This window comes from Pseudophryne corroboree, chromosome 4 (assembly GCF_028390025.1).
Source record: "Pseudophryne corroboree isolate aPseCor3 chromosome 4, aPseCor3.hap2, whole genome shotgun sequence".
NCBI classification, from domain to species: domain Eukaryota; kingdom Metazoa; phylum Chordata; class Amphibia; order Anura; family Myobatrachidae; genus Pseudophryne; species Pseudophryne corroboree.
Genome location: NC_086447.1, coordinates 64,080,366 through 64,224,544, shown reverse-complemented (window position 1 = coordinate 64,224,544; position 144,179 = coordinate 64,080,366). Strand labels below are relative to the sequence as shown.

Genomic DNA, 144,179 nt, shown 5'->3' with positions numbered 1-144,179 from the left:
ACACTTGAATTGCCCCTACAGAGGTGAGGAGCAGCGTTAGCCTTTTATGATATAGTAATATGAGTAACCTTGGGAAGAGTGATCATAGAGCGACGGGGGGTGGGGGGGGGGGCAGCCTTATCGGAGTTTCAGATTTGCCTGAAAAGCTGAAACTCACACAGATTATTTTTAATGTCAATGTGATGCAGAATGTGAGGTTATGAATGAAGTGCCCGAGTCCTGTGTCACCGCCATTATCCGTGATTAGTGCGGTGTTTGTCTGGTATCGGGTGGTGGTGGCTCTTGTCCCTTGGGATGGGGGAATGACAAGAATTACATCTCAGTTATGAGTCAGTCAGGCCTTCATCTGACACTAGAGGCCTCGGTGCCCAGGAATGGGGGCTTCCGGACCTACCAGTGACACACTCTCTGGGGTCACCTCTTAGTTGTCACTGCTTGAGCAGATGCCAAGGAGGCTGTTAGGTGCTACAGTGGTTCCAGCTGCTGGAGACCTCTTAGACCAGGCCTGGTCAACTTGTGGCTCTCCAGCTATTGTGAAACTAAAAATCCTAGCATACCCTCCCACTAATCAGCTGGTAAATCATGCTGGGACTAGTAGTTTAACAACAGCTGAAGAGCCACATGTTTGTCAGGTCTGCATTAGACATGCCTCCGCCAACCAACCCCCCTTGGAACACGATCACATCCGCCACCAGGCTCTCTGCAATGCTGTCTCACATTAGCCTCCAGAATCCGGAGACGCGTAATGAGAGGACAGAGGCTTTCAAGACTCCTAACTACTACAAGCCCAAAAGGTCTCCAAGAGCTTCCAAATTCCAGCACTACTTTTTTCATACAATGCTTCATCTTATGTGTCGCTCCTGACTTCACGCCAATAACGTCCACTATCAGATGTATGCCGCTGGTATTGGTGCTGCCAGGCCATGAACTAAAATGTCCTGTCACTCGCACTGCAATGCCCAGTCCTGGATCTTCTGTCACCATACTGCATGGATCCAATCTGATCTGAAGTGGCCACCATGACCATCCCCAAACAAAACCAACCAAAGTTGTGCTCCACTGTCTGATGCGTAACCACTACAGCCTCATTCTCACTAACACACCTGTAGATCACTCTAATGACCTTCATTCTTCTTTCTTTATGGGCCCACTTTGACTTTTCTCCTTGCCGGTAAATCTCAGGAGAAATTCCCATCACATGATCATTACTCCAGGAAACAATGACCGGATGTATAAGATAGGAGAACACAGTGACTTCATCTTCACCCAGGGAAATCCATCTTTCTTTTGGGGGGATCTCCAACCTCCTTGGAAAGGGCATATCCCAACACTGTCATGATCAATTCTCCTTAGTCCATACTTCAACTCAACATCATCTACGAACATCTATTTTTTGGCAGTATTATGGGGGCAGGTGCAGTTGTGTATGGGAGAGTCCAGTCCATATGCATTGTCCTCTTGAAAGACCGTATAATTTTCCATAATATGCAATGATGCTTCCTTTTCGCATTACTGAAGCATTTGTCCATGGTTGTACACGTTCTACCCTCTGGAATGTGCTGATAACGTAGTGGCCATTTCTGGCTGGCAAGAGGGAGGTGGCTTAGCACACACATGGCCATAGTCCGTTGTATGGGCGTGTTATGGCAGGGTTGAGGCTTGCTGGTGAAAGTGGCTGCACAAGCAGACGCTGAACAGCTAACATAGGCTTCATACTAGGATGGAGAAACTGCACCTGCTGTAGGGCAGGTGGAAATTTTGATGGTGCAACCGTTGGTGGGTCTACTCTAAGCATGCACCATCCGATATGTCTGCATCTATGGACGCTGACCGTCGGCGTCTCATTCCTTGGGTGCACTGATGTATGCTAGGGTAAGGACTTTGTTGCGTCATTTGTGACCACCAATAGAGGCAGACATGGCCTCAGAACATACTTACCGACATCCTGCCCGCTTCCCTATGGAAGCAGGGCGTGATGCGGGAGATCCATCCACTCTCCTGGAGTGTGGGAGACTACCCGACAAATCGCGAGTCTCCTGCAACAGGAAGAGTAGGTAGGGATGCCTCAGAATCAGCCCAATATTACACATTTCTCTGGCTATTTATAGAATGACAGTAAATGGATGAACGCAGTATATTTTCCCATTAATAGTAGACTTTCTCCCGCTGCCACAGGTGTTATGTTTCTGTGCAGTAACTTGCTGAATAAAATGCGTGCACTCTCTGCTAATACAGGCAGAATTCCCGTATCTGAGAAATGCATGTACCAGGCAGCAACCTGCCATATAAGAACGCTGTACAGTATATACAGTGCTGCTACAGACACTCCAGTACAAGGAATTCAGCAATCTCATACCTTACAAAGGGCTGACAGAGAGAGAAGCTCTACATAGGAAAAAACCCTTTTCCCTGAACAATATATAATGGTCTTTTAAAAACGAGAAGTCACATTTCAACTTCCGGCACCACTAGAAAAAAATATAAAAAATAATAAAGTGTTAAAAAAGTACTCCCAACATTATACTGTATATACTGCAACCATCTTAGTATATAACTTAGGGCCTGATTCAGACCTGATAGCAACAGCAAAATCTTACTCTAATGGGCAAAACCATGGGGCCTAATACAGTTCTGATGCAGCAGCAAATTTGTTAGCAAATGGGCAAAACCATGGGGTTAATTCAGACCTGATCGCTGCTGTGCGTTTTTGCACAGCAGCGACCAGGTCTGAACTGCGCATGCGCCGTCACCGCTGTCTTAACCCTGCGATCACCTCTGCCTGATTGACATGCAGAGGTGGTTGCTGGGCGGGAGGGGGCGGGCCAGCGGCGTCTGGCCACCACTTAGGGGGCTTGGTCCGGGCAACGCAGGTGTGCCCGGACCGTTGGTGGGGGGCGGGCCATAGCGGCTGTGTGATGTCACACGCAGCCGCTGTGATCTGGGCAGCGACAAGTAGCTCCCTGCCAACGCGCAGGAGCTGCGCTGGCTGGGAGCTACTCTTCCAGTACAAAAGCATCGCCACTGTGCGATGCTTTTGTACTTGTGTGTGTGGGTGTGTGTGTGTGTGTGAGGGGGGGGTCGGGCCTGAAATGTGGGGTGGACTAGCCCTGTGCTGGGCATCCCCCCGCATGTCAGTGTGCCTAAATTTAGCACATCTACGATCAGGTCTAAATTAGGCCCCATGTGCTCTGCAGGTGGGGCAGGTGTAACATGTGCAGAAAGAGTTAGATTTGGGTGGGGTGTGTTCAAACTGAAATCTAAATTGCAGTGTAAAAATAAAGCAGCCAGTATTTACCCTGCACAGAAACAATATAACCCACCCAAATCTAACTCTCTCTGCACATGTTATATCTGCCCCACCTGCAGTGCAGTGGTCGTAGCGGAAATTTTGAAGTGGGGGTATGGAAAAGTGAAGGTTGTATTTATGCGCGCGCTCACGGGCTCCAGAAAAAGGGTGCGTGGTTACTCAGAATGGGGCATGTCCATAAGTGTAGTGTACCAGACCATATACACATTATGCACCACAATAGTAGGACCCCTTCTACTATCTAGTACTATAGCCCCTTACATATTAACCCACACGAAATGATCCAAAATTCACTATATGCCACACAGTATGATCCACAATTCAGGGACAGGGAGGGAGACTGACAGCAGGGACAGAGAGAGTGACAGCAGGGACAGAGAGAGTGACAGCAAGGACAGGGAGAGTGACAGCAGGGAAAAGGAGAGTGACAGAGGGACATAGGGAAGCAGGGCAACATTACCTAATGAGATGAGTAGCGGAGGTGCGGAAGGGACTGTGGTCGGCGACTGTGCTGAGGTGTAGTTGTCGGCGGCGGAGGAGCCCATGGGCAGCGGCGGTGAGAAGGAGGCCTTCGGTACGGTGGCGGTAAGAAGGAGGCCTTTGGTGCGGCAGCGATGAGATCCCTCTGACCTCCACCATTTGTAGTTAGCGGCGGTGAGCGGTCAGCGGCTGGCGGTGAGCGGCGGGCAGCTGTGAGCGGCAGAGAGCCTAGAGCCTCACAGGTCCGCGCTCTACACAGCCGCCTAGTCGGCGTGGGCGCCTGGCAGGGATGGGAGCAGCATCTTTAGTGCAGCAGGATGGCCACTTCCCTCGCCTCCTGCTGCACACTCTTTAATTTCATTTAAAAAAAAACGACTTCCGGGTTCAGTGGAAAGGAGTATGCCATACCGCCACATACTGTTCCACTTCGACCACTGCTGCAGTGCATATGGTTTTGCCCATAAGCTAACAAATTTTCTGCTGCGATCAGATCTGATTTACCCCCTATGTGCACTGCAGGTGGGGAAGATGTAACATGTGCAGAGAGAGTTAGATTTGGGTGGGTTATTTTGTTTCTGTGCAGGGTAAATACTGGCTGCTTTATTTTTACACTGCAATTTAGATTTCAGTTTGAACACCCCCCCCCCCCCCCCCCCCCCCCCCAATCTAACTCTCTCTGCACATGTTACATCTGCCCCACCTGCACTGCACATGGTTTTGCCCATTAGGGAAAGATTTTGATTTTGCGATCAGGTCTGAATGAGGCCCTTAGTGTGTAACTTACAGTATATATGTCATTGCTTTTTTTTTTTTTAAGTTACATTATAAATGTTTTTTTTACTTTTTTGTTTTTATTTCAAAATAAAAAGAATGTAACCTCACAGTACACGCAATCTGTAGCGCTTCTGTCCTGATGACGCCAGTCTTCCACACCGACAAAGAACTGTTTGTTCCTCACACCTCCCACATAGTCAATGAACAGAGGATCAATTGCATACTCTCCAAGCACCCCGATTTCGGAGGGGAAGTGCTGTTATATTGGGACTGTCCCACCGTCCTACGATCTTATGTCCAGATTAGCGGAAGGTGACGAGGTTTGTGAGGTAAGCCACTGTTGCACACCGTGGAGGCATGTACATCCACAGCGTGTGGCTGAAGCAACTGAGGCTCCCATTTAGCAACGAACCTTAATACCAGCTGCATATTTTCTTTAGTATGGCAGTCATACTAATGAATATGCCGTCAGTATTTAACATTACCTACCTCTCTGGCGTCGTCCAGCAATGCCCCACCTCTGCCTACCACTGCCAGCAGTGCGGTGCTCTGTAATGTGGGGCGCCGCCTAGGAGCACCCGCTCTCTTGTTTTTATGTTGTAGTACTGTTGTAAGTCTCAGCTAGGTAGCACACCCCATTAGAAGTAGCCAGGGTGTGCAGTCCAGGCAGTGGTGTAGCCAGTGCCAGATTAAGGTCCACATGGGCCTGGAGCTGAAATTTTTGACGGGCCTATTATGTTCTGCCACGGGGTGTGTGTGACCAGCACTGTGTGGGAGTGACTTCTGATGTAGGGGTGTGGTCTGTACTGTGGGGTGTGGCTAACATCATGGAGGGCATAGAGAACGCCTACCGTCAACCACTTCAATTTTTTTCCCCACTTTGCTTATATGAAGTATGCGCCACCTGTTATATTGTTAAGTACTAAATACATTTTTTTATTAAAGTACAAGGGGAGCAATAAATCATAGACTGCGTGTATCAGAGTTGCAGGGCAGAGAACAGTTAAGCTGGGTACACATTTATGTCTGATCCAGAGGATCGAAACGACATATCGCTTAATTTAGCGCATATTGGGCAATGTGTATTCCTGAAATACATATGCACACGGTCGCTAGCGACATGCTCAAGTTTGACGTGTATATAGTGACACCATGTATGCTAATGAAGAACGGAATCGTTCATCCTTCATTAATCCTTCATTAATATCGCTTAACGTGTAGCCAGGTTCCAGTATCTCCAGTGTGTACCCAGCCTTAGTGGTGAAGGATGGCTGGGAGCAAAGATATCTGCAATTCAACCCCTATTAATATCACCTTCCAAAAGCAAAACAGAAGTAACAAATTACACATATACAACCGTCCTACCAGCACTAAAACTCACTTTCCCCCTTTTCTTAAATCAGAGAGTTTCAACTCGTGGCACACTAAAGATCACTACCAGTTTATTTTAATAGTGCCTCAGATGCATATTATGCCACATCATAGTGCCCCCTGCTACACATTATGATGGTAATTCAGATGTTGACGGAGGTGCTGTCACTGCTGCTTCTAAGGAAGCAGCAGTGACAGGGCTGTATGCTGACGCCATGGGAGGCGTCTATTACATGCAGACATCTGTTGCATTAGTTATCCGAGCTGCATCCTAGGACGCAGCATCTATCATCGGGCAGCTTGCGGCACCAATGGTGCTGTGCAAGCCACCCATCGCATAGGCCAGGGAAGATCTGTCCAATGACAGAGATCACCGACCTCTTCCCACTCTCTAAACGGCAGTGACACACCTCTGTTTTCACAAACGGAAGCCATTGCCACCCTAGAAACAACATCAGGCTGTCAATCACTGATAGTCTGATGCTGGGTTCCTACCTTCATCGCAAGACCCGTTCGAGAAGACGAGTATCGTGTACTGCGCATATGCAAAGTTCTGATAATCGGTACTTTGCACATGATAGCGCATCTCTGTCCACATCTGAATGACCCCCATGTCACATTGTAGTACCCCTGAAACACATAATACCATATCATAGCGCACTTGAGATACAGTATGCCACATTGTAGCGCCAGCAATACAGATTACAGTAAGGGGGACATGTACTAAGCAGTGATAAAAGTGGAGAAGTGAGCCAGTGGAGAAGCTGCCCATGGCAACCAATCAGCTGCTCTGTATACGTTTATAGTATGCAAATTCTAAATGTTATGTCAATGCTGATTGGTTGCCATGGGCAACTTCTCCACTCGCTCACTTATCCACTTTATCACTGCTTAGTACATGTTCCCCTAAAGGCCCGTACACACTGGCCGATATATCGTCCGTTCTCTTTAACGGCCGATATATCACGGGTCCGTCGGCCAGTGTGTATGGCTGATACGTCTGTGAACTCCGTCGTTCACAGACGTATCGTGTCAGCCCCTCAGCACAGCCGACGGCCAATATATCTACCGATATATTGGCGCGTCGCTACATGCTGCGGCGGCCGGCGGTGATTGACAGCTGAACTGGGCGGGCGTGTGTACACGCCCACCCAGTTCATGACGTCAGTCCCCGACGGATCGGGCAGTGTGTATGCTCAACACACTGCCCGATCTGTCCATAGATATATCTGCAGATCAATTGATCTGCAGATATAGCTTTCCAGTGTGTACCCACCTTAAGTCACCTTGAAAAGCAGAAGCCACTTTATCAGAGGATTGAGTCAGTAATGCCAACCACTACACCATCCATATTGGTCCTTGAAGCTGCTTTTAAACTGTAGTGAGCCGTCTAATGCTGCTTCTTTGCAGCAGAACTTCTGGGACAACCAGCAGAGGTAAGAATCAATCAAACAATGCTGAAGACTCTCACACGTGTAGCTTTGCTGTTGAATCAGTGACGTCTTCACACTGGTGCAGCATGAGACAACGCATCACTGGGATCTATCCCAGAAGTGATGCAACATCATCACGTGTTGCTTATTGAGGTCAATCAGAATGGCAGAATGGAATGTTCATGAAAGCACGCATAAATGCGGCACTTTTTGCTGCTTATACTTTAATGGTGTGCATCCAACATATGTTTCGGGCTAAAAGCACGTCGTCAGGGATCCCTGACAATAGGCTTATAGCCCGAAACATATGTTGAACGCACGCCATTAAGAATTACCTTATCCCTTTTTCCTAATTAATATATATATATATATATATTATGCAGAAGAGAAACTGCGGCACTCCGTAATTTGAAAAATTGTATACAATTTGCTGTGAAGAAGGTGCTTGGATGGCACTGAAACGTTGCTATTCGTGTTATTGTGTTTCTGTGATGTTTTTTCACTAAAAAAAAATATTTTTTTCAAATTACGGAGTGCCACAGTTTCTTTTCTGCATATTATGACATTTTTACTGAAGGCACCCAACTAGTACTTTTATAAAGCAATCGAGTGCAGGTTCTATACACAGGAGTGTATATATATAATAAGAATTTACTTACCGATAATTCTATTTCTCGGAGTCCGTAGTGGATGCTGGGGTTCCTGAAAGGACCATGGGGAATAGCGGCTCCGCAGGAGACAGGGCACAAAAAGTAAAGCTTTAGGATCAGGTGGTGTGCACTGGCTCCTCCCCCCATGACCCTCCTCCAAGCCTCAGTTAGGATACTGTGCCCGGACGAGCGTACACAATAAGGAAGGATTTATGAATCCCGGGTAAGACTCATACCAGCCACACCAATCACACTGTACAACCTGTGATCTGAACCCAGTTAACAGTATGATAACAGCGGAGCCTCTGAAAAGATGGCTCACAACAAATAATAACCCGATTTTTGTAACTATGTACAAGTAATGCAGATAATCCGCACTTGGGATGGGCGCCCAGCATCCACTACGGACTCCGAGAAATAGAATTATCGGTAAGTAAATTCTTATTTTCTCTATCGTCCTAGTGGATGCTGGGGTTCCTGAAAGGACCATGGGGATTATACCAAAGCTCCCAAACGGGCGGGAGAGTGCGGATGACTCTGCAGCACCGAATGAGAGAACTCCAGGTCCTCCTTAGCCAGGGTATCAAATTTGTAGGATTTTACAAACGTGTTTGCCCCTGACTAAATAGCCGCTCGGCAAAGTTGTAAAGCCGAGACCCCTCGGGCAGCCGCCCAAGATGAGCCCACCTTCCTTGTGGAATGGGCATTTACATATTTTGGCTGTGGCAGGCCTGCCACAGAATGTGCAAGCTGAATTGTATTACACATCCAACTAGCAAAAATCTGCTTAGAAGCAAGAGCACCCAGTTTGTTGGGTGCATACAGGATAACAGCAAGTCAGTTTTCCTGACTCCAGTCGTCCTGGAACCTATATTTTCAGGGCCCTGACCACATCTAGCAACTTGGAGTCCTCCAAGTCCCTAGTAGGCGCAAGACACCACAATAAGCTGGTTCAGGTGAAACACTGACACCACCTTAGGGAGAGAACTGGGGACGAGTCCGCAGCTCTGCCCTGTCCGAATGGACAAACAGATATGGGCTTTTTTGAGAAAAAAACCACCAATTTGACACTCGCCTGGTCCAGGCCAGGTCCAAGAGCATGTTCACTTTTCATGTGAGATGCTTCAAATCCACAGATTTGACTGGTTTTAAACCAATGTGTTTTGAGGAATCCCAGAACTACGTTGAGATCCCACAGTGCCACTGGAGGCACAAAAGGGGGTTGTATATGCAATACTCCCTTGACAAACTTCTGGACTTCAGGAACTGAAGCCAATTCTTTCTGGAAGAAAAATCGACAGGGCCGAAATTTGAACCTTAATGGACCCCAATTTGAGGCCCATAGACACTCCTGTTTGCAGGAAATGCAGGAATCGACCGAGTTGAAATTTCTTCGTGGGGCCTTCCTGGCCTCACACCACGCAACATATTTTCGCCACATGTGGTGATAATGTTGTGCGGTCACCTCCTTTCTGGCTTTGACCAGGGTAGGAATGACCTCTTCCTGAATGCCTTTTCCCTTAGGATCCGGCGTTCCACCGCCATGCCGTCAAACGCAGCTGCGGTAAGTCTTGGAACAGACATGGTACTTGCTGAAACAAGTCCCTTCTTAGCGGCAGAGGCCATAAGTCCTCTGTGAGCATCTCTTGAAGTTCCGGGTACCAAGTCCTTCTTGGCCAATCCGGAGCCATGAGTATAGTTCTTACTCCTCTACGTCTTATAATTCTCAGTACCTTAGGTATGAAAAGCAGAGGATGGAACACATACACCGACTGGTACACCCACGGTGTTACCAGAACGTCCACAGCTATTGCCTGAGGGTCTCTTAACCTGGCGCAATACCTGTCCCGTTTTTTGTTCAGACGGGACGCCATCATGTCCACCTTTGGTAATTCCCAACGGTTTACAATCATGTGGAAAACTTCCCCATGAAGTTCCCACTCTGCCGGGTGGAGGTCGTGCCTACTGAGGAAGTCTGCTTCCCAGTTTCCATTCCCGGAATGAAACATTGCTGACAGTGCTATCACATGATTTTCCGCCCAGCGAAAAGTCCTTGCAGTTTTTGCCACTGCCCTCCTGCTTCTTGTGCCGCCCTGTCTATTTACGTGGGCGACTGCCGTGATGTTTTATCCCACTGGATCAATACCGGCTGACCTTGAAGCAGAGGTCTTGCTAAGCTTAGAGCATTATAAATTTACCCTTAGCTATATTTATGTGGAGAAAAGTCTCCAGACTTGATCACACTCCCTGGAAATTTTTTCCTTGTGTGACTGCTCCCCAGCCTCTCGGGCTGGCCTCCGTGGTCACCAACATCCAAAACTGAATGCCGAATCTGCGGCCCTCTAGAAGATGAGCACTCTGTAACCACCACAGGAGAGACACCCTTGTCCTTGGATATAGGGTTATCCGCTGATGCATCTGAAGATGCGATCCGGACCATTTGTCCAGCAGATCCCACTGAAAAGTTCTTGCATGAAATCTGCCGACTGGAATTGCTTCGAAGGAAGTCACCATTTTTTTACCATGGCCCTTGTGCAATGATGCACTGATTTTAGGAGGTTCCTGACTAGCTCGGATAACTCCCTGGCTTTCTCTTCCGGGAGAAACACCTTTTTCTGGACTGTGTCCAGAATCATCCCTAAGCACAGGAGACTTGTTGTCGGGATCAGCTGCGATTTTGGAATATTTAGAATCCACCCCTGCTGTTGTAACAGTATCCGAGATAGTGCTACTCCGACCTCCAACTGTTCCCTGGACTTTGCCCTTATCAGGAGATCGTCCAAGTAAGGGATAATTAAGACGCCTTTTCTTCAAAGAAGAACCATCATTTCGGCCATTACCTTGGTAAAGACCCGGGGTGCCGTGGACAATCCAAACGGCAGCGTCTGAAACTGATAGTGACAGTTCTGTACCACGAACCTGAGGTACCCTTAGTGATAAGGGCAAATTTGGGACATGGAGGTAAGCATCCCTGATGTCTCGGGACACCATATAGTCCCCTTCTTCCCGGTTCGTTATCACTGCTCTGAGTGACTCCATCTTGATTTGAACCTTTGTAAGTGTTCAAATTTTTTTAGATTTAGAATAGGTCTCACCTAGCCTTCTGGCTTCAGTACCACAATATAATGTGGAATAATACCCCTTTTCTTGTTGTAGGAGGGGTAATTTAATTATCACCTGCTGGGAATACAGCTCGTGAATTGTTTCCCATACTGCCTCCTTGTCGGAGGGAGACCTTGGTAAAGCAGACTTCAGGAGCCTGCGCAGGGGAAACGTCTCGACATTCCAATCTGTACCCCTGGGATACTACTTGTAGGATCCAGGGGTCCTGTACGGTCTCAGCGTCATGCTGAGAGCTTGTCAGAAGCGGTGGAACGCTTCTGTTCCTGGGAATGGGCTGCCTGCTGCAGTCTTCTTCCCTTTCCTCTATCCCTGGGCAGATATGACTCTTATAGGGACGAAAGGACTGAAGCTGAAAAGACGGTGTCTTTTTCTGCAGAGATGTGACTTAGGGTAAAAACGGTGGATTTTCCAGCAGTTGCCGTGGCCACCAGGTCCGATGGACCGACCCCAAATAACTCCTCTTCCTTTATACGGCAATACACCTTTGTGCCGTTTGGAATCTGCATCACCTGACCACTGTCGTGTCCATAAACATCTTCTGGCAGATATGGACATCGCACTTACTCTTGATGCCAGAGTGCAAATATCCCTCTGTGCATCTCGCATATATAGAAATGCATCCTTTAAATGCTCTATAGTCAATAAAATACTGTCCCTGTCAAGGGTATCAATATTTTTAGTCAGGGAATCCGACCAAGCCACCCCAGCTCTGCACATCCAGGCTGAGGCGATCGCTGGTCGCAGTATAACACCAGTATGTGTGTATATACTTTTTATGATATTTTCCAGCCTCCTGTCAGCTGGCTCCTTGAGGACGGCCCTATCTATAGACGGTACCGCCACTTGTTCTGATAAGCGTGTGAGCGCCTTATCCACCCTAAGGGGTGTTTCCCAACGCGCCCTAACTTCTGGCGGGAAAGGGTATACCGCCCATATTTTCTATCGGGGGGAACCCACGCATCATCACACACTTCATTTAATTTATCTGATTCAGGAAAAACTACGGTAGTTTTTTCACATCCCACATAATACCCTCTTTTGTGGTACTTGTAGTATCAGAAATATGTAACACCTCCTTCATTGCCCTTAACGTGTGGCCCTAATAAGGAATACGTTTGTTTATTCACCGTCGACACTGGATTCAGTGTCCCTGTCTGTGTCTGTGTCGACCGACTAAAGTAAACGGGCGTTTTAAAACCCCTGACGGTGTTTTTGAGACGTCTGGACCGGTACTATTTGTCGGCCGTCTCATGTCGTCAACCGACCTTGGCGCGTGTTGACATTATCACGTAATTCCCTAAATAAGCCATCCATTCCGGTGTCGACTCCCTAGAGAGTGACATCACCATTACAGGCAATTGCTCCGCCTCCTCACCAACATCGTCCTCATACATGTCGACACACACGTACCGACACACAGCACACACACAGGGAATGCTCTGATAGAGGACAGGACCTACTAGCCCTTTGGAGAGACAGAGGGAGAGTTTGCCAGCACACACCAAAAACGCTATAATTATATAGGGACAACCTTATATAAGTGTTTTCCCTTATAGCATCTTTTTTATATATTTCTAACGCCAAATTAGTGCCCCCCCTCTCTGTTTTAACCCTGTTTCTGTAGTGCAGTGCAGGGGAGAGCCTGGGAGCCTTCCCTCCAGCCTTTCTGTGAGGGAAAATGGCGCTGTGTGCTGAGGAGATAGGCCCCGCCCCTTTTTCGGCGGCCTCGTCTCCCGCTCTTAACGGATTCTGGCAGGGGTTAAATATCTCCATATAGCCCCCGGAGGCTATATGTGAGGTATTTTTAGCCAAAAATAGGTTTTCATTGCCTCCCAGGGCGCCCCCCTCCCAGCGCCCTGCACCCTCAGTGACTGCCGTGTGAAGTGTGCTGAGAGGAAATGGCGCACAGCTGCAGTGCTGTGCGCTACCTTAAGAAGACTGAGGAGTCTTCATGCCGCCGATTTCGGACCTTCTTCTTGTTTCAGCATCTGCAAGGGGGCCGGCGGCGAGGCTCCGGTGACCATCCAGGCTGTACCTGTGATCGTCCCTCTGGAGCTAATGTCCAGTAGCCAAAGAAGCCAATCCATCCTGCACGCAGGTGAGTTCACTTCTTCTCCCCTAAGTCCCTCGTTGCAGTGATCCTGTTGCCAGCAGGACTCACTGTAAAATAAAAAACCTAAGCTAAACTTTTCTAAGCAGCTCTTTAGGAGAGCCACCTAGATTGCACCCTTCTCGGCCGGGCACAAAAATCTAACTGAGGCTTGGAGGAGGGTCATGGGGGGAGGAGCCAGTGCACACCACCTGATCCTAAAGCTTTACTTTTTGTGCCCTGTCTCCTGCGGAGCCGCTATTCCCCATGGTCCTTTCAGGAACCCCAGCATCCACTAGGACGATAGAGAAATATATATATATATATATATATATATATATGAAAAACACAAAATTCCCAAGTGCGCTAACGTGGAACGTAATTACGCAATCTTTCTAATGTTCATAGGGATGTAGACTGGAGGATGTTGAAATCTGGGGACCTGCAACAGACACCCCTCACCAAATAGTCACCCAAACAAGAGGCCAACAGGCCAATTAATAAAAAATAGTTTTAATAACATACAATTGAACATATGAATTTTTACACAGTTCAAAGTTTAAAATTGTGTCAATGAGTACAACCAAAGAAATACACAACCAACACGTTATTAGATGGACTTTAGTATCTTCACAAGTTAGGTTGTGATTTTCTGACTGCCAAACCAACGTGTTTCGTCTTAACGACTTCTTCAGGGGCAGCTCAAATGTAAAATTAGAATCTCCTATACCGAGACTCGGTGGATGAAACTCTTATATCAGGGCTCCTGGTTGGAGCTTATATGATGATCCTTCTTAGAAGTATATTCTGTTAAAATGGGTGTTTTTTATGCAAATTACCTTAAAATTAATAGGACATAATTCCTTATAGAGTCACCTAGGGAAATTATTGATTATAGTCTCTTGGAGGTGTTGACAACCATTATGTCGGCGTTTTTGCAAACTGCCTATGATATGGTATTCAACTCCTATAATGAAGACTATTTCTAGTTCAGATGTTGACCCATGTAGAATAAGACTCAGAAATTATGTGGCTGGTTTGACAATCACAAAGATATAAATGATGCGACTTCCTCAGTAAGTCTCACAGAAAAGATCCTGGGAGAGATTTGGCTGTGTGTGGAAGTCATCTTAAAAATTAAAACTTGCCAACTGTATCACATATAATATTACTGCAAATATGCCCACTAAGTTTAATGTATGCCTGCCACATATCTTGTGGCTTTTAAAGGCATACTAGTCACCTGACACAGCCGATAAATTACTAAGGACCAGCTATTTGTATGTATTTGGGTAGGTGGCCATGGGCTGCATGCACCCCACCCTATGAGTGGTGAGTGCAGACACTGCGCCCCGCTTCTGGGGTGGCGAGTGCTGTGGTTTTCTATATTTGTTTGTGTATATATATATATATATATCCAAACGGCGGCACTCCTTTCAGAACCTGATGAAAGTTGAAAGACTGAAACGTTAACAACTGACAGGGGCATTTGTCTCTTCATTTCTTTGCTACTGAAAGTCCTCAAGGAGTGCCGTCGTTTGGATATTTATATTGCATACCTAATTGGTTGGATGGCACCTGGGGCAATTCTCCTACAAGGTGGAGTGTTATGTGACCAGCGGTCAGGAAACCGGAGATCACAATACCTCCGCCTGCATCCCGAACCCTGAAAATCCCGACAGTCGGCATGCTGACTAAAAGGGACTATTCCCACTCATGGGTGTCCACGACAACCACAGAGTGGGACTAGAACCTAAGGCAAGTGCAGTTTGCCACCGAGCCCGCAGCGTGGGACTTCGTTGCACTCACTCCCCCCAACGTCTTTCTGCGGCCGGGATCCTGTCGTTGGGATGCTGACCACTGGGATACCGGCCGCCGGTAACACAGCCCCAACATACACACACACACACACACACACACACCTGCATACGGGAACAGTATGATTTGCCGGCGTATGGGATCCCTGCGGTCATGATACTGACGCTAGGATCCCAATCTTGAAGCTGACAGGGGTAAGGGGTGTTGCCCCCTTTCCCCAGCCCCCTAACCCTACCTTCCTGCAGCCTAGCCCTAACCTCCCCCTTTGTTTCCTAACCCTAACCTCCCCTGGAAGGTGCTTAACCCTAACCCCCCCTCCCCACAGCCTAACCTTAACCCTCCCTCCCACAGTCTAAACCTAATGGTTGGTTCTAAATCGGAGTGGGAGAAGGGACCTTCTGACGTCACTAGGGGAGGAGACACATCACCAGGGGGAGGAGCTACAGCTTAACAGGGTACCCGAAAAGTACGCTCGCCGCCTGATTACTAAAGGTAATAGTTGGTGGCGTGGATAGTAGAGGAACTATCCCGCTGGCCTAGCTCCTCCCCCTTGTGTCGTGCCTCCTCCCCCCGACGTAAAAGGTCCCTTAGGCCACTTGAATCTAGCATCTACCTTAACAATACGACCGCCCCCCACCTGTGGCTTACCTTTGTAGCGCCGCGGCCTGTCCTCGTTCAGGATTTCGGCTGTTGGTATTAAGAATAGGGTTGGTATTCTGAGTGCCAGGTTACCGGCAGCCGAGATCCTGACTGCATCCAATGCATACCCTTCCTGAGTGAAGTTGGTGGTACAAGCAGCTAATGACATGGTACAAGCTTAATTACATTATCATGGCCCCACTTTACAATGCTGGAAATCTCTGCATTGCATAGCAGGTGGTGGGGCCATGCTGACACGTTCACACCATCATGCCCCCACTCTATCCACTTCTGCTGCCCCATGCTCCTTGCCTCAATAACTTGGCTGCTTCCAGCAGACACCAGTATGCACTAACCTGTGAGTAGCTTATTTAATAATCTATGCAAACTTCACCTCTCTCCCCTCAATAACCTGGCTGCCTCCAGCAGACACCAGTATGCACTAACCTGTGAGTAGCTTATTTAATAATCTATGCAAACTTCACCTCTCTCCCCTCAATAACCTGGCTGCCTCCAGCAGACACCAGTATGCACTAACCTGTGAGTATCTTATTTAATAATCTATGCAAACTTCACCTCTCTCCCCTCCTGACGCAGCAAGCAGCTCTGCCTCGAGTCTTTGGCTCTTCGGCTCTTCAAGCAGCTTCCCAATTTGCTCAAAACTCCAGCACCTACTGTAGCTGGCAATGACATCCGCTCACTTCTTGCTGAGGTAGGATTGAATGGGCGGGGCTTTTGGTAGTTGGGGGCGGGGCTTTGTGTACCCGTTGTTATGGGCGGGGCTTTGCTGCAGTAATAGCTGGGACGAGGCTTTGAACAGACAAAACTAATGGGCGGAGCTTTGAGTAGCTGGGGGGCGGGGCTTTGGATGGCTATGACGGGGAAGCATCCAGAGTGGAGTGTGCAAAGATTGTAGCGCAGGGGAAATGGATGAGTCAGCTGGGGGCGGGGCTTTGAGCAGGCAAAGACTGGGCGGGGTTTCTGTCAGTCAACTTCAGTTAAAGGTTTGCAGTTTCTTTTTGGGCATCTGGCGTGCAGCTTTTAATTTTTCTTTGAAATTGCCAGGGGTGACCGGGCTGGAGTTCTTCTGATGCTTGCTTGTGGTGACAGGAAAAAAAGATCCTGTCCATTCAGTCTGCTGTGGAGCTCTGTGGGCCTATTTTCACTGGGGGCTTGGAGCTGCAGCTCCATCCGCCCCATTGTTAATCCGGCCCTGGGTGTAGCTACAATGGGTGCAGTGTGTGCGGTGTACACTGGTGTCCGGGGGGTCCAGGGCGGCCCTCAATGCATACCCCTGCACCCATTCTTTAAATAATCACCTCTGCGGAGTCCCAACACCGGCGGCAGCATCTCCAAAACAAATCTCCAGTAAATGGCGTGGCAGCCATTATTCAGGAGATTTGTACATGTGCCGTAAGGAAATCTCAGGGAAAATGGCCGCCATGCCACTAGTGCTCAGACTCTATTGCGCTACAGAGGAGGGGGCCCCGACGAAGGAGGATGAAGACGGGCCTCCTCCTCTGTTAATACGCCCGTGACTCCAGGCCCCTTCCCCCCAATGTATTCAATAAACAGACAAATATTCAATGTCCAGCTTTACGTCCCAGCATTGTGAGGTATTTATAGCATCAGTGGGGTAGGAGAGGGAGATGAGTATTCCAGAACAGGCGGGGCGGGCGGGGCGGGGGGGGGGGGGGGGTTTAGCACTCCACAATTGTGCTAACTGGACAGAGGCTGGACATGTCCTCTAGTTCAGAGGTTATCAGTGTACCCCAAACAGGTCATGTTTGAGGATTCCTAGTTGTGGAAACAGGTAGCATAATTACTGACCATGCAAAACAGATTTATTCACCTGTGCATGATCAAAGAAATCCGGAAAACATGACCTGTTGAGGATTCTTGAGGACTGGAATTGAGAACCCTTGCTCTAGTTCTATATCAGTAAACTGGCATGTGTTATGTTTATGTAGCCAGCTCTGAGGGAAAGGTTTGTATACATTCTGCTGGCACTCCCTGGTGTCACCCAGCACACCACGCACCTGGGCATAGGTGTGCAGAGGAATCTATTTCTGCCTTGCTCTGGAATCCCTGATGGCTGAGGCTGGATTATTTTGATGATAGTTTGTAGTATAGCCATGCAGTAAAGCAGTGGTTTTCAACTCCTATCCCCATGTACCCCAAACAGGTCATGTTTTCTGGATTTTTGTCTGTGGAAACAGGTGAGATTAATTACCAATGCACGATTAAAGAAATCCTGAAAATATGGCCTGTTGGGGCTACTTGGGAACTGGAGCTGATCACCCCTGCAGAAAAAGGGTACTTTTATCGTTATCATAACTAGACGTGAATGTAAGCCGTTAGTGGGGGGGGGAGGGGGGGGGGGGTTGGGGTTGGTGACTGGTTGACAGCAGCGAGCAGAAGTAGATTCTAGCATCTAGTTACCATCAAAGCCTCTCCTACAATTATGAGCGATTCAATTTTGCTCATCCTAATTGCTGTATATAACTTCTGCCAACCACAGAAGTGATTTCTGTTGCTTTTAATATTACAGTAGTCTGTATTATATTTTTCCTTTTTAATTTTTAATGTATATGAATAAAGAGTGAACTTCTAATGTACTGTAACGTAGAACGTATCCCTGCAATTCTCTCATGGATTCCAGACAGGGGCGTAACCCCCAGAGGCAATGGAGACACCCGCCTCCGGGCTCCAAGCCCTGAAGGGGCACCTGCGTGTGCAGCAGCACCCAGGGGGCGGATTGGTCCTCCCGCACCTGTGTGGTTCACAGCGGGACCCAAGTGTGACTGCTGCTCTTCCAACGGAGCTCTGTGGTGTAACCCACTGCTGCTGCTGCTGCACTGTGAGATGGTAATGCTGACGGCTGAATCTCGGGAGTCTGGCGCTGACCCATTGGCCGTTGCGTAGCTGGAGCCCTGCCAGTTCACTGCGGGGCTCCGATCTCTGTGAACCGGATGAGTGTGACAATCCTTTTTCTCCGTAGTTAGGACAGGGCTGTCACTATGATCTGGAGATCACCTTCCTTTTTGGGAAGAAGAAAAAAGAACATGCAACAAATATTGAAGGTGGTTTGATAAATATCAGTGATATATTCTAGAAAGCTGATTGTAGAATAATGATATGCCTGTGCGGAGAGTATATCAGTATTAGGCTATCTGTAATCACCAGGTGATTATATAAGGGGAAATGGGGTATCAGGAAAACATTCAGTAAAGGTTCAGGGGCTTATTCTGATTAGACGGATCTGTGTGCGCAGACGCAAATAGCGAGTTATTGCACGCAGCGCATGTGCGGGTGTGACTTTACATCTTTGCATATGTCCGTCCTATTTTGAGTCAGATGGGACTCGGCCGGTACTGTCTGTCTGTGGAATTGGGCATTTCAGTGCGGGAACTGGGCATCGACAACCAGACACCCTTCAAGCAATGGTGCAATGGGGGACCACCGGAGATGACCCACCCACCTATCCCTACTTACCATAACTATCGACATTTAGTATGACTGTGCCGCTGTGCTAAGAACCACTGTGTTTCTAGACCCCAGCGTGCCACGGGTAGCCAGAAGTATCCGGGAAATAAAGACGTGGGAACCTGATAGAGATAAAAAGCTGAGACTGAAGTGCTAGACAGGATCTGACACTGCTGCAAGGTCGTTTTCTTCTTTCCTACCATACCTCTGTGGCGGTATCTGTCCACCATAAGCAGGCCCCCCCACCCCACCCCATCCCGAGGACTGAGCTCAGGCAGGATACCCCAGGGATTGTCTGTAAGAGATTGCTGCATTATTTATGACGCCCTGTTTATGTTGTGCAGCAGTGTTTATAATGTGGCTACATGAACGGCTATATATTATATCTGTGGCGCTGTTAGTGAGCGTCTGTGTTAAATACACTTTAATATTCTTTATTCAAATATTTGTGCGAAAATACCGTGACCATGATATTTGGGGAGGGTGATAGGGTGAGAGAGGTATCTATCTGTATTGCATCTATTACCGTGTGTAACATAGTTGTCCCTTGGATGATAAATTTATGCAGGGACAGTGGCCACAAGGACAAGCTGTCCCTGCGAAATACAAGCCGGAAAAAAAAAAGGGGGATGGTATCGGGAACTCGGCGCTTGGGATGCCGTCGGTCAGAATACCGACAGTGGCATCTCATACCTGCTAGGTGAATATTCTAACTCTCACCCTCTACCCCCCCCCCCCCCCACACACCTGCATACTATTACTAACCCTCCATAACTGCAACCTAACCCTAACCCTCCCTACCTGCAGCCTAACCCTAACCCTCCCTACCTGCAGCCTAACCCTAACCCTCCATACCTGCAGCCTAACCCTCCATACCTGCAGCCTAACCCTCCATACCTGCAGCCTAACCCTAACCCTCCATACCTGCAGCCTAACCCTAACCCTCCATACCTGCAGCCTAACCCTAACCCTCCATACCTGCAGCCTAACCCTAACCCTCCATACCTGCAGCCTAACCCTCCATACCTGCAGCCTAACCCTAACCCTCCATACCTGCGGCCTAACCCTAACCCTCCCTACCTGCAGCCTAACCTAACCCTCCATACCTGCAGCCTATCCCTAACCCTCCATACCTGCAGCCTAACCCTAACCTCCCTACCTGCAGCCAAACCCTAACCCTCCATAACTGCAACCTAACCCTAACCCTCCCTACCTGCAGCCTAACCCTAACCCTCCATACCTGCAGCCTAACCCTCCCTACCTGCAGCCTAACCCTAACCCTCCATACCTGCAGCCTAACCCTAACCTCCCTACCTGCAGCCTAACCCTAACCCTCCATAACTGCAACCTAACCCTAACCCTCCCTACCTGCAGCCTAACCATAACCCTCCCTACCTGCAGCCTAACCTAACCCTCCATACCTGCAGCCTAACCCTAACCCTCCATACCTGCAGCCTAACCCTAACCTTCCATACCTGCAGCCTAACCCTAACCCTCCATACCTACAGCCTAACCCTAACCTCCCTACCTGCAGCCTACCCCTAACCTCCCTACCTGCATCCTAACCCTAACCTCCCTACCTGCAGCCTAACCCTAACCTCCCTACCTGCATCCTAACCCTAACCTCCCTACCTGCATCCTAACCCTCCATACCTGCATCCTAACCCTAACCTCCCTACCTGCAGCCTGCCCATAACCTCCCTACCTGCATCCTAACCCTAACCCTCCCTACCTGCAGCCTAACCCTAACCTCCCTACCTGCATCCTAACCCTCCCTACCTGCAGCCTAACCCTAACCTCCCTACCTGCATCCTAACCCTAACCCTCCCTACCTGCAGCCTAACCCTAACCTCCCTACCTGCATCCTAACCCTAACCCTCCCTACCTGCAGCCTAACCCTAACCTCCCTACCTGCATCCTAACCCTAACCCTCCCTACCTGCAGCCTAACCCTAACTTTCACCCCCGCAACCTAACCCTAACCTACACCCCTGCAGCCTAACCCTAACCCTTCATAACTGCAACCTAACCCTAACTACCTGCAGCCTAACCCTAACCCTCCATACCTGCAGCCTAACCCTCCCTACCTGCAGCCTAACCCTAACCCTCCATACCTGCAGCCTAACCCTAACCTCCCTACCTGCAGCCTAACCCTAACCCTCCATAACTGCAACCTAACCCTAACCCTCCCTACCTGCAGCCTAACCCTCACTACCTGCAGCCTAACCCTAACCCTCTGTCAAAGTCAGAAAAATGTCTCTATGCACGTTGCCATATTTGCACCGCACACTGGTCCGTGCTGCGCATGCGTACGCTCTCCCGTGAAGGCGCATACCCGCAATAGCGTGCACTCGCAGGCGCGGTATGCGTATTTACGGTAGAGTTTATGTAGTCGTAGCGTGCGACTCATTCGTTACATATTTTCACAATTAATGTAGTTTATAGATCATGATCCCTTTGATAGTTTCTGAAAGTTTGGTTAAAATAGAAGGTCCGTGGTTAAAGGAATCCCTCTTTGTATCGTACGGAGGGTCTAACAGGAATCATACAGCAGTGTTTGGTACCCATCGGAAGAGTATTTAATTAGTAATATTCCGGTGTTGGTTTGGAGCGTATTAATCGCTCGTGCGAATAGTTATGGACATAAGAAGTTTATGTCCATTTCTATTATTTACACATACTCAGGTATGCGGCGGGAAACCCAGTTTCCCACCCACCTGAGCTGTTGGAAATCGTCACAGCCCACCTGTATGAATCACCCTATGACCTTTTGTTATGATGCAGGGCCGAATTCCTTCGGCCAATGGACAATGGGATTGTAGGACCATGAGATTGCATTGTGTGTGGGGCATAAATAGGCAGGCCGACCACATCCAGCTCTCACTCTCTCATCAACGGTTATCTGCTGATAGCCGGGAGCTGGATATCGAGGCGCAGGCGATCATACCCTTTGTGCGTAAGTTTCTCTCCGTAATCATTGTCTTTCTGTGAGCCAATTTCTCTCATCTCTCTCTCTCTCTCTCTCTCTCTCTCTCTCTCTCTGTTCTGTTCTCTCATATCTCCCCTAGACTAGGCTAGTATTGTATTGTATTAGATAGTATTGTATTGTATTGCATTTAGGTCAGTGTAGTATTGTCTTTTTGTATTTATTGTTTAGTTCTGTGGTTAGGAAGTCTTTGTTATATTGTAGTGTATCATTTGTACTGTTATCCCCTTTTTACAAGTATATTAGATATAATACAGTTAATAGGCTTTGGAACCTAAACCAGTATCTGTGTATTTTCTATAGTGTTAAGTGTTCACTTGAGCGTCAGTGACGCTCAAGCAGCTTTGTAGTTAGTCAGGTTACACAAGGTTGCACTTACACCCTGTACTCACATTAAGGTATTCTGTGTATTTCTTTGGTATAAGGTTTAGACATAAAGGTATAGCATTGTGAGCGTCTGCACCGCTGGTGACCTCCTCGTGGTCTCGAGCGTAAGCTACGCCATAGCGAATCATTACTCTAGTCATAGCCAATAACGTGTCCTGTGATCACTGGGCCGTGAGCGAACGTGACGCTTGAGCGTCTCGCCTACGGCTGAGCGATCGTTACGCAACTAGCGTACCATTACGGTACTTCTTAAGCAAACAGCGTACAGTGTTCTTAGACTTCATAAAGGGTTATAATTACGACAAAAAGTATTTAGTATTGTCAATTGGGGACTCGTCCTATCCTTCTCATATCTGCACTAGGTAGATCAGCAGACATTATCCCCCAGCAAAGGGTGGGAGGTTGTCTCCCAGTGCTGACGGGATAAGCGTCTGCTTCGCTTAGATAAAGAGTGCTGAAGGAATCCGGGAACCGGAAGTAAGAACAAAACGCTTGTGTCTTTTAAAAAAAAACTGTTTTATTTCTCTTCTGTCTTGCGTATACACGCACGCATACAGTTATCTGCATTTCTTTTTCAATTTCGTATATCACTATTCCTGTTTGCCAATTTTTATAGTTGATAGAAAGTGCTAAAAAGAGATTTGCTGTTATTTCATAATAAAGGTAATAGTTAAAGTATAGAACAACACACGATTTGTCTAGGAGACAAGGCAGTCAGTGTGGATTGCGGTAGATGATCAGGGATCATTTACATTGATAAAAGTATATATTGTGTTACGGTGGATCTTTGCATTGCGTACACGTGTCGCTAACAAAGACTAGCGTACGCAATCCAAAAGGCAGACGCACGCAGCGTACATTACGCAACGTAGCGTCCGGTTACGCTCACGTAGCTCAAGTCACGGAAAAGGTGAATTAGCGCAAAGCGATAATTAGCGCAAAGGCGATAAGTAACGCACAGCGGTAGATAACGCGAAGCGGTAAATAACGCAAATCTATTTTTGGAAAAATCTGAAATCTAGTTTAACAGATCCTACTCCTAATTGGTAACACTGTTGGACTGAAGACAATTTCTGCGCAGAAATAGATATAGAAACAAAGTGTACATGTGTTGAGTGAGTGTGGTTTTGTATACATAAGTTTATACAACTTTAAGGTGGAACCAAAAGGAAAGCCGGGTACTCGTCAAGGGACATACGTGTAAGTGACATATACGGTGGCTAGGGAGGCATCCCTGGTTAAATAATATTTGAGCATTAGAGTATAGCGGACCATAAGGTAACAAGACCAGGAGGTCATAAGGTAACAAGACCAGGAGGTCGTAAGGTAAAAGGTCCGCTATAAAAGTCCAGTGGCACAACGCCTGGGGTGTTGGTGCAGAACCCATATAGGCCATACAAGCTCTTGCTGAAGGAATCGCGGCCGGAAACATCGATTCCATTGATCTTTCAGTACATAACAAGTAGTGCTTGTGTACTGAACGATTGGACCACACGTAATTGTGTGCAGTAGTTAGTAATCTGACCTAATACCATTAGAGTAAAGTGGTCACTAACGCTATTTGTACATTCTGACGTGATTTGTGTAATTTTTTATTTTTGGAAGGGAAGTTCGCTGGTCACTCAGGAACTATCTAACAACCCCAACTTTACTGGAAAGAGTAAGTGTCCTGCGGGTAACCCTCATATGTTCCAGTAAACTGAAGGTTCCATAGGGGCCCTGTATCGAGTACGCCAGCACCACGTCGGTGTGATCAGGTCGTATTGGTCGAGGTGGGCGAGTGAGTGGGGTACTCGGTAAACCGCCACCGCCGGCCTACTGTGGAGTAATTTGGTTGTCTGTAAAGGCTTGCTGAAAACCTTGATACAGAGATCCAAGGAGGACTAAGCAACACCTGCAGACTATGGGGGCCAGTTGCTCAGGTAGGGGGCGATCAACCTTGGTTCAGGTTGATTCTGTGAACCGACCAGTTGGGTCGGCACGATATGTAATGTGTGAAAAATATGGAAGTCACACCGAATCTTTATGTGATGAATGGGAGAGAATGACTGTACAAGACAGGGACAAATTCCCAAGAATAGGTAGCTTTAGTCCAGAAGTGTTACAAAATTTAAGGAGGAGGATATGTCTCGTAAAATCAGCAAAGAGACGAATTCAACATCATGATTATTTACAGTTATGGCACCAGGAAGGTGAGATACAGAGAGGTTTGGCTCTGGCGGCAGGATCTGGGGCAGTCAGGAAGCTGATAGCCACAGCTCCTCCTCCACCATACATTGCAGGAGAGAAGTTGATTACGGAGAGAAACGCACTGGGTTGTAAAACACAAACTCTTAGTAACCCTGTAAATGTTAATGATGTTAACCAAATAACTCATGCAAGTATTAACCCGTGCAAGATGTACCCTGTTTTGAACCTTCCTCAGGAGTGTGATCAAGAAGACGATTCAGCAACAATTTCAGCTCTCTCTCTTGCAGCCACCATAGCAGAGACCACAGTAGGCACAGCGACACCCACGAGATTAGTGAAAGCCCCTAGCGGAGGGATAGGTGAGGTCGTGTCAACGGGTAAGTACGGCACCATGCACTACACTGAAACAATTGTACCACAACAAGCTGTAGAATCTACACAGGAAGAGGCTGTTAGAATTGCTCCTGTAAGGGTAATAGCAGTTCCCAATGGAAAAACAGATGTGTCTGGAGCCACTCCCATAAGGAACATTGCCATGTACACTCCATTTTCCAGAATGGAATTAAGAACAATAGTGTCCGAATTTCCTGACCCTAGAAAGGACTTAGTTGCTAGCCAAAAATACATCAGGGATCTAGGTAACACTGTAGAACCCAACAACAAGGATTGGCAGATACTGCTAAGAGCTTGTTTACCTTCCAATGTCGACGCAACTCAATTCTTAGTTGACTGCGCCTTGGATAAAGATGTACCGCTTACAGACGTGTACAACAAGGATAATGTAAAAAGGATAAATTTACAGCTAAAAGAGTATTTCCCAGCCGTTGTTAAATGGAATCAAATATTTTCCATTAAGCAAAAGGAGTCCGAAACGGCAACAGAATATTTTCACCGGGCACTATTAGAAATGGCAAAGTACACTGGTATAGAAGACATTAAGACCAACCCAAACCATCGAGAAGTAGCAGTATCTGTACTGATGGATGGTTTGAAAGAAACATTAAAAGCTAGGGTACAGACCACGCAGCCATGTTGGCGAGGTCTGTCAGTGTCCACATTGAGAGAGGCTGCTATTGATCACGACAGAAACATCACTAGGCACAGGGAATCGCAAAGTGATAAGTTGATGTCCGTAAGTATACAGGCGCTGACCACAAGGCAGCCTGCGTATGTACCACCGAATCCTGTGGGTAAGGCAAGTGTAATAACATGTTTTTCTTGTAACAGACCGGGACACTTTGCACGAGAATGTAGAACAAAGAATGTACAAAGATCTTTTCAACCCCCTAGACAACAACACAACACACGACATTGGGAGCAGGGTCCACAGAGGCGGAGTTTTGAGCCACATACAGGGGAAACAAAAAGATATCCCCCGAACAGAGATTGGCATGCCTCTGGTAGTTCCCAGCTAACCCCCTCACAAGTAGTTGCTGCCAACGGGATTCAGGGAGGTCAGCATACCCAATAGGGGTGTGGCCATACCTGTAATCTGCACCCAGTTAGGTTGATTGCTAGTCTTGGAAGTGAACCAGAGATTGCAATCAATGTAGCTGGTAAAACTTTGAACTTTCTTGTAGACACAGGGGCGGCCAAGTCAGTGATAAATTCGACAGTGGGCATGAGAACCACTGGTAGGACAATTCCAGCCATGGGAGTAACAGGAGTAGTCCAGCACTACCCTGTTAGCAAACCAGCCGAGATTACAATAGGGCCTTTGCATACCAAGCATTCCTTTTTGCTGGCTGCATCGGCACCAACTAATCTCCTGGGAAGAGACTTACTATGTAAAATGGGTTGCGTCATTTATTGTACTCCTGAAGGTGTATTCTTGGACATCCCTGAGAATCACGCTCAGGAAGTACGAGACATGTTAGACTCCCCATCAAAATTAATGTCACATTCCATTATGACAAATAGGAATCCATCCCAAGTAGAAGAGATGACATCTCAGATACCAGAGTCACTTTGGACAAAAGATGGACAGGACACTGGATTAATGGCAAACGTAGCTCCAGTAGTTGTACAAGTAAAAGATGGTAGGATAGCTCCAAAAATCCCACAGTATCCTCTGAAGCCAGAGGTGGAGTTAGGAGTTTTCCCAGTAATAGAGCGCTTGCTACAACAGGGCATTCTAGTAAGAACGTCCAGCACAGCAAATAGTCCCATCTTCCCTGTTAAAAAGAGTGGGGGGAGGGGTTACAGGCTAGTGCAGGATCTAAGGGGGATTAACAAAATAGTTGAGAGTCAGTTCCCCGTAGTGCCTAATCCAGCTGTCATCCTAATGCAAATTCCTCCCACTGCCAAATTTTTCACTGTTATTGACCTCTGCTCCGCATTCTTTTCGGTACCTCTGCACCCTGACAGCCAATATTTGTTTGCATTCACATACAGAGGAGTCCAATACACGTGGACTCGGTTACCCCAAGGTTTCATAGATAGTCCAAGTATATTTTCTCAGGCTTTGCATGATTGTTTACAGTCTTTCCAACCAGACAGTGGATCAGTATTGATACAGTATGTGGACGATTTATTACTGTGTTCAGATTCACTGGAAGCATCTCTGAAGGATACGAAACAGCTCCTGTTTCATCTTTCAGACACAGGTCACAAGGTTTCCAAAGACAAGTTGCAATTATGCCAAGCTAAGGTAAAATATTTGGGACACTGTCTAACACAAGGACTGAGACACCTGACCGCTGATAGAATCCAAGCCATTAGAGACATGACACTGCCACAAACCCAGCAACAGATCAGGACGTTTTTAGGAATGTGTGGGTATTGCCGTAATTGGATCCCAGGGTTTTCCATATTGGCGCTACCTTTGCAGGAAATGGTCTCTTCAAACAAACCTGATCGGATTTCGCATACAGACGAATCCGAAACAGCATTTGAGAGACTCAAACAGTGTCTAACGCAGGCACCAGCACTAGGTATGCCAGACTATGGGAAACCCTTTGAACTATACGGAACAGAAAGTGCTGGGTGCGCAGCAGGTGTACTAACACAAAAACACGGTGACGCCAGCAGGCCAATTGCATACTACAGCGCCCAGCTAGACACGGTAGCACGATCCCTCCCCACATGCTTGCGTAGCGTTGCGGCGATAGCATTGCTAGTGACAAAAAGCGAAGATGTTGTGCTAGGCCACAACCTCACAATCCATACACCGCATGCGGTATCTGCCTTATTGAATTCTGCCCAAACCAGACACGTCTCATCAGCAAGGTTTACGAGATGGGAATTGGCATTAATGGCCCCAGTAAACATCACCATAAGGAGATGCAGTGCATTAAACCCTGCAACATTTCTCCCAGGTGTGCCTGGTCAGGCACAAAGGGTGGAAGATGAGAGTGATGGGGAAGGAGGATTTAATGCAAAGGAAGATACACATGATTGTATGGAATATTTGACCCAAAATTTTACCGCAAGGCCTGACATCAGTGACAACCCACTGGAAGATGCAGAACTAACGTTCTACACGGACGGTAGTTGTCATAGACAGTCAGACTCGGGAGACTTGTGTACTGGATACGCAGTCGTAGATGACCAAGACACCATAGAAGCGGAACCGCTAGGCCCACCTCACTCAGCCCAGGTTGCTGAACTGGTCGCCCTAACCAGAGCATGTGAATTGGCTAAGGGTAAGTCAGCCAATATCTACACCGATTCCAGATACGCGTTCGGGGTAGTCCATGATTTCGGAGCGCTATGGCGGCTCAGAAATTTCATGACGGCGGCTGGTACACCGATAGCGCATGCAGCTCATATAAAAAGGCTTCTAACAGCGATACAGGAACCCGACAGAGTGGCTGTTATCAAATGTAAAGCACATACATATAGCCAAGACCCAGTATCCCTTGGTAACAGCCGAGCAGACGAAGCCGCAAAGCTTGCAGCTGCTACCCCCATACAGACAGACACCACACAACTGATGGTATTTAATACCATCAACACACAGAAGTTGTGTGAGATGCAGAATTTGTGTTCCACACAGGAAAGAGCAGTCTGGAAGGCAAAGGGATATGGCCAGGAGTCCTCAGGGCTCTGGACGGATGGACATGGTAAACCGGTGGCCCCCAGGGCATACCTTCCATGTCTGGCTGAAGCAGCTCACGGGCTGACTCATCTAGGCAAGGAGGGGATGTGCAAATTGGTAAGAGCATACTGGTGCGCCCCAGGATTCTCCTCTCATGCGAGTAAAAGAGCAATGTCATGCCTTACCTGTCTGAGAAAGAATGTTGGAAAAGCAATACCTACAGAACCATCCCATATCCCACCTGCCGGCGGCCCTTTCCAGGTAATACAAATTGACTTCATTCAATTACCCCCATGTCGAAATTTGAAATATGTACTTGTTTGTATAGATGTTTTCTCGAATTGGGTCGAAGCTTTTCCAGCAGCTACAAATACCGCTATGTTTACAGCTAAGAAAATTGTGCAGGAATTTGTATGTAGATATGGTATCCCTAGAATCATTGAAAGTGATAGGGGTACCCATTTTACAGGTGATGTCTTTCAAGGAATGTGTAAGTTGATGGGAATTGATAGTAAGCTGCACACTCCGTACCGTCCACAGGCGAGTGCGAAGGTCGAAAGAGTGAACAGCACTATTAAAAATAAATTGAGTAAAGTAATGGCAGAGACAGGATTGACGTGGCCAGAAGCTTTACCCATTGTTTTGTATAGCATCAGAACCACTCCCAGGTCCCCTCTTAATCTGTCTCCTTTTGAAATCTTGTTTGGTCGACAACCGCATGTCATGATTAACCCTCAGGATGATTTGAAATGTAACAATGAAGTAACTGTAAAGTACTTGATTAACATGAGTAAGCAGTTGAGGAGTCAAAATGATAATCTGAAGTTGGTGATTCCTGATTTACCAGGTAGTAATTGTCATGACATTGAACCTGGGGATTATGTAATGATACGAAATTTTCTACGCTCAGGTTGTCTTATTGATAGATGGGAAGGACCATACCAGGTCTTATTGACTAGCACCACAGCATTGAAGGTTGCTGAGAGAGAGACTTGGGTCCATTCATCCCACTGCAAAAAGGTGGCCGATCCAGAGAAGTCCCGTGATAAGGAACATACGGTAGAGGTTGTATCACTGGAGTGTCTGTTCCAGGAGGACTGAGGCGGCACCTGAGCCTTGAAGACCGAAAGCAGTTTTCGACTCCCTTCTCCCTTTTATTGTTTTTCTCCACTTCCCAGCCCCTCTCCCTTAAAATTTCTTTTTCCCCCTTCTCATTCTTCTCTATTTCCTCCTCAAAGATGGACTTGCCCCAAGAGACTGTGATCCGGATTTTGATGTTAACCATGATGTTGACCAGAGCAGTCTGTTCCGGCGAGAGTACCATAGAGGTCGAAAGAGGTTCTGGAATGGGTTCCGATTATGATGATGGAGGCGTAGTTTTCCAAGATCAACCAAACCAACAAGCAAAGGCGAGTATCAGAAAACGATCCGATAGAAGAAATTGTGATGGATTGTTAGCTGAAGAAAATTGTATCTGTAGGCTCTGTGATAATCTGGTTGAAGATGGATGCATAAAGAAATGCCAATCTAGTTTTAATATCCATATGGACCGGCATCCATTGAGTGACTATCACTCCTTAGTGGGTAACGTGTTAAACCAAACAGATTGTTGGGTATGCTCTCAAGTACCTCAGGGTCACAGCAAATCAGGGCTAGTACCATTTCCTTTAACGTTAGGGGAGGTACTTGAGCTAAGTGGTGGGAGACCGGTGGACCGGAGGTTTAACATCTCCAGCCCTCCTAGTTTGAAGCTCCACCAATACCATGTGGATAGGTCCCTCATATGTTTTAACATCTCCAATCCCAGAAAACCGGGAAATTGGGAAGTGTCATGGAGTAACCACACCATGACCTTTTCACACAGAGCAGATAGAATGCCTACAGATACAGAGCTCGTACGCCATATAGCCAGTAGAGGAAAATCTTTCCGGTATCGATATACCTTAGGAAATAGGATTACTAGAGTTGGAGAGGTATCACCAGGATACTGTGCACATATCGTACAAACCGATACGTGCATTAAGCAGATGGAAGAATTAGGGTCAGGAGATTTCACCTGGAAGGTTTGTAACATGGTCATGTCCTTCTCCGTCCCTTATGTTCTCCCCGATGACGCATATTTCATATGCGGGAGAAAGGCGTACAAGTGGCTTGCCCCAAACTCTGAAGGATTGTGTTATATTGGAAAAGTATTGCCTGAAGTGATGACTGTTACACATGACAAAATGAAGGACATACACCGTGGTGCCCAAGCTCCTTATACTCACACTCATTACGAGCACCAAGTTAAAAGACAACTGTCAGAAAGGTTAGAGCATCCGGCCTCTGATCTTATCCATGAATCCACCGGGATTCAGGTTCTGGTAGCGTTAGATTTCACTCGTACCGCTCGAGGTGTGATGAATTATAGATACATTTCCGCACTCGCCAATTTGTTAGATAATATCACTGAAATGTATGATGACACGTTTAGATACACTGGAAGAGAACTTCAAGCTTACAAAACAGAACTAGTTCAGCATAGGATGGTTCTTAATTATCTTACAGCAGTAACAGGCGGATATTGTGTTACATTGGCAACACAGTACGGCATAAAGTGTTGCACGTATATCACAAATAGCACCGAGGACCCGGTAGAGGTCATAGACCAAAAGATGGACGATATTCTCCAATTGAAGTGGGAATTTCGTCGAAAACACAATCTCACCCTTGCTGCTGTAGGTAATGAGCTGACTGGTTGGGTGTCATGGTTGAACCCGCGAAATTGGTTCTCCGGTTTGGGAGACTGGGCTCAAGGAGTCATAATGGATGTTGGAAAGTTTCTACTATGTATCTTGGGTGTCGTTATATCGATTGGATTGATATTTAGATGCGGGCAGGCTTTAATGAGGTGCAAACAAAGTACAAGAGTGATGAGCTTGAGGAGCGAGGAAACCGTAATTAACCTGGATTTGATTTATGACCCAATGATAGAAACCAGAATGTGATGAAAATGCGATTATACGGTCCGTTTCTTTCACCTGTTTTTCTGCTTTTCTCCAAGATACAAAGACCCCCTTGGACGAGGAAGTTGACGAGACGCTATACAGACAACAGACAAGCACCAAAGAAGAAGATTTGACAACTTTAAATATGGACACTTGATGAACTTTGCCATGGATCCCCAGTTTCCCTAGTATTTTTAAACTCACGCTAGCCCAACATTTTTGTAAATCTGATGGCACTGACAAAGCTTGTTGCTCATGCCTAAGGAGCAAAACAGCGCAAAGAAGACGACTCTCAACAGATACCGAACACAACTTCAACAACAGATGTACATTTCCCTGACATAGAATATCATTGCATTTTTCGTAAGTGTTCTTTATCTTCATCTCTACAACCCTCAGGTAACGACACACATAGACGATAGGGAATACAGGCACAGATATCAGCAACCACATACCTCCCCCATTCATGTATCATCAACTAAAATGTGCATCCCCATTTTGTTACAACCACAGCCGAAATGAGCTCGGTAAAGTTTGACAGCCCATCCACAGACCTGTACCACAGGATAAGAAGGAATTCAAATGTATACTTCGCAATACCTCGAAGCTTGATTTACAACACGTACGGCACGATGATACATGACCCTCCAAACATGGACTCATACACACATGCTTCTACTTTCTCACTAGGTCATACCCTCTTCACACCTACTCCTCTCTTCTTCCTTACCCCACCATGGAAATCAATTAACCCCTGACTTGCATTTTTCTCCTTAAATGTTTTGTGGCAGTTATTATTGACTGCCAAAGGGTGGACTGTCAAAGTCAGAAAAATGTCTCTATGCACGTTGCCATATTTGCACCGCACACTGGTCCGTGCTGCGCATGCGTACGCTCTCCCGTGAAGGCGCATACCCGCAATAGCGTGCACTCGCAGGCGCGGTATGCGTATTTACGGTAGAGTTTATGTAGTCGTAGCGTGCGACTCATTCGTTACATATTTTCACAATTAATGTAGTTTATAGATCATGATCCCTTTGATAGTTTCTGAAAGTTTGGTTAAAATAGAAGGTCCGTGGTTAAAGGAATCCCTCTTTGTATCGTACGGAGGGTCTAACAGGAATCATACAGCAGTGTTTGGTACCCATCGGAAGAGTATTTAATTAGTAATATTCCGGTGTTGGTTTGGAGCGTATTAATCGCTCGTGCGAATAGTTATGGACATAAGAAGTTTATGTCCATTTCTATTATTTACACATACTCAGGTATGCGGCGGGAAACCCAGTTTCCCACCCACCTGAGCTGTTGGAAATCGTCACAGCCCACCTGTATGAATCACCCTATGACCTTTTGTTATGATGCAGGGCCGAATTCCTTCGGCCAATGGACAATGGGATTGTAGGACCATGAGATTGCATTGTGTGTGGGGCATAAATAGGCAGGCCGACCACATCCAGCTCTCACTCTCTCATCAACGGTTATCTGCTGATAGCCGGGAGCTGGATATCGAGGCGCAGGCGATCATACCCTTTGTGCGTAAGTTTCTCTCCGTAATCATTGTCTTTCTGTGAGCCAATTTCTCTCATCTCTCTCTCTCTCTCTCTCTCTCTCTCTCTCTGTTCTGTTCTCTCATATCTCCCCTAGACTAGGCTAGTATTGTATTGTATTAGATAGTATTGTATTGTATTGCATTTAGGTCAGTGTAGTATTGTCTTTTTGTATTTATTGTTTAGTTCTGTGGTTAGGAAGTCTTTGTTATATTGTAGTGTATCATTTGTACTGTTATCCCCTTTTTACAAGTATATTAGATATAATACAGTTAATAGGCTTTGGAACCTAAACCAGTATCTGTGTATTTTCTATAGTGTTAAGTGTTCACTTGAGCGTCAGTGACGCTCAAGCAGCTTTGTAGTTAGTCAGGTTACACAAGGTTGCACTTACACCCTGTACTCACATTAAGGTATTCTGTGTATTTCTTTGGTATAAGGTTTAGACATAAAGGTATAGCATTGTGAGCGTCTGCACCGCTGGTGACCTCCTCGTGGTCTCGAGCGTAAGCTACGCCATAGCGAATCATTACTCTAGTCATAGCCAATAACGTGTCCTGTGATCACTGGGCCGTGAGCGAACGTGACGCTTGAGCGTCTCGCCTACGGCTGAGCGATCGTTACGCAACTAGCGTACCATTACGGTACTTCTTAAGCAAACAGCGTACAGTGTTCTTAGACTTCATAAAGGGTTATAATTACGACAAAAAGTATTTAGTATTGTCACCTCCATACCTGCAGCCTAACCCTAACCCTCCATACCTGCAGCCTAACCCTAACCTTCCATACCTGCAGCCTAACCCTAACCCTCCATACCTGCAGCCTAACCCTAACCCTCCATACCTGCAGCCTAACCCTAACCTCCCTACCTGCAGCCTACCCCTAACCTCCCTACCTGCATCCTAACCCTAACCTCCCTACCTGCAGCCTAACCCTAACCTCCCTACCTGCATCCTAACCCTAACCTCCCTACCTGCATCCTAACCCTAACCCTCCATACCTGCATCCTAACCCTAACCTCCCTACCTGCAGCCTACCCCTAACCTCCCTACCTGCATCCTAACCCTCCCTACCTGCAGCCTAACCCTAACCTCTCTACCTGCATCCTAACCCTAACCCTCCCTACCTGCAGCCTAACCCTAACCTCCCTACCTGCATCCTAACCCTAACCCTCCATACCTGCAGCCTAACCCTAACTTTCACCCCCGCAACCTAACCCTAACCTACACCCCAACAGCCTAACCCTAACCTTCACCACCGCAACCCAGGCTCGGACTGGCCCACAGGGGTACAGGGGAAACCACTGGTAGGCCCCACTCCCTGGGGGGGCCCTCCTCCTCTAGGGATCAGGTTCTAGACTGTGTACTTGAATTATATATTATACATATGTTACCTTATACTGCACAGGATTATGATGTATTCTCTACAGTACATTGCTGTCATTAATCTGGCACATTATCATGCATGCACTAGCATTAATTACTATATACATTATCAAGGAGTCCAGACCAGGTACTCTATAATGGTTAGCCAAACCTCTGTGGTGGCTGGCCACACCTCTAATCATGGGCCCTTACCAGTGCATACCCCCGGTGGGCCCTTCATGCTCCAGTCCGACACTGCCGCAACCTAACCCTAACCTCCCTACCTGCATCCTAACCCTAACCTCCCTACCTGCAGCCTAACCCTAACCCTCCATACCTGCAGCCTAAGCCTCCATACCTGCATCCTATCCCTAACCTCCCTACCTGCAGCCTACCCCTAACCTCCCTACCTGCAGCCCAACCCTAACCCTCCCTACCTGCAGCCTAACCCTAACCTTCACCCACGCAGCCTAACCCTAACCTTCACCCCCACAGCCTAACCCTAACCTACACCCCTGCAGCCTAACCCTTTCACCCCTGCAACCTAACCTACACCCCTGCAGCCTATCCCTAACCTACACCCCTGCAGCCTAACCCTAACCTACACCCCTGCAGCCTAACCCTAACCTTCACTCCCACAGCCTAACCCTAAACTACACCCCTGCAGCCTAACCCTAACCTTTACGCCCGCAACCTAACCCTACCCTACACCCCTGCAGCCTAACCCCCTAACCTAACCTTTACCCTCGCAGCCTAATCCTAACCTTCACCCCCTCAGCTTGACCCTAACCTTCACCCCCACAGCATAACCCTAACTTACACCCCTGCAGCATAACCCTAACCTACACCCCCGCAGCCTAACCCTAACCTACACCCCCGCAGCCTAACCCTAACCTACACCCCCGCAGCCTAACCCTAACCTACACCCTTGCAGCCTAACCCTAACCAACACCCACGCAGCCTAACCCTAACCTACACCCTTGCAGCCTAACCCTAACCAACACCCACGCAGCCTAACCCTAACCTACACCCCAGCAGCCTAACCCTAACCTACACCCCCGCAGCCTAACCCTAACCTACACCCCCGCAGCCTAACCCTAACCTACACCCTTGCAGCCTAACCCTAACCAACACCCACGCAGCCTAACCCTAACCTACACCCCCGCAGCCTAACCCTAACCTTCACCCCCGCAGCCTAACCCTAAACTACACCCCTGCAGCCTAACCCTAACCTTTACGCCCGCAACCTAACCCTACCCTACACCCCTGCAGCCTAACCCCCTAACCTAACCTTTACCCTCGCAGCCTAATCCTAACCTTCACCCCCTCAGCTTGACCCTAACCTTCACCCCCACAGCATAACCCTAACTTACACCCCTGCAGCATAACCCTAACCTACACCCCCGCAGCCTAACCCTAACCTACACCCCCGCAGCCTAACCCTAACCTACACCCCCGCAGCCTAACCCTAACCTACACCCTTGCAGCCTAACCCTAACCAACACCCACGCAGCCTAACCCTAACCTACACCCTTGCAGCCTAACCCTAACCAACACCCACGCAGCCTAACCCTAACCTACACCCCAGCAGCCTAACCCTAACCAACACCCACGCAGCCTAACCCTAACCTACACCCCCGCAGCCTAACCCTAACCTACACCCTTGCAGCCTAACCCTAACCAACACCCACGCAGCCTAACCCTAACCTACACCCCAGCAGCCTAACCCTAACCTACACCCCCGCAGCCTAACCCTAACCTACACCCCCGCAGCCTAACCCTAACCTACACCCTTGCAGCCTAACCCTAACCAACACCCACGCAGCCTAACCCTAACCTACACCCCCGCAGCCTAACCCTAACCAACACCCCTGCAGCCTAACCCTAACCTACACCCTGCAGCCTAACCCTAACCTACACCCTTGCAGCCTAACCCTAACCAACACCCACGCAGCCTAACCCTAACCTACACCCCCGCAGCCTAACCCTAACCAACACCCCTGCAGCCTAACCCTAACCTACACCCTTGCAGCCTAACCCTAACCAACACCCACGCAGCCTAACCCTAACCTACACCCCCGCAGCCTAACCCTAACCAACACCCCTGCAGCCTAACCCTAACCTACACCCACGCAGCCTAACCCTAACCTTCACCCCCGCAGCCTAAAGGCCAGTACTGACGGGAGAGATGTGTGCTGAGCGATCTTAACACAGACCGCTCAGCACGCATCCCCCCCCCCCCCCCCGCTCAGCACAGCGCGATGTGCTGAGCGAGGTGGGGGGACGACGGGGGGATGCTCACTTCACACAGCGCTGAAGTGAGCAACCCGCTAGATTGAGCCTGCATGCAGACTCAATCGAGCACCGGCGATAGCGATGCGCGGGGCCGCGCATCACTATCGCTGGGGGGCATACACACGGCAGATCTGTGCTTAAAATCTTCTAAGCAATCTAGTCAGATTGCTTAGATTTTAAGCACCGATCTCTTCGTGTGTACCCCCCTTAACCCTAACCTTCACCTCCGCAGCCTAACCCTAACCTTCAACCCCGCAGCCTAACCCTAACCTACACCCCCGCAGCCTAACCCTAACCTTTACCCCCGCAACCTAACCCTAACCTTCACCTCCGCAGCCTAACCCTAACCTACACCCACGCAGCCTAACCCTAACCTACACCCCAGCAGCCTAACCCTAACCTTTACCCCTGCAGCCTAACCCTAACCTTCACCACCGCAACCTAACCCTAACCTACACCCCTGCAGCCTAACCCTAACCTACACCCCAGCAGCCTAACCCTAACCTACACCCACGCAGCCTAACCCTAACCTACACCCCAGCAGCCTTACCCTAACCTTCACCACCGCAACCTAACCCTAACCTTCACCACCGCAACCTAACCCTAACCTACACCCCAGCAGCCTAACCCTAACCTTTACCCCTGCAGCCTAACCCTAACCCCCTCCCCCATATTACCTAATGCTTCCCTAAGCAAAAAAATGTTTGTTAACACCATCTGAAGGTGGCATTAATGTACAGGGCCAAGTTCCGAATCCTCAGTGCTTCTGCCCGGACAGAGGGGATCATTCCGAGTTGTTCGCTCGCTAGCAGTTTTTAGCAGCCGTGCAAACGCTATGCCGCCTCCCACTGGGAGTGTATCTTAGCTTAGCAGAAGTGCGAACGAAAAGGATCGCAGAGCGGCTACAAAATAATTTTGTGCAGTTTCAGAGTAGCTTCAGACCTACTCAGCGCTTGCGATCACTTCAGACTGTTCAGTTCCTGTTTTGACGTCACAAACACGCCCTGCGTTCGCACAGCCACGCCTGCGTTTTCCTGGCACGTCTGCGTTTTTCGAACACTCCCTGAAAACGGTCAGTTGACACCCAGAAACGCCCTCTTCCTGTCAATCACTCTGCGGCCAGCAGTGCGACTGAAAAGCTTCGCTAGACCTTGTGTGAAACGACATCATTCTTTGTAAAAGTACGTCGCGCGTGCACATTGTGCCGCATACGCATGCGCAGAAGTGCCTTATTCGTTGCGCAGCGACCGAAATCTGCTAGCGATCAACTCAGAATTACCCCCAGAGAACACAGCAGCCAGCGAGCTCCCAGCACTACAGCTGCTGATTGCTGGTTTTCCTTGTGTGACTGCGCCACCTTGTGTCAGGTGCTGGAAGAGTCTGTAGGACATACAACGCCCCCGGAGTGCCTGGTCCTGCCACTTACACCTTTATAAACAGATGGAGGTGTTCCTATGTTGGCTGAATATATAGAAACTGTGTTTACATAATTTGCGGATTGAGATTGTATATTTTGAACCCATTAGTGTCTTCCCACTTGTTTCAGCATCATTTTAGTTCCAGTTTCAAGAAATGAACGTGTACAGCAGAACTCATTGTTTCGGCATCACGGCGCGGGAGCGAGTAGTTGCAGACAGGATGGCATGACTTGGAAGAGGGGGCAGGGAGGGACATGACGCGGAACAATAGGCTGCGGGTGGGGGTGTGGCTGTGCAATCGCATCATCGTAGCCATGCCCCCGCTATACAATGGCGGGATGCAGGCGGCTTCGGGAGACGTGCCCCCTTTCTAGGGGGCCGGAGCGCCACCTGATTTTCGGGAGACTCCCATCCGTTCTGGGAAAGCAGGCAAGTATGAGTTAGGGTAAAAATACTTACCAAAATGTGCCAGCATTCTGACCGTCGGGATCCTGTGTGCTGGGTGTCGATACCAACCCTTTCCAGACAACCGCCATTGTAGGCTGTGTGGTGACTTTGGGCCAACACAGACCTGTATGCCTCGGAGGCTCAGCTCAAATATTTACCCTGACCTTCCGCCGGGCTGCACCAGGCTAACAGTTATTGTGAAATCCGAGGGGTCATGGGTCGTGAGATGAGCTTTAGTAAATGGCACACATCCATCTGCGCCCACTACTCAGCGCCACAGTACCTTCCGTGCCACTGATACTCGCCACCAGGCATCCAGGACATAACCCTGTGTTGGCAGTGGCGGGTTACCCCTCTAACAGTGAACACGATCCTGTGCTCCGACTTGCTTGTATCACGGGGGGGGGGACCCGGTCTTTAGGTCGACAGTAAGTAGGTCTACAATGTTTTGGTCGATGACTATTGGTCAACAGTAAGTAGGTCGACGGGGTCTTTAGGTCAACATGTTCTAGGTCGACAGGTCAAAAGGTCGACATGAGTTTTTCAATTTTTTTTATTACTTTTTCATACTTTACGATCCACGTGGACTACAATTGGGAATGGTAACCTGTGCCAAGCGCAGCGGTAGCGGAGCGAGACACCTTGCCCGAAGCCTGGCGAGCGAAGCGAGGGGAGGCGGTGCACTAATTGGGGTTCCCGGTCACTGTACGACACCAAAAAAACATTAAAACTCATGTCGACCTTTTGACTTGTCGTCGTAGAACATGTCGACCTAAAGACCCTGTCGACCTTACATACCACACCCATCACGGAGACGCACTGCAGCAGGTGGTTGTCCATTGGGTTAGTAGAAGAGGAGCAGAGACAGTGAAGAAGAACTGAAGATGACAAGAAAGAAATACAGTAGTAGAAGAGGAGATCAGTGAAGATGGAAACAAAAGAAAAGTGCGGGGGAGGGAGGTGTCATGGTTGTTTTGTTTTGTTTTTTCGGGGGGTGGAGCTGGTGCACCTGGCAATTTAGGAGGAAAAAAACAGAAGCAAGATTATTACGGAGGAAATTGAACTAATTCATCTGACAAATTATATAGGGGGAGAGCAGAGAATGGGACAAAAGTACTATATATATATATTTTGTCTGTTCGTTCCGTCATCATGCAAAAACTACTGGATGAATTTATATGGTGTGTTCACTATTGTATAACTTATACCCCTTTTCCACTAGCTCTTTGAGCCGCTCCTGGTTGTTCAAATACTGGGGAAAAAATTGGACAGGGGTTCCCTGTATTTAGACAACCAGCACCGGGCTTAGTCCGGTCCTGGTTCCAAAAATACGGGGGACAAAAGATGTAGGGGTCCCCCGTATTTTTAAAACCAGCACCGGGCTCCACTAGCCAGGGACATAATGCCACAGCCGGGGGACACATTTATGTAGGTCCCTGCGGCCGTGGCATTACCCCCCCCCTCCCCCAACTAGTCACCCCTGGCCGGGGTTCCCTGGAGGAGTGGGGACCCCTTAAATCAAGGGGTCACCCCTTCTCCAGGCACCCAAGGGCCAGGGGTGAAGCCCGAGGCTGTCCCCAGCACCCCTGGGCGGTGGGTGCTGGGCTGATAGCCATGTGTGTAAAAAAAAGAATATTGTTTTTTGTTGTGGAACTACAAGGCCCAGTAAGCCTCCCCCACTTGCTGGTACTTGGAGAACCTCAAGTACCAGCATGTGGGGAAATAACGGGCCCGCTGGTACCTGTAGTTCTACAACAACAAAAAATACCCAAATAAAAACACAACTCACACACCGTGAAAGTAAAAATGTATTAAAACACACTTACGCACACATACTTACCTACCTACATCTCCCGTCGGTCACGTCCACTTGTCCAGTAGAATCCAATAGGGGTACCTGTAAAAATGAACATTATGCTTACAAACTTCAATCCACAGGAGGGGGGGCGGGGGAGAGAGAGAGAGACTAACCTGCTGCTGCTGGCTGTGAGCAGGAAGACGGAGCCGGCGGAGGATGTCGGGGGAGAGCCGCACGGGGGAGAGCCGCACACCGCTGCTCCTGTCAGCGGGAGGACGGAGCCGGCGGTGGAGGTCGGGGGAGAGCCACACGGGGGAGATCTGCACACCGCTGCTCCTGTCAGCGGGAGGACGGAGCCGGCTTAGGATGTCGGGAAGAGCCACACGGGGGGAGAGCCGCACACCGCTGCTCCTGTCAGCGGGAGGACGGAGCCGGCGGAGGAGGTCAGGGGAGAGCCGCACACACTGCAGGGCCACTGCTCCTCCCGGCTACCTCCAACGCCACTCACCGCCAGGCCCCGCCGCCTCCAGCGCCGCGTGTGGGTGATTGGACAGCGAATCCAGCACTGGATCCACTGTCCAATCACAGGTGTCTCGCTGACATGGGGGTGGTGTCCCTGTCAGCGAGGCACTTCTTTCAGTGCCGCTTTCAGCATCTTTTTGAATGGGCTTTTACAGCCCAGTACTTGGCCCCGCCCCCCGCTCTGTCCCGTTTCCATTATGTATGGGAGGCACTGCTATCAGTGCCTCCCAAACACATTTAAGCCAGGAAAATTATTAGAATTACATAAAAAAGATATTTATGACACAGAATATGTGTCATAAGTATCTTTATATTATTTTAATAATTAATCACAGGGGAGGCACTGCGTCCCCTGCCTCCCCTGACTGCACGTCCCTGCGGGAATCCTACCCGGGTAACTACCTGGGTAGGACACAGGTATGATCCGGGTAAGGTGTAGTGTAAACAGTTACACTGTATGGAAGGGCGGCGCTGGGAGATCATGTGATCTCCCAGCGCCGCCCCTGCCGCGCCATTAGCAGCGTCACCAACCCGGCAATATGCTGATGGGAAAGGGGCCGATGCGGGTTGCAGCCGGGTAGCACCCGTGTCAGGCTCCCGGCTGCATCATAGATGGAAAAGGGGTATAAGTGATCTAGAAAGGAACTGAGGTCTGTATGATCTCGGTGTGACATCAGGGAGCGGAGCAATAAAGGAAAAACCAGGCACTTGACACTCGGCGCACTGAAAGTTGGTGTTCCGATCATGCTTCTGCGGAAAGTGACTCTGCCCAAGTTATGCAACGGAACCCGACTTACAGTGACTGCTGTGCAGAGGACCCTAATTGGGGCAGAGATTCTAACTGAATGTGGTGCAGGTGAGACTGTGTTCATACCATGTATACCCCTTATCCCCAACAATTTTCCTTGCAGTTTCCTGTAAGTGTCTGCTTTGCTATGACGCTCTAGAAGTCGCGGGGGCAAATGCTCAGGGCTGCAGGTGTAGATCTCAGGACCAGCTGCTTCTCCCATAGGCAGCTTTACGTGGCTTGCACACGAGTTAGTAGCCCCAAGCATCTTTTTGTGTTAATCACGGAAGGAAAAACTGCAAATATTGTTTACAAAAGACATTTTGTGTACAAAGAAGAAAAATTGTGGCAGAGATCAGTTTACCTAGGTGCACTCTACCCCTTAATAAATCTAATCTATGATATTTTTTACTTTAATAGTTTGTAATTTTTGTTTTTTTTTACAAACATAAGGTATCAATACCCACATGGAATGTCATCCTTTATTCATAATATCCCATATGGTATTATAATGGCCTGAATATTAGGCCATACAAAGCGAAATATTAAAAAAAGTTTATAGAAATAGAAAAACGTGAAAAGAAGAAATATTTATTAGACAGATTTCTGTCTTGTGTGAAAATAAGAATAAAATAAAATTATTAAAACCAAATCGTGTGCTGCCTATTATATCTTATATATTTGATATCACTCTTATGATGAGTATAGGTGTTCTAAGCTCCAATTATTTGTATGTATGCACCTGATAAATATCAGTGTACTGCTCAAATATTAAACTATATCTGAACAATGTATTAATTCCAAATGTACCGCACTTAAATTACATTCAGCAGTGTGAAAAGAAATAAATATAAAGAATCACAATTTCTGTCCCGGTTTTAATGTTGATGCTGTATCTACTTGTATTTATTTATAAACAGTATTATGTTTCAATCTCCCATTACTCTGTGTATACTGTTGACACTGTATCCACTAGTTCCTCTGACAGTAAACCAATGCGCATTTCGCTCTTCTCGCCCAGAAGAAGCTCTAACAAAGAGCGAAATGCGCATTGGTTTAGCCGTGCGCCGCTAATGTTAATGTGTTGTTTCCTAAGCTCATAATTGATCTGCCTATGTACCGTACATTTATGTGATAGCTGTGTACCTTAGAAAATATATACTTAAAGGAAGTGTTACCCGGAGATTGTCATGCACAATGATATGTGACCATAGGAGGAGGGCATTAGGATTATATGATTAAATTTAGGCTGTCAGAAATTTGTATCTTTTTGCTTAATATATAATAAATTATGCGGAGTATGCCTGTCGGTGGGCCTCACATATAAGAAAGCAAACCCACCTCTATACTAACTGTATTATACTCTCTGACATAGTCCGTTCTCTAATAACCCAGGAGTGCTGGTGTCATTCAGCATGGATTGACAGCCTATTGCAGCCCTCATCCCCACATATGCATGCAGATTATAACTGCGGAATATAAATTATTAAATCTATGTAAATAGTGTGAGATGAGGGGATTTGTGAATTCAATTCCCCAGTACTTATCCTGGTCATAAGAAGCAGTTAATGATATCACGTCACCGAGGGGGAACACTTTAGTATTTTTTATGGTTAAAGAGCAAGAAGCAATCACAATTTTATATCTGTGCAGCATAGGAAGACTGGCAGATTGCCAAGAATTCATACTGATATATATTAGCAACATTTGTTGCCAGTCACAGCACATAAAGCAGTATGTAATTGAAATTCACTACTGTCAGAGGAACTAGTGGATACAGTGTCAACAGTATACACAGAGTAATGGGAGATTGAAACATAATACTGTTTATAAATAAATACAAGTAGATACAGCATCAACATTAAAACCTGGACAGAAATTGTGATTCTTTATATTTATTTCTATTCACACTGCTGAATGTAATTTAAGTGCGGTACATTTGGAATGAATACATTGTTCAGATATAGTTCAATATTTGAGCAGTACACTGATATTTATCAGGTGCATACATACAAATAATTGGAGCTTAGAACACCTATACTCATCATAAGAGTGATATCAAATATATAAGATATAATAGGCGGCACACGATTTGGCTTTAATAATTTTATTTTATTCTTATTTTCACACAAGACAGAAATCTGTCTAATAAATATTTCTTCTTTTCACGTTTTTCTATTTCTATAAACTTTTTTTTAATATTTCGCTTTGTATGGCCTAATATTCAGGCCATTATAATACCATATGGGATATTATGAATAAAGGATGACATTCCATGTGGGTATTGGTACCTTATGTTTGTAAAAAAGTAAAAAAACAAAAATTACAAATTATTAAAGTAAAAAATATCATAGATTAGATTTATTAAGGGGGTAGAGTGCACCTAGGTAAACTGATCTCTGCCACAATTTTTCTTCTTTGTATACATTTTCAGATCAGTAGGTAGCACCAGCGTCAAAATTATTTGAATATTCAATGGAAATTTAACGCTTAACCCCTTATATTAACATTCATTCATTTATTATTAGTTCTGGTGCGGGATTTTCTTTCTCAAAAGACATTTTGTGATCAGTGTGTACAATAAAAAAGGTACATCACAATATGATGAAATTAGTTCTGCTGAGCCATAACAGACACCCACGCCAGCGAAGCCGCAGGCAAGCGCTAGTGGCTATATATATATATATATATATATATATATACACATGTACATACACACAATACACATGTGTGTATATATATATATATATATGTGTGTGTGTATGTGTGTATATATATGTGTATATATATATATATATATGTGTGTATGTGTGTGTATATATATATATATATATATACACACACACACACATGTACATACACACAATAGGCTAGAATCCACAGCACTCATACTTCTGCGGTGCCTATTGTTTATATAAAAAAATTTGTGGTCACACTTTTTCTTGCACCCCTATTGTCCGTATGTAAATTAAATGTTAGGAAATTCCCCAGGTGGTCATTAACTGATATGCTTGGGTGTGGTTCCTGTCTCTTTAAAAGAGTGAGACAGGGCCTAAACACATGATACAAGCATGCTGTGTATTTAAAATCCAAAAGATGCCTGTGAGCATTGCTCAGATTTTTGAAAGTCAGTGTAGGGACTGACCAATAGGGAATGGCCATGCAGGGCTGGTCAGCAGCTTAACAAACTATTGTAATATTTTGGAACCAACATTCCCTGAATTCAGATGAATTACAGTGTGAATTGTTAATATTAGGTGAGTGCTGAAATTGTAATATATATATATATATATATATATATATATATAGCAGGTTAAAGCAGGCGGCACTCAAGCAGACTCATAGATGGTGAAAAAAAGCGGTCCGTCTAATGATCCGACATGTTTCGGGGAATACCCCGTCCTCAGGGCCTAACCAGACGGGATATTCCCCGAAACATGTCGGATCATTAAACGGACCGCTTTTTTTCACCATCTATGAGTCTGCTTGAGTGCCGCCTGCTTTAACCTGCTACATAGAGGACCTGCACAGTTTCTCAAGGAGGGCACCGCAGCAAATTGGTTTTTGGAGTGGGAGTGCCGGGACTGCTTACCTTATATATATATATATATATATATATATAATATATATTTATACCTGAGTCATCAGGGAGTGTGTGGGACTGTGGGATACACATCATCATCTTTCATTAACCAGACACACCAGACACACGAGACGCTGGTGCAGTCAATGCAGCCGACAAGGACGCGATTATTAGTCACCTATCTACTTGCCACTAACCCCCCTCCTCTGAGTGCAGAATGACGGTGTAACATACAGTATATATATATATATATATATATATATATATACAGGCATTACAAAGCATGTGAGCTTTGAAACGTTTTGATGTGATTAAACACAGCATTTTCTCAGCTTTTTTCAAGACCGGATGAGTGCCGCCTCTCCTTTATTTCAAGGGAACTGGTATGGTATGTGTATATATATATATATATATATATCTCCTATATATTAGCCCAGATCTGTGACTTTGTGCCTCATTTGCTAATGCTGGGCGGAGTCACAACACTGGGCGGAGTCACAACACTGGGTGGAGTTAGTCAAATGAGTCACAAATCTGGGCAAATCTATAGGACACTAGGAGCAGAAGCAGATGGTATGGGCATGGCACAGACAGGGGTGCATACCTCCCAGCTTTCTTCAGGCAGACAGAGGGACACACGTGCGGCAAAAATGGGGGCGTGGATTACGATAAAGGGGGTGTGGCTTCGTGGGAGGACCCGCAATTGCGAGCCACGCCCCATTTTCGGCAGTGAGGGGGCATTCCCAGCGCTCTGTGAGCTGCTGGCATGCCCCCAGTGGTGGATTATGAGTCTTGGGGGCCCAGGGCACTTGAGACAGGGGAGCCCTATCTCATTGCTGTGCCTGTAGTGGGTTCGGGGGCGTGGCCTAATCGCGGGATGCGTGGCTACGCCCCCTTATGCAAATTCCGGGTTTTTTTTTTTTTTTTGTGGGACTTTGGCCCCTCAGCTAGGGGTAAATCCAGAGGGGGTGGTCACTCCCCCCTACACACCCGCACAGGCAGAAGAAAGCAGGGAGCAACACCACAGGCCTGCCAACACGCAGCAGCGTGTGCTGACTGTAGCACAATGCTGCTGCTGTTGCTGGCAGGACAGGGGAGCTTCAGAGCTGGGACAGAGCTACTCCCGCCGGGGGGCCCCATAAAACTGTGGGGCCCACAGTACGTACCCCCTGGGCCCCCCCTTAATCCGGCTCTGCTACCAGGCCCCTCTGGCGCGGAGGAGCGTCACTTTCTGGCACACTCCACGCTTCTTAGCTGCAGTTTTGTGGGGCACCTGCCGCTGTGCAGGTTCCGTACTGCCTCTGTTATCTCCAGCCCCGGCAACCCCACCGCTAGCTGCAGCGCTGCGCCCAGCTTCTTCTCACACTTTAGCCGGCGGACAGCGCTGCAGAAGTCCGCGCTGCTTGCAGGCTCCGACCCCCTCCTCCCTCCAGCGGCAGCGTCTCCTGGGGGCTAACCAGTCACTCCCAGCCTCCCCTTACCACAGTGCCTGGCAGCCAAGCGGGCGGGCAGAGGAAGCAGGACTCCAGCCTGAGAGAGTCAGCCATGCCAAGTCTCCACCAGCAGCAGATCCCAACAGGTTGGAGTGGAACAGCAGCAGCCAGCAGCAGTGACTCCGGTAAGACACATCTGTCTGTCACCACTGTCCTGTCCCTAATACCAATCTCTCCCGTGCCCTGTGTTCTGTCATGTCCCTGTCACTCCTGGCCTTGCCCTGTCACTCCTGGCCTTGCCCTGTCACCCTTATCCTGGCCCTGTCACCCCTATCCTGGCCCTGTCACCCTTATCCTGGCCCTGTCACCCTTATCCTGGCCCTGTGACCCCTATCCTGGCCCTGTCACCCCTGTGGTTGCCCTGTCACCCCTATCCTGTCCCTTTCATTTCTGTCCTGGCCCCGTCGCCTCTGTCCTGGCCCCGTCACACCTGTCCTGGCCCCGTCACCCCTGTCCTTGCCCCGTCACCCCTGTCCTTTCCACGTCACCTCTGTCCTGGCCCCGTCACCCCTGTTCTGACCCTGTCAACCCTGTCCTGGCCCTGTCACCCCTGTTCTTACCCTGTCACCCCTGTCCTGGCCCTGTTACTGCATACCCTACAACTACCTTTTTGGCAGGTACAGTACCCGCAGCGCCTCCAGACCCCTCCCCAATGCACCACACCTCCGCACCTTCCCCTACACCACATTCGGCACCCCAACCCTCCCCCACACGCTGTGCCTCCAGACCCCCTACACCACCCGGGGCTCCCACTCCCCCGCCCCTCCACCACCTACAGCACCTCCAGACTCCCTCCACCATCCACCCCCCATATATGTCTCCCCCCACACCTGCCCCCCCACCACCCGCAGCATCTGCAGACACCCTCCTCCATCCGCGGTCCTCCCCCCTCACCCACCCCTCCCCCACCCACGGCACCCCTGCACCCGCCCCTCCACCACCTGCAGCGCCTCCAAACCCTCTTCCCCATCCGCCACACCACCCGCACCTGCCCCTCCCACGGCGCCTCCAGACCTCTTACCCAACCCCCGGCACCACCGCCCCTTCCCATCCCACAGCACCTCCGGAACCCTTCACCCATCTGCAACATCCCCGCACCTGCCCCTCCCCCACCCGTGGCACCCCTGCCCCTCCCCCACCTGCAGTGCCTCCGGACCCCTCCCCTATCTGCAGACCCACTCCTCTGCCCCTCCCCCAGCAGCAGCACCTCCCGACCCTTCCCCATCCAGGCCCCCCCCCCCGCATCCACCCCCCCTCCACCCGCAGAATCTACAGACACCCTCCCCCATCCGCCGTCCCCCCCACACCCGCTACATTCTGTACATCGTGCCCTGCAGGTGCTGTTCACGCCGTCAGAAGGGGCTGCGCCTCCTTCACCATCGCACGCCCTTTCATTGTGCAATATTTAACCACTAACAAAGGAATGCAGGTAATACTCCATATAATACAATTATTGAACCCCAGAAAGGCATGCAAGGGTTAAGGGGGCGTAGCCCCTTGCGACGGTGTGAAGAGCGCCTGTAGGGCGCGATGAAGCACCTAGTATATATATATATATGCCATGAGGCAGCGATGGTGCCGCCCCCCCAGGTCCCTGAGCGGCGGCACCGCTTGCACACTGCTAGTTATGGTTCAGTTACATAATATACATGTACAGTACGTTTATTGTGACATATACTACAGTATATACAGTATGTCATGAGAAACACCGTTATGTGCAGCATTTAGACAGAACTCAGCTTATACACAAACGTAGCTGGCTTTAAATGATTGATATGAAGCAGTGTACAGTATATCACTTCCTTACATGTGTCGGAGTCTGACATTGCAGCATGTAAAGGGTAAATCACCAGCAACTCATGATGTACAGTAGGGAACAGACAGGGAACAGGGTACAGGAACCAAAATAGAGGTTGTCCTGCTATACTGTGGTAAATACAGATGGATAGGATGCACAGTGTGTGCACAGTACAGTGATACAATGTATCAGTCTCATGTAGCACCAGGGGGCGGGGTAACATTGTTTACTGTTACCATGGAGACCAGAGTCAGACCCTGTGCTTCCTGGAGACAGAGCAAGCTGGGGAGAGACTGTCAGTGGCATAGAGACAGCGATCCATACAGGGCAGAGAGACGGCAGGAGAGTGTCAGAGAGGAGGAGACACCCTGAGAGCACCTACACACAGCAGAGATGTCCTCTCACCCTGTACATGGGCTGCCATTCCTGCCAGGGAACACCTACAGGGACCCAACTGTAAGTGTGATTGCCATATTGGCTGTGCCAGGGTACAGTACTATACACAGAGTGAGAGTGTGCCAGAGTACAGTACTATACACAGAGTGAGAGTGTGCCAGAGTACAGTACTATACACAGAGAGTGAGTGTGCCGGGGTACAGTACTATACACAGAGTGAGAGTGTGCCAGGGTACAGTACTATACACAGAGTGTGAGTGTGCTGGGGTACAGTACTATACACAGAGTGAGAGTGTGCCGGGGTACAGTACTATACACAGAGTGTGAGTGTGCCGGGGTACAGTACTATACACAGACTGTGAGTGTGCCGGGGTACAGTACTATACACAGAGTGAGAGTGTGCCAGGGTACAGTACTATACACAGAGTGTGAGTGTGCCAGAGTACAGTACTATACACAGAGTGTGAGTGTGGCGGGGTACAGTACTATATACAGAGTGTGAGTGTGCCAGAGTACAGTACTATACACAGAGTGAGAGTGTGCCAGAGTACAGTACTATACACAGAGTGTGAGTGTGCCGGGGTACAGTACTATACACAGAGTGTGAGTGTGCCGGGGTACAGTACTATACACAGAGTGTGAGTGTGCCAGAGTACAGTACTATACACAGAGTGTGAGTGTGGCGTGGTACAGTACTATACACAGAGTGTCAGTGTGCCGGGGTACAGTACTATACACAGAGTGTGAGTGTGCCAGGGTACAGTACTATACAGAGTGTGAGTGTGCCGGGTACAGTGCTATACACAGAGTGTGAGTGTGCCGGGGTACAGTGCTATACACAGAGTGTGAGTGTGCCGGGGTACAGTGCTATACACAGAGTGTGAGTGTGCCGGGGTACAGTACTATACAGAGTGTGAGTGTGCCAGGGTACAGTACTATACACAGAGTGTGAGTGTGCCGGGTACAGTACTATACACAGAGTGTGAGTGTGCCGGGGTACAGTACTATACACAGAGTGTGAGTGTGCCGGGGTACAGTGCTATACACAGAGTGTGAGTGTGCCGGGGTACAGTACTATACAGAGTGTGAGTGTGCCAGGGTACAGTACTATACACAGAGTGCGAGTGTGCTGAATAAAAGTACTATACACAGAGTGTGAGTGTGCCGGGGTACAGTGCTATACACAGAGTGTGAGTGTGCCGGGGTACAGTACTATACATAGAGTGTGAGTGTGCCTGGGTACAGTACTATACACAGAGTGTGAGTGTGCCGAGGTACAGTACTATACACAGAGTGTGAGTGTGCCGGGGTACAGTGCTATACACAGAGTGTGAGTGTGCCGGGGTACAGTACTATACAGAGTGTGAGTGTGCCAGGGTACAGTACTATACACAGAGTGTGAGTGTGCCGGGTACAGTACTATACACAGAGTGTGAGTGTGCCGGGGTACAGTACTATACACAGAGTGTGAGTGTGCCGGGGTACAGTGCTATACACAGAGTGTGAGTGTGCCGGGGTACAGTACTATACAGAGTGTGAGTGTGCCAGGGTACAGTACTATACACAGAGTGCGAGTGTGCTGAATAAAAGTACTATACACAGAGTGTGAGTGTGCCAGAGTACAGTACTATACACAGAGTGTGAGTGTGGCGTGGTACAGTACTATACACAGAGTGTCAGTGTGCCGGGGTACAGTACTATACACAGAGTGTGAGTGTGCCAGGGTACAGTACTATACAGAGTGTGAGTGTGCCGGGTACAGTGCTATACACAGAGTGTGAGTGTGCCGGGGTACAGTGCTATACACAGAGTGTGAGTGTGCCGGGGTACAGTGCTATACACAGAGTGTGAGTGTGCCGGGGTACAGTACTATACAGAGTGTGAGTGTGCCAGGGTACAGTACTATACACAGAGTGTGAGTGTGCCGGGTACAGTACTATACACAGAGTGTGAGTGTGCCGGGGTACAGTACTATACACAGAGTGTGAGTGTGCCGGGGTACAGTGCTATACACAGAGTGTGAGTGTGCCGGGGTACAGTACTATACAGAGTGTGAGTGTGCCAGGGTACAGTACTATACACAGAGTGCGAGTGTGCTGAATAAAAGTACTATACACAGAGTGTGAGTGTGCCGGGGTACAGTGCTATACACAGAGTGTGAGTGTGCCGGGGTACAGTACTATACATAGAGTGTGAGTGTGCCTGGGTACAGTACTATACACAGAGTGTGAGTGTGCCGAGGTACAGTACTATACACAGAGTGTGAGTGTGCCGGGGTACAGTGCTATACACAGAGTGTGAGTGTGCCGGGGTACAGTACTATACAGAGTGTGAGTGTGCCAGGGTACAGTACTATACACAGAGTGTGAGTGTGCCGGGTACAGTACTATACACAGAGTGTGAGTGTGCCGGGGTACAGTACTATACACAGAGTGTGAGTGTGCCGGGGTACAGTGCTATACACAGAGTGTGAGTGTGCCGGGGTACAGTACTATACAGAGTGTGAGTGTGCCAGGGTACAGTACTATACACAGAGTGCGAGTGTGCTGAATAAAAGTACTATACACAGAGTGTGAGTGTGCCGGGGTACAGTGCTATACACAGAGTGTGAGTGTGCCGGGGTACAGTACTATACATAGAGTGTGAGTGTGCCTGGGTACAGTACTATACACAGAGTGTGAGTGTGCCGAGGTACAGTACTATACACAGAGTGTGAGTGTGCCAGGGTACAGTACTATACACAGAGTGAGAGTGTGCCAGAGTACAGTACTATACACAGAGTGTGAGTGTGCCGGGGTACAGTACTATACACAGAGTGTGAGTGTGCCGGGGTACAGTACTATACACAGAGTGTGAGTGTGCCAGAGTACAGTACTATACACAGAGTGTGAGTGTGGCGTGGTACAGTACTATACACAGAGTGTCAGTGTGCCGGGGTACAGTACTATACACAGAGTGTGAGTGTGCCAGGGTACAGTACTATACAGAGTGTGAGTGTGCCGGGTACAGTGCTATACACAGAGTGTGAGTGTGCCGGGGTACAGTGCTATACACAGAGTGTGAGTGTGCCGGGGTACAGTGCTATACACAGAGTGTGAGTGTGCCGGGGTACAGTACTATACAGAGTGTGAGTGTGCCAGGGTACAGTACTATACACAGAGTGTGAGTGTGCCGGGTACAGTACTATACACAGAGTGTGAGTGTGCCGGGGTACAGTACTATACACAGAGTGTGAGTGTGCCGGGGTACAGTGCTATACACAGAGTGTGAGTGTGCCGGGGTACAGTACTATACAGAGTGTGAGTGTGCCAGGGTACAGTACTATACACAGAGTGCGAGTGTGCTGAATAAAAGTACTATACACAGAGTGTGTGTGCCGGGGTACAGTGCTATACACAGAGTGTGAGTGTGCCGGGGTACAGTACTATACATAGAGTGTGAGTGTGCCTGGGTACAGTACTATACACAGAGTGTGAGTGTGCCGAGGTACAGTACTATACACAGAGTGTGAGTGTGCCAGGGTACAGTACTATACACAGAGTGTGAGTGTGCCGGGGTACAGTGCTATACACAGAGTGTGAGTGTGCCGGGGTACAGTACTATACATAGAGTGTGAGTGTGCCTGGGTACAGTACTATACACAGAGTGTGAGTGTGCCAGGGTACAGTACTATACACAGAGATTGAGTGTGGCGGGGTACAGTACTATACACAGAGTGAGAGTGTGCCAGGGTACAGTACTATACACAGAGATTGAGTGTGGCGGGGTACAGTACTATACACAGAGTGTGAGTGTGCCAGAGTACAGTACTATACACAGAGTGTGAGTGTGGCGGGGTACAGTACTATACACAGAGTGTGAGTGTGCCAGGGTACAGTACTATACACAGAGAGTGAGTGTGCCAGAGTACAGTACTATACACAGAGTGTGCGTGTGCCAGGGTACAGTACTATACACAGAGTGAGAGTGTGCCAGGGTACAGTACTATACACAGAGTGAGTGTGGCGGGGTACAGTACTATACACAGACTGTGAGTGTGCCAGAGTACAGTACTATACACAGAGTGAGAGTGTGCCAGGGTACAGTACTATACACAGAGATTGAGTGTGGCGGGGTACAGTACTATACACAGAGTGTGAGTGTGCCAGAGTACAGTACTATACACAGAGAGTGAGTGTGGTGGGTACAGTACTATATACAGAGTGTGATTGTGCCAGGGTATAGTACTATACACAGAGTGTGAGTGTGCCGAGGTACAGTACTATACACAGAGTGAGAGTGTGCCAGGGTACAGTACTATACACAGAGATTGAGTGTGGCGGGGTACAGTACTACACACAGAGTGTGAGTGTGCCAGAGTACAGTACTATACACAGAGAGTGAGTGTGCCAGAGTACAGTACTATACACAGAGTGTGAGTGTGCCAAAGTACAGTACTATACACAGAGTGTGAGTGTGGCGGGGTACAGTACTATACACAGAGTGTGAGTGTGCCAGGGTACAGTACTATACACAGAGAGTGAGTGTGCCAGAGTACAGTACTATACACAGAGTGTGAGTGTGCCAGGGTACAGTACTATACACAGAGTGAGAGTGTGCCAGGGTACAGTACTATACACAGAGTGTGAGTGTGCCAGGGTACAGTACTATACACAGAGATTGAGTGTGGCGGGGTACAGTACTATGCACAGAGTGTGAGTGTGCCAGAGTACAGTACTATACACAGAGTGTGAGTGTGGCGGGGTACAGTACTATACACAGAGTGTGAGTGTGCCAGGGTACAGTACTATACACAGAGAGTGAGTGTGCCAGAGTACAGTACTATACACAGAGTGTGAGTGTGCCAGGGTACAGTACTATACACAGAGTGAGAGTGTGCCAGGGTACAGTACTATACACAGAGTGAGTGTGGCGGGGTACAGTACTATACACAGACTGTGAGTGTGCCAGAGTACAGTACTATACACAGAGTGAGAGTGTGCCAGGGTACAGTACTATACACAGAGATTGAGTGTGGCGGGGTACAGTACTATACACAGAGTGTGAGTGTGCCAGAGTACAGTACTATACACAGAGAGTGAGTGTGGTGGGTACAGTACTATATACAGAGTGTGATTGTGCCAGGGTATAGTACTATACACAGAGTGTGAGTGTGCAGTACTGTACACAGAGTGTGAGTGTGCCGGGGTACAGTACTATACACAGAGTGAGAGTGTGCCAGGGTACAGTACTATACACAGAGATTGAGTGTGGCGGGGTACAGTACTATACACAGAGTGTGAGTGTGCCAGAGTACAGTACTATACACAGAGTGTGAGTGCGGCGGGGTACAGTACTATACACAGAGTGTGAGTGTGCCAGGGTACAGTACTATACACAGAGAGTGAGTGTGCCAGAGTACAGTACTATACACAGAGTGTGAGTGTGCCAGGGTACAGTACTATACACAGAGTGAGAGTGTGCCAGGGTACAGTACTATACACAGAGTGTGAGTGTGCCAGGGTACAGTACTATACACAGAGATTGAGTGTGGCGGGGTACAGTACTATACACAGAGTGTGAGTGTGCCAGAGTACAGTACTATACACAGAGTGTGACTGTGGCGGGGTACAGTACTATACACAGAGTGTGAGTGTGCCAGGGTACAGTACTATACACAGAGTGTGAGTGTGCCAGGGTACAGTACTATACACAGAGTGAGAGTGTGCCAGGGTACAGTACTATACACAGAGTGTGAGTGTGCCAGAGTACAGTACTATACACAGAGTGTGAGTGTGCCAGGGTACAGTACTATACACAGAGTGAGAGTGTGCCAGGGTACAGTACTATACACAGAGAGTGAGTGTGGTGGGTACAGTACTATATACAGAGTGTGATTGTGCCAGGGTATAGTACTATACACAGAGTGTGAGTGTGCAGTACTGTACACAGAGTGTGAGTGTGCCGGGGTACAGTACTATACACAGAGAGTGAGTGTGCCAAAGTACAGTACTATACACAGAGTGAGAGTGTGCCAGGGTACAGTACTATACACAGAGTGAGAGTGTGCCAGGGTACAGTACTATACACAGAGTGAGAGTGTGCCGGGGTACAGTACTATACACAGAGAGTGAGTGTGCCGGGGTACAGTACTATACACAGAGTGAGAGTGTGCCAGGGTACAGTACTATACACAGAGTGAGTGTGGCGGGGTACAGTACTATACACAGACTGTGAGTGTGCCAGAGTACAGTACTATACACAGAGTGTGAGTGTGGCGGGGTACAGTACTATACATAGAGTGAGTGTGCCAGGGTACAGTACTATACAGAGTGAGAGTGTGCCAGGGTACAGTACTATACACAGAGAGTGAGTGTGGTGGTTACAGTACTATATACAGAGTGTGATTGTGCCAGGGTATAGTACTATACACAGAGTGTGAGTGTGCAGTACTGTACACAGAGTGTGAGTATGCCGGGGTACAGTACTATACACAGAGTGAGAGTGTGCCAGGGTACATTGCTATACACAGAATGTGAGTGTGCCGACATACAGTACTGTACACAGAGTGTGAGTGTGCCAGGGTACAGTGCTATACACAGAATGTGAGTGTGCCGGGGTACAGTAATATACACCGAGTGTGAGTGTGCCAGGGTACAGTACTATACACAGAGTGAGAGTGTGCCGGGGTACAGTACTATACACAGAGTGTGAGTGTGCCGGAGTATAGTACTATACACAGAGTGTGAGTGTGCCGGGGTACAGTGCTATACACAGAGAGTGAGTGTGCCGGGGTACAGTCCTATACACAGAGTGTGAGTGTGCCAGGGTACAGTGCTATACACAGAATGTGAGTGTGCCGGGGTACAGTACTATACACAGAGTGTGAGTGTGCCAGAGTACAGTACTATACACAGAGTGTGAGTGCGGCGGGGTACAGTACTATACACAGAGTGTGAGTGTGCCAGGGTACAGTACTATACACAGAGAGTGAGTGTGCCAGAGTACAGTACTATACACAGAGTGTGAGTGTGCCAGGGTACAGTACTATACACAGAGTGAGAGTGTGCCAGGGTACAGTACTATACACAGAGTGTGAGTGTGCCAGGGTACAGTACTATACACAGAGATTGAGTGTGGCGGGGTACAGTACTATACACAGAGTGTGAGTGTGCCAGAGTACAGTACTATACACAGAGTGTGACTGTGGCGGGGTACAGTACTATACACAGAGTGTGAGTGTGCCAGGGTACAGTACTATACACAGAGTGTGAGTGTGCCAGGGTACAGTACTATACACAGAGTGAGAGTGTGCCAGGGTACAGTACTATACACAGAGTGTGAGTGTGCCAGAGTACAGTACTATACACAGAGTGTGAGTGTGCCAGGGTACAGTACTATACACAGAGTGAGAGTGTGCCAGGGTACAGTACTATACACAGAGAGTGAGTGTGGTGGGTACAGTACTATATACAGAGTGTGATTGTGCCAGGGTATAGTACTATACACAGAGTGTGAGTGTGCAGTACTGTACACAGAGTGTGAGTGTGCCGGGGTACAGTACTATACACAGAGAGTGAGTGTGCCAAAGTACAGTACTATACACAGAGTGAGAGTGTGCCAGGGTACAGTACTATACACAGAGTGAGAGTGTGCCAGGGTACAGTACTATACACAGAGTGAGAGTGTGCCGGGGTACAGTACTATACACAGAGAGTGAGTGTGCCGGGGTACAGTACTATACACAGAGAGTGAGTGTGCCAAAGTACAGTACTATACACAGAGTGAGAGTGTGCCAGGGTACAGTACTATACACAGAGTGAGAGTGTGCCAGGGTACAGTACTATACACAGAGTGAGAGTGTGCCGGGGTACAGTACTATACACAGAGAGTGAGTGTGCCGGGGTACAGTACTATACACAGAGTGAGAGTGTGCCAGGGTACAGTACTATACACAGAGTGAGTGTGGCGGGGTACAGTACTATACACAGACTGTGAGTGTGCCAGAGTACAGTACTATACACAGAGTGTGACTGTGGCGGGGTACAGTACTATACACAGAGTGTGAGTGTGCCAGGGTACAGTACTATACACAGAGTGTGAGTGTGCCAGGGTACAGTACTATACACAGAGTGAGAGTGTGCCAGGGTACAGTACTATACACAGAGTGTGAGTGTGCCAGAGTACAGTACTATACACAGAGTGTGAGTGTGCCAGGGTACAGTACTATACACAGAGTGAGAGTGTGCCAGGGTACAGTACTATACACAGAGAGTGAGTGTGGTGGGTACAGTACTATATACAGAGTGTGATTGTGCCAGGGTATAGTACTATACACAGAGTGTGAGTGTGCAGTACTGTACACAGAGTGTGAGTGTGCCGGGGTACAGTACTATACACAGAGAGTGAGTGTGCCAAAGTACAGTACTATACACAGAGTGAGAGTGTGCCAGGGTACAGTACTATACACAGAGTGAGAGTGTGCCAGGGTACAGTACTATACACAGAGTGAGAGTGTGCCGGGGTACAGTACTATACACAGAGAGTGAGTGTGCCGGGGTACAGTACTATACACAGAGTGAGAGTGTGCCAGGGTACAGTACTATACACAGAGTGAGTGTGGCGGGGTACAGTACTATACACAGACTGTGAGTGTGCCAGAGTACAGTACTATACACAGAGTGTGAGTGTGGCGGGGTACAGTACTATACATAGAGTGAGTGTGCCAGGGTACAGTACTATACAGAGTGAGAGTGTGCCAGGGTACAGTACTATACACAGAGAGTGAGTGTGGTGGTTACAGTACTATATACAGAGTGTGATTGTGCCAGGGTATAGTACTATACACAGAGTGTGAGTGTGCAGTACTGTACACAGAGTGTGAGTATGCCGGGGTACAGTACTATACACAGAGTGAGAGTGTGCCAGGGTACATTGCTATACACAGAATGTGAGTGTGCCGACATACAGTACTGTACACAGAGTGTGAGTGTGCCAGGGTACAGTGCTATACACAGAATGTGAGTGTGCCGGGGTACAGTAATATACACCGAGTGTGAGTGTGCCAGGGTACAGTACTATACACAGAGTGAGAGTGTGCCGGGGTACAGTACTATACACAGAGTGTGAGTGTGCCGGAGTATAGTACTATACACAGAGTGTGAGTGTGCCGGGGTACAGTGCTATACACAGAGAGTGAGTGTGCCGGGGTACAGTCCTATACACAGAGTGTGAGTGTGCCAGGGTACAGTGCTATACACAGAATGTGAGTGTGCCGGGGTACAGTACTATACACAGAGTGTGAGTGTGCCAGGGTACAGTGCTATACACAGAATGTGAGTGTGCCGGGGTACAGTACTATACACCGAGTGTGAGTGTTCCAGGGTACAGTACTATACACAGAGTGTGAGTGTGTCAGGCAGGGTAAGTACCATACACAGAGTGTGAGTGTGTCAGGCAGGGTAAGTACCATACACAGAGTGTGAGTGTGTCAGGCAGGGTAAGTACCATACACAGAGTGTGAGTGTGCCAGGGTACAGTTCTATACACAGAGTGTGAGTGTGTCAGGCAGGGTAAGTACCATACACACACACTGGTCACGCTATATATGGCGGTAATGTAAGGAGATTGTTACTGACTAATCAGTGTTCAGTCCGTACATATTGGGCCTGATTCAGGTGTGTAAGCAAAGCGAAAAAGCACACAACTGGGCAAAACCATGGGGGTAATTCCAAGTTGATCGCAGCAGGAATTTTGTTAGCAGTTGGGCAAAACCATGTGCACTGCAGGGGAGGCATATATAACATGTGCAGAGAGAGTTAGATTTGGGTGTGGTGTGTTCAATCTGCAATCTAATTTGCAGTGTAAAAATAAAGCAGCCAGTATTTACCCTGCACAGAAACAAAATAACCCACCCAAATCTAACTCTCTCTGCACATGTTATATATGCCTCCCCTGCAGTGCACATGGTTTTGCCCAACTGCTAACAAAATTCCTGCTGCAATCAACTTGGAATTACCCCCCATGTGCACTGCAGGTGGGGCAGATGTAACATGTGCAGAGAGAGTTAGATTTGGATGGGTTATATTGTTTCTGTGCAGAGCAAATACTGGTTGCTTTATTCTCACACAGTGTAAAAATTTAGATTTCAGTTTGAACACACCACACCCAAATCTAACTCTCTCTGCACGTTACATCTGCCCCCCTGCAGTGCACATGGGTTTGCCCATTAGCTAACAAATTTGGTGCTGCGATCAGATCTGAATTATGCCCATGGGTTTGCTAACACACCTGAATAGCCCCCATAGTCAGCAAATTAGCTCTTTAAAGTTTTTTTAGTGGATGTTTTATTCCACCCAAATGGAATGTGTGTGTGTGTGTGTGTGTGTGTGTGTGTGTGTGTGTGTGTGTGTGTATGTATAGTGTGTGTGTGTGTGCGTGTATAGTGTGTGTGTGTGTGTGTGTGTGTGTGTGTGTGTGTGTGTGTGTGTTTGGTGTGTGTGTGTGTTTGGTGTGTGTGTGTGTGTGTGTGTAGCGGAACATTAATGCATCGTTATTAGACATTCTGCTTTGTTGTGTTACCAGAAATCTGCCTTCCACCGCACTCAGACGCTGACATACAGAAATGGCTTTACCCGCCCCGTACTTCCCACTGTAGGGAGCGGGCGGGATCCAATCACGGTGAACCAGTTGTCACAGGCGGAGCTGGACGAGCTAGCCAACAAAAGACCTACGCTGACCTACGGACAGGCAAAGCAGGCCCCTCCGTCCACCTTCATCCCCAGCCACGTGGCGTTCGACAAGAAGGTAATCCTGGAAAGGACAGTGACCGCATCTTGATTTTCTCCTCTTCTATATAATCCATATCTACTGTTAGTCAAGAAAAGCCTGAAAACCTAATACTAAAGGAATTTGAACCTAAGGAAGGGCTGCACAGTTGCGTAGTGGTTAGCTTTGTTGCCGAACTGCATTGGGGCCATGGGTTGAATTCCAACCATGGGCTTATATGTGTGGAGTTTATGTGGGGGGACTTGGGACTTTAGTTTTTAGGTATTGTACAGAGTGGAAGTGACAATTGTGAATATTATCTGAAGTAATTTATATGGTTCATGTCCTGTGATTTTTCCTTTTCTACACATTGCTTCTTGCTTTCCCTGTAGGTATTAAAGTTTGACGCTTACTTCAAGGAGCTCGTTCCTATCTCTCAAGATGAAACCTATAGAGTGCGGAGAGTGTGTTTATATTACTACCTGGAGGACGACAGTATATCAGTGGTGGAGCCCCCGGTGGAGAACTCTGGAATACCTCAGGGCACATTTCTCAAGCGTCAGAGACAGCCGAAGAATGACAACGGGGATCCCTACCACTGGAAAGACCTTAATGTGGGCATCAACATCACCTTCTATGGCAGGACGTTCCGTACTGTCAGCTGTGACAGATTCACACAGGTAGGGTGCAGTGAAAGTTGTGTAGGCACCAAGTTTTACAGATCAGTGCATAAACTAACAAATAAATTGCAGTAAGTTCCAGTGACAGAAGGTCCGAATAATAATTCTCCAGGAAAAATCTCCAGCTTTCCCTGGAGATGTTTTACAAGAGTGGAACATAGATGATCCCAAGTGTTCTACTGGTCAGTAGGTCATCCAATGGATTGAGTCACTCACCATCAAGTGATCAGGGGATAGTAGAAGTTGAGCTATCCGGAGAGGACCCAATAGCAGGGAAGAGGTCCAGCTGAAGAGAACAAGTCAAGATGGATATGTGCTTATCCAGGCAGGGTATTAAAGCTGGCGCACATAAGGCTGACCTCATTGGGTTTTTGTATACAGGGGGGAAAAGCAATTATTTCGGGTGCTGCTATAATTAATGGTTGCCCAGCTGAGCAATTCAATTGTTGAACCAAATAGACCAGGCTTAGCAGAGCATAGCAGCCAAACCAGGCTGAAGGCCTAGTTAGGGCGTCCAAACTCCCGTCTGGACCTAACCACGGACTTTTCTCACATTTCTTCTTGCCACCTCAGGATGCTGCAAGCAGAAATATGGCGCCCTGCGGCACCTGTGCCCGAATGGAGCGACAATTTAATTGCTCCGTCGGGATCTATCTAGTGGCAGCAGTGGGAAAAAACAATTGAATCCCCCCCAATGAGTCCAATAGATTAATGTAGTCACACTTTATCTGTTTTTCAATCTGATATGATACACATGTGAAACTAATAAATGTATTAAGTCCGACTAATTATATGCAGAAATACTGAGTTCTGATGTCATGACTTCTGGTGACTTTTTTTTAATTATATTGAATTACGTGCCGCCAGCTGTAACTTGTTACGTATATTCCTTACATTGGAGATCCGTGACCAGAAGTACTGTTGAAGGAACACATTATACTGTACGTTCAGTTTACAGTAACTGCTGTTTGTGTTCTCACAGGACTTCTTAGAGAGTGAGGGCATCGAATTAAACCCACCTGAGGACATACCTTCCGACCACTACACCATGATCCGCAAACAGCCCGATTATTCATCCATCACCCCGTCCGACTTCGACAAGCTCAAGCAATTCCTGACCATGGACCGAAAGGTATCTTCAATGATAAATTCCCTCTTCCATTTATATGTAGATCGTCCCCTATGTCTATTAGTAGACTTATTCTATTACTCATTGCCCTTACTACATGGGCTGAATACATTATTCTTATGGCATGGAGCCGACTTTGTGTTGGCGGACTACCGTAAGGTCCATTAATGGCAAAGTATGGTGCCACCAGGCGTGGTTTGGAGTCTCAAGGCTCAGTGGGTCATGGGCCCCATCACAGTGGTAAATTAGTGATGACTTCCTTGGCTACCTTCATGTCTTACTTATGTTTGCCTTCATAGGTCCTGCGTTTCTTCTCACTGTGGGATAACTCGGAGAGTATGTTTGGCGAGACTCTCCCGGTCATTATACACTATTATCTGGTGGACGACACTGTGGAGGTCAGGGAGGTCCATGAAAGAAATGATGGAAGAGACCCCTTCCCCGTGCTGATGAAACGGCAGCACTTACCGAAATCTGTGAAAGATCTAAAAGGTGAGAAGATGCCTGTGATAGAGCACAGTTTATTCCGTGGTGTAGGTTGGGGATGTTGTGTCAGTGAGGGCCATCTTAATGTAGAGGCACACTGGGCAACTGCCCAGGGCCCCACAATTATAGGGGCCTTCAAGCAAGGTCGGGTGGTGGTCACACAATCAGAGCGGATATATGACTCCCAGCCTGCAGCCGGACAGTGAACGGCTGTCCTCATGCTGATTGGTGAATGGCTGGAGCTATCCACAAATCAGAGTGCGGTCAGCCATTCACTGTATGGAAGCAAGTGGAGAGAAGGTGGAGGACCACAGGAGGGTGTGTTATGATTCTTTTTAATTGGTTCCCGTAAATGGGTGTGTAGGGGCCCCAGTGCATAGCTTTGGGCTTTGGTGCATTTAGTGTGGAGGTAATATAGGTCTGTATGACATTCCAGAATGTTAGTAGTTCCTGAGTCTATGATATGCCTTGTGTAGCTACAGAAGGTGGTGGGGGGGGGATGATTATTGTGTCCATTATGATGAGTAAATTGCTTACCCATAAGATTTAGTGTGTGCAGAGATTGCTTTTGTAACGTTACATATGAAGCAGGGCCAGTTCAAGGGCGCTCTGCGCTCCGGGCAGGAAATGGGGCGTTGCCTAATACAGGGGGCGTGGTCAATTACGCCCCCTGTACATTAAAAGCGCCGCTTGAATGCTGAGCGGTGCGCGATGACGTCATCGCGCACCGCACAGCAAAAGGTCCTCTCCACGAAGGGAAACTAGACGCTATGAGTCTAGTTCCCTTCGTAGAGAGGACCTTTGCTGTGCGGTGCGCGATGGCGTCATCGCGCACCGCTCAGCAAAGTTACTCTCCAGGAAGGGAAACTAGACGCATAGCGTCTAGTTCCCTTCAGGAGGCGGACGGGGATGGGGACGGGGACGGCAGCGGAGGCGGACAGGGACACAGCGGGCAGCAGTGGCGGATCTTGCCACGGTGCGGCGCCCTCCGGATGGCGCCTGCGGCCTCCGGAAGGCGGCGCCCCGGGCAAAAGTCCTGCTTGCCCGTGGCAAGATCCGCCACTGATATGAAGGTATCCAAATACTGGTCCTGATACGCTGGGACATTTGGTTAGCAGTTGACCATAGCGAGAAACCAAAAATTGCTAAGGAAGACCTAAGCTGACAGCTGAAGCCATTCAAGGAACATCCAATTTTTACTTGTACATTTTTATTAGTAGTTTTGAAAACACAGAAAATGATTTCTGTTTTTTTAATGAGGTTCACACCTGTGTCTATTTGCTGCCAAATTTCTTTAATGTTGCTGAGATTATGTCCTCCGTGTCATGACGCTCTGTTAGGTGACATAACAACGCTCTGGTTGGTAATATAATGACGCTCTGCTCCGTGATATAATGGTGCTCTGAATGGCAAAATAACGGAGCTCTGGCTCAGTGATATAACGGCGCTTGGTTGGTGATAGAAAGATGATCTGGTCGGTGATATAATGACGCTCTGGTCAGTGATTGAAGGACGCTCTGGTCGGTGATAGGATGCTCTGGTCAGTGATAGAAGGACGCTCTGGTCAGTGATAGAAGGACACTCTGTTTGGTGATAAAAGGATGCTCTGGTCGGTGATAGATTGCTCTGGTCAGTGATAGAAGGACGCTCTGTTTGGTGATAAAAGGATGCTCTGGTCGGTGATAGGTTGCTCTGGTCAGTGATAGAAGGACGCTCTGTTTGGTGATAAAAGGATGCTCTGGTCGGTGATAGGTTGCTCTGGTCAGTGATAGAAGGACGCTCTGGTCGGTGAAAGAAGGATACTCTGGTCAATAATAGAAGGATGCTCTGGTTGGTGAAAGAACGACGCTCTGGTCGGCGATAGAAGGACGCTCTGGTTGGTGACAGAAGGACACTCTGGTTGGTGACAAAAGGACACTCTGGTCGGTGATAGAAGAACGCTATGGTCGGTGATAGAAGGACACTCTGGTCAATGATAGATGGATACTCTGGTCGGTGATAAAAGGATGCTCTGGACGGTGATAGAAGGACGCTCTGTTCGGTGATAAAAGGATACTCTGGTCAGTAATAAAAGGATGCTCTGGTTGGTGATAGATTGCTCTGGTCAGTGATAGAAGGACGCTCTGTTTGGTGATAAAAGGATGCTCTGGTCGGTGATAGGTTGCTCTGGTCAGTGATAGAAGGACGCTCTGGTCGCTGGTAGAATAACGCTCTGGTCGGTGATAGAAGGATACTCTGGTCAATAATAGAAGGATGCTCTGGTTGGTGAAAGAACGACGCTCTGGTCGGCGATAGAAGGACACTCTCGTTGATGATAGAAGGACGCTCTGGTTGGTGACAGAAGGACGCTCTGGTTGGTGACAAAAAAGGACACTCTGGTCGGTGATAGAAGGACGTTCTGGTCAATGATAGATGGATGCTCTGGTCGGTGATAAAAGGACGCTCTGGACAGTGATAGGACGCTCTGGTCAGAGATAGAAGGACGTTCTGGTCAATGATAGATGGATGCTCTGGTCGGTGATAAAAGGACGCTCTGGACAGTGATAGGACGCTCTGGTCAGAGATAGAAGGACGCTCTGTTCGGTGATAAAAGGATACTCTGGTTGGTGATAGAACAACACTCTGGTCGGTGACAAAAGGACGCTCTGGTCGGTGATAGAAGGACGCTCTGGTCAGTGATAGGATGCTCTTGTCAGTGATAGAAGGACACTCTGGTCAGTGATAGAAGGACGCTCTGTTCGGTGATAAAAGGACGCTCTGGTCAGTGATAGGATGCTCTGGTCAGTGATAGAAGGACGCTGTGGTCGGTGGTAGAATGACGCTCTGGTCGGTGATAGAAGGACGCTCTGGTTGGCGATAGAAAGATGCTCTGTTCGGTGATAAAAGGACGCTCTGGTCAGTGATAGGATGCTCTGGTCAGTAATAGAAGGACGCTCTGGTCAGTGATAGAAGGACACTCTGTTTGGTGATAAAAGGATGCTCTGGTCGGTGATAGATTGCTCTGGTCAGTGATAGAAGGACGCTCTGGTCAGTGATAGAAGGACACTCTGTTTGGTGATAAAAGGATGCTCTGGTCGGTGATAGATTGCTCTGGTCAGTGATAGAAGGACGCTCTGTTTGGTGATAAAAGGATGCTCTGGTCGGTGATAGGTTGCTCTGGTCAGTGATAGAAGGACGCTCTGTTTGGTGATAAAAGGATGCTCTGGTCGGTGATAGGTTGCTCTGGTCAGTGATAGAAGGACGCTCTGGTCGGTGAAAGAAGGATACTCTGGTCAATAATAGAAGGATGCTCTGGTTGGTGAAAGAACGACGCTCTGGTCGGCGATAGAAGGACGCTCTGGTTGGTGACAGAAGGACACTCTGGTTGGTGACAAAAGGACACTCTGGTCGGTGATAGAAGAACGCTATGGTCGGTGATAGAAGGACACTCTGGTCAATGATAGATGGATACTCTGGTCGGTGATAAAAGGATGCTCTGGACGGTGATAGAAGGACGCTCTGTTCGGTGATAAAAGGATACTCTGGTCAGTAATAAAAGGATGCTCTGGTTGGTGATAGATTGCTCTGGTCAGTGATAGAAGGACGCTCTGTTTGGTGATAAAAGGATGCTCTGGTCGGTGATAGGTTGCTCTGGTCAGTGATAGAAGGACGCTCTGGTCGCTGGTAGAATAACGCTCTGGTCGGTGATAGAAGGATACTCTGGTCAATAATAGAAGGATGCTCTGGTTGGTGAAAGAACGACGCTCTGGTCGGCGATAGAAGGACACTCTCGTTGATGATAGAAGGACGCTCTGGTTGGTGACAGAAGGACGCTCTGGTCGGTGATAGAAGGACATTCTGGTCAATGATAGATGGATGCTCTGGTCGGTGATAAAAGGACGCTCTGGACAGTGATAGGACGCTCTGGTCAGAGATAGAAGGACGCTCTGTTCGGTGATAAAAGGATACTCTGGTTGGTGATAGAACAACACTCTGGTCGGTGACAAAAGGACGCTCTGGTCGGTGATAGAAGGACGCTCTGGTCAGTGATAGGATGCTCTTGTCAGTGATAGAAGGACACTCTGGTCAGTGATAGAAGGACACTCTGTTCGGTGATAAAAGGACGCTCTGGTCAGTGATAGGATGCTCTGGTCAGTGATAGTAGGACGCTGTGGTCGGTGGTAGAATGACGCTCTGGTCGGTGATAGAAAGATGCTCTGTTTGGTGATAAAAGGACGCTCTGGTCAGTGATAGGATGCTCTGGTCAGTGATAGAAGGACGCTCTGGTCAGTGATAGAAGGACGCTCTGGCCGGTGATAGAAGGATGCTCTGGTCGGTGATAGAAGGACGCTCTGGTCGGTAATAGAACGGCACTTTGGTCGGTGATAGAATGGCACTCTGGTCAGTGATAGAATGATGCCCTAGTTGGTGATAGAAGGACTCTCTGGTCAGTGATAGAAGGACGCTCTGGCCGGTGATAGAAGGACGCTCTGGTCAGTGATAGAAGGACGCTCTGGTCAGTGATAGAACAACACTCTGGTCGGTAACAAAAGGACGCTCTGGTCGGTGATAGAAGGACGCTCTGGTCAGTGATAGGATGCTCTGGTCAGTGATAAAAGGATGCTCTGGTCGGTGATAGAAGGATAGAAGGACGCTCTGGCCGGTGATAGAAGGACACTCTGGCCGGTAATAGAACGGCACTTTGGTCGGTGATAGAATGGCACTCTGGTCAGTGATAGAATGATGCCCTAGTTGGTGATAGAAGGACTCTCTGGTCGGTGATATAAGGATGCTCTGGTCGGTGATATAATTACGCTCTGGTCGGTGATATAACAATGCTCTGGTTGGTGATATAACAATGCTCTGGTCGGTGATATAACAATGCTTTGGTCGGTGATATAATAACGCTCTGGTCGGTAATATAATAACGCTCTGATTGGTGATATAATAACGCTTTGTCCAGTGGTAGATCAACGCTCTGATTGGTGATAAAACAACGCTCTGGTCGGTGATATAACAACGCTCTGCTCGGTGATATAATAATGCTCTGGTTGGTGATAGAACGATGCTTTGGCCAGTGGTAGAAAAACGCTCTGGTCGGTGATAAAGGGACGCTCTGGTCGGTGATAGAAAGACACTCTGCTCGGTGATAGAATGACGCTCTGGATGGTGATAGAAGGACACTCTGGACGGTGATAGAAGGACGCTCTGGTTGGTGATATAACAACGCTCTGGTTGGTGATATAACAACGCTCTGGTTGGTGATATAACAATGCTCTGGTCGGTGATATAATAACAACGCTCTGGTCGGTGATATAATAACAACGCTCTGGTTGGTGATATAACAACGCTCTGGTCGGTGATATTACAACGCTCTGGTTGGTGATATAACAACGCTCTGGTCGGTGATATTACAACGCTCTGGTCGGTGATATAACAACGCTCTGATTGGTGATATAACAACGCTCTGGTTGGTGATATAACAACGCTCTGGTAGGTGATATAACAACGCTCTGGTCGGTGATATAATAACAACGCTCTGGTCGGTGATATAACAACGCTCTGGTCGGTGATATAACAACGCTTTGGTCGGTGATATAACAACGCTCTGGTTGGTGATATAACAACGCTCTGGTTGGTGATATAACAACGCTCTGGTCGGTGATATAACAACTCTCTGGACGGTGATATAACAACGCTCTGATTGGTGATATAACAACGCTCTGGTCGGTGATATAACAACGCTCTGGTCGGTGATATAATAACAACGCTCTGATTGGTGATATTACAACGCTCTGGTCGGTGATATAACAACGCTCTGGTTGGTGATATAACAACGCTCTGGTTGGTGATATAACAACGCTCTGGTTGGTGATATAACAACGCTCTGGTCGGTGATATAACAACGCTCTGGTCGGTGATATAATAACAACGCTCTGGTCGGTGATATAACAACGCTCTGGTCGGTGATATAACAACGCTCTGGTCGGTGATATAACAACGCTCTGGTCGGTGATATAACAACGCTCTGGTTGGTGATATAACAACGCTCTGGTTGGTGATATAACAACGCTCTGGTTGGTGATATAACAACGCTCTGGTTGGTGATATAACAACGCTCTGGTTGGTGATATAACAACGCTCTGGTCGGTGATATAACAACGCTCTGCTCGGTGATATAATAATGCTCTGGTTGGTGATAGAACGATGCTTTGGCCAGTGGTAGAAAAACGCTCTGGTCGGTGATAAAGGGACGCTCTGGTCGGTGATAGAAAGACACTCTGCTCGGTGATAGAATGACGCTCTGGATGGTGATAGAAGGACACTCTGGACGGTGATAGAAGGACGCTCTGGTTGGTGATATAACAACGCTCTGGTTGGTGATATAACAACGCTCTGGTTGGTGATATAACAACGCTCTGGTCGGTGATATAATAACAACGCTCTGGTCGGTGATATAATAACAACGCTCTGGTTGGTGATATAACAACGCTCTGGTCGGTGATATTACAACGCTCTGGTTGGTGATATAACAACGCTCTGGTCGGTGATATTACAACGCTCTGGTCGGTGATATAACAACGCTCTGATTGGTGATATAACAACGCTCTGGTTGGTGATATAACAACGCTCTGGTAGGTGATATAATAACAACGCTCTGGTCGGTGATATAATAACAACGCTCTGGTCGGTGATATAACAACGCTCTGGTCGGTGATATAACAACGCTCTGGTCGGTGATATAACAACGCTCTGGTCGGTGATATAACAACGCTCTGGTTGGTGATATAACAACGCTCTGGTTGGTGATATAACAACGCTCTGGTCGGTGATATAACAACTCTCTGGACGGTGATATAACAACGCTCTGATTGGTGATATAACAACGCTCTGGTCGGTGATATAACAACGCTCTGGTCGGTGATATAATAACAACGCTCTGATTGGTGATATTACAACGCTCTGGTCGGTGATATAACAACGCTCTGGTTGGTGATATAACAACGCTCTGGTTGGTGATATAACAACGCTCTGGTTGGTGATATAACAACGCTCTGGTCGGTGATATAACAACGCTCTGGTCGGTGATATAATAACAACGCTCTGGTCGGTGATATAACAACGCTCTGGTCGGTGATATAACAACGCTCTGGTCGGTGATATAACAACGCTCTGGTCGGTGATATAACAACGCTCTGGTTGGTGATATAACAACGCTCTGGTTGGTGATATAACAACGCTCTGGTCGGTGATATAACAACGCTCTGGTCGGTGATATAACAACGCTCTGGTCGGTGATATAAAAACGCTCTGGTCGGTGATATAACAACGCTCTGGTCGGTGATATAACAACGCTCTGGTCGGTGATATAACAACGCTCTGGTCGGTGATATAACAACGCTCTGGTCGGTGATATAACAACGCTCTGGTCGGTGATATAACAACGCTCTGGTCGGTGATATAACAACGCTCTGGTCGGTGATATAACAACGCTCTGGTCGGTGATATAACAACGCTCTGGTCGGTGATATAACAACGCTCTGGTCGGTGATATAACAACGCTCTGGTCGGTGATAGAAAGGCGCTCTGGACGGTGATATAACAACGCTCTGGACGGTGATATAACAACGCTCTGATCGGTGATATAACAACGCTCTGGTTGGTGATATAACAACGCTCTGGTCAGTGATATAACAACGCTCTGGTCGGTGATATAATAACGCTCTGGTTGGTGATATAACAACGCTCTGGTCGGTGATATAACAACGCTCTGGTCGGTGATATAACAACGCTCTGGTCGGTGATATAATGTCGCTTTGGGCTTTTATTACACAGAATACATGGTTGTGAAGCCTGGATGCGGCTTGTAATATCTTGCCTTGTCAGTAGAATTGGCAGCATATATATGGAATAAGGAGACGTGGGAAACTTATCATTTTATTACATTTTATCAGCCTGGCAGGGATAAAGGAAGACACTTTCCAATTTTGAATTCCTGTAATGACTTTTCTGATCAGCTGCGAGATTTGCTGGAATGTAATTATGTCTGATGCTGGGGGTGTTAGGGTCTAGATATTTTAGTGAATCTCAGTCCATTTGGAAGGTACTGTAATGTGCATCATTACCAGACTAGTCACTGAATTAAGTCCTAGCCTTTACGTTTTTAATAGTATTTTCTGAAATAGATTTATATATATATATATATATATATATAGAGAGAGAGAGAGAGAGAGAGAGAGAGAGAGAGAGAGAATATATATATATGGAGAGAGAGAGAGAGAGAGAGAGATTATATAAATATAAAATTACATTGTCAGGGGATATGATCTGTCTCAAAACTTAGCCATTATAGGAGGATAGTTTATCATACTGTACCTCCCAACTCTTAATGTCTGTAATTCAGGACCCTTGCGCACCGCATGGCCTCGGCTGGGTGGGGGTGTGGCCTTGACTGGGTATGCGTGGGCTAGCGGCACGTCCACCCGTTAACGTCATTTGACAGGGTAGGCGTGGCCTAGCAGCATGTCCACCTTTTATATCATTTTGGGGGTGTTCCCAGCACTCTCTGAGAACCCCCCTGGCTAACCTCCCTGTACTGTTTAGACTAACCTCCCTGTACTGTTTAGATGTATGCATGCGAATAGTATCTATTTATGGATCACTCGCTGTCAGAGGTGATCAAAGGCTCCTCCATGTATTAAGGAGCAAATAGCAGAGACACAGACAGGCTGCCAGTGTCTAGCTGTAATAAGCTGGTGCCCACCATCTTATCACAGACATGCCCACCAGCCTACCATACACTTGCCCCTACTACCACATTTTCTCAGACATGCATCATCCCCCACCCCCACTCGGCCGCTCGTGTCAAACATGTACACCCAACCACTGCTCAGCGGGTTGGGGCTGTGTGACCGGCAGTGGGGATCCCTTGTGGGCTCACTGCACTCGCCACAGGTTCTGTCCCCCCCCCCCAGCTTTCTGAAACATGCACACACCCTTGCCCAGCAGTTTTTAACACACCTGCCCCTCTGCACACCACCGCACACCGCACCTCTTTAGTCCCCATTTACACTTCCCTGGCTTCCTGCAGTGCTCTGTCTCACACGTGACCCTGGCACAGCAGCCTGCATTCTGCTACAGGAGGACCAGGAGATACAGGACATAGCAACCTGCCCACCACTTGTGCCCTGTATATATCATGTGAAGGCACATGACATAAGGCAGCAGTAGGAAGCATGCACCTGGATGGGCGATACCAAGGCAATGGTGGTAAGCCTAGGTGATGCCCCCGGGCCTTGTGCCATGGACAGCAGCTCAGGTCGCACCACCTTAGTTATGGCCCTCACTGGTGCCGAGCGGGTACTAATTACCCGGGTCTGGGTAATTTGGTGGAGGTTCTGCCGCCCTTCTCACCTCCCCTATCCCGAAGTATTCTTACCTTGCGACAGCAAGCGGGTCCTTCCTCCTCCGCGGCGCCATCTTCCCAAGGGACATCTTCGGGAAGATGGTGCTGTACAGTAAAGACACTGGCAGTATTTGCTCTCTAGTGCACATGCGCCACCTTCCCGAATGTCACTGGGAAGATGGCGCCGCTGAGGAGGAGGGATACGCTTGCTTCCTAGAGCAAAATAAGATGCTAATGCGGTCTACCCCTGGCTAAAGGATGCACGACACAATTACTATATTGTTGATATATATAGATATATATATATATTTATATTCACAGAACAGTCCACACTCTGGCCTTATCCACATATGCTAGGGTGACTTCCACAAAGTGATGAATCCTCAAGATCCATCAGTGAGGGACACTCGGATAAGCCTGTTGCCAGGCACTTTTTTGAGGCAAAACATACCCTGGCTTCACTGAAATGTATGATTATAGATCGGATAGCTCCTTTAAAAAGAGGTGGAGATAGAGCAAAATTATTGCTCCAACGCGAGGCATCATGGATCTTCCGACTGGACACTATACGCCCCAAGGGCCTGAATGAGGGCATCCAATATGGCATTTTCTTGGAATGAACTATATATACACATGGAGCCAACACCTGATTTTTCATTTTTAATTATTATTATTTCCCCCCCCCCCTTTTTTTGCTTTCTGTGGCTTCCTTAGATGAACGGTCTGTGTCGATGCCCATATCTTTATACTTTACCTTTATATTTTATTGTAGTTTTGGATTTATGAGCAACAGTCTAGGGATTATATTACGTTAGACCTTACTATAGTTCATGTACTGTTGACTCCTTGTGATCCTTCCGATTTGACACATGAGTCCACTGTCTCTTTCTAATTACCCCTCAATTTGACCACATTATACCAGCAAATATTATTAATATGCTGTTCTAGCTATGGGTGTCTTTGACAAGTTGTCATGTCTCCATGGAGACTGGATCACTGAGAGCTGGTAATCGACGTAGGATTCGAGTGATGATAGTGAGTACTTCCGGTCATGTGTCCGGAACTTGCGTTCCAGACACCGGAAGTAGGGTGCGCAGTGGAACGCACGCCGCTAGTTACCGCTGAGAACAGCGGATATCAGTGGACTATGTGTCTATTTGGTAATTATGGATCTCAGCTTTTATTTGTATGTGGTATTTGTCTATGTATTGTCCTTATATGTATATTTCATGTGTTTGATGTTTGTGGATTATCCGATAAACTGTAATTGATTAATTAGGGGGAGGATCACTTTAGGGTTCATAAGGGGACCATTCATTGTGCTTTATGATCTTGACAAAGGTTCCACTTGGAACCGAAACGTCGATTACACCCCTCAACTGATGTCTTGCTGCTAATAAAAATGAGAATATTATGAAGACTGGTGAGTGCTCCTATTTATTGGATATATATATTTATATATATATATTTATATTTATCTTTTTGTAGGGGGTGTGGCTTCCGATTAGGGAGCCTGGGCTGCATATTTTATAATTCCTATTCCTTTTTTTCTGCCCAGCTTGAAGATCACTCTTTTCGGCTCCTCCTCCTCTTTTCCTTCTCCTCCTTTCCTGTTTCCTTCTCTTTTTTTCCTCTGTACCCCAAAATTGAGAGGCGCAAATGTCATCATTTATTGTCTGTGTTCCGCAGTTTGAATAATCACACTTTACTGTTGTTCAGCTCTAGTGTATGTTCTGTTTCTTTCTCCTTATCTAAAATGTCTTCTTCCGGCCTTTGCAATTCTGTTCATGCAGACACCTTCCCCAAGTGCGTCTTGGAAATATCCGACAAGGAGGTCACTGAGTGGTACTCGCCCCAAGATTTCATTGTGGGCGATTACATCACCATCATGGGGCGCCGGTTTTTCCTGTACGACTGCGATGCTTACACCAAAGACTTCTATCGGGAGAAACTTGGGATGCCGGACGTGAAACGCGTCGACGTGAAGAAAAAGGAGGAAGAGGAAGTGAGGCAGGTAAATATACACCAGGAGCTCTGTGATAGGTTATGTAGACTTATTCATACAGCGTATTATCCTCAATCCCTTTGTTTAGCTTTGACTGTGACACTGGAAATACACTGGCAGACAATTATGTGCTAAGTTAAAATTAAATATAGATCTAGAACATAATTGACAAAAACCCACTTGAAAATGTATTTAGTTTATAGTAAATGTTACAGGATCCGTCTAAACCGTCTTAAAGTCTTACTCCACCATTATGTTAAAAAGTTTGAAAACTTTTCCCCCACCTAATCTGCTGTCTCTTACCCGAGCTACGAGGGTCCCTCACCTCATCTATGTGCTTATAAGTCCATGTTGTAATCAGCAAGGTTGGCATAGTGGTTAGCATTGCAGAATCACAGCCCCGAGGTCATGAGTTAAATTCCCGGTCATGGCTGATCGGTGTGGGGTTTGTACGTTCTCCATGTGTTTGCTTGGGTTTCCTTCCACACTCCAAAACCAAACTGGAGTCTGACATAAAAAAAAAAAAAACCTGTGTCCACCCCCATGTGATAGGGACTATAGATTGCAAGCTCCACGGGAACAGGGACTAATGTGAACGAGCAAATATTCTCTGTAATGCCCTGCAGAATATCGCTAGGGTGCGTTTTTTTGCATCCCTGCGATCAGGTAGTCGCCGCCTACAGGGGGGGAGGGGGAAATTGCTGTGCAGGGGTGCGATGGCATGTGCAGGAGAGCTGCACAAACAGAAATGTGAGCAGTCTCTGCACAGCCCAGGACTTACTCTTCCAGTGCGATGATCGGGGCCGGAGCTGACGTCAGACACCCTCCCTCCAAACGCCTGGTCCCTCCTGTGTTTCTCCGGACACTCCTTAAAAACGGTCAGTTGCCACCCCCAAACGGCCTCTTTCTGTCAGTCACCTTGCGATCGCCTGTGTGATTGCTTATCTCGCACCATCCTGTCGCTGCGGACCGACGCGCCTGAGCATTGTGGTGCATATGCATGCGTAGTCCAGACCTGAATGCAGGCTATACGAAAACACAGCCTAGCGCTCAGGTCTGAATTAGGCCCTGTGTGTGTACTAGATAAGCCAGTGATGGCTAACCTTGACACTCCAGCTGTTGTTGAACTACATATCCCAGCATGCCCTGCTACAGTTTTGTTATTTGGCCATGCTAAAACTGATGCAGGGCATGCTGGGATGTGTAGTTCAACAACAGCTGGAGTGTCAAGGTTTGCCATCACTGATATAAGCACTTGTTAAATCACCCTTTAACATGACATGCTGACCATACTCCTCTCTCTACCAGTGGTGGGTGCAGAGGCCGGAAACTTGGCGCAGGCACCATGGAGCTTGTTAGGAAGCGTTGGGCGATTCTGATAATGTTTATGCCCTAAATTTAAAGGGGCAATACTTTTACTAGCCGTGTCTTGTACTTTAAAATATCGGGATCAGAAGCGCCAGACTTTACCCTCAAGACTTCGGAAATAACCCCCATGAGTGAGTAGCACATTTTCCAGTTCCATTAGTCAGGGATCCCAAAATCACAGTGGAATGGTCCAGCGGAATAAAGGTGGAATCATGCCCTCTACAAGCATAGTAAATGCAATATACTATCAGTGTTGTATTCCTCCATACAGAACACTTTAGAAAATAAATGACTCCTTGTAAGTTTGCATATAAAATAATAAAGAATTGCACTATTTTATATACAAGTGAGAATGAGCCTGGCAGCAGTGTTAGGGTCTGGGGCTATTATGCTGCTTCCTCCAATTCTCACTGACCGCACTCTCCATCCTTCTGTCACCAGGAGATTCCTCCTTACAACGGCTTTGGCTTGCTGGAAGACTCCCTTCAGAACTGTCTTACTCTGGTTCCCAAGCCCCCCAAGAAAGACGTGATTAAAATGCTGGAGAATGACCACAAGGTGCTGCGATACGCAGCCGTTCTGGTGAGAAGACACCTGGTCCTGCTCTATATCAAACCTCAGAATGTAATCTTCCATGTGAGGCCAAATGGAGCACTGACCCTAGGAGAGACGACAGGCGGCCTCCTCCGCACAGCGGGTCCCTACAGTAGATGAATATTCAGTCTACAAAATGGAAGCACATACTGTCTCTCTCACACTCACATTTGAGCACTTTCACACACAGACTCTCTCGTTCACTCACATTCACACATGCTCCCACATGCACTGTCTCTCTCACAGACACTCATATTCACCCATACTCTCCCACACGCACTGTCTCTCTCACACTCACACAATCTCCCACACACACACTTTCTCTCTCATACACTCACAATTATACACTCTCCCACACACACACTGTCTCTCTATCACACTCACATTCCCTGTCTCTCTCATACATTCACAAATATGCACTCTCCTACACACTGTCTCTCTAACACACTCATATTCACTCACTCTCCCACACACTCACAATTATGCACTCTCCTACACACACTGTCTCTCTCTTACACACATTCACTCACTCTCCCACACTCATTGTCTCTCTCATACTCACAAATATGCACTCTCCAACACACTCACATTCACTCACACTGTCTCTCTCACACACTCACATTCCCACACTGTCTCTCTCATACACTCACAGATATGCACTCTCCCACGCACACTATCTCTCTCACACTCATTCACTCCCACACACACTGTCTCTCTCTCACAATTATGCCCTCTCCCACACAAACTGTTTCTCTAACACACTTATATTCACTCACTCTTCCACACACACATTCTCTCTCACACTCACTGTCTCTCTCATACACTCACAAATATGCACTCTCCAACACACACTGTCTCTCTAACACACTCACATTCAGTCACTCTCCTACACACACTGTCTCTCTAATACACTCAAATTCACTCACTCTCCCACACACACTGCTCTCTAACACACTCATTCACTCACGCTCCCACACACACTGTCTCTCTAACACTCATTCACTCACGCTCCCACACACACTGTCTCACTCCCACTAACAATTATGCACTCTACTACACACACTGTCTCTCTAACATACTCATATTCACTCACTCTACCACACTGTCTCTCACACACTCACTTTCCCACACACACTGTCTCTCTCACACTCACATTCCCACACTCACTGTTTCTCTCATACACTCACAAATATGCACCCACACACACACTGTCTCTCTAACACACTCATTCACTCCCACTGTCTCTCTCTCCCACACACTGTCTCTCTCCCACTCACAATTATGCACTCTCCTACACACACTGTCTCTCTAACACACTCACTTTCCCACACACACTGTCTCTCTCACATACTCACAGTCCCACACTCACTGTCTCTCTCATACACTCACAAATATGCACCCACACACACACTGTCTCTTTCTCACACACATACACAACTAATGTAAATTAATTAAGATGAACCAGATGATTTACACATGGGGGAAATGTAATGGGGTGTGAAAATCAGAAAGTGAGAGATTTTGGTAAAATTCTCCTGTTTTTTTTTTTTTAAGTGGCAATCATTTAAATAGCAAAACCAGGTAGATTTTGCCATTTAAATGATTGCCACTTTAAAAAAAAAAAATGGAATTTTACCCAAATCTCTCACTTTCTGATTCTCACACCCTATTACATTTCCCCCATTATCTCTGTCTTATTATGATGACTGATTTTGAGAAGGATAAACTAGGCCACATATAAAGCACAATAAAGAGTCAGAGGACGCTCAGTCAGATGCTGGAATCACACATTTATAACCACTCTGACTGGATAGCGTTTCTCTGTTATATCCCTTTCAGACATAAGCCAGAACCCTGGGGTTTTTGCTCTGCACGTGCATTGACCCGGATCCTTCTTACGCCTGACAGGGTGTGACCCAGTTTGACAGTCTCGTGTCCGCATCCCTGCAGCTGACCAGGGTGATTCCCGGGACTTGCAACCTGGGTCAGTGCCCTGGCTTATGTGTGTGGGTCATGCCTAAAAGAAATACATTGGCGGGGGACAGTAGCGTGTTGGATATAACATAATCTCCAAGCGTCCACTGCAAGGCGGAAGACCCAGGTCACTGGGAGGCTCGGGTCTGGGGTGAAGGATGTCCGGGAATAACCCGTGTTGTCACCCATGTGTGAATGGGGGGTAAGTACAGAAGGATAGATTCAGTAGCGGATCTTGCCACGGGCAAGCAGGACTTTTGCCCGGGGCGCCGCCTTCCGGAGGACGCCGCACCATGGCAAGATCCGCTGCTGCTGTGCCCCCCGCTGCCCGCGGAACTAGACGCGTAGCGTTGTTTCCCTTCGTGGAGAGGACCTTTGCTGTGCGGTGCACGATGACGTCATCGTGCACCGCACAGCATTTCAGCGGCGCTACTACTGTATAGGGGCGGAACTGACCACGCCCCCTGTATGAAGCCACACCCGGGCTGCAAAAAGGCCTAGAACCGGCCCTGGATAGATTAGAGGTACATAACGCTGATTAGGCCAGTGATGTCTGGCACTAGGCACCCTAGGCTTACCTGCTGGCATCAGAAAGCCTCTTGGTTCATTGATGATTTCTGGTAAATCCTGATGCTTCATCCCAGAAAACTTTACTGACCTATCATATATTTCCTATTATAATGGCTCAGTGCTCTCCCAGAACGCATCTATAACTGTGCGTCCCGATTCTTCTTCCCCAGGACTCCATGAACCCTGTAGACAAAGGGAGGCGCTTTATCCTGCACTACTATCTGTCTTACGATATGATCAGTATCTTTGAACCCCAAGTCCGCAACTCTGGCATCATTGGAGGGAAATTCCTAGAAAGAATCAAAGTTCTCAAACCAGGCTCCACCATTGACAACCCAAGCTACTACGGGCCGGCTGACTTCTCCATCGGTGCTATGGTAGAAGGTGCGTACCCTCATACCCTGCTAGTCAGCGACTATTTGTCAAGGTTTGCATACGGCAGTAGTAGACGTGTAAAAACTAGGCTTGGAAAATACGGTTAAACATTTGGAGGTTTTGTATTTTGTTATATATATAACGTGTTTCTTACATATAGACTTTCTTGCTGACGGACTGTGTTCCATTTGCTGTTTTGTTCTGTCTGCAAATATGTCATCTGACTTTGGGGCTCTGTGTTGACGTTTCTGCATTCCTCCAGTCTTCAGGTACAGATTTATCATCACGGATGCGGACAGGTATGTTTTAAACTACATCAAGGAGAACAAAGATCGGTTCCCCTCTGAAGTACTGAATTCATTGGAGAGACACTTCCACCTGCAGGCCCAGGATGGAGAAAGAGTCCCAGGGTAAGAGGACCGCCACTGGCTATCGAAGACAGCGTAACCTCGCTGGATTGTGACTGTTATGTGTCTCTGTGTATAATTTAATAGCAATCAATTAGCATCGTATCAGACTCCTTCTATCGTTGTCTTATTTACTGCTGGGCAGGTTACGGCTGCGTCTGAACAATGGTTGTCCTGTAGCACCCTCTAGTGGTGTAATTTATTATATATATATATATATATATATATATATATACACACACACACACACACACACGAAACAGAATGAGAACTTATCACACAGCTTGGAGCTTTATATTGCTATGAAAGCCCCTGTCTCCTACACATGGGGGTCATTCCGAGTTGATCGCACGTAGCAACTTTTTGCTGCTCGTGCGATCAACTAGACGCCGCCTATGGTGGAGTGTATCTTAGCAGAGCAGGGCTGCAATCGCTTGTGCAGCCCTGCTATGCTAAAAAAGTTTTGTGAACAAGACCAGGGAGTTACTTACGTTGTCCGACGTATTCAGCGACAAAGGTCCCGGAATTGACGTCAGACATCCGCCCTCAAAACGCAAGCGTTCGCTGCTCCACTCCCAGAAAACGGTCAGGTGACGCCCCGGAACGCCTTCCGCCTGTCACTCTTCTTGCGATCGCCACAGCGATCGCTTTCTTAGTTATTCTGGTCATTGCCCAGCAATGGCCGTCGCCGGGCAGCAACACCGCTGCGACAAACAGCAGCATGCAAACAGGTCGGAATGACCCCCATGGTGAAGGCAGCCATTATGTGCAGCCAGCCAGTCAGCTCACTAGTAATCGGTCATTTCACTAGAGCAGAAAGCATACCTTGTGAATCCGGGCAAGGAGCATGGGCTGCTGGAGTGGTTGCGGGCTAGGGCTGGCCATCGATAGGGTATATCAGAACATTGAAGCATTTCTGCCATCAGATAAAGCCTTTTGATGGCATGTGACCATCGTTTCTAAAGCATTCGGTAGTTTAAACCATCGATGGTACAGTGGGCAGAGCTAGTTTACGCATGTTCAAAAGGGCACAGCCGCTGGGTCAGTGTTTCACTTCGGGAGAACACACAACGAAAAGAATCAACCAGTGGTGGCCACCTATATAACGGCAAAACCATCACCATGGGATTGGAAGCATCGATGATTTATAACATCCCTGATGTACACTTCAGAAATGTAAAAACAGAATACTAATAAATGCTAATATAATAAACATACAACAGCCACATTAGACTGGCCTACTCTACAGGAAGGTCTGAGAGACTCACAAATCTTGGTAGGTTCTCCCGGTCCCCTGGAAAAGTTGGTAACTCTCTCAGAGGCTCCTCCGGCAGTGCGGGGCTGCGCTGACAGAGACAGAAAGGCAGGTTAACCCTCAGCTGCATCGTGGGGGAGCAATTATATGTTGCTGTAAAGCACTGCCACTTGGTGTGTAAAGCACAGAGTATATACAGTTGGTAACATTTTATGTATTTATATTAATGTAAAATATGTACTTAAATGTAAAGTTGCCTTTCCCTGGTGGTCTAGGTGTACCGGGATCCCTCAGTGGGTTGCCCAGTCCTCTCCTAGATAACTGGAATGTCTCATTTGAGATCAGGAGGTGCAGGGCCAGCACAGCCAACCAGCCGATTGTTTTACTAGAGTCAAAAAGAGCTCCCGGTGGCCAGGAGACTGCTGCCTGAGGATCTTACTCCCAGTCTCTGGAGCCCAAATTCAGCCAGAGAAGGTGATGAGGTCCCCCCAGCCGAATCTTGGAAGTAAGTCTTAGAGGGAACCATCCCCCACTCCAGATTTGCAGGCACCTGGGGTGTGGTTACCTGTCCCGGTGGCCTCTGGCCCATAGGAGTGACCACTTCCCACCAGGGCCAATGTTAAATGTGTACATGCACAGCACCTAGCTTTATTGGTTAAGTGAGCCAGGGCAACTTACCTCCTGTGATATTGTGTTATAGAAAGGGATAGAGGACCTGAGGAACTTCAGCAAGGATTGTACTTCTGTGACCTCTTGTGTGCAGGTGGTTCCAAGCACCTTCAGCAATAAACATTTTGCCTAAAGCCTACATATGCTTGTACCCTGTGATTACCAAAGTAGCACCAAATGCAACTCTGGTCTCCTGCTGTTCTGGGTTAAACCCAGCTTCTTCAAGTAGAAACCATCTGCTAACCACAGACTGGTCTATACAAGGCAGCCATCACCAACCAGGAGGTGTTTCAGCAGAGTGTCCACACATTTCCAGAAGTAGGTGGTTACAGGTGGTGGGGGTAGGACTTGTGTGGAACAAGCAGTTACAGGTGCTGGTGTAGGAACCTGGTGGAGGCAGTGAGAGATACAGGTCTACTGTGCAATGTGAGGAGTCAGTAACAGGCAGTTATAGACAGTGAGGGAAGCCCAGAGATGGACCCAGGGACGAGTACCCACCACTATTCTAAGCTACGTACAAAAATCTGTGCTCGCTTGCTGGAGCAAGGTTATCCGGTCACAAGATTACTTTGCGTTTGCTGTTCTATCATTGAAAAATGATGAATGGTCCACTGGTGTGACAGGGATACTGGTGACAGAGGTAGTGTCGTAATGTGAGGAGGGGAACTTAAGAATTTGGAAACCACAGATATAGTTAAGGTCCCCTACAATACAGATTAGTGATGCGAGACTCTGGCCTCACTGATGCAGGAAGGTTGTGATGTCAAACACATCTCTATGAATCAAAATCATTATGTTCTTTATAGAAATCTGTAGACCAGTTTTAGAACACAGACATGAGATGGGGGAGAACGTATTACCTTTAAAAAGAGTAATAGAACATTGTCTATATCTGATTGCTCCACTCTAACTTTTACATTTCATGGGTGAAAAAAAACAACAACAAAAAACCCCTAAAATAGGATTTTAATACCTACCGGTAAATCCTTTTCTCTTAGTCCGTAGAGGATACTGGGGACACCATAAGAACCATGGGGTATAGACGGGATCCGCAGGAGACATGGGCACTTTAAGACTTTGAAAGGGGTGTGAACTGGCTCCTCCCTCTATGCCCCTCCTCCAGACTCCAGTTATAGGAACTGTGCCCAGGGAGACGGACATTTCGAGGAAAAGGATTTATTGTTAAATTAAGGTGAGATGCATACCAGCTCACACCTCAAACAACAGAACTCCAGTCAACGGCATGAACAATGTCAGCAACAGGCTGACTATAACATAACACAACCCGTGTGTAAACATAACTAATAACTGCAGATAGAGTCCGCACTGGGACGGGCGCCCAGCATCCTCTACGGACTAAGAGAAAGGGATTTACCGGTAGGTATTAAAATCCTATTTTCTCATACGTCCTAGAGGATGCTGGGGACACCATAAGAACCATGGGGTTTATACCAAAGCTCCAGAACGGGCGGGAGAGTGCGGATGGCTCTGCAGCACCAATTGACCAAACATGAGGTCCTCATCAGTCAGGGTATCGAACTTGTAAAATTTTGCAAAAGTGTTTGAACCCGACCAAGTAGCTGCTCGGCAGAGTTGTAAGGCCGAGAACCCCCGGGCAGCCGCCCAGGATGAAGCCACCGTTCTGGTAGAGTGTGCCTTCACTGATTTCAGTAACGGCAATCCAGCCGTAGAATGAGCATGCCGAATCATATTACAGATCCAGCGCCCAATAGTCTGCTTGGAAGCAGGCGTCCAAATCTTGGTGGCAGCATACAGGACAAGCAGAGCTTCCGTTTTCCTAAGTTGAGCCGTTCTGGTGACATAAATCTTTAAGGCCCTGACAACATCGAGAGATTTTGACTCCGCGAAGGCGTCAGTAGCCACCGGTACCACAATAGGCTGGTTCATGTGGAATGATGAAACCACCTTCGGCAGAAATTGTTGACGAGTCCTCAACTCCGCTCTATCTTCATGAAGGATTAAATAAGGACTCGTGAGACAAAGCCGCAAACTCAGACACCCGCCTTGCGGATGCTAAGGCCAACAGCATGACCACTTTCCAAGTGAGAAATTTCAACTGTACCTTCTGTAAAGGTTCAAACCAATGTGATTGAAGGAAATGCAACACCACGTTAAGATCCCATGGTGCCACTGGGGGCACAAATGAAGGTTGGATGTGCAAAACGCCTTTTACGAAAGTTGGAACTTCTGGAAGGGAGGCCAATTGTTTTTGAAAGAAAACCGATAAGGCCGAAATTTGTACTTTAATCGAGCCTAACTTTAGGCCCGCATCCACACCTGCTTGCAGGAAACGGAGAAAACGACCTAGCTGAAATTCTTCCGTAGGAGCCTTCTTGGATTCACACCAAGACACACATTTTCTCCAAATACGGTGATAATGTTTAGACATTACTCCTTTTCTAGCCTGAAGAAGTGTGGGAATGACTTCACTGGGAATACCCTTTCGGGCTAAGATCCGGCGTTCAACCGCCAAGCAGTCAAACGTAGCCGCGGTAAGTCGTGATATACGCATGGCCCCTGCTGTAACAGATCCTCTCGTAGAGGAAGAGGCCAGGGATCTCTTATGAGTAATTCCTGAAGATCTGGATACCAAGCCCTCCTTAGCCAGTCCGGAACAATGAGGAGCGCCTGAACCTTTGTTCTTCTTATGATCTTTAGCACCTTTGGAATGAGTGGAAGCGGAGGGAACACGTACACCGACTGAAACACCCATGGTGTTACCAGCGCGTCCACTGCTATTGCTTGAGGGTCCCTCGACCTGGAACAATATCTCTGAAGTTTCTTGTTGAGGCGAGACGCCATCATGTCTATTTGAGGAATTCCCCAACGACTTGTCACTTCTGTAAACACCTCTTGATGAAGACCCCACTCTCCTGGATGGAGATCGTGTCTGCTGAGGAAGTCTGCTTCCCAGTTGTCCACTCCTGGAATGAAGATTGCTGACAGAGTGCTTGTATGTCTTTCCGCCCAGCGGAGAACTTTTGTGGTCTCTGCCATTGCCGCTCTGCTCTTTGTTCCGCCCTGGCGGTTTATGTGCGCTACTGCTGTTATATTGTCCGACTGTATTAGGTAGGACGAGCAGGTTTGCGAAGAAGACGTTCCGCTTGAAGAAGGCCGTTGTAAATGGCCCTTAACTCTAGAACGTTTATGTGTAGACAAACTTCCTGGCTTGACCATTTTCCCTGGAAGGTTTCCCCATGTGTTACTGCTCCCCTGCCTCGGAGACTCGCATCCGTGGTTACTAGTATCCAGTCCTGGATCCCTAACCTGCGTCCCTCTAGGAGGTGAGAGCTGTGCAGCCACCACAGGAGTGAGATTCTTGTCTTGGAGGACAGGATTATTTTTCGATGCATGTGCAGATGGGATCTGGACCACTTGTCCAACAGGTCCCACTGAAATACTCTGGCATAGAATCTGCCGAATTGAATGGCCTCATAGGTCGCCACCATCTTCCCCAGCAATCGAGTGCATTGATGGATTGACACTCTTGCTGGTTTCAGAATTTGTTTGACCAAACTCTGAATTTCCAGAGCCTTCTCTTCTGGAAGAAAAACGCTCTGTAATTCTGTGTCCAGAATCATTCCCAAAAACGACAGCCGTTTCGTCGGATTCAACTGTGACTTTGGCAAGTTTAGGATCCAACCATGTTGTTGTAGAACTGTCAGGGAGAGCGTAATGTCCTGCACCAGCTTGTCTTTGGATCTCACCTTTATCAGGAGATCATACAAGTAAGGGATAATTGTGACTCCTTGCTTGCGAAGGAGAACCATCATTTCCACCATTACCTTGGTGAAAATTCTCGTAGCCGTGGACTGACCAGACGGCAACGTCTGAAATTGGTAATGACAATCCTGAATAACAAACCTCAGGTAAGCATGATGCGAAGGATATATGGGGATGTGTAAGTAGGCATCCTTTATGTTGACCGACACCATGAAATCCCCTTCCTCCAGACTGGAGATCACTGCTCGGAGAGATTCCATCTTGAATTTGAATTTTCTTAGGTAAAGACTGAGGGACTTTAGGTTCAGAATTGGTCTGACCGAGCCGTCCGGCTTCAGGACCACAAACAGGCTTGAATAAAAGCCTTCACCCTGTTGAGATGGGGGAACCCTGATAATGACTTGATTTAGACACAACTTTTGTATTGCATCGCATACAAACTTCCTGTCCGGTAGAGAAGCTGGTAAGGCCGATTTGAAAAATCGTCGAGGGGCAACGTCTTGAAACTCCAGTTTGTACCCCTGGGAAAACCCATTGGTCCAGGACCGAACGAGCCCAGAATTGACTGAAGAGCTTGAGACGTGCCCCCACCGGTGCGGACTCCTGCAGAGGAGCTCCAGCGTCATGTGGTGGATTTGGCAGAAGCCAGGGAGGACTTCTGCTCCTGGGAACCTGCCACGGCCAGAGATCTTTTACCTTTTCCTCTATTAGCAAGGAAGGAATAACCTCGGCCTTTTTTGAATTTATTTGGCCGAAAGGACTGCATCTGAAAGTGGTGAGCTTTCTTTTGTTGTGGAGGAACATAAGGTAAAAATTACGACTTCTCCGCGGTAGCCGTAGATACCAACTCAGCGAGACCCTCACCAAACAAAACACTACCTTTATATGGGAGAGACTCCATAGCTTTCTTAGAGTCAGCATCAGCATTCCATTGCTGAATCCACAATGCCCTCCTAGCTGAAATCGCCATAGCACTACTCACCCACGCCGATGCAATGGTTGGTCTGAGCAGTGTACCTGTGGTGACGTAAATGGATTTTAACGTATTTTCCGGTCTACAATCCGCAGGATCCTTAAGGGCTGCCGTGTCAGGAGACGGTAAAGCCACCTTTTTAGACAACCGTGATAAAGCCTTGTCCACAATTGGGGGTGATTCCCATTTTTCTCTATCCCCAGAGGGGAACGGATACGCCCCCTGAATCCTCTTGGGAATTAGGAATTTTTTGTCAGGATTTTCCCATTTTTTTCAAAAAGAGTATTCAGTGCATGAGAGGGAGTAAACGTTACCTCAGGTTTCTTTCCCTTATACATACAGACCCTAGTATCGGGAACAGTAGGGTCCTCAGTGATATGTAACACGTCTTTTATTGCCACAATCATGTACTGAATGTTCTTTGCCAATTTTGGATCTAATCTGGCTTCACTATAGTCGACACTGGAGTCAGTGTCCGTGTCGGTATCTGTGTCTGCCAACTGAGCAAACAAACGTTTATGTGCCCCTGAGGGGGTCTGGACCTGTGATAACACATCCTCCACAGATTTCTTCCATGCCTGGTTCTGAGATTCAGATTTATCTAATCTCTTATTAATAAGAGCCACATTAGCATTCAAGGCATTCAGCACATTTACCCAAATCAGGAGTCGGCGGTGCAGACAGGGTCACTCCCACAGCCGTTTCTGTCCCTAACACAGTCTCCTCCTGGGAAGAGCACTCCGCCTCAGACATGCCGACACCCACAGACACACTGGGAAAATAGGGGACAGACCCACAGTAAAGCCTGTCAGAGAAACACAGAGGGAATTTGCCAGCTCACAACCCAGCGCTCAATCCCGGTTCTGAAACGTTAATATAAAGCCTCAGACCTGTAGCACTTTTATAATACTTATATCTGCACCAAATTAACTGTGCGCCCCCCCGTTTTGCACCCTGTTACTTGTACAGCAGTGTTGATGAAGGACCAGCGTTTCTGAAGCTCTGTGAACAGAAAATGGCGCTGATGAGGTGTGAGGGCTAAGCCCCACCCCCTTAATGGCGCGCTTCAGCCCTATTTTTTTAAAATAATTACACTGGCGGGGGTTATGATCTAGTGCCTAGGCACTTATATACCACTTTGCCAGCCTTAAATAATGAGGTTTATGCTGTCCAGGCCTCCCCCTGCATCCTGTAGTGCCGCTGTGTGTGGGAGCATGGCGCGCAGCGCGATCGCTGTGCGGTACCTCAGAAGCAGTCACTGAAGTCTTCTATCTTCTTCTACTCACCTGTCTTCTGGCTCTGTAAGGGGGGTGACGGCGGGCTCTGGGAATGAACCCCTAGGCGTACCTAGTGTTCCAAACCCTCAGGAGCTAATGGTGTCCTGTAGCCAAGAAGCAGGGCCTTTAAACTCACTGGAAGTAGGTCTGACTTCTCTCCCCTAAGTCCCATGAAGCAGGGAGTCTGTTGCCAGCAGTTCTCCCTGAAAATAAAAAACCTAACAAAGTATTTTCAGAGAAACTCAGTAGAGCTCCTCTAAGTGCAGCCAGTCTGCCTGGGCACAATTCTAAAACCGGAGTCTGGAGGAGGGGCATAGAGGGAGGAGCCAGTTCACACCCCTTTCAAAGTATTAAAGTGCCCATGTCTCCTACGGATCCCGTCTATACCCCATGGTTCTTATGGTGTCCCCAGCATCCTCTAGGACGTATGAGAAAAACAATTTTGCTGTGAGTGTAACAGCAACTGTAAGTTAAGGCCAGGTCACATCAGGACGACCGGCGATCTTGTTGATGGTCGGGGACGAATTCCTGGACCATGCAAGATTGTCAGTGCACACTACAAGATGTAATGAACAATGCACAGCTGCACCCACAATATAGTTTGATTGACCATGCAGCACGGTCAATGAAACAATATTGTATGTTGTCTGCGGGAGTGCGCAATTGAGGGTACACACCAGACGATCATATGGCAAATTGTGCTGATGTCGTCCTGATGTATACCCGGCGAGAATACAAGCTGGCAGGACAGTAGGTGGCGCTGTATCATAACCTATTATGTCATCTCTCTTTGTTCTCATAGTCAGTGGTACCAAGAAGGGAGGGGACAGGTACTTTTTACCTGGGCCCAGGCCTGATGGAGGGGGACAGTCTGGCACAGCAAAATAATTGCACCACTTCCATATGGTACACAATGCAGCTGCCAGACTATTAACCAACCAGCCCCGTTCCAGCCACATAACACCCATACTCTACTCCAGTCACTGGCTGCCTGTAAAATGGTGAATCGTCTTCACGATTGGCTTACTGAGTTTCTCAGACCTATATCACCAGGGTCCAAGGTACCTGAAGCAGCTTCTAATTCCTTACTGCCCCACTCGCTTACTGCGATCTGTAGATGAAGGACTTTTAGCAGTACCTAGAATCTCCTGTAATTCATTTGGGTGTCGGAGCGTTTAGCAGTGTGGCTCTGACTCGGTGGAACTCGCTTCCCCGCACAGTGCAAGAGGCCCCAACTATAGAATCCTTCACACACAGACTCAAGACTTTCCTGTTACTAAGCATTTCCATAAGGTCCCTTTAGTATCTTCATGCTTCTGTATTTTATGATCAGGTTTCCTGTTGTTCATCGTTTCTGCACTGTATTGTGTTCATTCTGTTAAGCGCCTTGAGTCCTAATGGAGAAAGAGCGCTACATACAAATTAGAATTATTATTCTACAACAAACTTCATTATTCAGATTTGGTCTATAATATTGTAGGATACATATGAAACATTATAGCTAAAAGTCTGGTTGCTACGGGCAACACCCACATTTTTTAATTTTTAGAAGGTTTATCTGCTATATCTCAAAGTCAAGAAAGCGGAAGGAAAGTACAGACCGCCAACCGTCTGTAACGTTACCTAAATGAAAGAACAAAAGTCATTAAACGCATTACATGTAATTAATCCGCCTCGTCACAATCTACCCCCCACACAGAATAGAGACATTATTCATACACGTGTTAATGGGACATAGTGGTCAGTACTGGAACGTCACTGGTACCAGTCTGCGCTGGTATAATAAGAGCAGGAGAATATAAATACAATCCCTGTCCCAGGATGTGTCTTCTCCTTCCGGGATTCCCCCACATACAGCAGCAGCGAGGATTAGCATCATCTAGCAGACGTGGCTGGGAAAAGCAGCCATTCCCGGCCGATGAATCACCAGGGCTGGGTGAGGGAGGCCAAGGACACAGGATTCTCAGACAAATTTGGCTTTGTACTAAAAATACACGAAACCCATCCCTGACAGAGGAAAATTCAGTCCTGTAATGTCTCTACCACAGGGGTTTTATTGCAAATTTACTTTCATTCTGTTTAACGAGTGAAAATCCACCTTACCCTATATTCTCACTCCCCCACTGCAACTTCAGTCCCATTTTCACTATTCCAGAGGTTTCCAGACTCAGGGGTCTATTCATGAAGCAGTGAAAAGAGTGGAGAAGTGAGCCAGTGCAGAAGTTACCCATGGCAACCAATCAGCTGCTCCGTACAATTGTATAGTATGCAAATGATGTTACTTCAATGCTGATTGGTTGCCATGGGCAACTTCTCCACACTTTTCACTGCTTCATGAATAGACCCCTCTGTCATTACAGTCCTGGTTTTAAGGCAAGGGTGGGGAACCTTTGGCCCTCCAGCTGTTGTTGAACTACACATACCAGCATGCCTTGTACAATTTTGCTATTTGGCAATGCTAAAACTGTTGCAGGGCATGCTGGGAAGTGTAGTTTAACAACAGCTGGAGGGCCGAAGGGTCCCCATCCGTTTTAAGGATATCCATACTTCAGCACATTTAACTTAAATAGTACCTCTGTCAATTTGATTTAGGCATTTGACACAAGCAAGGATATCCTTAAAACCTGGACTGTAATGGCAGAGTGCCAAGGTAACTGTGACAGAAAAATGCAGTCATTCAAATTTCGATAGTGTGCGGATGTGCCGTAACCCGCAGTAACCAAACCGAGCATAGTCTTTCAGAAACGTCTCCAAGGGCCTTATACCCATTACACACATGCAGCATGCAGGCGCATCAACTCGGGATTTCTGCATGTGTGAAGGTTAACAACCCGGGTCCACGACCCTGCTTCCAGTCAGGGTTACGGGGCCGAGTCCCGGGACTTTGTCAGCTTGCTGGAGCTAGCAAATTACCGGGTCACATGCCTGAAAGCGGCATCCCTGAGTCTGCAGCTTATGATGCGCAGATGTGATGTGGCCCCCAACAGCCAATACGATTTGTGCTATTTTTTTTATAGAATGCACTAAATGATAGCTAGAATCCGATTGGTTGGCAACACAGCCACTTGTTTCCCACTAACTGTACTACACCTTTTACATCAGAATCCTGCTTAATATATCCCACGCTGGCCCTTGTAAGGAAATAATTAAAGGGGTCATTAACAATCGCAGGGGGTTTTATATTGAGGCACGAGGCATAAAGGAGACACACTTGGACTGCTTATACAATCGGCACTTGCTTCATAAAATGAAATGATCCCTATTGATAGTGATCCCTACACTGTGCCTCCTCTATTCCTATTCCCGTGAATAGCTATATGGAGCACCCACTGTATTATAGCTAGAAGAGCCTTCCCTTCCCTTCCCCCAGGTTCGGCTCAAGCTCAGTGAACACACATTATTCAGCACTGCCCCATAAGTGTTAGTAGTACACTCAGATACTCCATGATGCGTACCGCACTCCTAGTGAGCGGATAAGGCGCATTCTCACAAGTATTGGTCCACAGCACAAAATGGCCGCCTGATGTGACTAATATCTTGTCAATAAATATATTGGTTCAGAATAAAATGACTGCCTCCACTCCTGACTGGCAAAAGGTTTAATCGCATCTATGTGCAAAAGTAGTTGCAATTGACAGCTATAGTTAATGACGACAGCGGTGCGAGTATTTTTTGTGAAGAAAAATACAACATTCAGTTCATCTGCATTTAGGGTGCAATCAGGTCTCTAGTGATGAACACGAGGATCACCTCAGAATAGAATATTTACTGGATGTGGACATATATAGCTTACACGTTACTTCTTCCAACTGCGCATGAGCAAAAATGTCTGATGCTGTGCCAAGGGCATTATACTTTGGGGGGATATAGCAGAGACACAGTGTCCGGTTGCTACGGGTTACACCAGCTATTCTACCATCTTGCCAGGAGTCCTCCATGTCCTCACTCTAATCTGCTTGTGTCCACAGTGCAACCGATACCCAGGAGACGTCAGATTCACCAACTGCGAGGAATGCTCTGATCATCTAACCAGCGACGTCAGTGCAGGAGATGAACCACAAACACCAGCATCCTTCTCCGTTTACACTCAGAAGAGGAATGGATATTTATTTTATGCCCTTATTAAAACCTGTAACACAAAAAAGGTCTTTCCCCATTGATCACTTCAGTCACTGACTAAACAATAAAGTAAATTATATACCGACACTCACTGGACAATAACATCCCAATATGCACTGACCGATATTCATGCAGGAAGACTTTAGGCCAACTTTGATCAAGCTCCAAACAAGCTGCGGGGACACGCTGGGGCCACACACACGCTACGCAGAATGAACGTGACACTATGTTGTGTCGCCGCGACACCTTTTTATTTTTTGAAAATAATCGGTCGGTTTACAAAACAGAATTTAACAAATCCCTTGTATAAAATATTTCTCGCCCGCACCAATGTTGTACAACAAAAGTAGTAACAAAGAGCAAGACAGTAACAATATATATATAAAAAATAAAAAAAGGGGAGAGAAGAGAATGAGGCCCAAATAAGGACAACACCGATTCCCTAGCCGTTGTTTGGTCTGTTGTAAAGTAACAGTCTGTGCATGGATGGGAGTAACAGGAGACAGCCTCACACCCCAAATGGTGCAATCACTGAGGAAGAACTAAAAAAACAGCCACCCGTTCAGGGTCACCTAAATGAGACATCCAGGCAGCTACAGAAATCTGCTCATGGACTACAACTCCCAGCACAGATTGTACTACGGCTGTATCGTTAGTGTGTTCCTGGTTTGATCGGACATAGAAGACACTTTCAAAACGTGAATATTTTACTACTAAAAAGACAAGTATGTTTTAATAAGTAAGCAGCATCAATTCACTAGGAACTACCGACATCCGAGGCACGAGGCACTCACTGGGAGTATTACGCCTCATCCCTTTTAGGCCAAATCTGCAGACAAAGGCATTCTGTCAGCTAGCCATGGTCTTAAAGTCCACAGCTTTGAACAATCTTGTGACTTACACGCCGATGCCCAATAATAATTAGATCATTATTGGGAATAGCCATTAATCCATGCAAGAAATTCTCTTCTGGAATCACTCTTGGGGTATTGCAGTCCACATGGGGTCGCCCACGTTTGGGTTAGACAGGCGGTTTCACACTAGCCTGTTCTTGGGCATGGAGAAGAATTAGCTGGGCATGGTCCTAACACAGCTGATCTTGACATTCAGGGCGAGGGTAATTAACGTTTGCATACCAAACATTCATATCTATACCCCACTGTAACCGGATCCCAGTGTCCCCTATGGATGATAGAGAAAATAAAAATAAAAATATATTTTTGGGTGTAGTCTCCCTTCGAAAAGGGCAAGCGATCCACCTGGCAACCTTATAAAGCATCTGTAACATTTGTATACTAAAGGTGTGTGTCAGACAGCTCCTGTTATAATATATAAACGTACAGTATGTACTACAAAGCTAGTGTCTGGTTACCCGCCCCAGGGCGGCTCATTTTCCTCCAGCAAGAGGCCGGGGAACAGGTTTTAGCATAACTAAAGTCTCTTTTAGAGGTCCCTCAAAAAGGGTAGCACCTAAAACAAGGGTGAGCAGTAAGCGACCCTCCAGCTGCTGTTGGACTATACATCCCAGCATTCCCTGCCACAATGACAACAGGAATACAGATGTACTTTGGTCTCATGGGAGAATTAGAAGATCTGGCTGTTGAGATGACGAAGCAGTATCTGTAAACGCTCCATCATGGTTTATTCAATGTTTCAGGGCATTTGGGCAGGGGTTGGGGCTATCCACAGAGAATCTCCAGGAAATAAGTGAACCCAGGTGCAGCGGCAGCCATTTTATAGGCAGTCGGCGCCATCAGTTACCTCAGCTGCAAGGCGACAGGTCCACCAGGACTAAATCAAGCCCACATTAGAATGGCAGTCGGCATCCCGAGTATGAAGTAAAGGAAACTCAGGATCTGCCGTACTCACTAGTTGCACAGTATATGAAATAGTTGCTAGGTAAAGAACATATTAACTGAGGTAGTATTTACCAAATTATCACTCGTCCGGAAACGACTGAACAACCAGTACTGGAACATGCTACTGCACAGGACCCCCCTCCCTGACATCATCCTCGGCTGCGCTCGCTCAACAAACTCTTCCCTTAGGGATCAAAGGTCCTCATTCCAAGCTCTGGTAGGTTAGATGCAACTAAAAGGACCAGTTACACTTGTGAATAACAGAGTATCTGGTACAAGAGGGATATACCGACTAATGATTGGGAGGGGGTAGATGTATCAAGCCTTGGAGAGACAACTAAACCGCTTCCAACTGTCACTTCAAAGACTGCTAGATAAATGACAGAAGCTGATAGATAGTATTGGACTACTCCTCCACTTTATCACTCTCCAAGGCTTGACACACCTCCCCCAGGTGATAATTGCATATGAATGCATTTAAAGGATCTTTAAAAAAAATATATATATATTTTTTTAACATTCAACATATGCTTCATCACATGCGAGTGTCATGCTCAAATTCTATTACTATTATAGTAAAGGTAGGGGGCATTGAGGAATGTCTGAATACAGAGTCTCCCTAGAAGTTATACTCTCAGCGACGCCATCGGACCACAACGCAAATACAAGGGGTCTGATGAGGATCAGGAGACACTAGAATCATGCTTGACATGAAGGATGGTATTGCTGGGGCAGAGGCTGGGGGGCACAGAAGGGGAGGTAGACAGTTTGTACACAGTCAAAACACAGAGAATGCCGACACGGTAGTATAGTTAAAGAATTTCAACTGTGTCGGCATTGTAACTTCACTCATGATGCATTACCATTAATGTTATAATGCTTACATGGTTAAAAGACCTGAAATAACATTACTACTGTGTCTGCATTTTCCAGTCAGCATTACATTTTCATCACGGTCAATGCCGACGGATCACACCTAACCCCATAGGAGACCAGTGAGCTATGTACAGCCATTTTCAACCAAATAACGTCTTCTCAAAACAGAGCTAACCTGATGAGGTCAAAGGGATACATTTACTAAAGGTGGGAGGTTTTTTTTTTTTTACAACTGGTGAAATTGCTCATAGCAACCAATCAGATTCTACTTAACATTTATCTAGCTGCTTCTAGACGATAAGATAGAATCTGATTGGTTGCTATGGCCAACATCACCAGTTCTAAAAAAACCTCCCACCTTAGTAAATTTACCCCAATGTGTCAAATAATCTCTGTTCAATGATCAGCTTAGCGAAACGCGTGACTAGGTCAATAGAAGGCAAGCAGCAATACAGTCTATAAACCAGTAACGTAACAGATTAACAAACTGTATCCCATAGCAACCAATCCATTTATACAACTACTGTAGTTGGCATTAAAACAGATAAAATCTGGTTTTATGTTGTGGTTGCTATGGGTTACAGAACATTATTGCTCATTTGTACGCACACGTTTTTCATGCACCCCCAGAGAATGAAATAGCAGTGTGCGTCTATTTTTTAAACATCCCAAAACTAGTAAAAATAAAAATCGGGCCAATGTAATTTCCGGCAGTGTCCTTCATCCACCAACACAGCATTGCGGTGCAACGTATGCACTACCCATAGCAAGCTGTTGCCTTCTGGTCTAACTTGCTCTATAGAGATACAAGATGGCAGCCGCTGGTTGCGGTAGCTGAGAGCACATCTCGTCGTAAATGCAATATTACTAGATCAGACATACTGTGTAGACCTCTTGGTAGTATATTACAGTTTTCCCTTTTTTTGATTCAAATACAGTTGCTACATGATTTTGCAATAGTTACGCGTTCGATAAATGTCTGGGGACCTCGTCGTCATTCCAGGTGCAACTTGGAAAGAGGGGCTCATCCAATCACAAGTTAGACTCGGCAATGGCAGGACATACATCCCTGGAGGTACTAGGGCTGTACGTTTATTCCAACGGTTCATACAAGAAACTTTTTGGAGTTGGGCGGGAGAAATGTCCACTATTCTAGAGGAGCCTGGAAGTGCTTAAAATAAGGTGAGCTGCTACCTAAGAACAGATGGGGATAGCCACAACATAGCAAACCTTCCAGAAGTATCCGTAAGCCTGTGTGATGGCATGGTATGTCCAGGACACACAGCTGTGTGAGATGGTAGAACGTTGCATCCGGTTCTAAAACTATTTCCGTTACGTTGGAGGACAAAAAGGTGAAACATTCCGTAAACTGCAAATCCTTTGGAAAAATGACAGGCGCATATAAAAAAAAGCAGTAGTGCGCAGTCAGACATGAAAGGATGCTGTAGCAGGTCCAAGCGGAGGGCTCGCGTAGCACGGTACCCGCCGTGGAGGAGGTAGCGCTCCAATTCAAACGCTGGATGGAGCGGCTGGCTTTGGAAAGGGTTCTCTGTGCGGCAGATGGGGAAACAGGGATTCTTGAGCTCGCGCAGAAGCAAGAGGAAAGGTTTATCTGGCTGGAAGGCAAGTTGGGCACTTTGCAGAATTTTTTTTCTTTTTAAATATGTAACAAAAAAGTTTCCAACGATCAATCTTAAAAGGCACTTGTGTTTTGTCGCCCAAAAAAGGCACAGTAACGGCAGAGACCAGGGACGCAGCGTTAGTCCTGGTCCTCACTGTCCCCCTTCCTCGGCTCTCTGCCGTAAGGCGGTTTTTGGCTTTTTACGGTGATTTTATTTTTTTTGGTCGAGGCGTGGAACCGTTCTCAGCTTTTATCAGTCCATTTTCATGGTAACCTAGAAGGCAAACGGGAACATGTAAGCGGAGAGAACTCGTCAAGAAAGGGGTCTATGTACTAAGCCTTGGAGAGAGGTAAAGTGGACGGAGATAAAGTACCAACCAACCAGCTCCTGTCTGTCATTTTTCAAACATAGCCTGTAACATGGCAGGTAGAAGCTGATTGGCTGGGAATTTATCTCAGTCCACTATGTACTTTAAGGCTTAGTACATAGACCGTTGTGACTGGGGAAGAAACAGGTGTAACTGAGGTTGTTGTTTTTTTTCTTACAGGTGATATGTTACTATGGGGGAGACGTATCAAAGCTTGGAGAGAGCACGTACCAACCAATCCGCTTCTTTCATTTTAGAGGCTGTGCTAATATAACGACAGCTCGGAGCTAATTGGTTGGTACTTTCTCTCTCTCCAAGTATTTCTTTGGTTTGCCGAGGCCGCAATGATTAAGTCACATACAGAATAAGACGCACAGTTACCGCATACCGCGGCATACGTCATTTATTTCCTTTTGACCCGATTCCCTTGTACGCTCACCTGATTCCCTTTTGAGAACCTTGACCTGTTTGGCCAATGCAGCTACCGCCGTCCTCTTCCTGGCCGCTTGCTCCTTACAGCACTCTCGCCACCGCCGCAGCTGGAAGTGGATAAACCGCCACATCATCCACGTCTGAGACACGCACATCATCAGCAACACGACCATCCTGAGGAAACGGGAGAATTTGCAGCCTGAGCGCTAGGACTAACAAGCGGGTAATACAGATTATACACCAATTTGTTTTGTTCCATATGGCGCGAGAGGCCTGGGCTGCGCACTTTTTCCTTCAACCTTCCGTCTTAGTTCTCCTATAGGGCCTGACTCAAGAGTTGTACGAAGACGTGTCCACCTCTTTTGCCGCATCTGCGTCTAACTCGCGCCGTGCCTGATTGCTAAAGAACAGAGACACCTACTTGCAGCGTCTTAAGACGGTGCATTTCCGTCAATGTGCGTCTTTAGGTGCCACCATCAGTTGCACCAGCCCTAAGGCAGGCGCGGTTTCTTTGTCAGAGTACGGGAGCGGTTCTGCCTCTCTCTACGCAGTTTCCTTAAGCGACCGCCTGCCCGCCCTTTACCTCCCAGGAACGCCCACTATAATGAGGGAGGTTGGGGTGGGTTTAGAAATACTTCCTCCCTCCGATGTCGAGATCTTCAATGTCGGGATGCCGCGGTCGGTCATGTGGTGTACCCAGTCGATATGTCAGCCCTATTTAAGGCAAAACGATCGCTGTTCTGTCCTTAATAAGCATACACCATGTCGCTAGTGATATCACCCGGTTGGCCTTGCAGCACGGTCGACCGGGTAACATTGCTAGCGACCGTGGGCACCCACCTACCGGGCATACACAACGCTCCGCCCGATAGGTCATACTGATTCATCTGGAAACGACATATCGGGCCAATATACTCTCAGTGTGTACCCGGCTTTAGGAGCTGATTGGATGGTACTTTATCTCTCTCCAAGCGTTGACGCATGTGGCCCTACATCTCAAATATCTTTAGTTGTACCATCTGAAACAGAAGGTTAGTGAGCCTTTAAAAGAGTAACGCCATTGAGAAGTGCTGAAACAACACTTAATACAGAGTCTTGAACTGATGATTTCAGGTAGAACATCTGCCAGATGTTGTGACATCTGCAACCATTGGAAACAGTCCCTGAAGTCTAAATCAGTGGTGTATATGTTATAGGGCGTCTATATAGGGTGGGTGGGCTGACGATGAAGCAGCGGACAGCAAATGACTTACCTGAAAAGTAAAGTATTGAAGTTTCCTTTGTCTGGGTTGAAGGTGTGGATCTCAGCACGGGCAAGGCCAAATCCGATCGTCAGAACAGAAAGGGTGAGCGTAAAAAGCCGCGAGACCACAAACACCACAGCCCACGCGTTAAATCTGCAACACGTAAAGAGAAGCTCTTAATCACTGCTCCAAGCCCCAACACCCATGTAGGGTGCCAGAATAAAACACAACACAGTCCCAGCGGGTCATCATCAAGATAAAGGACACACATAGCAAAAGGAAGTCAAGTTAAAAACATAGGAGCAAGAAAATAAAAAGGGCGAATGGAAACAACGGGTCATGCCTATATTTTGGGTATTGAATAGGCAGCAAGATTGTTTCAGCTAAATAGATGATTAACATTAAGTGTGGATCACTACCAACAGACCCAGAGTACAGAGATTTATATCTCATTGAGCCCCACAGGTCTTAATGAAGGTCTAGAACTCAGGGGCAGATGTATTAAGCCTGGAGAAGGCATAAGGAAGTGATAAACCAGTGATATGTGCAAGGTGATAAACGCACCAGCCAATCACCTCCTAACTGTTAATTTGCATATTGGAGCCGATTGGCTGGTGCGTTTATCACCTTGCACTTATCACTGGTTTATCACTTCCTTATGCCTTCTCCAGGTTACTACATCTGACCCTCAGTGAGCCAGTCACCTAAATCCTCAGTCTGCTCGTTATATATAATACGTAAAACTTTATAGAGAACTGCACCAGTGAAGCTTGCAATCTATTTTCCCCAACACATGTAGACACTAGGACACGATTTACGAGGGGGCGGGGACTGTGGGGGCAAAGGGAGTCCATGCATGTTGGAATCCAACCCAAACCCACAGCCCTGTGAGTCAGCCGCAATGGTCTACGGCTTATTCTGCCACCAGGGTAATTCCGCACTTGCGTGTCCCCCCGGGAGAGGATGGCCAGTCGTTCACACTTACAGTTTCTGATTGTTCTCGTCCGTGAAGTAAAACAGCCGCGCGATATGGAAGAGGAACTCTGCCACTGACTGTAATAACAGCAATATCAACCCCAAGCGGGTCAGACTGCGAACGTAAAAGGAAAAAGCACAAAAAAGGTGAAAATCAATGGAATAAAAAAAAGGGGGGGGGGGGGGGGAGGGGAAATAAGACAAAATGACGATATAATGTAACACTAAGAAATACTCCACGTAATTTGCGGTATAATGCCTAGCACACTTATAGGAGAGGGTAGTAGAACGGAGACATGTTACACATACGGACAGTAAGGGGGATATTCAACTGTTTGAAAAGTCGGTTGGGTGTCTATTTTGCCCTGTCTATTAGATAGGAAAAAACAGACACCCAACTGACTTTTCAAACAATTGAATAACCCCCCCCCCCCCCCCCCCCCCAAGTGTGTAAGCGCAGATTTCAGTGGAGAACAGTAACCAGCTTCATTACAGGAAGAGACTGTGGCATAAAACAGATGTAGATACCGTATATACTTGAGTATAAGTCGACCCGAATATAAGTCGAGGCACCTAATTTTACCACAAAAACCTGGGAAAACTTATTGACTCGAGTATAAGCCTAGGGTGGGAAATGCAGCTCTAGCCGTACACAGCCCTCAGTGCCAGATATGCCCTCATACTGCCAGATATGCCCCCACAGTGCCAGATATGCCCCACAGTGCCAGATATGCCCTCATACTGCCAGATATGCCCCCACAGTGCCAGATATGCCCTCATGCTGCCAGATATGCCCCCACAGTGCCAGATATGCCCTCATGCTGCCAGATATGCCCCCACAGTGCCAGATATGCCCCCACAGTGCCAGATATGCCTTCATACTGCCAGATATGCCCTCATACTGCCAGATATGCCCTCATGCTGCCAGATATGCCCCCATGCTGCCAGATATGCCCCACAGTGCCAGATATGCCCTCATACTGCCAGATATGCCCCCACAGTGCTAGATATGCCTTCATACTGCCAGATATGCCCCCACAGTGCCAGATATGTCCTCATACTGCCAGATGTGCCCTCATGCTGCCAAATATGCCCCACAGTGCCAGATGTGCAAGATATGCCCTCATGCTGCTGCCAGATATGCCCCTCATGCTGCTGCCAGATATGCCCCTCATGCTGCTGCCAGATATGCCCCTCATGCTGCTGCCAGATATGCCCCTCATGCTGCTGCCAGATATGCTCCTCATGCTGCTGCCAGATATGCCCTCATGCTGCTGCCAGATATGCCCTCATAGTGCCAGATATGCCCCCTCCCCAAGTGCCAAATATGCTCCCCCAGTGCCTGTTACTTACCCCTCCGTCGATCCCGCGCTGTCTTCTGAAGGAGGGACACGGAGCGCACAGCGCGCGCCTCTCCTGTGTCCCTCCTGCATCTCCGGCGGCCGCGGCGGGTCTATTAAAGGAAGTGCCGGTTCGTGATCAGAGGTCATGAACGGGTACTTCCTTTAATAGACCAGCCGCTGCCGCCGGAGATGCAGGAAGGAGACAGGAGAGCCGCGCGCTGTGCGCTCCGTGTCCCTCCTTCACACTGCACTCCCAGTCACTGTGCACTGACTCGAGTATAAGCCGAGGTGGCTTTTTCAGCACAAAAAAAAGTGCTGAAAAAGTCGGCTAATACTCGAGTATATACGGTAAATGGATTTCTCCGACATAGATGTGTCCTGAATAGCCCACGTGGCACAAGACAGCAGGAGAGAGGGAACCACCAGCTCCCGGGGCGACTTCGCTGACTCAGAGCATCTTTTTTACCTGAATCTGCAAGTTTGTCACAACGTGATGCAACAAAACCGCTTCATGAGATGGCACCGATTAATAGGATGTGCGACACTTGGAAATCTGTGTGTGACTTAGGGGTCTATTCATGAAGCAGTGAAAAGGATGGAAACGTGAGCCAGTGGAGAAGTTGCCCATGGCAACCAATCAGCATTGAAGTAACATTTATAATTTGCATACTATAAAATTATACAGAGGAGCTGATTGGTTGCCATGGGCTCATTTCTCCACTCTGATCACACTGCTTAATACATCTCCCCCTTAGGGAGGGGTATTCAGTTAGCACAGTTTTTTCGTCCAGATGGAAAAAAGTCACTTTTCGCCCATTTTTAGATCGAATTTACATTCGACCTAATTCAATGCCTGTGCCTGTTTTTTCGACTTCTCGAAGAATCCGGCACTGGCAAAAACCACGTGGACCGGCGAATTTGCCGCGATCCACGTGTTTTGGTGAATTCACGGGCATTTTCACTCATTTTTGGGTCCGTTTTCGCCTATGCCGATTCAAAAAAAAAAAAAAAAAACGGGCAAAAATGCCCACAATTGAATACAGTGGGTGGAATTCAATTGTTTGATAAGTCAGTTGGGTGCCTGTGTTTTTCCTGTCTCTTAGATAGGAAACACAGACTCCCAACTGACTTTTCAGACAACTGAAATTAGTGCAGCTTTTTCGGCTAGCCGAAAAATCCGGCACTAACTGAATACCCCCCTTAGTCTGTATACGAAGCACAACAGACAGACAATGGCGTGAAAAAAAGCTGTGGCCTCTGCATCGTTGCACTTCGTATACAGATACAGGCTCAGTCGCCCACAGATAGACAAGTGCCGCATATTAAATGAATCGAAACAGTATCCTGCAGCAGTTTTGTTGCATCTCTTTGCCACTAAGACGCAAACTTGGGCAGTGGGACCCGGCTGGTCAAGAAAGGCTGTTGGGCGAGACTGCGGTGATAGTGTATGAGGGCATGTGTACCCCAGCTGTGCTTGTACTGAGAGAAGGGCTATCTTCAGATAGCGCTCACTGCCTTGAGTTTTTCTCCTGAACAGTAATACACTTGTATATCATTCAGTGGGGGTAATTCTGAGTTGATCGCAGCAGGAATTTTGGCCCTCATTCCGAGTTGTTCGCTTGCTAGCTGCTTTTAGCAGCATTGCACACGCTAGGCCGCCGCCCTCTGGGAGTGTATCTTAGCATAGCAGAATTGCGAATGAAAGATTAGCAGAATTGCGAATAGAAAATTCTTAGCAGTTTCTGAGTAGCTCGAGACTTAATCCTACACTGCGATCAGCTCAGCCCATTTTGTTCCTGGTTTGACGTCACAAACACGCCCTGCGTTCGGCCAGCCACTCCCCCGTTTCTCCAGACACTCCCACGTTTTATCCTGGCACGCCTGCTTTTTTTCGCACACTCCCAGAAAACGGTCAGTTTCTGCCCAGGAACACCCACTTCCTGTCAGTCACACTCCGATCACTTCAACGATGAAAATTCTTCGCTCGGACGTAGGTAAATCTACTAAGTTTTGTGCAAAATTACTTAGCACATGCGCACCATGCGCATTTTTGCCTTAATCGCTCCGTCGCGAAAATCGGCAACGAGCGAACTCGGAATGACCACCTTTGTTTGCAGTTGGGCAAAACCATGTGCACTGCAGGGAAGCCAGATATAACATGTGCAGAGAGAGTTAGATTTGGGTGGGTTATTTTGTTTCTGTGCAGGGTAAATACTGGCTGCTTTATTTTTACACTGCAATTTAGATTGCAGATTGAACACACCCCACCCAAATCCAACTCTCTCTGCACATGTTACATCTGCCTCCCCTGCAGTGCACATGGTTTTGCCCAACTGCTAACAAAATTCCTGCTGCGATCAACTCAGAATTACCCCCAATGTTCCTTCCAGCCATGTCTTCATATGATGGAACAGATTAGTTTATCTTCACTTATGACACAGCTGTAGCCAGAGAGCGGCACAACGCTACAGAAACAGACGTACAGATGAAAGCACGAGTGGAATCTGGTGAGACGTTAGTGTAGCAGGAGGAGGCATAAGAGACAACACACAAAAAGTTGGGGAGAACCGGATAAGAACGTTCGAGGTCTCAGTCTTGCTACTTACTTGAGTAAATAAGCTCCTCCTATATGAAGTAAATACAGAATAATATACTGCAGCTGGCGCGGGATTTCCTCCTGAAAAGGGGAAATCGATATTAATTACACACAAGAATAACCCAATCATACAGGGGCGTGCTGTGATATCAGGGGGCATCTGAGACATGTCCGGCAATAACGAGGCCGGGCATTCAAGGTGACAATTAGACGATAACCGTGTCCGCTGGATCGCTAGCCCCATGCGTCACAGTAGGACCCGGATACCTATCCCAGTTGTACAGAGAGCATGTGCGGTTATTGTCAATGTCACAGTTTTCATATATTGTAATACGTGAGAAATATAGATGTACAAATCATTATGTGCTTGTGACTTTTTTAAAACAATTTTTTTTAAATCTTTATTTATAGCTTTTATATATGGGGCACATTCAGTCCACCACTTCTCTCTGAAGGGGTTTCTTGGAGGTTCAGCCTACAGAGTGCCCGCCTCACACACTGCCTAGTCTAGGTTCAGCCTATAGAGTGCCCGCCCTCACACACGCTGTCTTGTCTAGGTTCAGCCTACAGAGTGCCCACCTCACACACGCTGCCTAGTCTAGGTTCAGCCTACAGAGTGCCCGCCTCACACACACTGCCTTGTCTAGGTTCAGCCTACAGAGTGCCCGCCCTCACACACGCTGTCTTGTCTAGGTTCAGCCTATAGAGTGCCCGCCCTCACACACGCTGTCTTGTCTAGGTTCAGCCTATAGAGTGCCCGCCCTCACACACACGCTGTCTTGTCTAGGTTCAGCCTACAGAGTGCCCGCCTCACACACACTGCCTAGTCTAGGTTCAGCCTACAGAGTGCCCGCCTCACACACACTGCCTTGTCTAGGTTCAGCCTACAGAGTGCCCGCCTCACACACTGCCTAGTCTAGGTTCAGCCTATAGAGTGCCCGCCCTCACACACGCTGTCTTGTCTAGGTTCAGCCTACAGAGTGCCCGCCTCACACATTGCCTAGTCTAGGTTCAGCCTACAGAGTGCCCGCCTCACACACTGCCTAGTCTAGGTTCAGCCTACAGAGTGCCCGCCTCACACACTGCCTAGTCTAGGTTCAGCCTATAGAGTGCCCGCCTCACACACTACCTAGTCTAGGTTCAGCCTACAGAGTGCCCGCCTCACACACTGCCTAGTCTAGGTTCAGCCTACAGAGTGCCCGCCTCACACACTACCTAGTCTAGGTTCAGCCTACAGAGTGCCCGCCTCACACACTACCTAGTCTAGGTTCAGCCTACAGAGTGCCCGCCTCACACACACTGCCTAGTCTAGGTTCAGCCTACAGAGTGTCCGCCTCACACACACTGCCTTGTCTAGGTTCAGCCTACAGAGTGCCCGCCTCACACACACTGCCTTGTCTAGGTTCAGCCTACAGTGCCCGCCTCACACACACTGCCTAGTCTAGGTTCAGCCTACAGAGTGCCCGCCTCACACACACTGCCTTGTCTAGGTTCAGCCTACAGTGCCCGCCTCACACACACTGCCTAGTCTAGGTTCAGCCTAAAGAGTGCCCGCCTCACCCACACTACCTAGTCTAGGTTCAGCCTACAGAGTGCCCGCCTCACACACACTGCCTAGTCTAGGTTCAGCCTACAGAGTGCCCGCCTCACACACTGCCTAGTCTAAGTTCAGCCTACAGAGTGCCCGCCTCACACACTGCCTAGTCTAGGTTCAGCCTACAGAGTGCCCGCCTCACACATTGCCTAGTCTAGGTTCAGCCTACAGAGTGCCCGCCTCACACACTGCCTAGTCTAGGTTCAGCCTACAGAGTGCCCGCCTCACACACTACCTAGTCTAGGTTCAGCCTACAGAGTGCCCGCCTCACACACTGCCTAGTCTAGGTTCAGCCTACAGAGTGCCCGCCTCACACACTACCTAGTCTAGGTTCAGCCTACAGAGTGCCCGCCTCACACACTACCTAGTCTAGGTTCAGCCTACAGAGTGCCCGCCTCACACACACTGCCTTGTCTAGGTTCAGCCTACAGTGCCCGCCTCACACACACTGCCTAGTCTAGGTTCAGCCTACAGAGTGTCCGCCTCACACACACTGCCTTGTCTAGGTTCAGCCTACAGAGTGCCCGCCTCACACACACTGCCTTGTCTAGGTTCAGCCTACAGAGTGCCCGCCTCACACACACTGCCTTGTCTAGGTTCAGCCTACAGTGCCCGCCTCACACACACTGCCTAGTCTAGGTTCAGCCTACAGAGTGCCCGCCTCACACACACTGCCTTGTCTAGGTTCAGCCTACAGTGCCCGCCTCACACACACTGCCTAGTCTAAGTTCAGCCTACAGAGTGTCCGCCTCACACACACTGCCTAGTCTAGGTTCAGCCTAAAGAGTGCCCGCCTCACCCACACTACCTAGTCTAGGTTCAGCCTACAGAGTGCCCGCCTCACACACACTGCCTAGTCTAGGTTCAGCCTACAGAGTGCCCGCCTCACACACGCTGCCTAGTCTAGGTTCAGCCTACAGAGTGCCCGCCTCACACACGCTGCCTAGTCTAGGTTCAGCCTACAGAGTGCCCGCCTCACACACGCTGCCTAGTCTAGGTTCAGCCTACAGAGTGCCCACCTCACACACGCTGCCTAGTCTAGGGTCAGCCTACAGAGTGCCCGCCTCACACACGCTGCCTAGTCTAGGTTCAGCCTACAGAGTGCCCGCCTCACACACGCTGCCTTGTCTAGGTTCAGCCTACAGAGTGCCCGCCTCACACACGCTGCCTTGTCTAGGTTCAGCCTACAGAGTGCCCGCCTCACACACACTGCCTAGTCTAGGTTCAGCCTACAGAGTGCCCGCCTCACACACACTGCCTAGTCTAGGTTCAGCCTACAGAGTGCCCGCCTCACACACGCTGCCTAGTCTAGGTTCAGCCTACAGAGTGCCCGCCTCACACACACTGCCTAGTCTAGGTTCAGCCTACAGAGTGCCCGCCTCACACACACTGCCTTATCTAGGTTCAGCCTACAGAGTGCCCGCCTCACACACACTGCCTAGTCTAGGTTCAGCCTACAGAGTGCCCGCCTCACCCACACTGCCTAGTCTAGGTTCAGCCTACAGAGTGCCCGCCTCACACACACTGCCTAGTCTAGGTTCAGCCTACAGAGTGCCTGCCTCACACACACTGCCTAGTCTAGGTTCAGCCTACAGTGCCCGCCTCACACACACTGCCTAGTCTAGGTTCAGCCTACAGAGTGCCCGCCTCACACACGCTGCCTTGTCTAGGTTCAGCCTACAGAGTGCCCGCCTCACACACGCTGCCTTGTCTAGGTTCAGCCTACAGAGTGCCCGCCTCACACACGCTGCCTTGTCTAGGTTCAGCCTACAGAGTGCCCGCCTCACACACACTGCCTTGTCTTGGAACTAATCTGATGGAAATTGGTGCTAATGACCTAGTAATGTCCCAGGACACGGGTGTTCTCTGCAACTGAATAGACACTCTCTGGGATAGATATGCATTGGCCTATACACCAGCACAAAATATGAAGGGGAACTGAATTGCCGGCAAAAGGAGGCGAGTTGCTGTGGCATTTAAATGGCACCAATAGCTGCCCGCCTTGTACCCTGCGCTCAGCTGATTTGCACCCCAATTCGCTCAAAAGTGCACGCTACCTTATGGGGTTGCAAACACTTGAGCGAGATCCCACTGCTGCAAAGCGTGGGAATTCGGCTGGGCGAACAGGTCGCCGGCAATTGAATTGCCTCCATAGAATGCCAAATACGTGAGACTGTGACAGATCACAGCGCCACCACCAGTATGAACCATGGTATAACAGACATCTGTAGTAACATCCAGACTGCTTGCACTATCTGTGTCACATTGGGCCTCATAACGAAGTGGACGCAATGCCTGTCGCTGCGGTGTCTTTGTACGCCGTGGATCATAGAAGATAAGCAAATGCTGCAGCCGCTGGGATTTGTACTGACCGTCAGCGTCTCAGATCTGCTGCTTGCATACAAAGATGCACCATCAAATCTATGGCTGCTCAGAATGTCCGTCCCAACTAAGACGCCGGGGCCAGAACCAGTGTGTACGAGGACGCAGTCACTGGCTCAGACGCGCCCATGAAACGGTTGTGACAGGCCTGCGTTTTAGTAGTCACCCCCGTTACCGCCCACAAACAGCCACTGCCTGTACATCACTCTGCGTCCTAATACCCCCTACAGCCGTCATCGCAAGACACACGTGCGCAGTAGAATCACCATCAGCTGAGGGGCTGAGAAGATGCAGCTGCCCTCAGCAGGCGGAGAGGCTGAATCCAAGGCCAGACATCTGTATAATATGTGGCCGTGTCATGTATGATAATCACAGAAAGAGAAAGTTTTAAGCTTGGGAAACCTGGAAGCAGCACACATCCGCTTCCAGTCACCATAATTATACCCCCTCCGCTCACCACAGCTGGCAGCGGGTAAGCACAGGGCACTCATTAGTCCTCCGTGCGGCTTCACCCTCTGTACACCCTGGATGTATGAAGAGACTTGTCCTCATATTAACTGAGCTGCATAGGTCTAACTGGGCTTAGGTTATGTTCCTCACACCAATACACAGAGCTAACAGCTCACAATGAAACTCCAGCACTCTGTTCATGTTATTACACACGCCACTTCACGGGGCTGGTGACCACACTGATCACATGACTCACATGCCCACAGAGACGCCCCTCCTAGCCGGTGCTGAAGAATCACTCAGGACATTCTTACAGTGGAATACCAACTGCACTGGACTGCTTTATAAAAGGGGTTATCTGCATGTATCGGCCTTCATTATCAGTGCTGGGCACTCTCGCATCCTGTTACCCAGATATTCTTCTGCCATGTTTCCTCCCCACCCAGGTTGTGTCCTCTCCTCACTCTGGCTTTCCACCTGTTACCCAGATATTCCTCAGATGTGAGTTCTCCTCACCTGTGAACCAGGTATCCCTCAGCAATGTCCTCTCCTCACTCTGGCTTCCCACCTGTTACCCAGATATCCTTCAGCCGTGTGTCCTCCTCACCGGTTACCCAGGTATCCCCCCCAGGTGTCCCCTCCCCAGTCTGGCTTCCCACCTGTTACTCAGATATCCTTCAGCAGTGTCTCCTCCCCACCTGTGACCCAGGTATCCCTCAACAGTGTCCTCTCCTCACTCTGGCTTCCCACCTGTTATTCAGATATCCTTCAGCCGTGTGTCCTCCCCACCTGTGACTCAGGTATCCCGCAGGTGTCCCCTCCCGAGTCTAGCTTCCCACCTGTTATCCAGATATCCCTCAGCCGTGTCTTCCCCCTTCTCCTACCTGTTACCCAGGTATCTCTCAGCAATGTCCCCCCTCTGCACTTGGGCTCCCCCCCCCCTTCCTGTAACCCAGGTAACCTTTGGCAGTGCCCCCTCCCTATTCTGGTTTCCCACCTGTAACCCAGGTAACCTTTGGCAGTGTCCCCTCCCTATTCTGGTTTCCCACCTGTAACCCAGGTAACCTTTGGCATGGTGCCACAAGAGAGCTGTGCACGAAAGGTTAAATCCCCATCTCTGTGGGTAAATACTACAGGCTGCGGCTCCCGACCAATCAGTAGCCGCATCCAATGCGTACCCCAATCCAATATACTGCAACAGCTAAACAGACTCTGTACACTGCAGCCGCAACCCCCCTGAAGGCTGCTTGGTGAAGTGGGCTCTCCAAAAGCAAACTACCCCTAGTAAAGCACCCTACACTCACATGTTTTACAACACGCCTAGTAATGTGGCATGCATATATTACACTATTACGTGCAAACATAGGGCGCTGTGACAGCCCCGGCTTGGCCTTACGCTCATCTAGACCACAGATGGTCCATTGTCTGTATTATTTGCGATGGACAAAGCAAAATATACATGGTAATGTGTATATACTGTAACCAGCTAGGAACACCACAGGTGCCGCATGTAATGCCCGTAGAGAGGGCACAAGCACTTCTACTGCACGGTTCCACAGTCTGCTCAGCTGAAGGCCAGAACGGGGAGAAGAACCAGGACATCAGTTACCTTCTTCACTTTCTGGAAGTATAATTCCGGCAGCGCGTGCAGCCAATACGCCAGCTGGCACAGGTAGAAGAACTTCACTTGGAAGCTGCAAAAGTGAAATGAATCAGGATTTAATGTACAGCCGTCAGCACCCCGCATAAAGTACAGCCATCCCCGCATAATGTACAGCCGCCAGCACCCCCGCCTAATGTATAGCCGCAAGCACCCCCGCCTAATGTATAGCCGCCAGCACCACACATAGGCGCTGGTCCGATTCATACTGATCTGCACAGTTTTCTGGGTGGCCATAAACACACTATAGCGTCTAACCCTAACCAAAGTATGAAAGGATTGCGCCAGCAGGAAGGCGGCACTGGAGGGTTAGGAAACTACTTACGGTAAGTAGACATGAGGGTAACTTTCCCATAGGGTCTTTGGATTGGATAAATAGCCTTCCTGGAAACAGAGGAGAACAGATTAGTCTTTCTGCGATCAGGGGAACACCATGTAACAGCATCATACAACAGTATATTCAATATTCTACATTCTTTGCATAATCAGAAATTTGCCGACTCCTTTTCCGCTTAAGAACCTGACATCTGCTGACAATAACGGAGAGGGGGAGGGGCGCATAAGAGGATACCCCTGAAAAGAGGTGAAGGACCTTTTTCAGGGATATAGGCAAAACTCCTTCTGTTTGCAGGTGCGCGGCGCGCAGGATCTGCGTCATCACGCGCTACTTTCCGGCCCCTGTATGAGCACTTCTGCAGCGCATTCTGAGTAGGCCGAGGCTTACTCAGATGGCCGAGTGACCGTTTGTGGCAATGCTGATCTGAAGTTGCTCGTCTGGTCGCAGCACTCGGATGTGCGATACCGTCAGTGGTTGTGTCTTCATCAGGCGTCCCCTGAATCCATCTCCGGATCAGGCTCACAGTCAGATTATTAGAGAGCCTTAGTACGCCTGGAGGACAGGTTACACTTCCATTTTATCAGAGAGACACAGAGATACCGGCTTCAATGTTCAACTCACCGTGGCCGCTACGTACAGGCACCAAAACATGGAGGCCAAGTGAAACGCGGCCAGCTGCCCGGACTCATTAAACCGGCTCTGCTTCACTTTGGACAGATGAAGCCGTTTGTTTACTTTCTGTAGAAGTGAGAACAACAAATAACATTTGTATAATCCCTTTTAACGTTACACATCACAGCGGTGCTTTCTGAATACACACGCAGGTAAATTATATCCTGTAACGCCAATTTCAGTGCTCCGTGACCTGTAGAGCCGACATATGGCCGCCTGACGCCATGGGCAAGGTGATATACAGAGGTTACCTGAACGATGGCCTATAAAATGAGAAGCTAATGAGTAAATGAATTCATAGAGCGCCGTTCCCAACTTACATCCAGGATGTATTCCTGTACGATGGCGTGCAGTATGATTGCGATGATCACGTAGAACAATATGGTGACGAAATCCTTTGCACCATAGTGATAATAAACTATCTCACCGTCTGGAGGGAAAAAGAAAAAAATATAGCTAATAATAATAATAATAATAATAATAATAATAATAATAATAATAATAATAATAATAATTTGAAAAACGTATTGTAGAAGAAAAAATAAGAATTTACTCACCGGTAATTCTATTTCTCGTAGTCCGTAGTGGATGCTGGGGACTCCGTAAGGACCATGGGGAATAGACGGGCTCCGCAGGAGACTGGGCACTCTAAAGAAAGCTTTAGGACTATCTGGTGTGCACTGGCTCCTCCCCCTATGACCCTCCTCCAAGCCTCAGTTAGGACACTGTGCCCGGAAGAGCTGACACAATAAGGAAGGATTTTGAATCCCGGGTAAGACTCATACCAGCCACACCAATCACACCGTATAACTCGTGATAGGAACCCCGGTTAACAGTATGATAACAATGGAGCCTCTGAACAGATGGCTCGCAATAACAACCCGATTTGTGTAACAATAACTATTTACAAGTATTGCAGACAATCCGCACTTGGGATGGGCGCCCAGCATCCACTACGGACTACGAGAAATAGAATTACCGGTGAGTAAATTCTTATTTTCTCTGACGTCCTAGTGGATGCTGGGGACTCCGTAAGGACCATGGGGATTATACCAAAGCTCCCAAACGGGCGGGAGAGTGCGGATGACTCTGCAGCACCGAATGAGAGAACTCAAGGTCCTCCTCAGCCAGGGTATCAAATTTTTATAATTTTGCAAACGTGTTTGCCCCTGACCAAGTAGCAGCTCGGCCAAGTTGTAAAGCCGAGACCCCTCGGGCAGCCGCCCAAGATGAGCCCCCTTCCTTGTGGAATGGGCTTTTACAGTTTTAGGCTGCGGTAGTCCCACCGCAGAATGCGCAAGCTGAATAGTGCTACAAATCCAGCGCGCTATAGTCTGCTTAGAAGCAGGAGCACCCAGCTTGTTGGGTGCATCCAGGATAAACAGCGAGTCAGTTTTTCCGACTCCAGCCGTCCTGGAAATATACATTTTCAGGGCCCTGACTACGTCCAGTAACTTGGAATCCTCCAAGTCCCTAGTAGCCGCAGGCACCACAATAGGTTGGTTCAAGTGAAAACCTGATACCACCTTCGGGAGAAAGTGAGGACGAGTCCTCAACTCTGACCTATCCATATGGAAAGTCAGGTAAGGGCTTTTTTTTTTTATGACAAAGCCGCCAATTCTGACACATGCCTGGCCGAAGCCAGAGCCAACACATGACCACTTTCCATGTGAGATATTTCAAATCCACGGTTTTAAGTGGCTCAAACCAATGTGATTCCAGGAACTCCAAAACCACATTGAGAACCCAAGGTGCCACTGGGGCACAAAAAAGGGGCTGAATATGCAGCACTCCCTTACAACGTCTGAACTTCAGGCTGACATCCTTCCTGGCTTTGAGCAGGATAAGAATGACTTCCTCCGGAAAGCCTTTTTCACTCAGGATCCGGTGTTCAACCGCCATGCCGTCAACGCAGTCGCGGTAAGTCTTTGAACAGACAGGGCCCCTGCTGTAGCAGATCCTGTCTGAGTGGCAGAGGCCATGGGTCCTCTGAGATCATCTCTTGAAGTTCCGGGTACCAAGCCGTTCTTGGCCAATCCGGAACAATGAGTATAGTTCTTACTCCTCTTTTTCTTATTATCCTCAGTACCTTGGGTATGAGAGGGAGAGGAGGGAACACATAAACCGACTGGTACACCCGCGGTGTCACTAGAGCATCCACAGCGATCGCCAGAGGTTCCCTTGACCTGGCGCAATATCTTTTTTATTGAGGCGGGATGCCATCATGTCCACCTGTGGTCTTTCCCAACGGTTTACCAGCATTTGGAAGACTTCTGGATGAAGTCCCTATTCTCCCAGGTGGAGTCTGCTGCGGAAGTCTGCTTCCCAGTTGTCCACTCCCGGAATGAACACTGCTGCCAGTGCTACCACATGATTTTCCGCCCAACGGGGAATATCTTGTGGCTTCTGCCATTGCCCTCCTGCTTCTTGTGCCGCCCTGCCTGTTTACATGGGCGAGCGCCGTGATGTTGTCTGATTGGATCAGTACGGCTGGTTTTGAAGCAGGGGCCTTGCTTGGCTTAGGGCCTTGTAAATGGCTCTTAGCTCCAGAAAATTTATGTTAAGTGAAATCTCCTGTTTGGACCACCGTCCTTGGAATTTTACTCCCTGTGTGACTGCACCCCAGCCCCGAAGGCTGGCATCCGTGGTCACCAGGACCCAGTCCTGTATTCCGAATCTGCGGCCCTCTAGTAGATGAGCCCTCTGCAGCCACCACCGCAGCGACACCCTGGATCTTGCCGACCGGGTTATCCGCTGCTGTATCTGGAGATGGGACCCGGACCATTTGTCCAACAGGTCCCACTGGAAAATCCTTGCGTGGAACTTTACGAATGGAATTGCTTCGTACGAAGCTACCATTTTACCCAGGACTCGTGTGCATTGATGTACCGACACCTGTCCCGGTCTTAGGAGGTTTCTGACTAGAGATGACAACTCCTCGGCTTTTTCCATTGGAAGAAACACTTTTTTCTGGTCTGTTTCCAGAATCATTCCCAGGAACAGAAGACGTGTCGTCGGGACCAGCTGTGACTTTGGAATATTGAGAATCCAGCCCTGCTGTTGCAGCACTTCCCGAGAAAGTGCTACCCCCTTACCAACTGTTCCTTGGACCTCACCTTTATCAGGAGATCGTCCAAGTACGGGATAATTAAAACTCCCTTCTTGCGAAGGAGTATCATCATTTCGGTCATTACCCTGGTAAAGACCCTCGGTGCCGTGGATAATCCAAACGGCAGCGTCTGGAACGGATAGTGACAGTCCTGTACCACAACCTTGAGGTACTCCTGGCGAGGAGGGTAAATGGGGACATGCAGGTAAGCATCCTCGATGTCCAGAGAGACCCTGTAATCCCCCTCGTCCAGGTTCGCAATAATCGCCCTGAGCGATTCCATCTTGAACTTGAATCTTTTGTTATATGTGTTCAAGGATTTTAAATTTAAGATGGGTCTCACCGAACCGTCCGGTTTCGGTACCACAAACATTGTGGAAAAGTAACCCTTTTCCTGCTGAAGGAGGGGTACCTTGATAATCACTTGCTGTGAATACAGTTTTTGGATAGCCACCAACACTGCCTCCCTGGCAGAGGGAGTTGCCGGTAAGGCAGATTTTAGGAAACGGCGGGGGGGAGACGTCTCGAATTCCAGCCTGTACCCCTGAGATACTGTTTGAAGAACTCAGGGATCCACCTGTGAGAGAGCCCACTGTGCGCTGAAATTTCTGAGACGGGCCCCCACCGTACCCGGGTCCGCCTGAGCAGCCCCAGCGTCATGCTGTGGACTTACCGGACGCAGGGGAGGACTTCTGCTCTTGGGAACTAGCTGTGTGCTGCAGCTTTTTCCCTCTACCTTTTCCTCTTGGCAGAAAAGATGAGCCTCTAGCCCTCTACTTTTCTGGGGCCGAAGGGACTGTACCTGATAATACAGTGCTTTCTTTTGCTGTGGGGTAGCTTGTGGCAAAAGTTTTGATTTCCCAGCCGTAGCTGTGGAAACGAGGTCTGAAAGACCATCCCCAAACAGTTCCACCCCCTTATAGGGCAAACTTCCATGTGCTGTTTTGCATCGGCATCGCCCGACCATTGCCGAGTCCATAACCCCCGCCTGGCGGCAATGGTTTTACATAGCGCTTATACGTGATGCCAGTCGGCAAATATCCCTCTGTGCATCACGCATGTATAAGACAGCGTCTTTTATATGCTCTATTTTCAGCAAAATATTGTCCCTATCTATAGTATAAATATTATCCGACAGGGAATCTGACCACGCAGCTGCCGCACTGCACATCTATGCCGAGGCAATAGCAGGTCTCAATATAATGCCCGTGTGTGTGTATATAGCTTTAACGGTAGTTTTTTCTGCTTTCTATCAGCAGGTCCTTCAGGGCGGCCGTATCCGGAGACGGTAGTGCCACCTTTTTTACTAAGCGTGTAACCGCTTTTTCTACCCTAGGGGGTATTTCCCAACGTGACCTATCCTCTGGCGGAAAAGGGTACGCTGCTTAGAAATTATCAATTTCTTATCGGGGGAAGTCCACGCTTCCTCACACACCTCATATCAATTTCTCAGATGCAGGAAAAACTACAGGTAGTTTTTTCTCACCAAACATAATACCCTTTTTTGTGGTACCTGGGGTATTATCAGAAATGTGTAAAACATTTTTCATTGCCTCAATCATGTAACGGGTGGACCTATTGGAGGGTACACTAGTCTCATCATCGTCGACACTTGAGTCGGTATCCGTGTCGACGTCTGTATCTATCTGTCACCTGAGGTAGCGGGCGTTTTAAAGCCCCTGATGACATTTGAGACGCTGGAACAGGCACAAGCTGTGTAGCCGGCTGTCCTATGTCGTCAAACCTTTTGTGTAAGGAGTTGACACTTCCACGCAATTCCTTCCATAAGTCCAACCACACAGGTGTCGACCCCGCAGGGGGTGACATCACATTCACAGGCATTTGCTCCGCCTCCACATCATTTTCCTCCTCATACATGTCGACACAGCAGTACCGACACACAGCAGACACACAGGGAATGCTCTTACAGAGGACAGGACCCCACAAAGCCAGAGGGAGAGTATGCCAGCACACACCAGAGCGCTATATATCACAGGGATATCACCTATAAAACGTGTTTTCCCTTATAGCTGCATAATATAATGTATACTGCGTCTAATTTGTGCCCCCCCTCTCTTTTTTACCCTTTTCTGTAGTGCAGGACTGCAGGGGAGAGCCAGGGAGCGATCCCTCCAGCAGAGCTGTGAGGGAAAATGGCGCCAGTGTGCTGAGGGAGATGGCTCCGCCCCTTTTTCGGCGGGCTTTCTCCCGCTATTGTAAAAGTTCTGGCAGGGGTTAATAAACACCTATATAGCCCCTGGGGCTATATATGGTGTCAGTTCGCCAGCCAAGGTGTTAAAATTGCTGCTCAGGGCGCCCCCCCCCAGCGCCTGCACCCTTCAGTGACCGCAGTGTGTGGTGTGCATGAGGAGCAATGGCGCACAGCTGCAGTGCTGTGCGCTACCTTGGAGAAGACAGAAGTCTTCAGCCGCCGATTTTCCGGACCTTCTTGCTTCTGGCTCTGTAAGGGGGACGGCGGCGCGGCTCCGGGAACGGACGACGAGGTCGGGTCCTGTGTTCGATCCCTCTGGAGCTAATGGTGTCCAGTAGCCTAAGAAGCCCAAGCTACCACCACTTAGGTAGGTTCGCTTCTTCTCCCCTTAGTCCCTCGGTGCAGTGAGCCTGTTGCCAGCAGGTCTCACTGAAAATAAAAAACCTAACATATACTTTCTTCCTAGGAGCTCAGGAGAGCCCCTAGTGTGCATCCAGCTCAGCCGGGCACAGAAATCTAACTGAGGCTTGGAGGAGGGTCATAGGGGGAGGAGCCAGTGCACACCAGGTAGTCCTAAATCTTTCTTTAGAGTGCCCAGTCTCCTGCGGAGCCCGTCTATTCCCCATGGTCCTTACGGAGTCTCCAGCATCCAGAAATTAGTAAATCGGATTAATAAAGTAACTCCGATAATATGTCACAAGTTCAAAAAGATTCACAATTGTTCCTTATTAATTAGGATTATTACAGGACAGTGTACGTATAAAACACAAATTTAGGTTAATCCCTTAGTCTAGAGGCTAGGAGCAAACTTAGTTATGTGCGCTGTTAGGCGCTGCAGAACCCTTGTGGCGCCATATGAATAAATAATAATAATAATTTTGCCAGCTCTATCATATAATAATATATACAGTGGATTATTGTTATTAGACAAGGATAATCCAAACACAAAATAAATTGCGTAAATGTAAAAGAAGAAAATCAATAACCTCTATTTTCGCATATCAATTTAAAACACTGATCAACCCCCCAGGAAATCTGCTTAAGTAACGTATGATGGAGCATTTCCTCCCACACTGCCAGTTACAGCCACATCGCTCACTCCTTACCCAGCGTGTACATCAATTAAGTACAGAGCATGATATTTATTACCAGTTATTTATATAGCGCGCACATATTCCGCAGCGCTGTACAGAGAATATTTGGACTATTCACATCAGTCCCTGCCCCAGTGGAATTTACAATCTATATTCCCTACCTTCCTTTGCATGAATCACGAGGCAATTTTTAACTAGTTTTCCTGGATTAGTTTAATAAAAAGGATCAACATTAGTATTCCTTCTATAGGAGTATTCTGCTCCTTCCACTTTTCGAATTCTTGATCAATGGATTCCTGCTGCCCTGTCATCACCAGCACATCACTCACCCCTTATATACAGTCCTCTGTCTGTGTCTTCCTGCTGCCTCCATTCCCCTCCTCACATCATGTCACTGTCCCTGTCACATGCAGCCCTGTCCTCACTGACACATCACTCATCTCCTGATATACTCTGTGCTGCTGTGGACCCTGCTCCTCCCACTATATAACTCCCAGTCTGTGGCTACCTGCTGCCTCCATTCCCCTCCTCATATAATGTCACTGCCCCTGTCACATGCAGCCCTGTCCTCACTGACACATCACTCATCTCCTGATATACTCTGTGCTGCTGGGGACCCTGCTCCTCCCACTATATAACTCTCAGTCTGTGGCTTCCTGCTGCCTCCATTCCCCTCCTCACATCATGTCACTGCCCCTGTCACATGCAGCCCTGTCCTCACTGACACATCACTCATCTCCTGATATACTCTGTGCTGCTGGGGACCCTGCTCCTCCCACTATATAACTCTCAGTCTGTGGCTTCCTGCTGCCTCCATTCCCCTCCTCACATCATGTCACTGCCCCTGTCACATACAGCACTGTTCTCACTGACAGATCACTCATCTCCTGATATACTCTGTGCTGCTGTGACCCTGCTCCTCTCACTATATAACTCCCAGTCTGTGGCTTCCTGCTGCCTCCATTCCCCTCCTCACATCATGTCACTGCCGCTGTCACATCGATCCCTGTCCTCACTGACATATCACTCATCTCCTGATATACTCTGTGCTGCTGGGGACCCTGCTCCTCCCACTATATAACTCTCAGTCTGTGGCTTCCTGCTGCCTCCATTCTCCTCCTCACATCATGTCACTGCCCCTGTCACATGCAGCCCTGTCCTCACGGACACATCCCTCATCTCCTGATATACTCTGTGCTGCTGTGACCCTGCTCCTCTCACTATATAACTCCCAGTCTGTGGCTTCCTGCTGCCTCCATTCTACTCCTCACATCATGTCACTGCCCCTGTCACATGCAGCCCGGTCCTCACTGACACATCACTCATCTCCTGATATACTCTGTGCTGCTGGGGCTCTGCTCCTCCCACTATATAACTCTCAGTCTGTGGCTTCCTGCTGCCTCCATTCTCCTCCTCACATCATGTCACTGCCCCTGCCACATGCAGCCCTGTCCTCACTGTCACATCACTCATCTCCTGATATACTCTGTGCTGCTGGGGACCCTGCTCCTCCCACTATATAACTCTCAGTCTGTGGCTTCCTGCTGCCTCCATTCCCCTCCTCACATGAATAGAAACATCTCAGATAAAATAAGAATTTACTTACCGATAATTCTATTTCTCGGAGTCCGTAGTGGATGCTGGGGTTCCTGAAAGGACCATGGGGAATAGCGGCTCCGCAGGAGACAGGGCACAAAAGTAAAGCTTTTACAGGTCAGGTGGTGTGTACTGGCTCCTCCCCCTATGACCCTCCTCCAGACTCCAGTTAGGTACTGTGCCCGGACGAGCGTACACAATAAGGGAGGATTTTGAATCCCGGGTAAGACTCATACCAGCCACACCAATCACACCGTACAACTTGTGATCTAAACCCAGTTAACAGTATGATAACAGAGGAGCCTCTGAAAGATGGCTTCCTAAACAATAACCCGAATTAGTTAACAATAACTATGTACAAGTATTGCAGATAATCCGCACTTGGGATGGGCGCCCAGCATCCACTACGGACTCCGAGAAATAGAATTATCGGTAAGTAAATTCTTATTTTCTCTATCGTCCTAAGTGGATGCTGGGGTTCCTGAAAGGACCATGGGGATTATACCAAAGCTCCCAAACGGGCGGGAGAGTGCGGATGACTCTGCAGCACCGAATGAGAGAACTCCAGGTCCTCCTTTGCCAGGGTATCAAATTTGTAAAAATTTACAAACGTGTTCTCCCCTGACCACGTAGCTGCTCGGCAGAGTTGTAATGCCGAGACCCCTCGGGCAGCCGCCCAAGATGAGCCCACCTTCCTTGCGGAATGGGCCTTAACAGATTTAGGCTGTGGCAGGCCTGCCACAGAATGTACAAGTTGAATTTTGTTACAAAACCAACGAGTAATCGACTGCTTAGAAGCAGGTGCACCCAACTTGTTGGGTGCATACAGTATAAACAGCGAGTCAGATTTTCTGACTCCAGCCGTCCTTTAAATGTATATTTTTAAGGCTCTGACAACGTCCAACAACTTGGAGTCCTTCAAGTCGTCTGTAGCCGCAGGCACTACAATAGGCTGGTTCAGGTGAAACGCTGATACCACCTTAGGGAGAAAATGCGGACGCGTCCGCAGCTCTGCCCTATGTCGAATGGAAATTTAAATAAGGGCTTTTATAAGACAAAGCCGCCAGTTCAGATACTCTCCCGGCCGAAGCCAGGGCCAGTAACAGTCACTTTCCATGTGAGATATTTCAAATCCACATTCTTTAGTGGTTCAAACCAATTGGATTTGAGGAAATCTAAAACTACATTTAGATCCCACGGTGCCACCTTAGGCACCACAGGAGGCTGTATATGCAGTACTCCTTTGATAAAAATCTGGACCTCAGGGACTGAGGCCAATTCTTTGTGGAAGAATATTGATAGGGCCGAAATTTGAACCTTAATAGATCCCAATTTGAGACCCATAGACAATCCTGATTGCAGGAAATGTAGGAAAACGACCCAGTTGAAATTCCTCCATCGGAGCACTCCGCTGCTCGCACCACGCAACATATTTTCGCCAAATACGGCGATAATGCTTCGCGGTGACTTCCTTCCTTGCCTTTATCAAGGTAGGAATGACTTCTTCTGGAATGCCTTTTCCTTTTAGGATCTGGCATTCAACGCCATGCCGTCAAACGCAGCCGCGGTAAGTCTTGAAAAAGACAAGGACCCTGCTGAAGCAGGTCCCTTCTCAGAAGTAGAGGCCACGGATCGTCCGTGACCATCTCTTGAAGTTCCGGGTACCAAGTCCTTCTTGGCCAATCCGGAGCCACTAGTCCTACTCCTCTTTGCCGTATAATCCTCAATACCTTTGGTATGAGAGGCAGAGGAGGAAACACATATACCGACTGGTACACCCAAGGTGTTACCAGCGCGTCCACAGCTATTGCCTGCGGATCTCTTGACCTGGCGCAATACCTGTCCAGTGTTTTGTTGAGGCGAGACGCCATCATGTCCACCATTGGTTTTACCCAACGGTTTAATAGCATGTGGAAAACTTCTGGATGAAGTCCCCACTCTCCCGGGTGAAGGTCGTGTCTGCTGAGGAAGTCTGCTTCCCAGTTGTCCACGCCCGGGATGAATACTGCTGACAGTGCTATCACGTGATTCTCCGCCCAGCGAAGGATCCTGGCAGCTTCTGCCATTGCCCTCCTGCTTCTTGTGCCGCCCTGTCTGTTTACATGGGCGACTGCCGTGATGTTGTTCGACTGGATCAACACCGGTCTTCCTTGAAGCAGAGGTTCCGTCTGGCTTAGAGCATTGTAGATTGCTCTTAGTTCCAGAATGCTTATGTGAAGAGACTTTTTCAGGCTCGACCACACTCCCTGGAAATTTCTTCCCTGTGTGACTGCTCCCCAGCCTCTCAGGCTGGCATCCGTGGTCACCAGGATCCAATCCTGCATGCCGAATCTGCGGCCCTCCAATAGATGAGCCTCCTGCAACCACCACAGAAGGGATACCCTTGTCCTCGGCGACAGGGTTATCCGCAGGTGCATCTGAAGATGCGACCCTGACCATTTGTCCAACAGATCCCTTTGCATGGAATCTGCCGAAAGGGATTGCTTCGTAAGAAGCTACCATTTTTTCCCAGGACTCTTGTGCATTGATGTACAGACACCTTTCCTGGTTTTAGGAGGTTCCTGACCAGGTCAGATAACTCCTTGGCTTTTTCTTCGGGAAGAAAAACCTTTTTCTGAACTGTGTCCAGAATCATCCCCAGGAACAGCAGACGAGTTGTCGGCATTAATTGGGATTTTGGAATATTCAGAATCCATCCGTGCTGCTTTAGCACCTCTTGAGATAGTGCTAAACCCATCTCTAGCTGTTCTCTGGACCTTGCCCTTATTAGGAGATCGTCCAAGTATGGGATAATTAATACGCCTTTTCTTCGAAGAAGAAATATTATCTCGGCCATTACCTTTGTAAAGACCCGAGGTGCCGTGGACAAACCAAACGGCAGCGTCTGAAACTGATAGTGACAGTTTTGTACAACGAACCTGAGGTACCCCTGGTGTGAGGGGTAATTGGAACGTGGAGATACGCATCCTTGATGTCCAAGGATACCATAAAGTCCCCTTCTTCCAGGTTCGCTATCACTGCTCTGAGTGACTCCATCTTGAACTTGAACTTCTTTATGTATAGGTTCAAGGACTTCAGATTTAGAATAGGCCTTACCGAGCCATCCGGCTTCGGTACCACAAATAGAGTGGAATAATACCCCTTCCCTTGTTGTAGAAGAGGTACCTTGACTATCACCTGCTGAGAATACAGCTTGTGAATGGATTCCAAAACCGTCTCCCTTTCTGAGGGGGACGTTGGTAAAGCAGACTTCAGGAAACGGCGAGGTGGCTCTGTCTCTAATTTCAACCTGTACCCCTGAGATATTATCTGCAGGATCCAGGGATTTACCTGCGAGTGAGCCCACTGCGCGCTGTAATTTTTGAGACGACCACCTACCGCCCCCGAGTCCGCTTGCGAAGCCCCAGCGTCATGCTGAGGCTTTTGTAGAAGCCGGGGAGGGCTTCTGTTCCTGGGAAGGAGCTGCCTGTTGCTGTCTCTTCCCTCGTCCTCTGCCTCGTGGCAGATATGAATAGCCCTTTGCTCTCTTATTTTTAAAGGAACGAAAGGGCTGCGGTTGAAAGGTCGGTGCCTTTTTCTGTTGGGGAGTGACTTGAGGTAGAAAGGTGGATTTCCCGGCCGTAGCCGTGGCCACCAAATCCGATAGACCGACCTCAAATAACTCCTCTACGCATCGCCTGTCCACTGTCGTGTCCATAAAGCTCTTCTGGCCGAAATGGACATAGCACTTACCCGTGATGCCAGTGTGCAGATATCTCTCTGTGCATCACGCATATAAAGAAATGCATCCTTTATTTGTTCTAACGACAGTAAAATATTGTCCCTGTCCAGGGTATCAATATTTTCGATCAGGGACTCTGACCAAACTACCCCAGCACTGCACATCCAGGCAGTCGCAATAGCTGGTCGTAGTATAACACCTGCATGTGTGTATATACCTTTTTGGATATTTTCCATCCTCCTATCTGATGGATCTTTAAGTGCGTCCGTCTCAGGAGAGGGTAACGCCACTTGTTTTGATAAGCGTGTTAGCGCTTTGTCCACCCTAGGAGGTGTTTCCCAGCGCTCCCTAACCTCTGGCGGGAAAGGGTATACAGCCAATAACTTCTTTGAAATTAGCAGTTTTTTATCGGGGCACCCCACGCTTCATCACACACGTCATTTAATTCTTCTGATTCGGTACAAACTACTGGTAGTTTTTTCACACCCCACATAATACCCTGTTTAGTGGTACCTGTAGTATCAGCTAAATGTAACATCTCCTTTATTGCCAAAATCATATAACGTGTGGCCCTACTGGAAAATACGGTTGATTCGTCACCTTCACCACCGGAATCAGTGCCTGTGTCTGGGTCTGTGTCGACCGACTGAGGCAAGGGACGTTTTACAGCCCCTGACGGTGTTTGAGGCGCCTGGACAGACACTAATTGAGTGTCCGGCCGCCTCATGTCGGCAAACGACTGCTTAAGCGAGTTGACGCTATCCCGTAATTCCACAAATAAAGGCATCCATTCTGGTGTCGACCCCCTAGGAGGTGACATCCTCATATTTGGCAATTGCTCCGCCTCCACACCAATAACGTCCTCATACATGTCGACACACACGTACCGACACACAGCAGACACACAGGGAATGCTCTATACGAAGACAGGACCCACTAGCCCTTTGGGGAGACAGAGGGAGAGTCTGCCAGCACACACCAAAAAGCGCTATATATGACAGGGATAGCCTTATGATTAAGTGCTCCCTTATAGCTGCTTTTATATTAATATATTGCCATTTATTCTGCCCCCCCTCTCTGTTATACCCTGTTTCTGTAGTGCAGTGCAGGGGAGAGACCTGGGAGCCTTCCTGACCAGCGGAGCTGTGACAGAAAATGGCGCCGTGTGCTGAGGAGATAGGCCCCGCCCCTTTTTCGGCGGGCTCGTCTCCCGCTATTTAGTACATTTAGGCAGGGGTAAATATCTCCATATAGCCTCTGGGGCTATATGTGAGGTATTTTTAGCCTTTTTAAAGGTTTTCATTTGCCTCCCAGGGCGCCCCCCCCCAGCGCCCTGCACCCTCAGTGACTGCCGTGTGAAGTGTGCTGAGAGGAAAATGGCGCACAGCTGCAGTGCTGTGCGCTACCTTAAGAAGACTGCAGGAGTCTTCAGCCGCCGATTCTGGACCTCTTCTTGCTTCAGCATCTGTGAGGGGGCCGGCGGCGTGGCTCCGGTGACCATCCAGGCTGTACCTGTGATCGTCCCTCTGGAGCTTCATGTCCAGTAGCCAAGAAGCCAATCCATCCTGCACGCAGGTGAGTTCACTTCTTCTCCCCTCTGTCCCTCGTTGCAGTGATCCTGTTGCCAGCAGGAATCACTGTAAAATAAAAAACCTAAGCTAAACTCTCTAAGCAGCTCTTTATGAGAGCCACCTAGAATTGCACCCTTCTCGGCCGGGCACAAAAATCTAACTGGAGTCTGGAGGAGGGTCATAGGGGGAGGAGCCAGTACACACCACCTGACCTGTAAAAGCTTTACTTTTGTGCCCTGTCTCCTGCGGAGCCGCTATTCCCCATGGTCCTTTCAGGAACCCCAGCATCCACTTAGGACGATAGAGAAAGAGGAGATGAACAGTGACTTGTGTCTGAGCACTTATGATACCGTCTTTCACCAAAGGGAACGAGACAGAACACAAGCGGACAATTATAGCTAGGTCAGGTGTTATTCCATTATTACAGGGATATTACTATAGCTTAGTAAATAACATCTGGCATATTACATCACCAGCAGTGTTTTCACATTAAGCCAGGTCTGGGCATAGTATAAGGACACTTACACATTCCGAGAACAGGAATAAAAATTCATAGGACTAAATCAAGATCTACCACAGACCAATGTAATTAATTAATAGAAATTGGAACAAAAATTACATTTCTATTAAACCCCCCACCCATAAAACAGATAATGTTATATATACAGTATATACATTGTTTACTTTACAGGTTACATAACATCAATTCATTACTAAAAATTCCATCAACCAGTCTTCTACATCCTCCGTCCGGTGAGATTTCAGCTCTGTATACAAAGTATCTCGGAATTAAAGGGAAGATACAGTTTATCAGTCTCACAATCGTCACCGTGGGAACTGACTCGCGTAATCCGGTTCCCACGGTGACTATTGTGAGGCTTCTGCCTGTATCCGATATCTCGCTGCAGTCAGCGGCTGATTCTCTCATGTAACTCAAACTTTCTATGCAGACAGTACTAGCACGAATGGGTAACATTTAGGAAAATGTATTGTTCTGGCCAATCCCCCTACACCCCTCAGCCAATGTCATACACCAGCGCCACCACCTGGCTGCTTCAGGAACTACAACACGAGGAAGATGCACTTGGTGGCCCATTCACACTTATGGAGAAACCCACTACAGACAGAGGGGAGGGGAGGGGGGGGGGGGGGGGGGGGGGGGGGGTCCACTTACCGAGCGACTGCAGGCTGCTGTTATACTGAGGTAAGATGAAGATGAAGGCAGTTTTAGCGGTGACCTGTAACAAACAGATGCAGTTAGTGGACGATGATTTCTGCATAGGACACAATTCCTGAAAAACGACCACAAGTAGATACAACAGAAGAACAAACAAGAGACAGGTCACATGATGGCGGGAGACCCCCAGTCTCGCTACATAGAGGGCAATTTCCAATACATTCCCTTCACAGCATTGCCCAACTACCCATATAATCCTAAATACATACATGTAACCAAGCTTTAGGCTTCCTGGGGGCAGGAAGACGGGGCTATAGAGGTAGGAGGGGAACCAGTCTGCACTGATTACTACTGCCTATGAAATCTTGGGTATCAAATACCATCCGGCAGCTGGCAGCACATGTGGCATTACACTTCAGCTTTACATAGACAACAGAATAAGGGGGAAATGTACCAAAGCTTGGAGAGAGAAAGTGGAGAACACATTGTAGCAAGGCAGTTAGGAGCGGATTGGTTGGTACCATCTCTCTCCAAGCTTCGATACATCTCCCCCTAAGAGAGATGATTAGCACCCGATATTGTGACAGCAGCCAGTAACCTCACATTGGGCATTTATATTATGGTGATAAATATTTACCCTGCACAGAAACAAAGTAACCCACCCAAATCTAACCCTCTCTGCAACTGTTACATCTGCCCCACCTGCAGTGCACATGGTTTTGCCCAAATGCTAAGAAATTTGCTGCTGTGGTCCACTCTGACTTACCCCCTTTGTACTGTACGGTGCATTACTCTGGAATAAGTGTCTAAGGGTCGTCGAATATGTTACTTTGGGGCATTTTACAATCTGCCCATTTACCGAAGGCCAAACTGACGGAACACGGTCCAATCGTCCGACTCTAGAACACCAATGTGTTTTTTCGTTAGTAGAATAGAAACCCTGGATTTAATATACATTGGGTTTAGTACCTGTTGCAAAGCCTATGGTGATCCCACCCAACAACAGCGCTGGCTCTGGCAGGCAAGTTTATGTGAAGGCCACTATAATCTGTGCACCCTTTGTTTTATTAATATGGTTAAAATCTAAATATGATGTGGGGTCCCCCCCTAAATAATTAACCTAGGACTCAGAGCCTGGGCTGGTCTGGAAATTGTTTTCCAATAACTAGCACTAGGCTGAGCCAACCGGGGCACCTGACCCTACAGCACGGGGGTCCCGCTGCCACAGCGGCAACCGGCCCAAAACTGGTCAGCCCAGGGCTGGAACCCCTGGGGAAGTGGGGACCCCAACAATAAAACAAAATGGTGTTCTTCCTCTCCTCGGGCAACCAGTGTTGGCTGCGAGAGAACTGACCAATCAGCACCTTCCCATTCATTCCTATGGAGAGTGTCCAAGTGACCTCTCATTAGTGATGGGGCTCTGGGAGGAGCAATAGTGTTTTGTTTTTCAAGTTTACAGGTGCCAATGGGCTCCTGACCAGTTTGGGGCTGTGCGTCCCCTTGCTATAGGGCACAGGTTCTCAAACTCGGTCCTCAGGACCCCACACGGTGCATGGTTTGCAGGTCTCCTCACAGAATCACAAGTGAAATAATTATTTCCACCTGTGGACCTTTTAAAATGTGTCAGTGAGTAATTAATACACCTGTGCACCAGCTGGGTTACCTGCAAAACATGCAATGTGTGGGGTCCCGAGGACCGAGTTTGAAAACCACTGCTATAGGGTCAGCTGCCCTGGCTGGTTCAGCCTAGTCCTGGTTATTAGTAAATGGAAGGGACCCCCCCCACACCATTTTCACCCTATATACAATACCAGCCTGGGCTCAGAGTCCGGGGCTGACAGTGGATTTGCCGTTGGATCAGCTGCAGAATAGGGGGTTGTAATCCAATAAACCTACACTACACAGATGTAAAAATCGCCTCTAGCAAGGGTTTAAAGCAGGGGTGGAGAACCTGCGGCCAGTTATTGTTGAACTACACATCCCACCATGTCCTGCAACAGTTTTAGCATGGCAAAATAGCAAAACTGTGGCATGGCATGCTGGTATGTGTAGTTCAACAGCTGAAGGACCAAAGGTTCCTCACCCTTGGTTTAAAGGGTAGACAAATTAAAATGAGCGTTTAGATGGTCAGCTCTTGGACACTAGATGTCTAGATTTGTATCAGTGCGTTGGACACTAATAAAAATAAAAACAAAAACAGAAAAACAACAACATAAACAGATCTCGTTATTCGGATTGTTTTCATAGGGTAACGTGAATAGTTAAATGTTTATTTATATAACTTAATTAAATTTGGGAAATGTGTCCAACCTGTAACAGCCAAAAGCTACGAAGCTTAATCCAATATTTACACAAGTAATTAAAAGCTTTGCGTTAGATGTGCTCGTTACGCAACGTTCCCCGCTGTAGCATTAAGAGTAACTCAGACTCAATAAGAGTGCACAGATAATGTAGGGTCACCACAATGCAGTCCTCCGACACTTAAGATAGGTACACACTGTCCGATTTTTTTGTCGTCCCGGCAATTGGGTGATTTGTTTTTTTGCAAATGTAAGGCCCCATTTTCTGCAGCACCACACTGAATTTGCATATGCCCGCCCAGAAGGAGGAGGCAGAGGGAAATCTGGTCAGACTAGCAAGAATGCCCACACACTGCACAATATCAGTAGATTGAGGCCGAGATTTTCTGTCTTGGCTGACCGGATAATTGCAGGAGTGCGTTTGTGATAATTATTTTTCCGGTTTATTGGTGAAACTCTGAAACGATCGTTCATCGTCTGCAGATCCGCTCTGTCAGTCCCTCCACTGGTTACCTGTATTCTACCGTATTCAATATAAAATATTTTTACTTACATACACGGCCATTAACCAAACTACACCAACGTACATCACTTCACTCATCTCATAATATCTCCCAACCCGACCTCTTCGCTCTTCACAAGATCTGCGTCTCTCATCCACACTCATTACTCGCTCCCATGCACGATTGCAGGACTTTCATCGGGCTGCATCCACTCTGTGGAATGCCCAACCACGCACAATAAGACTCTCCTCTAGTCTCCAAACGTTCCCTGAAAACTCACCTCTTCAGGCAAGCTTATCAAATTCCAGAACTGCCCACATAACTTCCTCACATGTCTTCTCATCCTTCCTCTCGACCGTGGTTCATCATTGCTGTGTGACATTATCATACAACCCACCAAGAACGTTTGCAATCTGGCAGACAACTATGCAATAGATAGCACCTATCCTTGTGTATCAATGCCTATTTCCCCATAGAGTGTAAGCTTGCGAGCAGGGCCCTCCTACCTCTATGACTGTTTGTTATTACCCAGTTTTGTTATATCATTGTTCTTTCCAATTGTAAAGCGCAACGGAATTTGCTGCGCTATATAAGAAACTGTTAATAAATAAACGATTGTTCATACATACTATACGATAAAACGGTCCAAGCACCCGATTATTACCAAATGGGTCCAATAGCGTACCTAGCTTAAGCCTATGACTGAACCATTGGAGGTAGGCAATTGTTACCAGAATCCTTTGATTTACTACAGGTAGATGTCTTAATTAATCAGAGGGCACCTATTTGAAGGCAGCTTTAGGGGAGTATTCAATTAGCACCAAAATATTTTCGGCCACGAAAAAAAGGATGTTTTTTTTTTTTTTTACATTATCGCTTTTGTTATTTTTCGACTTATCGTATTCATTCAAAAACACATAAGATCCGGGATATAAGTTCCAGGACTCAAGTGTTTTCGTGGGGATATAGGGCTCCGGCAGGCAAAAAAAACAAAAAAAAAACCACAACCCTGATAACGGCTGTTTTTGGGGCTAATTGGATAGCCCCCAGGGGATAAATTAGCCAGGGTAAAATACTGTGGCTAATAGACAGTTAGAGTGAATAAAAAAAAAATGACATAAAAACTTCAATCAGCTGATTCATTAGGATCGCAGTTTTGCGCAGCGCACACACTAGTGATAATATTCTATGGTAGTTACGCACTTCCTGCGTTATTTTTGCACAAGAATAGAAAACTATAATGTCATTTACTTTACAAAAAGAGAATAATACGTTTTAGAAGTATTTGGAGGGGACATCTGTAAGACATATCACTAAGTACAAAGCAGCCTATCCTCTCACTGGGACCAGTGACATCACTGCGGCAGGATGATTTCATCGTCGATTCGCTGCTTTCTACTAAATACTAATTCTGAACACAAAGGGCAAAGGGGGCACACCAGGAGTCTTTACCTTTAGGGGTCTATTTACTAAGCCTTGGATGGATATAAAGTTGCTGGAGATACAGTACACACCAATCAGCTCCTAGCTGTCATTTTTCAAACCCAGCCTGTGACATGGCAGTTAGGAGCCGACTGGCTGGTACTTTATCTCCAGTGACTTTGGGGGTCATTCCGACCCGTTCGCATGCAGCGGTTCTTCGCTGCGATGCGAATGGGTCGGGACTGCGGCTGCGCGGCACCCGCATTGTATCGTCGCCGGGCAGCGACGCCGCCAGCGCTGAAAGTGATCGCAGTGGCGATCGCAAGAAAAATTGACGGCGGGGAATCGTTCCGGGGGGGTCTACTCACCGTTTTCCGGCCATGGAGATCCCACGTTTGGAGGGTGGATGTCGGACGTCAATCCCGGGACCTGCATCGCTGGATCCGTCGCACAGGGTAAGTATGTCCTGCCCTGGTCTTGTTTTGCAGGAAACTTTTTTAGCATAGCAGGGTTGCACAAGCGATCGCAGCCTTGCTATGCTAAAATACACTCCCCCATAGGCGGCGCGTCAAGTTGATCGCACGGGCAGCAAAAAGTTGCTACGTGCGATCAACTCGGAATGACCCCCTTTATCTCCATCAAGGCTTAGTAAATAGACCATCACAGACGGCACTATGCCACAATCAATGACTAAGAAAAAAAAAGAAAAACATCCCAAATACAACATACTATGTATCCTAATTACAGTTTCCTAGTGTATTCCATATTCCGGTTGTGCTCAACCTGCCTGGGTTACTGGTGTGTTATACACCTGGGGAGGGGAAATCGTCCTACGCAATGTTTTAACACAGTAGGGCCCTACATACCACATGCGATACATTCCAGTGTCTCTAGAAACGTAGGCCCAGATTTATCAAGCCTTGGAGAGTGACTTGTTTTGGATTGTTGGTATCTTTGAGGCTAAGTGCTAGAGGCATGGACTATATAAGAAGTGATGGACTGGACTGCAACATCTACACCAGGTGGATCCTGCGAGAGTCACATCTCAGGTGAATTTCAGACAAATCCATTGGCGTATCTATAATGTTTGCAGTGTATGCGGGGTATATGGGTCCCTAGTTCGAGGGGGGCCCACACCAAACATCCTGTATCCATACAATTATACTCACCTCTACAGAGTCCTGCAACAGCGCACCAGAAGAGGCCACCACTGCGGCAGCCATTTTCCCATTGATTTGGGCAGTTGTAGTAGAGAAGTCATTCGGGCGCCATGTTCCCGGAGACCTGCACATGTGGGGTAGACTCTGGTTCAATTGCAGAATCTACTTAGACTGAGAGTAGGGGTCCCGCACCCCCTCTTTTCTTAAACTGCCCCTGGACAAATCTATTTTATTTTAACATTTCGGTTGAGTTACCCCTTAACCGGAATAAGGGCTGTAGGGGCAGCCGCAGCTCCGGGTCGGTGACGCGCGGTGCGGCCAAGAGCACCCCCCCATGCAGGATACTGTCACACTGCACCACTCGTCTCCTGCCACTGCAGAGGGGGCCGGCATTTTTGTGTCACTGACATAAGGGTGACAACTGCGTGCGTCCTACACCACCCCTTGCGACGCCTGTGTGTGGGGGCCCTCCAGACCGGGACCAATGAATAAACCAGTCCCATAAATAGGAACATTATCCTCATACAGCCCAACATATTACGCATTGGGAATACAAGTATTTTGTCAGAAGAAGAAATTCATTTTTTTTCCCCCTTTTTAATGTTGCCCTCATTTGTAGGTGTTATACTGTACATTTGCCGTTATATTGTGTTAAGGACGGCATCAACACACACACACACACACACACACACACACACACACCCCCCCCCCTAGGAGCCCACCTAACAGCCCCACAAGCCAGCACAGCACCCCAAGACCCCCACAAGCATGGCACCTCTGTAGACCCAGATGACAGATTTCACACACCAAACACTTATTTCCTTTCACGATATCACTGCCAAACCCTACAGTGTTGGGCTGCGAGCACAAAATAATGAAATAAAAATTACATTATACAGATGGGTCCATGTTTATCTTGGCCTTTAATAGGATTAATTGAGCCAGGTCAGTCAGACTTAATCCCCTGATGTATTGTTCTCTCTGTATTGTATTGCAGCTGAGAACAATAGATGAAGGGCTTATGTTAATAAACCATGGTGTGCCTAGGTGCAGCAAAGAAGTCAAGATAAATGTGGACCCATCTGTATTTAATACCAGTTCATAAAAACTCCTATTCTGTCCCACGCCTGAAAGCTCTATGCATTTGTCTCTCTCCCCCCCTATCGTTCTTTGCATTGGGTATTACTTTTCAGGCCACAAAATTACAGTGAGAGACAGCCAGTGTCTGAGGAATTCCTCTGCACCGTCCGCTTATCTCTCCGCTACAATATCACGTATCAAAGACTCCGTCCCCATCCGGGAAACAGATACTCGGACGGAGAAGTCAAAAACTACTGTAATACAATAGAAACTGGCAGCATTATCCCGGGGAACAGACCAAGGCAATGCACGCATCTACTGCTAAAGTATGCACTACAAGTCCCAGGAGTCTTCTCAACACACACTGCAAAAGCTAAACGCAGGAGCTGACTAAAAGTCCATGGGGCCCTAAGGTGAGGTACTGGACTGGGCCCCCTGACAACTGTCAAACATACACATTATAACAGGTTACATTAATCGGTTACCACTAGGCACCCCTTGACTGGAGCCTGGACTCTTATAACCCTTCAAAAAGAAAAGGCAGCCCTTGTGTAGGCTGAATCAGTGCCTCATGCCTCAGTGAGGTCACATGCTTCCTATTACAAGCATGATCCCGTAGTTCTTTCAGATGGTAAGCAATCATAAAAGGTGGCACTCTATGGCAGATATAGGCCTGCAAGTCGTTGCTGAACTACAAATCACATCATGCCCCGGCAACCTCTGGTACCTCAATGACTGAAAGTGAATATACATGGGTAAAAAGAAGTGACGAACATCAGAAAAGGATATAAAGGAAGGAGGAAGCAGGAGGTACAGATACACCCACCACCAATTTTTGACCCAACTCTTCACCTACAAAGTTTAGGGCCACCTCACATCATGGAAGAGCATGTCATACAGCGCTACAGGGGCTCCGGCTACTAACTGGACACAACCTTAGCCAATCGGTGCTCAGTATAGCCCAACATCAACCTTTGAGCCATCAGCACTCATATAATAGCATCTGCTGCTAGGCCTCCACATCCCCGCGTTATAATCACCACGGCAAGCTCTATGCTGACCTCAAATGACTTTTCCCTCCAGCTGCCGACTGCACTCCTTAGGAATTTTATATGACAGCATCAGCAGCTCAGGCCTTCCCATGTTCCTTACCTTCCTACTGGACTCACCACCTTGCTGCTCTAGCATCCAGCCTTTCCTCCTTGTATTTCAAGACCGTGCAGGGTTTCAAAAGTGGAAAAGGACGGGGAAGGGGGTGGGGAAGAGATAATCCTACAATGAGGATGCCACGCTCCCCAGGGCCTCACATAACACCAGGGCTCTACAGGGATTGACAGCAGGAGCCCCTCTCTGTGTTGGCCCGGGACACCAGTCCCTACAGTCCCCCCCTGGTGGCTGCCCTGCATAACACCACTGATGCACTCAGCCACCCCTAGCCTCCTACCCTAAAAACTAAGCCTGTATGCATGGACGCATCTCCCAATAGTCCATCCAATTGGGAAGAAAGTCCCGAATATCAGGTCAGTTGGACGGTTCCAAAGAATCAGGACAGAAGGGTGAGCATGCTCTCTCAAACACAGCTCCGATATATTGGACCGCCTTCAGCAAGCGAGCGCGGTGACTCCACTTAATCATTTGTGTTCTTCTGGCTCAAGTCTGTCTATATCACAGCATTAAACCATCCTTACCCTGCCCTCCTCGTAGCTAATCTGCTCCTTAACCCCCCCCCTTTCCCACCTCTCACTGGCCCATTAAACAGAGGACATTCCCCCACGGACCTGTGCCTCTACATATGGTTATGAGAACCAAAGGATGAGAAAACTAAAACGTACATTGTGGACACTTGCATTCTAAATTCTATCCAAACCTACAATAAGATGCTCAAAAGGAGTGTCAGCGGTGTGCTCAAGCCAACCAGGCGGTATGGTTACACTGTGGGGAAATCCCGGTTGTGCAATGCTGTAAAGGCATTTAAGGAATATTATTTAAAAAAAAAAAAAAGGAAACAACCACTTATAGGGGGAGATCAAAGCTTGGAGAGAGATAAAGTACCAGCCAATCCGCTCCTAACTGCCATTTTACAGGTTGTGTTTGAAAAAACAACAGAAGCCGATTGGTACTTTATCTCTCTCTGCAGTCTGATATATCTCCCCCAGAGTCAGAAAAATACACATTAGGCATCTAGGGACGTACTTGTGGGGTTCCGCCAGCTGCAGAACAAAGAACATGGGGTACAGGCAAGGGGTAGAACAGGGGTAGGTAACTTGTGGCCCCGAGGCTTCAGTGGAACTACACATCCCAGCTTGCCCTACTACTGCGGCAGGGTATGCTGGCATGTATAGTTCCCCAGCAGCTGGAGGGACGCAGGTTGCGTACTCCTAGCAAAGAACATTTTACACATTAGTACACAAAAAGTTCCAAAAACCAAGGAAAATCACTATGCAGCCAAAAGAAAAAAGATCCCAAAAAGTTTTCAGCATGTGTCACACATACATAACACATATGTAGAGTTTTTTTGAAAGAGAAAAAAAAAAAAAAGTTTCATCGAAAGTTTCGGGATTCTCACGCGCGTGATGAAATAAACCAGCGCATGCTCAGCGTTTCATGTCTTACTGTTACTTTAATCAGCAGCTACTACGAAGGAAATATTGGTTTCACTTCTACATTCATAGAAAGCTGGAGGCCGGGTGATATTTAACGTGTTTTTTCTTTTTTTTTTTTTGCCTGTAACCCTCTCTCCTCTGTCTGCATTCAGTTTCGGAAACGTGGCACTCAGCAAAAAGGAGAGGGGGGGGGGGGGTTTGAGGAAGGGGGACCAATTTTTTTTTTTTTTTTTTAAATAAAATGTGCAGCCTACCATCTACAGATATGTGGGTCAGTAGTGAGGCAGGTTTCCTCCAGAGCCAGGTGTACAAGGGGAGAGCTGTCCTGAACAGTGCAGTCAGTGAGAAGCAGGCCCTGGACAGAGCTCTGGTTAAATAAGCCCTCTCAGGAAAGGCACATTCCAGGCATATTTTGGCACAGCATGGAGTTTGCCTTCTACTTCCTGCAGGGAGAGAAGGGAATCAGCCCCCCCTCCTCAGCCACCGCGTACACGTTTAATGAAATGAGCACGATGAGAAAGCCTCGTTTGTCGCTGCCACTTACTGGATGGCGCTTTAAGGGCATCAGTCGTCGTGGAGACACAATTAAATAATATTTAATATAAAAAAAAAAAAAAAAGAGAAAAGACGAGGACATGAAAGGTTGTGGATCAGTAATAAAATTGAATTAAAGCATCTAGGAAGGACTCCTGAGTGGGAGAGTCGGGGGCTTTTAGTACCTGGAGCCCCCCCGGCGTCACCCACCTACTGTATGTACATGGTGGCGGCAGGGAGGGAGTCTTGCTTTCTGAGCCAGCGCAGGATAAGCCGAAGATGAGTAAACAGCGACATTTAATAGGAGAGAAGAAGAAATACACAATAAAAAAAAAAAAAAAAAAAAAAGGAGGGCCGTGGAGACTGTCCTGGAAAAACTAGGACACCGGGAACCTTAAGGGTTGGGGTTATGTACTATCAATGTGCAAAAGCACAATACAGGTTGAGTAACCCATATCCAAAATGCTCGGAACCAGAAGTATTTAGGAGATAGATAGATAGATACTACGTATTAGACAACACTTTATAGAACATATCCATTCATCCACAACAGTATCTGATCCAGTGCAGCTGACAACCTATATTTCCCTGTCACACAAATATACTCAGAAAGCCAATTACATTAGACGTATGTTTTTGAACATACAAATGCCAGAGATAGGTCCCTTGGTGGGAATCTGCCCTATGGCGCCAATGACTTGAAGAAGCAACACTAACCACCGTGCAACTGCATATGGACACTATGCTTAAGTCATTTCAACCTCCAAGGATTTCAGTCTACAGAGGCTACAAGGCCGCATCACCCGCCACATACACTAAAATAAAATGCACTCCGAAAAAAGCGCCTCGAGTCCTCTTGGAGAAAGAGCGCTATATAAAACAGGAGTTTACTAACAAATTCCAAAAAGGATTCAGGACTATGAGAACCCGGAGCCACCGATGCAGTGAATAATACGAGTGATTTTGCAGAGTGAAACGGTCGGTGAATTCTCCCAAACTGAATTATTTTTTTTACTTCTTTGCCATGGGGTCAGGAGAACCTTATTACATTTACCAACAGTGGCAGCCATGAATGCAAGACCTGGCTATTACCGTCCCCTCCTTGTACCCAAACAGCACTTATTTGGTACTGGAACGCAGTTTCTATAATTCATTTGGCCCCATGGATACCAATGTCTCCCGGGTCATGTGCCATAAGGGTCTGATGAAGGAAATAAGCCCACCTTGTATTGCACTAAAGGAAAGAGAGTGCAGACCAGGCTGTACAATACTAGAAGAGGCCTAAGCAAGACTTTGCCATCAGAATACAATCTGAACATGACAAATCATATACCGCATGATACAGCTTATTACGCAAAGCTCAGCACAGTCCTGTATTTGATGCCGCGACGGCGATCGCAAATATCATCTGATAAAAATACATGACACGAAGCAAAAAGTAATGCACTGACGGATATCCCCTCCTTACGCAGAAGGTCTGCCTCTGCAAACGTGACGTTGCAGTTTACACCCGGTGACCCACACATCTGCAGCACTTGCATCCCTCGTGTATGTCAGTTCTGGAATCCTACAACTCCTCGCATCAGACCGCGTCCTTCCATCCCCCCCAATTTATCGTTTCCGCAGAACACAGATCATACAAACATCCCACAGAGGCATGAGCCCATCAGCTAGCGGTAACAGGCTGCACCCGCCGATAATGGCCTCTGTTGCAATATGGGAATTGCAAAACTATCCAAAAAGTGTCAACGAACCGAGGATAACAGGATTACACAGCAACAGGTGACGCAGTACTTGTCCGACTAACCGGAAACAATGAGGCACCGTGTATCGTACGGCGGGATCGTGAAAACGGGAATAGTATTAGACATATCGCCAAAGGAGCATTACAAGTCACGCGGTGCACAGAGGAAAGTCTAATGAGGTTTTTGCACAGTCACAATGACGTAAGCAGCATCCAGACATACAAACCTTCAGCCGTAGGTTACCAGAAGATGGAAATACCAAATTTCTCCAAGCTTAAGGCAATAGAAGCACAATGCAGACGACACTGGAAGAACACACGTCCGGGATTTTAGGGGTCAACTAGGGCCGCGACCAGGACAAGCTGATTGCAGCGGACTAGACTTTAACCGGCTCAGGATTTTGTTACCTCACCCTACAGAGATGTCAGCGGTGGTGTAAAAGTATTTGATCTATTCATTTACATTTAATAGAGCCACGAAACCCAGTCAGGCTTAGGGGACATACAGCGCATTTCTGCAGATTACCATCCCCTTTACCAAAAACGTGTTCAATAAACAGTAACGGTTAAAGCTGCTGTAACCTAGCCCCCAGAAGCAGCCCTGATGTGCGGCGTCATACGGGGATCGCCACTGACGGTTTAGCAACCATAGGTGGTCTATGGATGGCGGTCGTGTTTCTGCCACCGCTACCAGGCTACCAATGCTGTATCGGTGGTGCCTGGCCAATGTCGTGGAGCTGTGCATGTGCAGCACCCAGTCATCGATGGTTTCCAACAAATGGTTTCAAAAATCAACCACCATCGATGGTAGAGTCATGGATGACCAGCACTACAATAATACAGAACTGCAAAAGAAGAAGAAAAAAAAATGAAAGACAAAAACAGTAGCCGATGTGTTTTTTGTTTTTTTTTAAACATGTAAATAGACACGGCATCCGAGTGACCGTTACATGACATACACTGGGCCACAGGGCAGCTCTGTTTGTTTACCAGCGCTGACCTCCAGATAATCACTGCTTCGGGAGAAAATGAAGTTACACATGCGCTGCTGGTGAAAAAGGCATTTTCCAATGAGCAGTGTACCGTGTCATTACCCAGAATCCTTTACTGCAGCAGGACCACTATATGCCCCATTGTTACGTTCACGGAGTTAGTTACAAAGAGCTGTTTAATTTTATTTTATCTGGACGCTTTCTAATCAATAGTTTGCTGGGTTTGGGGTGTTCTACGTTTCTATCCGCATTTCCCGTTTCAGTGACACAGATTCACTGTAGCTTTTAAGTAGTATTGAAACACTAGATTTACCGACTCCAATAGTCACCAAGGCGACTATACTCCATGCTGTGTACTTCTATCTATGCCCTCCTCAGCCTCATCTAAAACCACAGAAAGGAGGTACACTGTCCTCATTCTGCGTACCACCGTGAATGATCTAGGCATGTGGTAATGGAGGACAGTGCGAATTGTGTAACTCTAAAAACACAGGTTCTGACACAATACATCTCTCTCTACAGCTCTCGTTATATATAGGCTAGATAAAACCCACATACAAAATAGTCTATATTAGTATGAAGCTTGCTTTGGCAATCATTGGCTAAGTGGATTTATTTTTAGGTATCTAAATCCGAGAAATACTGCGCTAGCCCGGGGAGAGAAGGGTTAAAGCTGCCTGGGCAGGGGGGGGGTCCCAGACATGGCATGAAACCGAATCATCTGTTAATATACAAATTACATACATTATTACGAGAATGGTGTAGGAGGGGGTGACAGCGTGGGGTTCAGCTGAGTGAGGAATAGATGATCTACGGTAGTCGACATGCATTAAGTCAACACAATTTTATTTTGCTGTCATTTTGTATGTTTAACCATATGTGACCCCAGTTAGTAGAAACGTGTACCCTCTCTGGATCCCCTCGCTCACCACGCTTCAAGCACGTACGGATAGTTAGTATTACTGCCTCACAGCACTGAGGTTGTGGGTGGGATTCCCAACATGGCCCGGTGTGGAGTTTGTATATTCTCCCCGTGCTTGCGTGGGTTTCCTCCGGGTACTACGGTTTACTCACACATTCCAAAAATATACTGGTAGGTTAATTGGCTCCCAACAAAAATGAACCCTAGTGCGTAAGTGCGTGCGCGTGTACACGGATAGACTAGATGGACCAAGCGGTTCTCATCTTCCGTCAAATTGTAATGGGCCCTACACACTGGGCGATATTAGTGAAAGATATGAACGATCATTCAGTGTGGAGGCAGCAACGATGCGCGGCCCCGCGCTCGTTCATCGTTGGTGCCCCGTTGCTTGTGCATGCAGGCCAATATGTACGATCTCGGCCATATTTGCACGCACTGCCGTGGAGCTGGGTGACGGGGGGAGTGAAGAAACTTCAGCCGCCGGGTCACCCGTCTGCCGTATCGGCGGTCAGGCAGCTCGGCGGCGGGTCGCGCAGTGTGTAGGGCCCATAAGTCACTATTCCCAATCGCAGCCCATGTGGATAGTAAAACAAGCAAAAACTTTAAAAAAACAAAATCAAAATCCATGTGTCGACCTTTTGCACCTGCCGACCTATACATTGGAGCCCAGGTGAGTTAGAAGCATTTGTGGCACCTTCGTACATAGGCAATTACATTTTATCCCTCCATAATTATTCTGTTTATCCTTATCCAGTCAAAGTATAGGAAAATATATTTGCATCTGATACATTAAAGGGGGCAACTGGCTATAAAATTAAAAGAAAAAGAACATTTTAATAAGAGTCTATATGACCTTCACAGACGGGCCTGGGTCAGAGACAAGTTGTCCACACCCAGGCGCTTGCCCCACGCGCACACACAGGAGGCCGCACCAGGCGCTTCCCCCGCGCACGCACACAGGAGGCCGCACCAGGCGCTTCCCCCGGGCACGCACACAGGAGGCCGCACCCAGGCGCTTCCCCCGCACACAGGAGGCCGTACTCAGGCGCTTCCACCGCGCACGCACACAGGAGGCCGCACTCAGCCTGTAAATCCGCACCTACCACCAGGGCATGCACTTTGAAAGCGCCAGCACCATAATCCTGGTGATTTGTGCAGCTATGGTGGAAAAGTAAGTATTTTTTCCTGACAAGAGTGTGCGCTAATTTCATTAACCACAGTCTTTAAATAAAAAAGCAAGTTTATTGCAAAACTCTTCTGGTGGTTTTTTGGTACATATCAGACTGGGGTTGATGAAATTAGCGCACACTCTGGTCAGAAAAATTACCTTGCTCCACATCCATGTATATGTGTGGAGTTTGTACGTGTCCACAAGCATGTTTTGAGTGCTTATTGCAGCTTATGATTAAACTTCTATAAACAGTATGCAAATATATATATTTTAATTAGCGCCTGGTGTTGTAAGGTTCTTTGGAAGTATTGCCAATGGTTACAGAGTGAGCGGTGCGGGCCCTATCTGACTCAAGGGCCCATGTGTACCGCACACCCCGCAGCTGATATATATCTACACACATGGCTACAGCCCACTTGCAGCTGGTGAGTTAATAACGCAGAATGTGAGCTTAGGGGCCGATTAGGAGGTGGACGGTAATAGGCACAGCCATTGATCACCTCATGAAATAATGGACAATGGCCGTGCAGTCTGCATGTAGTGGAAACCCTACTTTTAAACAAAGTTCTGATCTTGAGACTCAGGCCTACAAACATCTATTTCTGACGCCATATTACCATGTGTGGGCCCAACGCACTGAAGGATTGCTTTGCTAATGACGTCTGCTGTATGGCGGCTCCTGGACCTCTGCTGCATGCACCTTATGGTATAAACCACCTGACAGTAAATTCAGTACAGTGCATTAGTCTGCCCTGGATCCCACCGTCTATCTGTCATATTCCCACCGTCATCACTTAGCGAGCTAGCAGTTGCTGTAGAGAACCCAGAGTCATAGCACCCAACCCCAGCAATCACACACAACCCGTTCCCGTGTCTATTACCAGGCCAATCAGTCCCAAACGCTACCGTCCTGCATTAGGTCTGGCGAGGTATGGAGGCGCCGGACAGTGACCTATACAACACACTCTCCACTATATAATGGTGATCTGCACAAGCCAACAAGAAATCTGTGGAAGAACCACATACCTCTGAGGTAAGTAGCTAAATGTTATTCCCATCTGCTGTGGGACTACAAGATGCTGGTACTTGTAGTCTCAGAGGAGACAGAGAGACACTGGGTGACTATCCCCACCTTGCTGTGCCTGCAGTGACGGATGTGGCTGTGTATAGGCCGCAGTCTCTGGCCTGGGGTTGCATAGGGACAGTACAGCCAGCAGCAGACATCATACTGGAACTACGCTGCACCAGGAGTAACCGCCACCGGCAGAGGGACACCGAGCCGAGTCTTACTGGCCGGGGCGAGGGAGGGACAGGTCATCTACTAATGAAAGCAGATGGGGTTTTTCTTCTTCCTTTCTTGGATCTCAGCAATACTATAGCCCATAGTAACTTATCACCATACCCACAGAATGGGGGAGATGTGTGATCGTGGGGCAGTCATTCCTGGGGTCAGGCAGGAGGGGTAAATGTGATTCTGGGGCAGGCAGTCCTGGGATCAGGCAGGAGGGGTAAATGTGATTCTGGGGCAGTCAGTCCTAGGGTCAGGCAGGAGGGGTAAATGTGATTCTGGGTCAGGCAGGAGGGGTAAATGTGATTCTGGGGCAGTCAGTCCTGGGATCAGGCAGGAGGGGTAAATGTGATTCTGGGGCAGTCAGTCCTAGGGTCAGGCAGGAGGGGTAAATGTGATTCTGGGGCAGTCAGTCCTGGGATCAGGCAGGAGGGGTAAATGTGATTCTGGGGCAGTCAGTCCTAGGGTCAGGCAGGAGGGGTAAATGTGATTCTGGGGCAGTCAGTCCTAGGGTCAGGCAGGAGGGGTAAATGTGATTCTGGGGCAGTCAGTCCTGGGATCAGGCAGGAGGGGTAAATGTGATTCTGGGGCAGTCAGTCCTAGGGTCAGGCAGGAGGGCTAAATGTGATTCTGGGGCAGTCAGTCCTAGGGTCAGGCAGGAGGGGTAAATGTGATTCTGGGGCAGTCAGTCCTGGGATCAGGCAGGAGGGGTAAATGTGATTCTGGGGCAGTCAGTCCTAGGGTCAGGCAGGAGGGGTAAATGTGATTCTGGGGCAGTCAGTCCTGGGATCAGGCAGGAGGGGTAAATGTGATTCTGGGGCAGTCAGTCCTAGGGTCAGGCAGGAGGGGTAAATGTGATTCTGGGGCAGTCAGTCCTAGGGTCAGGCAGGAGGGGTAAATGTGATTCTGGGGCAGTCAGTCCTAGGGTCAGGCAGGAGGGGTAAATGTGATTCTGGGGCAGTCAGTCCTAGGGTCAGGCAGGAGGGGTAAATGTGATTCTGGGGCAGTCAGTCCTAGGGTCAGGCAGGAGGGCTAAATGTGATTCTGGGGCAGTCAGTCCTAGGGTCAGGCAGGAGGGCTAAATGTGATTCTGGGGCAGTCAGTCCTAGGGTCAGGCAGGAGGGGGTAAATGTGATTCTGGGGCAGTCAGTCCTAGGCTCAGGCAGTACAGGTAAATGCAATCATGGGGCAGTCAATCCTAGGCTCAGGAAGATGGGGTAAATACATAGATGGGGTATTAAGTCCTAGGCTCAGGCCGAAGGGGTTAAATACACAGATGGGGTAGTAAGTCCCAGGCAGTAGGGGGTATATACATAGATGGGGCAGTCAGTCCTAGACTCAGGCAGAAGGGGGTAAATACATAGTTGGGGCAGTCAGTCCTAGACTCAGGCAGAAGGGGGTATATACATAGTTGAGGCAGTCAGTCATGGGGTCAGGCAGAAGGGGGTATATACATAGATGGGGCAGTCAGTCCTAGGCTCGGGCAGAAGGGGGTATATACATAGTTGGGGCAGTCAGTCCTAGGGCTCAGGCAGAAGGGGGTATATACCATAGTTGAGGCAGTCAGTCCTAGGGCTCAGGCAGAAGGGGGTATATACATAGTTGAGGCAGTCAGTCCTGGGGTCAGGCAGAAGGGGGTATATACATAGATGGGGTGGTAAGTCCTAGGCTCAGGCAGAAGGGGGTAAATACATAGTTGGGGCAGTCAGTCCTAAGCTCAGGCAGAAGGGGGTATATACATAGATGGGGCAGTCAGTCCTAGGCTCAGGCAGAAGGGGGTATATACATAGTTGGGGCAATCAGTCCTAAGCTCAGGCAGAAGGGGGTATATACATAGATGGGGCAGTCAGTCCTAGGCTCAGGCAGAAGGGGGTATATACATAGATGGGGCAGTCAGTCCTGGGGTCAGGCAGAAGGGGGTATATACATAGTTGGGGGCAGTCAGGCAGAAGGGGGTATATACATAGTTGAGGCAGTCAGTCCTGGGGTCAGGCAGAAGGGGGTATATACTAGTGATGAGCGAGGTTCGGTTTTACTCGGTTTTACTCGGTTCTCAAAACGGCATCTTATTGGCTATCCAAAACACGTGACATCCGTGAGCCAATAAGATGCCGTTTTGAGAACCGAGTAAAACCGAGTAAAACCGAATCCGCTCATCACTAGTATATACATAGATGGGGCAGTCAGTCCTAGGCTCAGGCAGAAGGGGGTATATACATAGTTGGGGCAATCAGTCCTAATCTCAGGCAGAAGGGGGTATATACATAGTTGGGGCAATCAGTCCTAAGCTCAGGCAGAAGGGGGTATATACATACATGGGGCAGTCAGTCCTGGGGTCAGGCAGAAGGGGGTATATACATAGATGGGGCAGTCAGTCCTGGGGTCAGGCAGAAGGGGGTATATACATAGATGGGGCAGTCAGTCCTGGGGTCAGGCAGAAGGGGGTATATACATAGTTGGGGGCAGTCAGGCAGAAGGGGGTATATACATAGTTGAGGCAGTCAGTCCTAGGGCTCAGGCAGAAGGGGGTATATACATAGTTGAGGCAGTCAGTCCTGGGGTCAGGCAGAAGGGGGTATATACATAGATGGGGTAGTAAGTCCTAGGCTCAGGCAGAAGGGGGTAAATACATAGTTGGGGCAGTCAGTCCTAAGCTCAGGCAGAAGGGGGTATATACATAGATGGGGCAGTAAGTCCTAGGCTCAGGCAGAAGGGGGTATATACATAGATGGGGTAGTAAGTCCTAGGCTCAGGCAGAAGGGGGTAAATACATAGTTGGGGCAGTCAGTCCTAAGCTCAGGCAGAAGGGGGTATATACATAGATGGGGCAGTCAGTCCTAGGCTCAGGCAGAAGGGGGTATATACATAGATGGGGTAGTAAGTCCTAAGCTCAGGCAGAAGGGGGTATATACATAGATGGGGCAGTCAGTCCTAGGCTCAGGCAGAAGGGGGTATACACATAGTTGGGGGCAGTCAGGCAGAAGGGGGTATATACATAGTTGGGGCAGTCAGTCCTTGTCTCAGGCAGAAGGGGTAAGTGAATCCTGGGCAGCCAGTCCCCGGGTCAGGGCAGGAAGCGGAACAGCAGAGAGATGGACACATCAGCACTGCTCCTGTGAATATTAATCACCCCCCAGTAGGGTGACTGAGCAGCTACCCCTGCAGATTCCGGGCACATACCGCACAGCTCACCCCCCTGCAGCCCCTCTCCCTGCCCCGGGAACGCAGCCCGGGGGGCACACACCCTCCTACCTCAAACATCAGCCCGATGAGGACGCAGAGCACGAAGAAGAAGCCGATGTCCGCATGGTTGTGGATGACAAACTCCTGGCTGAAGATGGGGTAACTTTTCCTCCTCCTGAAGGCCATCTCCGCCGCGGTGTCCCGGCTCTCTCCCCCCTCCCTGCTTCCTCCGCTGCTGCCCTAAACTTCTCCTTCCCCAGCCAGCAGGGGCTTCTCCTCCTCTTCCTCCCCCCTCCCGGCAGCGCAAGAGCAGCCAGGCCCCCTCCCCTCTTAACCCTGCCTGCCCCGGGCCCTGTGCCGGGTGGATCTGCTGCACGGAGCACCCTGCGTTACACTCTGTCACTTCCCAATGCTTTTCGCACCCGAAGTTCCCCGTGTCGTGGCTGAACTTTCGCCCATTTCAGCGAATCGAGGGGTCTATTTACTAAGCCTTGAGAGAGATAATGTGGAGAGAGAGATAAAGTACCAGATAATCAGCACCTATCCTTTTTCTAACACAGCCTGTGACATGACAAGAGCTGGCTGGTACATTATCTCTCTCCAAGGCTTAGTAAATAGGTGTACTAGGCCTCGGAGAGTGATAAAGTGGGGAGAGATAAAGTATCAGCCAATCAGTTCCTGAAGTTTTTTCAAACACAGCCTGTAACATGACTGGCTGGTACTTTATCTCTCTCCACTTTTTCTCTCTGCAAGGCTTAGTAAATGATGTAAGAACCCCTATGAGACAGATTCCAAAATCGTGAGGTTACTTTATAGCTTTATGCTGTGAACTGCGCACATTTTTTATATTACGGTACAGGAAATATCCCTACGTTTGGCTCACGACGTGGGTGCTATTTACTAAACTCCCAGTTAATAGGAAGCTGAAGCTAACTCAGGCTGGCCGCAGTATGCAGACACCCGGGTACGACCCAGACCCTGGAACCATTACACCTTAAAAACAGGGACAACATGCTCTCACCTTGTAGAATGGTGTCCGGGTCTGGCTGGTTGATAAAATAAGATTTTACTCACCGGTAAATCTATTTCTCGTAATCCGTAGTGGATGCTGGGACTCCGTAAGGACCATGGGGAATAGCGGCTCCGCAGGAGACTGGGCACAACTATAAAGAAAGCTTTAGGTCTAACTGGTGTGCACTGGCTCCTCCCACTATGACCCTCCTCCAGACTTCAGTTAGGATACTGTGCCCGGAAGAGCTGACACAATAAGGAAGGATTTTGAATCCCGGGTAAGACTCATACCAGCCACACCAATCACACCGTATAACTCGTGATACAATACCCAGTTAACAGTATGACAACAACTGAGCCTCTCAACAGATGGCTCAACAATAACCCTTTAGTTAGGCAATAACTATATACAAGT

General features: G+C 48.0%; 2 protein-coding genes across 2 annotated transcripts; one reads left to right on the top strand and one right to left on the bottom strand.

Moving 5' to 3' along the window:
* Positions 1–49,059: 49,059 nt before the first annotated feature.
* Positions 49,060–91,053, top strand: EFHC1 (EF-hand domain containing 1). The gene is made up of 10 exons (XM_063915110.1): positions 49,060–49,266; positions 59,770–59,991; positions 60,345–60,632; positions 61,615–61,764; positions 62,061–62,253; positions 73,426–73,646; positions 75,447–75,587; positions 78,314–78,527; positions 78,781–78,928; positions 90,812–91,053. The coding sequence occupies exons 1-10, from the start codon at positions 49,204–49,206 to the stop codon at positions 90,870–90,872; spliced, it is 1,701 nt and encodes a 566-aa protein (XP_063771180.1). The 5' UTR covers positions 49,060–49,203; the 3' UTR covers positions 90,873–91,053.
* TRAM2 (translocation associated membrane protein 2) lies at positions 90,428–143,052 on the bottom strand. The gene is made up of 11 exons (XM_063915111.1): positions 142,823–143,052; positions 123,849–123,912; positions 109,692–109,801; positions 109,321–109,437; positions 108,688–108,746; positions 108,312–108,396; positions 102,287–102,357; positions 98,348–98,452; positions 97,372–97,515; positions 96,126–96,292; positions 90,428–95,592 (listed from the first exon to the last, which is right to left on the bottom strand). The coding sequence occupies exons 1-11, from the start codon at positions 142,937–142,939 to the stop codon at positions 95,519–95,521; spliced, it is 1,113 nt and encodes a 370-aa protein (XP_063771181.1). The 5' UTR covers positions 142,940–143,052; the 3' UTR covers positions 90,428–95,518.
* Positions 143,053–144,179: the final 1,127 nt, after the last annotated feature.

Bases quoted from the DNA above. Each gene is read 5' to 3' on its own strand.
- TRAM2 (XM_063915111.1), bottom strand. From the start codon at position 142,939: ATGGCCTTCAGGAGGAGGAAAAGTTACCCCATCTTCAGCCAGGAGTTT. The intron at 109,802-123,848 runs GTAAGTGGACCC...TTTTCCCTCCAG, and splicing joins CAGCAGCCTGCAGTCGCTCG to ACGGTGAGATAGTTTATTAT. The intron at 109,438-109,691 runs GTAAGTTGGGAA...TCACTTCTACAG, and splicing joins TACAGGAATACATCCTGGAT to AAAGTAAACAAACGGCTTCA.
- EFHC1 (XM_063915110.1), top strand. From the start codon at position 49,204: ATGTCCTCTCACCCTGTACATGGGCTGCCATTCCTGCCAGGGAACACC. The intron at 60,633-61,614 runs GTAGGGTGCAGT...GTGTTCTCACAG, and splicing joins GCTGTGACAGATTCACACAG to GACTTCTTAGAGAGTGAGGG. The intron at 78,929-90,811 runs GTAAGAGGACCG...TTGTGTCCACAG, and splicing joins GATGGAGAAAGAGTCCCAGG to TGCAACCGATACCCAGGAGA.